Source organism: Podarcis filfolensis (genome assembly GCF_964270895.1).
Source record: "Podarcis filfolensis genome assembly, chromosome: 13".
Taxonomy (NCBI): Eukaryota; Metazoa; Chordata; class Lepidosauria; order Squamata; family Lacertidae; genus Podarcis; species Podarcis filfolensis.
Window position 1 is genome coordinate 26,006,299 of NC_139615.1, and position 104,721 is coordinate 26,111,019.

The following is a 104,721-nucleotide window of genomic DNA, read 5'->3' on the forward strand; positions in this document are numbered from 1 at the left end:
CTAAAACCTACAATAATCCCCTGCATGCAACACCTATGTACACTTCTCCAAAAGTCATGGGTTGTGTCAGAAAGCCAGATACACACCGACAGCAGTGCCAGGACCAGGCATAGGCAAACTCGGCCCTCCAGATGTTTTGGGACTACAACTCCCATCATCCCTAACAGGACCAGTGGTCAGGGATGATGGGAATTGTAGTCTCAAAACATCTGGAGGGCCGAGTTTGCCTATGCCTGACTGAGACTATTGGGCCTCCCAGCTCTGACACTCCATCATGGGAGCAAGAGCAGACGCCACAGGAACGTTCAATACAAATCTACAACCTTTATTACAAGAGACAGACAGACGCAATGGCAACGCCCACCTGACGCCAGGGAGCAGGGCTGTATATAAAGCTTTTAAGCCAGGAAAAGTGCCGGAGTGTCTCTCGCCCCGTTCGCGGGAGCAGGAGGTTATCACCCAAGGTGCTGCCTGGTGCTTCTCTTCTCATCTCACCGTCACCACCAAGGAGAGCGGAGGGGGAATTATTATCAGGGACTGGGCAGGGGTTACAGTAAGGGATGCCAAACACACCTTCCCCCACCATTCAGAAGAGAGCTCATCCGAGTCTCCAAACCACCCAGGCTTGTGGAATGGAGGCACTGACAAGATACAGGAAAAAGAAAACCCTTTGCCTCCACGACCTCGCCTAGTGATGCTTAAAGTCCTTTTTTTAAAAAAAGGAAAGGGAGGGGGAGCAAGAGCACTACACAGCTCCATGGAACCCTTTCCCACCCCTCATGCTGCCCACAGCCACACCCCTCAGGAGCCCATGAGGCCCTGCTCCCTGCCGCAGCAGAAGGCATGCCAACGCCAGGAGGGTTTCAAAGAGCCAGGTAACGGCGGAGGGAGGAGAGCCAAGCTCCATGCCCGCTAGTCCCGCCGCAGGTTCTTGAGGCGCTCCTCCAGGTCAGCATCTGCGTCGGCGAGAGCTGCAGAGGAGGCTTCGGCTTTCTTCCCTGCTGCCACGCTCAGAGAACCGCCAGTCGAAGGCAGGTCTGGAAGGGAGAAGAGGAAAGTCTGAGGTGGCAGAAGGGACGCCATTCCCCGCCCTTCCCCCAGTTCTCGCCACACCCTTGGCACCCACCCCACACCCAGTATCGACCCTGGGCAGTGCGTAGAACTACATATGCATGCAAGAGATGTAGGTCACAACCACTCCATACATTACCTCTTCTACCACTTTAACAATCAGGGCTTCCTCCAAAGGATCCTGAGAACTGTAGTTCGTAAAAGTATGGAGAGTTCTCAGGGCAACCTTAAACTACAGTTCCCAGGATTCATTGGGGGAAGCCATGACCTCTAAGGTAGTACAAGTGGCTTTGAATTTATGGTGCAGCTCAACAACACCTGGAGGGTGTTAAAGACTCTTAAGTCTTTAACCTAACTTCTTTCATTTCTAATGTACATTGTTTCATTTCCTTACTATGTTTCAGTCTGTGTCCCTTCTGGGTTCTACATCACTAATAGGGTGTTTTTTAAGCCAGGGATGGGGAACCTGCAGCTCTCTAGGTATTGCAGCCCTGTATATCAAAGTTTTTAATGTGTGATGTTTTATTGTGTTTTTAATATTTTGTTGGGAGCTGCCCAGAGTGGCCGGAGCAACGAAGTCTGATGGGTGGCATATATATAATAAAACTGTTGTTGTTGAAGTACAACACCCACCATCCCTGTATCTGGAGGGCAAAAGATTACCCATCCATGATTTAAGAGGTAAATAATGAGGCTTGAAATCTTACTGGGCTAACAAGAGAAATTTCACAACAGTCCAGTTTCTGCTTGCTCAGACTTGGTATCCCTGCCTACCAGAACTTGTGCCTACCAGCATGTGGAACTGCACTGGTCTGCAAGGGCAATGTGAGTTGTGGCCTCTTGCCTTTGCCAAGCAGTTCCTTCCACTCCTATGTTCACTATGCACAGATACTCACTGGATAGCTCATCCGTCAGCGTCAGACCTAACTCATCCAGCACCTGGGAGACAACAGCGTCACTGTGAATGGAAGGGTAAGAGAGCATGAGACCTCAAGATGCATCTGTCTCTACACATCCTGTTCGCCCTGCTCCCCTATCTGCCCCGCCCCCTGGAGCAACTGTTGGTGAAATTTTGGGTGAACTTACGTATTTTGTTTCATTGTGAACAGGGCTCCACTTGTTGTGCTATGCACAGAGGTAGGAGGGATACAGCAGCTGGGATTCTGCTGCTCCCAACCACCCTCATATGTCTTATCCGCAGTCAGCCCATGTCCCTTGCATTTGAGTATTGCTCAGCTACGCACACAAATATACAAGCATACAATAAATTTCTCATGGATAATATCCCTATTGAGGAGCTTGCCCTTCAAGTGATGATGTCGTGGAGAAGGAAGCAAGGGTGCAACCGGGGTACAACTCACCCCACCCTCCGTTGCATTCACAGTGGTCCTCCACAAGCTAGAGGGTGACTGCTCTAGTACAGAGCCCTCTCTACTCATGCAGACACCTCATGCGTTTCAGAACCTTGGAAAATCAGGGTTCTAGAACTCATAAGAAGCCTACACAATAGAAAACAAGAGTTCTAGAATGCACAGCTTCTAGAATAGAAAACAGATTTCTAGAATGCACAAAGTAAAGCAGTTGCCCTCTAATTGATGATGGCCAGAAATGAAACAGAGTGAGAAAGACAAGTAGACTCATCCCCACTTCCTTCTCCATTTGATTAACATGCCACAGATGATCTGAACGATCTCAAACCCATTCCGTTGTTCCCTTCAATGTTCAGCATTCAGTGATGGCGGCAGCAGCAGCACTAATAACCTCTCTCTCAATTACCACATGCACACACCCTTAGCAGGAACCTCATCAAGAAATCAGAGTGGGAAAGCCCGGATTTCATAGAGGTTTAGCAGGAATACTGGTGTGGAAGCTGCTGCCTTCATGTGACCAAGGAGAAGCGTCATTCCAAAACCTAAGCTACCTACAGAAGTTAAGAGCTAAGCAGCAATGGGGACACAGAGGCGCCCACTTCCCACTGCCTTTGCTTATGGACCCATAACTGCCCCCCATTGTATACACACCTTTCTTCTTCATCTTCTTCATCTCCCATGGCATCATCAATGGCATCATTCATCATCTCCTCCTTCATGTCCATGATCTCTGACTGTTTCTCAAACTCCATCATGATCTTCTGGATTTGAGGCAACTTGAGCTGAAAGAAACCCACGAAGCCTGTTGTTACAGTATCCCAGAAAGAGACAGAGTCAGTCATCTGTCTTCCACACAGGTGGAAGCCGTAGTAGGTTTAAGAACTTGTAGGAGCACAATCACATCACTAAACAAGGAAAGCTGTCTTACCAACCAAGAGGCAGTTTGAATTTTCATTTCTAAAGAAGCAATAATTAGAGACAACAGAATAAACAGCCCAGAACTCCTTACATCCAGTCTGGTGAATCCTCCCTTAGTGCAAACAAGTCAGCTGCTCCAGATGCTGTTGTTGTCTGGGAGAAGCTAAGGTCAAAACTGAGGAAAGAAGAACTGTGCCTCATCTAGGTCATTAGTAACATCTTTTCCCATCCTTTGAAGATTCAGGGACTTTTGAAAAAGGCCTGTCCACTTGTTGTTTTCTGCTAGGCACCCACAGCCGATGCTCACCCTTGACATCCTCCCATCATGTGTCCACCAAGGACACCCCATTTTAAGAAAGTCTGTCTTATTGCACATCCTGTTGCAAGAAACAGGGAGCTGTCTTTTCTCAGGCCAGACTATATGTCCATATAGTCAAATATTGTCTACTCTATCAGCAGCTCCCCCGGGGTGTCAGGAAGAGAGGCCTTTCCCATCCTCTGCTACCTGGGATCCTTTATGCTGGAAATACCAAAGAGGGAACATGGCACCTTCTGCATGCAAAGAAGGTGCTCCAGAACCAGGCTATGTCCCCTCAAGTGGACTTTCTCTCTCCCTCTCTTTCCTGGCACTGCAGACCCCTAGCTGGACTGGCTTGGAGACAACCCACCTGTCTGTTCATAGTAGCCATGGCTTTGGTGACACCTTTCATTGCTTGAGCCATGGAGTTGTTAGACTTGAGGGTCTGTATCTTGAGGGACACTGCTTGGATATTAGCCCGCATCATGATGAACTTCTTGACGTAGCGCCTTGTCCTCACCAGGTCTTTCGCCATGATCTTCACTGCATCCTGGGGTTAGAGAAACAAGTTAGAGACGGAGATAAGGGTTGCCCTCCGATGGCACATCTGCACTTCCGAGCTCACCATCTGCCCCTGTTTAGCCATCTTCTTGATGTCAGCAATTATTTTCTTCTCTTGGGTTTCCAACTTCTGCCGTTCTCGGTCCAGCTCTCGCATGGCACGGTTCAGAGCCCGTTGGTTTTGCCGGAGCATCTCTTCCGGGGTTTTCCGGCGTCCAAACAGCATATCCATTGTGGCAGAAGATGAGTCAGCCTACAATTGTCACGGCAGAGAGTCAGATGATGAGAGACTTGAGACAGATACATACATCTATCCTTATGAAGTGCTTTGTGGTAAGAGCGAAAGTGAACTCTGACCAAATACACATTTTTTCCCCTCTTGCTTTGATCATACTTTGCTAACAGGCTTGAGTCAACAGGGGCTTACTGACCCGTTTTTTGACCCCTGTTTTTGACCCGTTTCAGTTTTTGGTGCTGCTTTCATTTACTGCTTACCAATACTCAACATAATAATGACAAACACCTAAGCACCTGCTAAGTAATTCGATGTGGAATTATTTTTTAATTTTATAAGCCACTCAAACAGGACATTGTCCTACAGGGTGAAATCTTCCAATTAAAATAAAATAATAAATATCAGTTTGAATCAACCAATCATATTAACACTCTCCAAATCTCACATCCCAGCACCAGCTATCTGCTGCTGTGCGCACATAATAGAAACTTCATGAATTGAGTGAAGGGGCGTGGAATGAAAGAACCAAAGCAAGCAGAAAAATAAAAAGGGAACACTCTTCTAGGCATGAGCAGATGCCCAGTATCAGCCAGCCTTACCCGGTTCCAAAGCACAATCTGATGTTTTGAACAGCCACTGACAGCATACTGAACTCCTGGAGTAAAGCACAGGCATATTTTTGAGCAAACTTCTGTCTGCCATAGCCTGTAGACTACTAACACAAGGTTAGTGGCAGAGCCCAAGACACAGCCTGTGTGACATCACAATGCTACCATCACAATGCTGCAGTTAGCTGGGCCAGAGGCCCACCAAGCAATGTGAGGAAAAGGAAAGGGAGAGGAGGGTCTATAAAAGGCTTCCTCAAACTCTGCCCTCCAGATGTTTTGAGACTACAATTCCCATCATTCCTAACCACTGGTCCTGCTAGCTAGAGATCATAGGAATTGTAGGCCAAAAACATCTCGAGGGCCAAGTTTGAGGAAGCCTGGTCTATAACAAATGTTCAGAAATGCCATACACAAAATCCCTATGCCTACCCTTAAAAAAGTCTATTGGTGGTGAATCGCATAACATGGTTCATGTACCAAACATATCTAAGAAACCACTACCCTCTGACCTCCATGATTATCCAAAAGTTTCTTTTGTAACTCGCAGCTAATTACAAAATTTTGTAGATTTACTGGTAGCTGAATCATGGTATATTTTGGTAGAAAGCTGTACAATAACTTTAGTTGAGCAGAATCATAGAAAGGTTAAAATGTAGGATGTCCTTTTAACGTGTTATTCAACTTTCTTATTTTAGCTGGCTACCACACACAACAAAAAGGGACGAGGGTGGCGCTGTGGGTAAAACCTCAGTGCCTAGGACTTGCCGATCGCATGATCGGCAGTTCGAATCCCCACGGCGGGGTGAGCTCCCGTCTTTCGGTCCCAGCTCCTGCCCACCTAGCAGTTCAAAAGCACCCCCAAGTGCAAGTAGATAAATAGGTACCGCTTTATAGCGGGAAGGTAAACGGGGTTTCCGTGTGCTGCGCTGGTGCTGGCTCGCCAGAGCAGCTTCGTCACGCTGGCCACGTGACCCGGAAGTGTCTCCGGACAGCGCTGGCCCCCGGCCTCTTAAGTGAGATGGGCGCACAACCCTAGAGTCGGACACGACTGGCCCGTACGGGCAGGGGTACCTTTACCTTTACCACACACAACACAGCATGGCCCTCCATTGTGTCTCTTTGCCACTCTCTAGTATGACCAAGAGAGGTGTAAATCAAGGGGTGGAGCAAGGGAGGTAGGGGTTGGCTTCCTTAACGTTTACAGACATATGCCACAATCTGGGAAAGCCCAGGGCAAATTCGGCAGTAGAGATTTGGAGAGGAAAGGAAACGAGGTATCTCAGAGGCAAACTGTACACACAAAACACCCTCCTTTACTTCTTTCTCCCTTCTTTCTGTGTGTGACTTCTTTCTGTCAGTCTACTGTTACCTGCAGATCAGTGATACAAATCCAAAATGAATACATACCTAAACAGAATGACAGGGGCACAGGACTGATGCTGCCAAAGAGACAATTCAGGAATAGAAGAGAGTCGCTTGGCAACCAGCCTGGAGATCTCCATCTCTTTCATACTCATACACAGCTTCTGCATTAGCATCACATTCATACAGACTGCATAACTAACAAAAATTAATTACCCTGTAAAGCATTTTTGGCTGTGAATGTGATTCTTCAATTATTAAAGGGGAGGGACAAGGGGATAAAGGTTAACCCCTATTAATGACTCTAATATAAAATTATAAAAGAAAACCCATAAACAAGACCTGGAAGGCATTTTGAAGTATTTATGTTGAACATATAACTGCTACTACTTTCACGTAAATTTATACATTAATGTGTCTCCCATTCAAGGATCAAAAGCAACTAAACTTCCTTGTAAAAGGGGAAAAGAGAGGACCCAAATAATTACCACCCAGTCAGTCTGACATCAATACTAGGGAAGATTCTGGAGCAGATCATTAAGCAAACAGTCTGTGAGCACCTAGAAAGGAATGCTGTGATCACCAATAGTCAGCATGGATTTCTGAAAAATAAGTCATGTCAGACGAACCTGATCTCGTTTTTTGACAGAATTACAAGCCTGGTAGATGAAGGGAACGCAGTGGATGTAGCCTACCTTGATTTCAGCAAGCCATTTGACAAGGTGCCCCATGATATTCTTGTAAAGAAGCTGGTAAAATGCGGTCTTGACTATGCTACCACTCAGTGGATTTGTAACTGGCTGACTGACCGAACCCAAAGGGTGCTCATCAATGGTTCCTCTTCATCCTGGAGAAGAGTGACTAGTGGGGTGCCACAGGGTTCTGTCTTGGGCCCGGTCTTATTCAACATCTTTATCAACGACTTGGATGATGGACTCAAGGGCATCCTGATCAAATTTGCAGATGACACCAAACTGGGAGGGGTGGCTAACACCCCAGAGGACAGGATCACACTTCAAAACGACCTTCACAGATTAGAGAACTGGGCCAAAACAAACAAGATGAATTTTAACAGGGAGAAATGTAAAGTATTGCACCTGGGCAAAAAAAATGAGAGGCACAAATACAAGATGGGTGACACCTGGCTTGAGAGCAGTACATGTGAAAAGGATCTAGGAGTCTTGGTTGACCACAAACTTGACATGAGCCAACAGTGTGACGCGGCAGCTAAAAAAGCCAATGCAATTCTGGGCTGCATCAATAGGAGTATAGCATCTAGATCAAGGGAAGTAATAGTGCCACTGTATTCTGCTCTGGTCAGACCTCACCTGGAGTACTGTGTCCAGTTCTGGGCACCACAGTTCAAGAAGGACACTGACAAACTGGAACGTGTCCAGAGGAGGGCAACCAAAATGGTCAAAGGCCTGGAAACGATGCCTTATGAGGAACGGCTAAAGGAGCTGGGCATGTTTAGCCTGGAGAAGAGGAGGTTAAGGGGTGATATGATAGCCATGTTCAAATATATAAAAGGATGTCACATAGAGGAGGGAGAAAGGTTGTTTTCTGCTGCTCCAGAGAAGCGGACACGGAGCAATGGATCCAAACTACAAGAAAGAAGATTCCACCTAAACATTAGGAAGAACTTCCTGACAGTAAGAGCTGTTCGACAGTGGAATTTGCTGCCAAGGAGTGTGGTGGAGTCTCCTTCTTTGGAGGTCTTTAAGCAGAGGCTTGACAACCATATGTCAGGAGTGCTCTGATGGTGTTTCCTGCTTGGCAGGGGGTTGGACTCGATGGCCCTTGTGGTCTCTTCCAACTCTATGATTCTATGATTCTATGATTCTATGTAAAAGCTACCCAAGAGAGGATTCTCCCAGAATAGAAACAGGAGTGAAAAACAGACAGTGATTTCAACAGGTATGAAACCTGGCCAAGGAGTTCCTGTCATTAAGCTCCACTGAGTCCAACTCTGCTGTTCAGTATTTTATGCTGTCGGGTGGAGGGAGGTTGGTCGATACTAGGGGTGGAGGAGCTCAGGTCTGAGGCCCAAATGTGGCCCCCATGGCATCTCTAGCTGTGCCTAAGGACCATCACCAGGCCACAGCTCCTCCACAGCCACACATCCCTCTCCCAAGTTCACAAATACCAACTTTCCTGGCCATATTGTACACCTTCCTTGAGTGTTTTCACCTGACTGGAATGCGTCCTTGATCTCTGATAATGCCTCATGCTTGCCAAGATGAAGGACAGATAGGAGCATGTGTAGATAATAGCCTACTGTACAAAGGTAAACTTTACTTCTGTTGCTCTGACCAGTTTTGCCTCTGACCTCACCCATCACTGATTGCACAGAAGGGAATGTACCACCCCCCCAGTCTGAAAAAGTTTCTGCACCCTGATCCACACACTCTTTACTGTAATACCACATTTGTTTGTTTGTTGCATTTATATGTTGTCTTTCTGCCACGGCACCCAAAGCATGCAATACCAAAATAAATAAATAAAAGCCTTACGGTAGACTATCTGACCACCACAAAGAAAGCTGCCAAGGCAGCTCAACAGAGGGCGACAACATCTACGATATTTGACTGTAGGTTACCTAGAAAATCTACGTTGGGAGGCAGGCAAGGGAGGGAGAGCAGAGTAAAAAGGAAAAGGGCAGCACTGTAAAAGAATTACTGAATGTCAACTCATAGGATAATGTGGTGAGATTTACTGGCCTGAAAGGAGGGGCATTTGCTAAATTTTACTTTGTGTGACTCTGGGAGAACCAGAAAAGTTATACCGAGGGCCTTCTCGGTAGTGGCGCCCACCCTGTGGAATACCCTCCCATCAGATGTCAACGAAATAAACAACTATCTGACATTTAAAAGGCAACTGAAGGCAGCCCTGTTTAGGGAAGTTTTTAATGACTGATGTTTTGATGTATTTTTAATCTTTTGTTGGAAGCCGCCCAGAATGGCTGGGGAAACCCAGCAAGATAGGCAGGGGTATAAATAAATAATAATTCTTCTTCTTCTTCTTCTTCTTCTTCTTCTTCTTCTTCTTCTTCTTCTTCCATCGTAAATCTCTCTCTCTCACACACACACATTATTACATAAAATTATACTATAATATACTATGCTAATACAACAGGAAATAAACGAGGGTGGGGAAGAAGAGCCCCACATAAGGCACCCAATCCTCTCACTTAAATCCTAAATCCACCAGCTGCCCCACACCCGACATCATCAGCACAGCTCCCCGAGCCCTGCGGGCTTTCCCAATCCCCCTCCCGGAAAAGGACAGGACACCCCCTCCCCATAATAAGCCAGAAAAAGGGAAGCAGCCCCTTACCCAGCAGCAACAACAAAAGCAGCAGCAGCCTCAGTCCCCTCCTTTCCAGTCCTTGTTATTTCTTCCCCTTCTTCTTCCGCCTTGGCCGCGTTTACGTCATAGGGCGGGGTTCTCGCGTCAGGATCACGCGGAGGGAGGGCGGAAGAGGAAGCCGGACAGCGGAGGAACCATAGACACAGAAGAAGCCGGACATCGGAGGAACCATAGATACAGAGGGAAGGGAAAGGCTAGAGAGTCAAACACAGCTGGCCGTTTTCTAATAGAGCCCGTTATCGCGCCAGAGTTAGAAAAGTGTAGAGAAGGCAATCTCACTATTTTCCTTTATCCTTTCCGGGTCCCCATCGAGAAACCACATTTAAATATTCCCCGTATTTACTTATTTTTAGGGGGAGTGCGGCCGGAAGTGAGGGTTGTCTATATGGCAGAACAATGGAAAATGTGGCGATAGCGCCACATACAGGAATTCGTCCTCTTTCAGTTGAGGGGGGGGATGTTTTAAAAAAAATAATCTCTGCATTGGTATCATTGAATAGCTTCGAGGCAAAGGGAGTTAAATGTGGGTTCTGTGTTTACTCGGAAATCCCCTGTTCAGATAATGAAAAAGGTCCATCTACTGTTCCCTCTCCCGAATTGCTTCGTGAAAATGCTCGGGACAAGCGTCTAGACTCTAGAGATTAAGAAATTAAGAGATTAAGAAAGGAACATGTTTTACTGTGCAGAAACGTGCTTTGCAAGGGCGAGGGGTCTAAGACCCCCCAGCCTAGAAGTTGTTGGACTATAGTTCCCATCAACCCTAGCCTGCATGGAGAATTCATGGCTCAGGGTGCCCCAACTCCCTGCATTATTATTATTTATCAAATGTGCATACCACCTGTCATCCACTGATCTCAGGGCAGTTAACAGCATGAAAAATACAAGATGAAAAAGAAAAATTCATAGTAAGAGCAACAAGAACAAAGCCAACCCCTTGAGATTAATCTGCTATAATAGCAGAGTCAAGATCCTGGTGGATGCAAGTGAGTTTTTTCTCTTTGCAAACAAGTCACAGTGAGCTACCCTCTGTTCCACCACCTCCTTCTGGCCAGGCTGTAAGAGGCCTCGCACTACCTGGGCAAGTTCTGGATGGAATAGCGAGAATGCAATCATCTTTGCTGCCTTCACTGCCACTAGGTCGAGCCAGCAGTCTGGGAGCCCTCAACACCACCTGAGACCAGCTCTGTCAGGGAGACTGGGCAGCAAGGTGGGAGGTAAACCAGCAGAATCCCTTTGTCGTTGTTTTTCTAGACCGACACATTATGTTTGTCATTTCTGTAATGTGATTCATGCTATGCAACTGTGTGCTGGGATCCAAAGGAAGTATGGCTTTCACAAATGCTACAAATGTTTCTGCAGTTGTTTGGGGAAGTCTGAAAGCAAAGTCCTAGCAAACCACACCTGAAGACCCGCTGTCAGTCAGAGTAGGCAGTAGTGCTTTAGAGGAACAAAAAAACCTGAAGGCAGCTCCCTATGCACAAGCTTGGTATCATACAAACACCACTGAATTAATTCAAGGGATTCGTGATATGCACAAGCAGTGGCAGATTACATACAGGCACAACAAATGCAGTTTGTTGGTGTGTACAGTAATTAAGCACACTGAATATTCGGTGCAAGGGATGATTTAAGAGCTGCCCTGCCAAATCAGACAAAGGGTCCCATCCAGCCGAGAACACAATTTCCTACAGTGTTGAGCCAGATGTTTATTGGAAGAGCAGGACCTAAATGCGCCAGCCCTCCCTTCTGGTACAACCCCCTCCATGTGTCCTAAAGACACAGCACAAAAGGAAAGCGGACCAATGACAGTGGAAGGAAAGGAGGGTATTAAGAAGCTAGAAAGACTCCCTTTTGAGATGCAGCTGCAAAAAGCACCTAAAAATTTATAGAGCATTATTTTAACCACACACTGTTGTTTTTAATGTCAGCAATTTGGGCCAGCTTGATAATAAAAGATGTGTTCCATTATCACGTTGCCTAGTAGCTATTGAAATTTCAGTGCCAGATGGAGCTGAGCATACATTTCAGCCCTCAAACAATCCTTTTTCAGGGTTATAGCCTAGGGAAACCAATTTTCATAAGCTCTCTTCTCCCCACCCCTCAGCTCCTTTGAACTCTTAACATTTCCAGTCTGCATGGTGCTGTGCATTGGTTATGTCTCAGTTCATTCCTGTGGGCTAGATTACTGCTTGGAAGTATTCAGACAGACTGCTCACTGGGGAAAGAAGATGCGGCCAAGAATTCTAGCTGCTGACCCCAGGTTCCATTGGTAGACTCACTACCTCCCAGTCAACAGCCAAGAAAATAGGATGAAAGATTACACTATCACCAAAAATGAGACTTATATCAATTGAAACAAAATCATCAAGATTCTAAGGCAAGTTGAGAAATTCAGAGGACCTCAGGCAATCACAAAAATCAGCACCACAAAGCACTAAGTTTCTAACAGTCTTATTCTATGCACAGGAACCACTATGATGAGTGATGTTTCATTGTGCTATCTAACCTAGACAGACCCCAGAGGGTTGCAGTTTCTATTCCATAAATAGCATGTTGTCAGACCTGGCTGGTGGTTTGCTGTTGTTTCCAAGAGCAGCATTTAAAAACAAGGATCAGAAAGTCAGCCAGAGAGCTACTGCAGAAAAGATTTCCTACTAGCAAAGGCTCTTCAAATATTTACCACCTTTTATTCCTTCTCTACCTTCACACATCTTGAGCATACACCAACTCCCTACTAAACAGTTTACTGGCACTGTAAACTCAGTGTTTTTCAGAATCAAGCAACAAGGTTGCAGGCTGTAATTTTTAGCAAAAAACCAGCATCACCCGCCTTGCACTGCCAGTGTTTACTTATTGCAGCAGAGTAGATCACATCCTCCCCGTTAATGTATTCCTAGAAGGCACATGTTTCACAGCATAGCAACCCTGGGTTACTTGGAACCATCATAAAGATGACAACTCTCTCAAACTGAAAAACTAAACTTCCTAAATAGAAAGATCGTGTGGAAAGGGAATGATGTCACCAAACAAGGATTAATTAGGGTGAAATTTCAGCTCCTCATTCAATCCCCATAGCAGTGGTCACCAAGTCAGGCTTGCTTAGAGGGTCATGATGCTGTGAATGCAGATGTCCAGAAACACATGCAGAGATTTCTACAACAGCTGTCACAGTTGTCCATGTGTTAGTGCATGGGGGGGGATGTCAGCCAGAACTGTCTCCAGCAAGATCGTAAGAAACTGAGATCAGCTAGGCAAAAATACAGAACACAAAAAAGCCGGTAGCCAGCATGGGGCTATTTTCTCCCCATATCCAAGCAATCACAAACTAGAGCTGACAAACTAGGCTTGATAAATAACTAGGATTTCAGGGGGAGGACAAGTGGGGTGGAAGAGGGCTAAGCCTGCCCACATCAGAAATGTTAGCCTTTTCAAGGGGTGCGTAAGTTACACGCCCCATCAGTCCAAGGGAACATGGTCAATGGTCAGGGATCAGAGTTGCCATCTCTGGTATACCACAGCTACTTATCATTCTAGAGCTCTTGCAAATGCACCCAAGATGTTTTAACAGTATAAGGCATACAAAGAGCATAAAGATAACTGCTTAGAGCCCATTTGTCATTCTTTCTTTGGGAGGGGGGAGCTTTGGGCTCCAAATTTCCAATTCCTGCACAAAACACTCAGGCCATATTCAGTCTCAACACTTGGGAGGTGCTTTATAATTTCTGTCCAGACTTTTGATTGACAGGAATGAATAGCACACACTAGGAACATGCAGTTCCTTTAGCTGTAAATAAAATTCTCACGTCCTCAATTTCTGAATGAATCAACCTAAGACTGCCAAATGTTTTTATCTTTGGTTGTATTCACCATAGCACGTTGCTGCTAAAATGTCCCAAGCATACCAGCCACACTTCAACGGGAGTGGTTGAAGCAATAAGTATTGCTTGCAAGTATCCCAGTGCAGGAAACAGCACCCAAGAATTCAGAATAACTACTCCAGGAATCTCCACAGAAAATATGAGCAGAACTCCTTTTTACATGCAGATTCCTTCATAATCTTTCACTGAAACCAGCACCAAGAAGAGTAGTTACATTGCAACTGAACTTTGCATAGCTGCACCGAAGTAGCTGATCTGAAATTCTCATAGCAGAATCAAATCAGACTTCACGACACTCATCCCTAGACTATACTTGGGAAAGTGTTTGTATCTGTAAAATGGGAAGTAGGGAGAACATTATGGTCACTGTGCAAAATGGTTAACAGCAAAGCAGTTTTAAGTATGTAATAAGCCCCACTCAATACAAAACTTGCTCCTGTGTAAATATGCAAAGAACTGTGGTCACAACGCTCTATGTAGACAAATGCAAAGCGTACACACACTTCTTAGCTGTGTATCATGCAACAACTGAGGGCCAGATCCAATGCAAGGAGCTTTGAGCACTGATGTTGTTCTACAAGCAGCAGCACAAGACATACCACACAAAGCTTAACTGTCAAAGTAGAAGTGTTTGCACTAGGAATCACACATCTTTTGTGAGACATTTGGATTTGGCTGTTGCACTATGCCAAGAGCAAGGCTCTTGCTGGCAGAATGGCTGTTGCCTGAGCAGACTGACACAATTAGGCATCGCCCTGAATCTCGCTCATAGAGAGAGACCCAGCCCTTGATTTGCTTTTAATTTTTGAAGGTGTCCTAACGCAGAACTTAACCAAGTCTTCAAAGGAATAAAATGAGGTGAGGAGGTGAAGTTTTTCGCAAAAGGTATTGTTTCTTTAGCCCCTCTTCGGCACACACGTCCAACTCTCCCTCCCCCCCCCCCTTCCTTGGATCATCTCTGGTTTCCAGCAGTGGAAGAAGCACACAGGATCTGCTTGTCTCAGTGGATGGCACATGGGGGGCTGAAGAAAACTGCATCCTATGCAAGGCGTTCCTATGGACACTGGACTTCACTTTCCCCTCCCGCTCACCAGGGCAGAAGGAAGCAGAACACAAGAGAGAGAGAGGCAAGGGGCCAATTGAGTGCGCTAACATTCCCCTTTAATAACCCGACACACTAGAAGTACAGTGGCTTTATTTTGGCCAGGGGCTCGCAGGAGTCACTGGAGAGGCAGAGAGTGTTCGTTGCTGGGCAGGCCCTGGTGGACACAGTTGGGAGACAGCACTGCCCCCCATTACATTTTTACTACTACTATTATTATTAGCACTGGTTGTTTTGGTTGTGGTTTTTTTTATTTTTCCTTAAAAACCAGACACACAAGTGAGTTGATTCTAAAAGGAATATTCCAGGCCTGACCCAGCCTCCCCAGAGCCACGGCACCTGGGGCAGGATGGAGATGGCTCAACACCCCCTCTCAGCCTCCCAGACTCACCCAGCCCTCGAGAGCCTCCCCTGTGTAATAAATAGTTACGCTCGGAAGCTGTGGTGCCCAGCAAGGGAGGAGGAAAGGAGAGGCAAATGGCCTGAGGATCATGCAGTGCAGTTATACCACACTGCAGGCAGGGGGTACCAGAGCACAGAGGGAGCCTTCTGTTCTTAGCAGCAAAACCACAGCCCCCAGAAAGGCAAACGGGCACCATCATGGGGTCCCGCACACCCAGCCCCATGGGGCAGGTGGCTACCCCAATGCGGTGGGGCATGGCAGAGAAGCAGCAGTAACCTCACCCCTCGCCCCGCAGCAGCACACAGGGAGAGTGGCGAGAAAGGTACGAGGGTTTAGTGAGGCGGCAGCTGCTGGGGCCCCAGGATGGCAGTTGGGGGGGGGAGGAAGGCGGGCAGGTGGGGCGAGGAAGCGGGGAAAGGAGGATGGAGGGGGCCTCCTGCCAATTTCTGACTCCTGTGCCCCCCTTGGTGGCTGAAGGCAGCGGTGTTGGCAGAGTCCCTTAGGAGAGCTGGAAGGGAGATGAAGGGGCATGGGGAGGGCAGGATTGTGCCCGGAGCCGGTCAGTTCTATTTGAGGCAGCGTTCAAAGTAGGTGGAGCCAATGTAGCCGCCCCGCATGGAGCGCTGGACGTTCTGCTCAAACAGGCGTCTGTTGTTCTGGAGGACTTCAGCAGCCTCTTTGTTCAGGGGGTCTTCAGGGTTTGGCTCCTGCGAGGAGGGAGGAAAAGCTCTATTATTAAATGCCAAAGAGATTTGCAGCACCTTCAAAGACAAGGACTTGTTATGGCACAAGCTTGCATGGAGCAGTCCACTTCGTCAGATGCAAGATTAAATGCCAACCCACATTCCTGTTCTGTTACCTGTTCACAGAGCTGCCTGGGGCTCACTCGACTCTCCCCCCCCCCCGCCCATCACAAATCCCCATTTCCATACTGGAGCGCAGATGCCTTATTCATGGTCCAAGGTGAATAGCTGATGTTCTAGAGCAGGGGTGGAGAATCTCTTTGAGCAGGCAGTGAATCCAAAAGCAGCCATCCTTACATGGGCCACTTTTAATGGGTGGGAAAAGCAGCCATCCCTACATGGGCCACTTTTAAGGGGTGGGCAAGTCCATCCAGCTGTCAATCACCAGTCAAATGACATCAGGCGGACCACTGTTTGCCAGGAAGAAGCAGGGCTTGCACTTGAACACTGAATCTGAACCGCACCCAAGTCCCACTGCAAAGAAACAACAGGGAGTGTGCTCTAAGCCATGCGCTCCAATTGTTGCTTGTCAGATGAACTTGCATTTGGCAGTGTTTAAATTCAGAGCTGAATTAAAGTCCCACTCTTGGCAGTGATCGGCTCCACTCAGGAACTCCTACTGGGAGCTCTCAAATGGAGCTTATCTCAGCAGAGCTAACTTTCAGTGCTGAATTCAAAAGGCACCAAGCACAAGCCATGCTGGCAATGGAGAAAAGCAGGAGAGCAATCGAAGGCTCCTGGTTGTTCCTTTGCAGACAAGCTTTAGCTACCCAACAGTTAATGCCACTCAACTTCAGGTGGATATGGCTGAGGAAAAGCAATCTCTGAAGTGGAATTAGGGACCCTGGAGCACCTAGTCCAGCACAGAGGCTGGAGATTCCCCTTGCCTGTTCTAGGAATAACAAGAGGGGCTTCGGAGAAGACAGCTGGAGAAGTGAAAGATAAACACTGAAGCTAAGGCACATTTAAGATTGGTGGGCTAAAACAAAAACTGGGGGCATCGCCGCTTTTAGAATAATTATTCCCACAGAACTAGAACTAGCTAAAAAGGTAGCATTCAACTCCTGCATTGAGGGGCAAGAAGATCAACTGGTTGGCAGATCAACCCAGACCCAAGAGTAGGCCCACCTACAGAGAAAAAACATACAAGTTTAATAGCAGAGTTTCACTACATGCGCTACAGCAAGTCAAACCCTGTTTGATATCTTATTAACATCATCTGCACACCATTTTCATCAGTGTGGCTGATGCCCAACTTCTCCTGAAGGATTGCATTTCCTCAAGCAATTTCCCTCCAATACGAAGGAAAATGAAGGCGTTCCCTAAAACCATGCCTTGGATAAGCAGCTAGAAAAGACACAGCAACAGCTATAGCAGCCTATAGAGAACTCAGCATAATCAAGTGGCAAAAGCCCTTCCCATGCCACCATTTACAACTTGATCCCACCAACTGCACAAACAGTCCCCCGGGTTCTGTCTCTAGTGAATCACATGCAGTGGCCTTCAGTTTCAGTGATGAGAAGAGGCTTCCAACCTCTGGGTTTGCATTGCTCCAGGGGCTGAGGTTCTCTTGTTATTATAGCAAGCCTCCTCCTTTTCCTTCCCCTCCCCGTCAAACAGAGAGAACATTTGAGGCTATCCTAATGTAGCATCGCCTTCCAGCATCACCTCTTGCACTTAGCAGGGAGGGAAATACAAAAGGAGTGGGGCAAAGTAAGTCCACAGAAGCCTCTGAAAGGCTTCATGCAAGGAACTCGGGGGGGGGGGAGAGAGAGGCAGGAATACATCAGCAAGCCTACAGAAATAGCATAATAACCTCTAGCAACCTCAGCAATGATCACAAATGTAGGAACTGATGTATAGCCACACGCTGTGTTCCCCATTACGTTGGGACTTTGCCTCCTGACCTCATGAAAGCACTAGCAGGGATGGTTTCCAGGAGAGGCTTGAATTTGCCTAGAAACAGCCCACACCACCTGAGAGATGCCAGCCTCTCAACATGAATCTGTCTCCTAGGAGACAGTGTGCTACACCCTCTTCCTCTACACTCTTTGGACACAAGGTCAACCAAGGCTTTTAGAACTACCAGGGCACATGACCTCAAATGTTCCTCTGCCTCTCACCCTGCCAATGAGAGTTGTAACCGAATAACTGGGTCAGTTTCAGCTTCCCCATTCCCTGAAGCAAAGAAGCTCCAAGCCTATTTGAGAAAAAAATGATCACCATTCTCCAATTCAGCTCCAAAAGCACAGAATAGACCAAAAAGCATGGCAAACCTGGGTCGGGAGTTATGAGACATTATGGTATATCATTTCACTTTCTGACAACTATGCTGGGAGGGGCCATGACAACAAGATCTACAGTTGTCAGAAGGGTTGAGAGACACAACCCAGAGGAACAGCAGCACCAGCTGTATTGCGATCCATGCAAATCAGGCTGTATAAAAAATGATTTAAACTTTTTAAATCAGAGTTTTTAAAGAGTTATATTAAGCACCCCTTTAAAATAACCTGGTTTTTCAGAATACAATAGAATAAATATTGGTGTAATACAAACAGGTCTTTTAAAGCTGGATCCCCGATTAAAAGCAATGAATTAAAGCTTAATTTTCTATGTAAAATTATAATCCAAGAGCAAAAAATGTGGGTACCTTGCAGACCAGCATTACAGGCATCATTGCTCCTGGAATGTATTTATTGTATGCACGGTGAGTATTTATAGACTTTCTGCCCAGTAACTACCACCCTTTGCATACGGAAAGTTGGTGGTATTTGGTCACCAGGGAAGTAATTTATGTGTCCTTACACACTCATAGAAAGCTAAACAAAACTACTTAATTTTACGAACTGTCCCTGATTTAAGGAGAGACTGAAATTCTGTGTATACTTACCTAGGAGAAAACCCCATTAACATAGCAAGACTTGCATTTTAGTAAACATGCACAAGACTGCACTAATAGATTTTGTAGTGGAAAATGCATCAAGGGGTGGATGACGAGAGGTTTCCAGATTATGCTCCTGGGGCTTCATCTTATTACAAACAGGTATGTTTTCACTGTTACAACCACATATTAATATGCATAACTGTTTAGGAAATAAATGTATTAGGAAGCTAAAACAAGATTTCAGTCAGTGCCCTTCAACCATGGGTTCCCAGATGTTACTGGACTACAACTCTTATTTTTTGTCATTGGCGAAAATGGTTGGGGAATATGGGAGCTGCAGTCCACTGGCATCTGGTGACAACAAGGATGAAGAACACTGGCTTACGTCAAGCTACCCTGGATCAGAGGCTGTCAGAGCAAGGCCTCATAACGCTTCTTTGCCAAAACTGTCAAGTACAGTGCTGTGCAAAGGCAAATCCCCATCTCAAGCTATTCTTGAAGGCTGACAGACAGCACAATACACACATCCTACCCAAGCACAACTATATAAAGCCAAAACTGCCTTTACCTTATGCACACCCTGTCTCACACTAACACCCACAGAATCATCAAGCCAGTGCTGCATTTCTTCTACCTTCTGTGCCGTGTGTCTCCCATTCCTACACCCACACTTTCTGCTCAGACTCAAGTGAGGAAAGACATGTTTCTTTCTGCGTTTTCGACTTTCAACTTCACGTATACTCACCAAGAAGAGATACTGCAGGCCATAAATTATAGAGTTTATTGTTAGTACAGGCTTCCAGTCCTCTCTGTGTGAGAGAAAGAAAAAAGTGAGTGTAGGGAAAGGAAAACCTCCCAAAAGGAGTAGTAACAGCAGAATGAAATGTAGGATAGGATTCAGGATTTTATTTTTTTTTTTGTATTTTATCTTAAGTCAAGTCATATTGAGATGCTTTTTGTATAAGGCAAACAACAAATGTCATAAATAATAAGATCACTGTGTGACACTGCACAAAACGGGTTGAAGAAGAAGCAATTTCCCTAAGGACAAGGACATTATGTTTAAAATCTTAATGCTTGAAGTGGCATATAGTAGAACTCTATTACCGAAACACATTTGAATAAAATTCTTAAACCCCATTACAAATAGCCCAAGGACAGGCCTCAATACTGTCAACCTGGTTCCGAACTTTTACTCTCCTTGGGTCTCATTTGTTTGTTCACATCAATGCAGTCCTATCAAAGTCCCACAAATCAACGGATTATTATTATTACGAAGGCAAAAGCAAGGAATGTTACTGATGACCCAAAATGAAAATAATGTTTTCATATCCAATTGAAAAATGTGTTAGGGTAAATCAACAGGGAGACATAGTGACGTGATGATGCTTGGCATATGTGGTTACTTTATAATTTTAGAGAAGTTCACCGACAGCTGCAAAAAAAACAATATATAGAAGTGAATGGAATATAGGGCTTAGGATAGCAAAGCAGCCTCTGTACCTGAGGATATTTAGGCAGACATTGCCTTCTAGGTCTATGTTGGGATGATACACCATGGTCTCACACTTCACCTTGGGTGGGTCATGTGGGTACCCTTGTCCCACCTGCAAATGAAAAATAAGAGCTGTTGGCCTCCTTGGGTTCATTATAAGACATTTCATAATGCACAGCAAAACCTTAAGATTACCAGTCACAAAATCCTGGACACACATAAGCCATACCTAGCAGATCCACTTCTCTCATACCAACAAACTAATTTCCTAACATGGTATCTTATCTTCATACACTCTAGGTTTTGCAACCTGTTTGCCCTAGGTCACAGGGTGTGGAACCTGCAAGACTCCTTATCTTGTTAAGACTACAACTCCCATCAGACCTAGCCAGAATGCCCAATGGTGAGGAACAATGGGAAGTGTAGTCCAGCAATATTTGCTGAGTGATAGGTTCCCCACCTCTCCTCCAGGCAGTTTGTCCCAAAGACATGCAAATACAATCGTACCTTGGAAGTCGAACAGAATCCGTTCCGGAAATCCGTTTGACTTCCAAAACCAAAGTGCAGCTTCTGATGAGCTGCAGGAAGCTCTGTGGGAACCCCGTCGGACGTTCGGCTTCCAAAAATAGTTCGCCAACTGGAACACTCACTTGCGGGTTTGCGGCGTTCAGGAGCCAAAAAGTTTGAGAACTAAGCTGTTTGAAAACCAAGGTATGACTGTAATCAAGTCATTCCTTGAAGCACTTAATGCACCATCTTCTATTAGAAATCTCTGGCATCTCTTATTCATGTGTGCAGTGCAACACTGGTTCCAGAAGCAAACAGGTGCTTCTATAGAATGCCTTTCAGACAGTAATTGTGTATATTTATTTTGTCAATTGCCTGGGGAATATGACTCAAGGATCATATAAATAAACACTTTTTAAATAAATAAAAACAAGGAAACTGCTGTGACTTGAGTTGCTGAAACGGTGAGATCCAGATCTTTGTGAGTGGAGACACTGGGAGGCTCCAACAGAAAAGGTGAAGGGAAGAAGCCCAACATGCTCTCAAGATACAGGGATCTATGTCTGTTTTAAACTAGGTTGAGAGAAATGCTTCCAATGTCTTCAGGAAAGAAACAGCTTTAAAATCAAATTTGATAGCTTGATAGAAGAAGGCACCACCTTGGTGACAGATTTTATTGTGGATTAAGCTTCAAGAACCAATGGGCTATATAGAGAATATGTTGTTGGGACATGGATTGGGGAGACCCAGGAACAATCCCTCAATCAACCAAGCAGCTCCACGGGTGCCTTATGACGAGTAACCAGCACCCAGCCAGGCCTATCCCACATGGCTGTTACAATAATCAAATAGCAGGTGAGGGAGGAAGAAGAACCATGCATAACACCCTGAAGGGTGGGATAAAAATATAATTACGGCCAACATTTATGCATCAAGCCCAACTGACAAAGGAAGGGAAATCTTGGGGCCCATACACAATTACGAACACCCTCACTACATTTTTAGAAACGTTCCAGGGTTCTTCCCATTAATGCTGTCTTTAAATAGCCGTAATTAAAACTAATTTTAATTGTTTACATTTCATACTTTTGTCACTTTCCCCCTCTAGTCAAGAAAGATGAATAATTAGCAGAAAAATCCTTCACCATGGCTGGCAGCCCCTTTCCTAACTTCTCTACATCCTCATCAGAATTCCTAATTTCTACTGACAGCTCTGGCTCATTGGGCAAGTACATTTTAAGAATTGCCAAGACAGCGCAGAGGCCTAAACAGCACCGAGTTTCTTTCCTCTTTCACCTCCAAGTTCAAAACAAGCCAGGTTCCTTGCCAAGCTACACACCCAACATTTTTCTTCATTTGCATCATTTAGCCCAGCTGCTGCTGGGCTTTCACAGAAATGGCCCTGACATGGAGAGAGAAGATCCACCTCGAGCACTTTTTACTGGAAAGGCAGGGTTAAAAAAAATAAAACTTCTAACAAAAAAATAAATAAATAGAGAGGGTCAGAACTGTACAGGAAACATTTCAGCTACCCTTTTGTTTTGATTCATTAGTAGCCTGTGTGCTCACTGATCTTCTCAGAACAAGGTGCTTTTTAAAAGTGAAACGGAAAGTTTAAATGAAAGCAAAGATTGCAGGGATGCCGGGTTCTGAGCAATGGAATGTGCACCCCAGATAGATTAACTCTAGACCAATGGGGCTAAACATTAGGTGCTATGAGATACCCCGTTTTGGAAGCAGGTATGTTTTAAAATGAGAAGAACTTCCTAGAGCATTTTTGTTAAAAATCTGGTTTATAAAACTCATGTTTCGAGGGGCAGGGAAGTTTGAAAACACAAAACAATGTTTACTAGATGATCAGAACCAGGGCAGCCTTTCCCTTCTATGTTTTCAGATCGCAACTTCCATCAGCCCCAGACAGCATGGCCAATGGTCAGGGATGATGCAAGCTGTAGTCCAAAACATTTGATGGACAGCAGGCAGAACAAGAGAATTCCCACAAGGGCTCCTCACTCCAGCCCATTCTTTGGCTAAAGTCACTTCAAACTCTAAAAAAAAATATTTTTAAGTTTGGTAAAAGCAACAACAGTAAAAAACAAAAAAGCAGCCCCCAAATCCCAAACAATGCATGTAGCTGCAGAATTTATTCTACACAAAGAAGCATAACTTCTTCAATTTATAAATCATTCAGCAACCATGTCTTCAAGCACAGACCATCCCCAGTTTGAGGTTCTCTAAGTAGGAAGTCTTACATCAGGCAACAGCCCATTTAGGACATGCCTTCAATCCCTCTCCAATCATTCTCCGTTGGTTGTTGTTTTTTGGGGGTGTTTATTTATTTTAAAAAAGGTCTCTCTTTCCCATCAAGTGGTTTTCCCTGAACCAGGCAACTTTGAGGCAGAAAAACAAGGACAAATCCTGTCCTGCTGCCCAGCCCATTCCCAGTCATGCTTGGATCTACGTTCATAAAATCGACCACAGGGTTCTGCGTGTGCCCAAGAAAGCTCAGGTACTCCCAGAAGTAAAGTCAGATTTGGGGGTTGGGGATACACCCAAGGAAGCACACAATCACATTGTACCTCACAATGAACCAATCTATTACTTCCTCTCCATTCCTGCCCCCTCTGCCCCAATTATTGGTACTTTTACTCATCTACATGGCTGTTGACACAATATATAGCCTCTTATAACTAGCCCGAGTAAAAAAGGGTGGCTAAAATGCAGTGAAAAGCAGGCAGCTTGATAGTGTGCCAAGACAAACTCCTACAACCAAACGTATACCTCCACCACACCACCCCGTTAAAAGCCTGGGGCTTGGACAAGAGAAAACAGGGAGGTTACTTACTTTAAAACTGAAAACGAATTTCCCACCTTTATAGAAGCCCTGCAAGGCAAAAATTTAAACATTTTAAGCAACTTTGGCTCCATATAAAAGAGAACAAGATTCACCTTTTTGGGTGAGGGAAGGCAGGTTAATGATAAAACATTTTAATCAACTCTAGAATCCCTCATCCAAACAGTCAAAATTGAATGTGTACAGCAAGGTGATTAACGTTTCATAAATCTCTGTACTTTTGCAAACCCAGTATTCTGGATGTACAGCTAATGTTCCCAGACCAGAAAACAAAATGGTAAACTAGTTGGGAAAACAGGCGTGGGTGGAAATTCTGATGCGCTAAAATGTGTTTATGTGCACAGAAGATCAGAAGAGAGACTTTGAACCATAGTAGAAGGACTGTGTTTAGCAGAGGTGCTTTTTCTCTATTTTCCACCATCTACCAACACTTATCAGTATCCTTGACTGCAAAAACCCCTTTGTCTGAAAATGCAAACAAAGATTCTCAGGTTTTTAAGTTGAGGCTTTCAGTAATGGCCAGCACCAATCATCACAGATTACTACTTATTGTGCCACCCCAGCAGGGCTCCAACTTTCAGTGCTTGCTTCAGATGGTGGAAGGCAACAATGAATGGTGACTCACGGCCCCAGTTTTTGAAACAGTAAATATACACAAGGCAGCTTCCTCCTGTAATTTTCACAAAAACATGAAAACCGAATGTGCGCCTATGTGACACCCACTCTGAGGAACCCCGGGCCTTGTTCGTTTGCCATATCACCATGAGGAAAAGGTACATTCAGAAAGAAGTTTCCTGAAATGAAGTGCTATCAACAGCCATCTCAAAATAAGAATCAATCCAAAAATGTTCCATGTACCTAGTTTATCATATCAGCCAATACTTGAAATCTGCGCAAATCAAATGCCAGATTTGATGGTCTGTGGCCCAAAGTCAGTTACACATAATTAATCTCCTTCTTTCATCTCACAGCTCACACTTTAACCCGCCACATGCAGGGTTACAATGCCAAACACACAGGTAGAGAAAAACACCACTGTCTGAAGGTTTAGTACACCTGTGCTCAAATAAACCACTGTCCAAGATAAGAGAGAACTGCAGCCAGAGTATGTGTATGTAGTTGAAATTGCAAGCAGTACTGCCTGAAAAAAATGCTCATATGAACATGCTACGGAATAGAAGGGAATATGGCCAATTAGTTCTGGTTGCATGGAATTAGCTAAACCAGGAGACTTGAGTACACTTGAGTACAGCAAAGACCGAGGACAGGAAAATAAAGATGCACCTTGATCATTTCAATAACACACATATGAAGTGTATAAAACATGCTGAACTCCTCTTTAGGGACAGCATGCCAAGGCAGATAAAGAATAAGCACTACAAAATGCTAAGGTATGGTTAATCTTACCTCTCTTGCTGATAAAATATATATTATACATTTTATATATATAATATTATATATATTATAATATGGATGTATTAAAACATTTTATCCTTTCTTTTTGACCTAGCAGGTCTCCAAGGTGGCTCAATGTGAAAAATTAAACAATCAAAACACACAATCAACTACAAGACACGAAAAACAAGGTAACAAACAGCAAGTAGAAACAGCAAGCAGACATTAGCAGATATAACAGGATTCCAGAGATCTTGGCTTTAAATCGAAGAATGAGGAGCAAAGGGGCAGAGAAGGAACCTTCCCACAGGGTAGAGGTGGTTAACCTGTGGCCTTTCAGTTTTTGTCAGACTACAACTTCCATCATCCCTGGCCACAATGATGAAAGTTTTAATCCATCACCCTCTGGAGAACCATAAGTTAATCACCCCTGCTGGAGAGCATTCCCACAGCCAAGACTCTTCTGGATCCTAGACAGCCTAGGGATCCTGGACAGTGCTTCTGAAAAAGATCTTTTAAAGTGTGGGTAGCTTCATGTGATATTGTTAGACTTTTGTATTCTGGATCAAGGAAGCTAACTTGTGCCTCCGAAATTTGTAAGATGTCAAAGTGAAATTAAAATAAAATACCCACTTACTTGGCATGCATTTTGTACCTGATATTTTAAGTTTTGGGAGCATCTCAATTATTTTACCTAGAAGTAACAAGCTGGCAGGCACAGAGGCTGGGCAGGTAGATTACAGCCTCCATGGTACGGAATGAGGATAAAAAGTATAGGTAAGAAAGAGGTCAAGATAGATTTAAAAATAGGAAACATGAGAGAGTTCTATGGGGGAGGGAAGGATGGAGCATCCCTGATCACTGGTGTCACTTAAGACACAGTCCTTAAGCAATTCAAAATGCCACCACAGTCCCAACTAGAAACATTTTTAAAAAGTAAAATAATCACAGAAATCTAAAGTTCAACAATAGATTCCTTGCACAGGTTTCTTACACAGGCAGAATAAAAAGAAAAACAGCCAGATCTTAGAATTCTGTCAACCTCATGGTGGTGGATATCATCTCCTGTCAACTGATGCAAGACTCCTCCCTGCTTTAGCTGTACCTTAGAATTGTGCTATTATGCAATGGAGTTTCCTGGCACACCCACCAGGCCTTTCTATGGTGACAAATAGAATGGCAAGCCCCAGCAGAGTGGTCTGGCTACATGACTCCTCTCTCTACCACTTACCTCATCAGGGCAGATAACTAGCTTGAAGTTGAGGAGGTCATCCTGGTCTGAAAAGTCTATTTCGCATGTTTTCGGCAAATTCAATTCATTAATATCTGGGAGGAAAAGCAGAAGTGGTCAGTTGCAGGGACAGACTACTTCACGAGACTGGTGATCAGGCCAAAACCAAAATAAACTTCCCACTTTTTAAATCAAAATCTATTCCTATCCCTTTTTTCCCAGTGGCTTTGCAAGCTTTGTGATTTGCTGAAATGAGGTGCCATTTCATTTTTTAAAAAATTAGACATACCATCAGCTCCCTGGTCACAAGTCAGGAACAAAAGGAAATGCTTCCATCTGAATACAAGTCCATGCTAGCATGTTGGAAATAGAGATCTATGGAACCGTACGCAAAAATTAAAAAGAGCGACGGGTGTGCTTGTACAAGAGCTGGCAACTACCTATGAGTAATCAAACACGGAAGGGGACCTGAAGATTTGTTTCATTTCTCACTCTAAGACAAAACAGGGGAAAGAGCTTATTTTAAGAACTATATACTTAGTTCTCTGTTAGATGGGGCTTCAAATTCTTGCTCAGCCATTAAGCTCCCTAAAGATGGCCTCTATAAAGTCTATTTGAAGTCAGATTTGCCATAGGGGTAAAAATGTGAAGACACAATGGGTGCCACCCTGAGTTCCCTGGAGAAAGACAGGATAGAAGAAAAAGCAGTAATAAATAAGTAAATATATAGTCTGAGCAAGGGCCCCAGGACTCAAACGAACACAAGACCACCTTGGGCATGAAACAGTGCTTTGGCGTCATCAGCCAAAGAGGCACTGCTCATCCAACACTTCCTCAGGCTTGAATTTCAGAATTCCAACCCGGAGTATGTACCCCAACATCCACAGTCACTTAAAATAGTGGGCACTCTCCAGTTCCAAGTTTCACCTCTGCCACTCCCTTAGGCAGCATTTATCGTAGTTTGCACAGTGGGGGTACAGATGCTCTAAAACAACGATAAAGAGGCATTTGGAAAGCCCACCCAGTTCTGCAACGCTAGTCATACTGTCCTACCAATAAAGCAAGTGAGCACCTCTTTATCAGCAGTGCATAAACTATTTTAGCTTCTTCTTCTTTTCCCCCCAAATTGCAAGCCCCTCATATCCCCAGGAGAGAGGGGCACCGTCCTCTTAAAACATTATTCTCACTTGCTGTGTGCACAGAGGCCACGTAGTAGCACCGATCTACAGCCCAGAGTGCCTATTATTATGCGGGTTTGAGCGATGGGGAGGACAAGGTACTTTCCCCCCCTTTTCCTTCCTTCCTTTCCCCCCTCCCCAACCTTTCTGGATGCGGAGCTGCGCGGCGGAGGCTTTCTTGCTGGAGCCCTTGGTGCCGCCGGCCGATTCCTCCTCCTTCTTCTGCTGCTTTAACGAGAAAAGCTTGATCATCCTGACTGGCTTGGCTGGCTGGCGGCGGCGTAGGGATGGCTGGCTGGTCTCTCGCCCTTCCGGCCGGGGCCTCTCCCACCCGGCTACCGAGGCCCGGCCTGGCCCGTCTTGTGGGGGGTGAGAGGGAGGGGAGGGAGGGACGAGGGGGGAGGAGAGAGAGGGGGGAAGAGGGAAGAGGGGGGCGCCGGCGGCGGAGGAAGCGACTCCCGAGGCCTGGCCTGGTCTGGCCCGCCGGGGTCGGCCGAGGGACGGGGCGGCCGGGGCGGGGATGGAGGGGGGAGAGAGGGAGGGAGCGGGGCAGGGAGAGGAGAAAGAGCGAGGGGGAGAAAAGAGAGAGGAGAGAAAGAGAAGGAAGGAGCGAAGGGGCCAAGAAACCGGGGCCGCCCCGCCTCAGAGCGCCGCCGCTTTTGCCTACTGCGGGCTCTGTTCGTGCGTGAGTGTGTCGGACGGCAACGGACAGCCCCCTTCGGCCCTTCCCGGAAGACTGTCGGCAACTTCCGCCTCACGCCCTCCAGCTCCGCCCGCCGTCTCTCCGGAAGCACTCGGGTCCTCCCGACGCTCGCTCGAAGCTCTCGGAACTCTCCGGAGCGGCCCTCGGTGATTTCCGGCTCCTCCTCTTCTTCTCTTTACCACACGGCTCAGGGTAGTGGGGGGTGGGGGTGGGGAAGAAGGCCCCTCCCCAATCCCAACGAGCCGGGGTGCGTGTGACGAAACGGCGTCGGCGCTTTCCGGCCGGCGTTCGGGCTCCGAGCAATAGGATTCTGGAGCCCGAAAGGCAGCTCGATGGCCACGTCCGGCTCCCAGTTGAACGCCGTGCGAAGAAACGCCGCCGCTTCGAGACACTGTCCAAGCTGCCGTTCTGTACTTTAAAACCTTACCGGAGGCGAATGCGAGGGCAAAGCAACTAGCCCTCCCCCGCTCCGTTCTGCGCTATGCACCCTGCCCCGCAAAAGGAGGCACCCGCACGAGAACCGGCAGTAAGGGAATAGCGTGGAACTCCCTTGTTCTTGTCCCTTTGAGCCGCATCTCTGCAAGCCGCGCCGCCTCCTTTGTGCATAAACGGAGTTCTGTCCCCACGGGTACAATTCTGTGCACGCTTGTATGGGAAGAAACCTCGTAGAAACCCACAGGCTTTATTTTCGCGTACTCAAGCGTGGATCAGCTTTGCACTATCGGTACATTAGTGTGGTGGTTTTTTCTGTTAAGAGCGCGCAGCTGCCTCTCTGCCCCCTTTTACGAACCGGAATCTTCTTTCCATCAATTGCATCGTTGAGGAAAGCCACTCCGTGTTCGCATGTATTGGTTTTAATTGATGCAAATAAAAGGGAAGGGAATACTTCTAATGCGGGTGGAAACCTGACCTGACCCGCTCCTTTTTAAATAGCTTCCCGCTGCTGCTTAAAAGAGCGAGGATATTAACAATTAAAATATGTTAAAAAAAACAAAGTATGAAAAAATCTCTTTTGATCCCAACCTGACTTGCAGAAGCAAAACTCTGAAACATAACTACTTGTATTACCATCGCCAAGTTTGTACAAGATATTGTATGCATTAACAGCTGTTTTCAACAAGCAAAAAATTAATCCAAGCAATTAGGGAACCAATCATCCACTAGTGTGATGTGTTCCAGAGCAGGTTATTTTCAAACCCAGAACTCATTTTTACTCCAAAGGTGCATTTAGGGACCTATTATTTTTTTACCAGGACCATTAACTCGAGTGCCTTCAACCTGGCACACACCAGTCTGTTTAGAGACCCACTAAATTCAACTCCCTCCTAATCTTAACCCCTCCCCACATTCATTAAATTTAATGCAAATTTGTTCAGATCATATTTATGACCACCCATTAACTGCCAGGAAATCTCATTTTGGCACTTAAGCCACAGCTTCCCAAGAAACTGGATATAAAGTTAAGACTCCACAGGATCAATGTCATCTCCTGTAGGACCAAATCTGGATCGCAGAACATTCCAAAAGAATGTTGTATCGCAGGTTTCTGCTCATTTGTTTGGTACTCTACAATTGGAACTGGGGGCTTTCACTAATCACAGAAGCAGCCATCCATTTTTTTCATCAGGAATAAACTGTGGCTTATTTTTTTGCTACAGTTACGATTAGTGCTTTTAGTGCATGCAAGTGAATTGCCTATTTTGTTCGTTTTGTGTACTCCCCACTTTTAGAAAACTTATCTTGGGGTAGCAGGAAGGGAGCAATTTTTGAGCCAGGCAATACAGCTTTCAAGCTGCATTATGCCCAGTGGAGGCCAACTCATTAGGGCTAGTGAGGCACTGCCTCACCAAATTCAGGCTGCCGCCGCCACCACCACCACCACCAGTCCAGGGGATTGAACCACCTTTCAGATCCCAACTCAGCCTAAGTGTTACCCCTGTAGAACTGAAAAGGAAGGAAGGGGACAAGAGTAGAGTAGGCATTAAACAACACCAGAGTATGCCTTTGTGAATTCTGCCAACTGGGCAGAGATTATCAAATTCACTGTATTATAACCCCTCTGTGATGCAGAAAATCGAAAATCAAACTCTTTCCCACCACCACCAAATTGACAAGACACACCAGTTGCAAACATCTTTTATTTTTCTCGAACATGGAAAGAAGCAAAGTCTAAAATATACATAAGCAAAAAAAAAAAAGCACATTTTCATGAGAATGGCTCTTGGATAAACTACTGGGACAGAAAGCTTTTGAAGATACGTACAGCCAAAAAGTACGGCTACACGGAGGGGACAACTGGATTTAAAAACCTACAACTACCTTGACTTATGAAAACAGACATCTCTCCTCTTCAACAAACTCAACAGAAAAAGCAAGGAGTCCTATTTGGACACAGGAATAAAAAAATATATAATCAAACCACCACCACCTCAGAAAACAGCTGTCATGAAGGCCCAACAACAGTTGCATCTATTAGATGTCCAGGTTGATTTTCACTAGGACCGCATATAAATTGAGAAAAAACACTATGTTCAAAAATTCATAGACTTAAAAAACAGACAAGAAAGAGGAGAGTCTGTGCCCTCAACTCTCACTGCAGTTGGGGGCCTACTGGACACCCAACAAGAGCAGTCAAGTATCTTATATGGGGCAGAGATTTTCTGTTAGGAGATCCAACTTGTTTCTGGGCCACAACAACCTCCCTCCTTGGTGTGCGGAGGTGAGGACTGGGGGGTGAGAGTGGGAGAATTTTTAAAAATAATAAAAAGGGAACTACAACTTTGTTCCCACTTGGACTAAGAAAGGAATACAAGAGGAGAGCAAGTTATAGGGTTCTGGATTGCCCCGAATCAATTTCCATTCCAATACAAAAACAAAACAAAACACAAAGTGTATCTGTCAGAACAAGGGCATAAAATTTTCCAAGCAAAAAAAAAAAGAGAGAGAACAGGTCAGACGATTTATAACCATTATCTAAGCAGTCGAGGTCTACAATAACTCTCAAAAAAAAAAAAAAAAAAAAGGCAGAGAGGTGCAGGAGGGAACAAAGAAGGGCTGCCCAAGAAAGACCAGAAGAGTGGAGGGCAGAGACAAAATGAAGGCAGCTTCAAGAGGGTGCCCCCCCCCCACATTTCCCCTCCTCCGTGGAATGCTGGTCCGTCTGATAGGAGCAGCTTCTTCACTTCTTTTTAGGTGGCCATTCCCTCGTCCTCACCGCTCCCATCAGGCTTAGAAGAGGTGGCCTCACCAAGGTCGGTGGCTGGGGAGCCACGGACAGGGAGAAGGCCACTTTCCTGCGGCTCATCCACATTGATGGGGTCGCGGAGTGCCGAGAACTTCCGGTCGCCAAAGGCAGCGCTCAGCTTGGCCTCAAAGAAGCGCTGCAGCCCAATGATGGACTGGACATCCTCCTTATCCTGATGAGACAAAAAAACCAGAGTGTGGGAAAAGCAAGCGAGCATTCAAAAGTGAGACATCAGGGATATTTACTGCCCACTTGACACACTAGCTGGGGAATGCAGCAGGCAAGAGTGCTCATTATCCTCCAAGTACATGCCACATGAGGGAATCCACCCAGGATTACATACAGCCGTGCTGTTGCCTGAACTATTCGGTGTTAGGCTGCTGACAGATTTAGATGCCCAATGTTGTCAGCCAACAGGCTCAATTCAACCTGTTAACACAACTACACACGGCCTTCTGTGTGTGTGCAGAAGAAATAGTGTTCAACTTACGGTAAGGACAGAAAAGAGCTAGCCCATTTAGAACTCATCCTATTCTAATGACTGCACTTAGTTTTCACTGATGTTAATAACGTATTATTAAATTGGTGTCACCTGTAACCCGATACCTCATAGTGAAGAGCAGGTAAGAAACCTAATAAATATTCTATTTATGTTAAATAAGGGGCACTAATGAACCTGTAAAACAGGTTTTTTATATTAACCAAAACATTTGCAGGAAGTGTTAACACTAAGTAGAGAATTACAAAGGTTCCCTTATCTTTGTTATACTCGGTAAATATCAATGATTCCCAAACATTCAACACCCCACCCCAACCACCTGAAAATTGCTGAGGGTCTTGGCAGACCCCTTAATTGTGTTTTTTCCCCTGCCTGTTATTACAATTGGAATTCTATGGAGCTGTTACAGCAATATGACAAATAAAAAAGCAATAAAAATATAACTGAGTAGCGGTACAAATATTCAGATGTGGTGGATGTGCCAACTCCCATCTTCAACCACAAATCCAGATAAACCACAGGCCATCTGTATTTGGCTTGGGGAACCCTAAATTTGGGGACCCAGGAATATATTTCCAAAGGAAATATATAAACTGTTAAAAGGGAAAGGGGGGTGGGGGAGAAGAGTCAAGTATTTACAAAGTTTATATATTTCACAATATTTATATACTGTTTGACTGTTAAAAAATTTTTACAGCAGTTTACCAAAATAGTAACCGTGAAATTGCCATTAAAAAGTTATTTAGAAACATTCAAACAGTAATTAATATCATTGGTAAGCAAAAAAGCAACCACCCCAGATTCAAACACAGCACATCTAGACATTCTACATATCTAGGGATAGTCCTGTAGCAGGTGGGTTGGCTGGAAATGTTGCAGCTGTTTCAGCCCCCCCCCCCCCCGGCCACCATTCTAGCCCCCTTAAACCTGTCGTCCCTCTGCCCTTTTGAGCAAGAGGAAGCCTTACCTCTGTCAGCTTATTAAACTGCCTGAACATCTTCCAGACATCATCTGCAAACTCATCAGGAGAGCCATAGGGTGGCGAGAGCTTCCGCTGCAGCTTGGCTCTGATCAAGGTCAAGTCAATAGTGTTCTGCCCCTCCTGCAGTACAGAAGGACACAAGAATAAAAACCAAGCTGTCTTGACGAAGTGCTTCCAGCGCCTCTCAAGCTATCACAGGTACATGGTTTTAGAAGTCCACAAGACATCCGGCAAGCTTGCAATGCAAATAGTGGCATTTTGGGAAGAGTGCTCCTGCTGTTATGTGGATGGCTACCTAAGAGCAGGTGGGAATTCCTCTGCCCCATCCTCTTTCAAAGGGATCCTCCAAACACTCCCAAGAGAAATCAATACTGTATTTTCCCTGCCTGAATTGGGAAGCAATACAGCCACAGCATTTGTAGGCCTTTTAAACCATGCAAATAACCGCTTCTGGATTTTTTAAAACTGGTTCTCTCTTCTAGCCTATGAAGAGGATGGAAACAGGCAAACTGAAAAGTTGGCAGAACTCCACCAATGTGTCCTTGAAGCTAAGCAGGGGTGAAATGGGGGGGGGGGTTACCAGGGTGATTTGCAGGTGTGCCTATTAGAGCAAATGGGAGGAGCAAGTCCATTAAGAGCAGGGATTGCCAACATGGTGGCCTCCAGTTGTTCTGAACTATAACTCCCATCTTCCCTTATCATTAGCCATGCTGGCTGGGGGTGATGGGAATTGCAGTCCACAGTTTCCAGGGGACCTCCTCCTGTATTACAAAATACCCTTCTCCATGGAAGGAAAGGGGTGGGTGTGGGGAGGATCAGAGCTGAAAAAGAACAGGAAACCAATTGCATTTAAATCCATAAAACCACTACAATACTTTGGGAGTGGGAGGACAAAAGCAGAAGGAATAATACTTGCCATAAACGTGTTAACATTTTACAACTAAATGAAGCACCATTGAGGTGATTAGATATTCAACATTCCCCTTACATCACATATGAGACTCACTATGGTATTGGAGAGTCGGTGGAGAGGCCGGCATGGCTCATAACACAGTAACTCAAGGAGAACCTGCTCACATCTCTGTGGGAGACAAAATGGAGAAGGTGGTTAGTGGCAAAAGCAGTTAAGGTGACTAAGCTGCAAATCAGAAGCCTGCAAGATACACGGATGTGTAGGTTTATTGTCAAGTCCTCTCCATTATCATTTCAGTGCTTTGTGACATCCAGGAATCAGCTGGCTAAATCAGGTCCATATTGGAAGACTAGTACTGCTTTGCCTGCCCTTTCTCCTAGGGTTTTTAAGCTTACACAGCTGGTGGAATCATACCTCCATGCAGCTCACTATAGTCCTAGCCCTGCCAAGGTCCAGGACTAGCTGACCTCAACCTGATGTTTCAGATCGTATTTCTACAATCACCCCTGAACATTGGGTCATGCAGGCTGACAGGAGCTGCTGCCAAAAGGTGCCATACTGGGGAAGGATGGTCCATATGGCCCCCTTGCGGCTCCCGGGTAAAAAACGTGTAAGTGGGGGGGGGCACACCATGAGCTTAGGGGGCCACAGAGGAAAATGAGAAGTGAAGGGGGATTTAAAAAAAAAATCCTGATTGGCTGGCTATCCGCTTGGCCAATCACAACTGGGTAAGAGGGTGGGTCCCTTTGACCAGTAGAGCCTGCGATCCAGAACCCCCAGGTCAGGCAAGTGCAGTGGTGGGATGGCAATGGGTAGGACTAGGAGCGAGCCACAGCTGCTTGTTGCTGCTGCCAGTTCTGGACCCGGTGGCAGCCTGGGCCTGACACTGCAGGGTGCAATCCACCCCAGCGCCTAGCCGAGCAGGGCCGCCTGGTGCTGCTGACTTGCATCTAGTAAATAACTGTCTACTCAAAAGAAAGCCGCACTGAGTTCAGTGGGCCTTACTCCCAGGTAAGGAGGGGTTTAACTCAGGGTTAGCCAAGGCAACACCCTCCAGATGATGTTGAACTCCAGTCTGAGCCAGCAAAACCCATGGTCAGGGACGATGGGACTTGGACATCCTACCCCATTCCTGAGATTGGATGCTGTTATAATTTATATGTGCTCCAGACCTTGTCTGCTTTAAAGGTCAGGTCAACCCCGAACGAAGCATTCAGCTCTCCAAAGCCCCATGTCAGCTCTGCCCATACCATCAGCCAGAGCAAGCTGTTTTTCTTCTCAAGACAGGGCAGACTAGTACCTGCTGGTCAGCAGCTGACAGTATCTTCACCTCCCCATCTATGGAGACTGGAGTCAAGTCGGTCCCATCCTCTTCAATGGCTCTCACTGGCTGCTCACACAACAGACACTTCCATTCCTGGCTGCAGGGGCAAAGTGAGAGAGAGGTATTGTTCCAAGATTGGCTACCGCTACAGTACAGCTAGGGAGAAATCCTGACAACTTGCGTTTGGAATTTTTATTTTGTGATTTTGTTTCCATTCTTGCTACTTTTAAGATGGCTTAGAAGGTTCCATTCCCCACCCCATTATTATTATTATTATTATTATTATTATTATTATTATTATTACTATTATTTAATCCTGAAAGGGTGCTAGGTATTTATTTCCATTTGGCTGGTCACTGCAGACCCATTACCTTTGAAGTGGAGAAGTTAAGAGATCAGAGCTGCCTACAGGCTTCACCCTTTCGTTTCTACAAGGATCTCTGTGCAGAGATTTAAGGTTCCATTCCATCATCTAGATCATCCTCATGCACTCCCCACCACACGTTTGCAAAGACTAGCTGTGGATGGCTTAGGAAGAAGTCTACTATTCAAACACCTCCTAGAATTGTGGTGGGGAACCTGTGGCCCTCCAGCAAAGGAATGTTCCCAGATACACTAAGTCTGCATTAACTGCAGATCATATAACACAGAGAAAGGAAAATTCATCTTGATGATTTCCAAAGGGGGAAGCATCTATTTCCATGTCTTCTGAGCACTCAAGTGTTTTGCTGAAGGACTTCCCTTCTGCAGCGCTACAAGAATAGAAATATTGGGCACAGTTACCTTCATAAGGCTTGCTGCTTGTGCCACTACCACCATTCCTAACTTACAAGCCCTGTCTTCTCCTCCAGAGCCAGCGGGAGGAACACCAAGATGCAAGAGATGACATTCAGGAATAGGGAAGCCCATACCTGGGGATTTCCAGGAGAGCAGGCAGGTGACAATCCAGGTGGTAGCACTTCTTGCAGCCATCACACATGACCACAGCACCAGCTTTCATGCAGACTCTGCAGGAAGCAGCTTCGTCCCCGTTGGCAGTGCCATCGTGGCTGTGAACAGACTGCATTTCCATAGCAGAGCTGGTGCTGCCACTGGGGGAGATGAGCCGGGGCGCTAAGGACCCTTCTGGAAGCAAAGCATCCTGGGGCAGCACCACTGGCTTAGTGTCTTTAGCATCAAGAGAAGCTGGGTGGTCAATAGCTGCCTCCATCTGCTCCTCCTGGAGGAAGGAGGACAAAGAGGGAGTCAGGACAGAAGCACAATGAGAAAATGCACAGGGAAAGCAGTGCAAAGAATAAAGAGCACCCCTCATTATTAGGGAACAGGGTGAAATAAATCTGCTCCTACAAACCAGCTGGGATAAATTTAGTGATGCAGATTATGCAATAGTCTCATGTTTTAGAAATATTTCTGAACATACATCTAAAAATGTATAACTGACACAATGGAATAAATGAAAACTGAGTATATATATTTTTTAAAACTGTTATTAGATGCAGCAGACATCCCAGAGATCATGTCCACATGGTCAATATTGGGCTAGACCAGGCATAGGCAAACTCGGCCCTCCAGATGTTATGGGACTACAACTCCCATCATCCCTAGCTAACAAGACCAGGGGTCAGGGATGATTAGAACTGTAGTCTCAAAACATCTGGAGGGCCGAGTATGCCTATGCCTGGGCTAGACCAACACCGCACAGGAATTCATTAAAATTGGGGGGAGCACACAAGTATTCTTCAACTCAAAAAGCATACTGGTTTTTCCTTGAACAGGTCCAAGAACAATGAACGGGTATCCACCTTGCAGCTGCCAGGGACAGCCCAGTTAAACCTGTCCCCCTATTATCCAGCCTCCCCACTGCCTAGATGACAAAGGGTCAGAAGACTGAGCTATTTTCTGGACACTGATGATATTCTAGGAGCTCCTTACGTTTTTCAGCTTTAACACAGACTGAAGATGCCCAAGTAGATTTCCTTGTCATACTAGCTTGGAGGGAGAAGATGAATACAGATTGGTCAATATGCAGCAGGCATCCCTGCTTCACTGGTCAAATTCATCCAGGCACACTTCAACCCCTTGGGCACTGCAGCAGCATGCTCTGGCCCACACTTTCAGCAGTGGCGGGTGGGACGGACTTACTTTGCTTGACTGTGTACAAAACCTGCAACTCCTTATGGACTGAACAGGAGGCGATGGTGGTGGTTTTTAAAGTGGGTGGTATTCACAGGTGAGCAGGATCGCTACATGCAGCTAGCAATACTCACCACCCCACCCAGATCTATGCTAACTCCAAAGGGGCAACGCTGACCTTCACTGCTGCTGGCAGCCCTGCTAAATGGGCAGCGGCAGCTGCCGCAGCTGCAGCTTGCTGAACCCCACGTTCGATCACAATGAGATTGAAGTCTTCAGTGGAAGAACCAGGAAACACCTTGAAGACAGGTGGCTGGTTGTCCGATGTCAGGTCCACATCCAGCCGCTCCAGACTGACACGGGGCACCTTGCGCACGGTGCCACCCTCTCCATCTTGGCCGCGGGACCTGAAGCATAGTAGGAAACCCATGTTAGGAACTGCAGGCCTGGCCTTCATGTATACACCGTAAAGTCTAGGATATTTAAGGTCCTAGGCCCTCTTGCCTTAGATTTAAAGTTGAAAATCGTGTATGTTAAACCTAAAAAATTACAAAGGTCTAGCTGAAGTCTGCAATACCTGGTGGGAAAAGAAAGTCTCCCACTGATACCACCCTTTCAACACACCTATTCAATGACACTCCTGCAAGAGTACAACCCCATCCAGCTGTTGTAGTGTTATCTAGGATGGAACTGGTTTTATATGCTTAATGAGTAGACAGCAGCCTTCTATCTAGTCCAGCTCAAGGCAAAATGCACTTCCTAATGATCAGACCTGAGCTCCCAGAACATGGCAACTCTCAAGCTTTCCATCTGCTTGGAAAGTGTCACATGGATGGGCAAAATAAAATTCTCGTTTGCACCAAGAATTCCAGTCCAGCAACACAACCAGTTTTAATACCTATTACCTCTTGCAGACAAGTATGCTTGCTGGTTCAGTTTTAGTTCCACAACATAAGGTTATTCAGGTCTTATTCTGAAGAACTCCTAAGGTTATACTTTCATGCAGGAATAATTCTTGTTCCAGGCATCATTTTGCGATGGGGTGTGTGTGTGGAAAGAGTTACCCAGCAACTGCATGCTGCTGCCCTTCAATAACTATCTCATACATTTACTGTCAAGAGGTAGTAAATAGAATATCTCTATATTTTAGGTAAGTTACCACTCCACTTTTTCAAAGTAGCCTACAAATCTACAAATCCATGGCCAAGATCTTTTTCCTTTGGAGCAGGCAGATTCTTAGCACTCAACAATGCACCAGATTCTGAAATGGCACACGTGTATGAGAATAGAGAAGATGGGAGTGTGGTTTGGAAGTCAACTACTGCAGAATGGGGCCCCAGGAAGACATGGCAGCACATAAAAAAAGAATGCACTTACCTCTTCATTCCAGAAACATTGGCTTCACCAGAGTATGATCCTTCTGTTGTAGTGAGGGGAAACAAGTGTCAAAAGACAGTCATCCCAAATTGGATCCCATCAGCCCTCCTTGGCCCAAATGCAGAACAACTTCCCCATGCCTAATTTCACCCCTCACCCCCACCCTGATGCTCCTTCTAAATCTTAGAAGTGAAAGGACCTCTTAACGCAGAGATGAGAAACCTGTGGCTCTCCAGAAGCTGTTAAAACCACAGCCTCCATTATCCCAGACAACGGAACAAAGCTCATGGAGGTTGCAAAATCTGGACGGCCGCAGGCTCCTCATCCTGCCCTTAAAGCTTTTACCTGCCCTCCCACTGAACACCCCTTCAGCTCCCTTCACGCTGCTTACCTACGCCAAAGCCGTCACCCATGTCCATTGGCTGCAAAAGAACAGAGCAAAAAGTCAAGGGAGAGACCCAACACAAGCCTTAAGCTGCTTCCTCACCACTTTCCGTCAAGATACATTACTTGTTACAGGTCCTGTGCAAGACAGTGGCCCTCGACTGCAGGCTTACAACTGAAAGGCACACCTTGGGGAAAATCAGCACCCACAAAGACACATTCCATCTCCTGTAAGCAGTGCCAGGAAAGGCGCCCTCCTCCATTCTAGAGACCCTTTCTTCCTCATCCTTCCCTGCTCACCTGTCCAGCAGAAGAGGCACTAGCATCATTGATATAGCAGTCGGGGATTGCCTGCCGCTGGCTGTTGGAAGGCAGCACAGGCTGAAGCAGAGCTCCCTTATTCAATATGCTTGTCTGCAGAGACATCTGCTGGACACCCTACATGGAAAGGTGGACCAGGAAGCCTGTTACTGCACGTTAAGCCAATGGATATGGAGCATTTCATGGACCATCGACCACTATGGGGGCCCCGGCAGGCTAGCCCAAGGCATGCAGCAACGTACTATCTACTTGTAGAAGGCACACGACTGATGACGCATGGTGTGTTGTTACTGTGACAGCTTCATGCATAAAATGCACCTCCCCGCCACTGAGACAGGCACTCCCAGGATGCAGGTGGACCAACCAGCCAAGGGTTGCTGGATCTACAGAGACAGGCAATCACGGGGAGACAGAACTGGTACAAAGGAGAGCCGGTACCTGAGAAGGAGGAACAGAGCCCTGCCTGACTGCCACTCCTCCAGATGCAGCAGAGGTAGCATTGGCCCGCTGTTGGGGAGTCTGGGCATTAGGGGTCGCCAGCAAGCCACTCCGCTCCGAGACTATCTGACCTAGGGGAGGGATGGTGGGTAGAAAAGGTAGGTTATGTCTCTCAAGGGCTGGCATTTGTTACACTTGTCTGGATGCAAGAATGTAAAAATTGTTACAATGAGGGAGGGCCGGAACAGTGATGCAGGCAAGCAAAGCATCCAGGCACAGAGGCCGGACAGCTGGCACAGAACAGCTCAAGAGAGCCACATCCAGATGCTGTTACCCCTGGGCAGATTGACAGCCAGCACTGTACATTAAGTCACATAAACCTTACCACCTATTGAATGCCAAAGAGGCACTTAAGAATTTTCTGTTCTCTGTCTGACAAGACACACACATTTTTTCACTAGTAGATTTTTATCTTGAAAACACAGATATCCGCAAGACGTTTGGGACTGCACTGTGCTTTGTATGGTTTCCCCACCTTCCTTTGTGGCCTTCTTGCACATCACCCAGCATCACTATTGTACCATCAGTGTGCATGAAGTTTATGTTACTTTCTGTTCCAATCAAGTCACTCCCTTGAAATGGGAAAGAAGTTTAGTATTTATTTTAGTTACTTGATGGTATTAATGGTATTCTGCTAACCATAAATAAAATCCAAGACTCTGTTTTGAAATGTAAAATAGAGATCTAAAATTATTTCAAACCGAAGTTATTATCATAGATTTCACTGTGCGAATAGGACAGCAGGATCCCATGCTAATGCCTCCATCCCTTCTCTTAAAAGCATGAATTACTTGAATGGAAAGCACTGTTCTTTAAAAATGGTAACAAATAAAGCCCGTTTTTCATGTTCTTAATTGCTTTTACAGGCGAAGGTTTTGGAACGTTATACCGCAGGGTAATAAACATAGCTCACTCCAGATGTTCTGAGCTACAACTGCTGGGTGCAACACCTGGGGGGTCACCACGTTGCTCTGCTTTGCTGTATTTTATTGATTTCATGGGGAGGTATATGTCCAAAAAGGTGGGCTACAATCTTATTAATAAATGAAATAATTCCAGTAGTCTGGTTCTCACCAAATGTCTCTGCGCTCTTGGTCCAAGCATTTAAGTCCCACTGGAATTTCATGTCTCCATGGGGCTCCACAGGATCGACGATCATTTTGAGAGCCCTGTGCAGCTGGAAGTAAATCTGAAGCAGAAGTGGGTGAGAGAAAGAGAAAGGAAAGCTTAATTGTACCAAAGGGAAACCATTAAAAGCTCATTCACTACTATCAATATAGTACAGTCTAGCTGGTCAGTCACCACCCTTCTGCACTGCCTTTGGCGTGCACTACCCATATGGCGTGGCAAGGAGGGCAGAGGTTTTAATGCAAACAGCTGAGAACCATGGCAGGCTTATTAAGGAATGCAGTTAATGGGTCAATTCCATTAGTGAGGAAAGAGCTCCTTGTGATAAGACTTCCTTATCGGTGTTACTGGGCAGCTTAGGTACCTAACTTTATGTATAAAAGGGCTCAAATTACAGCATGGGTTGTGTCGTGGACAGCTCACAGACTTAACATATAGAATAAGGAGAACATACGTTTAAAGATTGGAAAATGTTTATTGAATATATGGGCCAGTGCGCCCTATGGGGCGAAAAATACGGTAACTTACAAGGGGCTATTTTAAAGCTCTAACAGGCTGTATTCCATACTTTGTTTTGCTGCATCTTTTGAGATTTTAAATCTCTGCTGGGGTTCTCTCACCAAAGAGTACTTGTCCCAAACCTGGATCTAGGCACCCAGAGAATTCTGTTTTTTTAATACATCTTTTCCTTTAACCAAAATGCAAAAACTGATAGGTAGATTAACCTCAAACATGAAGCAAATATCAAACATTTGAGAAGTGCCAACTAACTGCTTGAAAGCTCTCAACAATTCCTGCATGGGCATGTGGGAAAGGAGCACCAGAGCTCTCACCAGCTTCTTCGAAAGCAGCAAGGCAGTGTTGTTGTCGCTCTCCAGGGCCCAATTGGCAAAGCGTAGGATATGCTCCTGGTGGCGCTGGAGCTTTGTCATGGCCCAGTGTTGTCTCTCCAGTTTCTCCTGCTGCCCTTCAGTGACTTTCTGTAAAGGGAAAGAAAAAAAGGGAACACTTGATTCATTATCATCATAGCCACTACTAGCTTTATCTAGACTTACTATACCCAATACTGGCAGTGACATAGTCAAAGTTAAGCTTTGGCTGACACATGTGAGGAAACTGTGGCTAAGGCCTTTATTGTGCATATTTGCAGTGATGGTGCCACTCCCTCAAGAGCAGTTCTTCCCAGAGTCAGATTTTGTTCTGCTTTTTTAAAAGCATGGTTGGTCCTCCTTGATTAGATAAAGAATGACTGAACGCTAATAAGTGAAGATTACTTTGATTGGTGGCATTCAAGTTTTCTTTATGCAATTTTCTTCCCCATCCCAAACTCTCCAGTCTTTCCCCAAAACCACCGCACCATGCCACACCCATTCACAGCCAGAAGCGGTCATTTCAGTCTCTCACCTGCGCATCATTAACCAGCACCTTGCCCCGCTTATTGAGCTCCTTCATGATTTGCAGAATGGCCATCTTCACATCCACCTGCACTCGCTTCTGCACATCTGCCACCTGCCGGATCCTGTGGATTTAAAGCAGGGGGTAGCATAAGGCTGTGGTCCCCAGAGAGCCAATAAGTTCTGTACAATTCTGCTACCAGTGCTTTTTCTCCCATAATCCTTTGAAAAGCCTGTGACCCAAAACCACATGATGACCCTGAAAGCTTAATGGATGCTAACTGTGGTCATCTAAGAATTGGGTCTTCTGTAAACTAGGCACTTACGAGGTTCGCACTTCCTTGGTGGACTTCTGGAGGTTGGCATGCTTATCTCCCAGGCGCTTCACCAACGAGGCCAGCATCTTGCGTTGGTTCTTAACTGCATCCTCCAAGAACTGGTACCTGCAGAGAAGGGTACAGCCCTCATTTGGTGACAGTACTGGGATTCTAAAAGCTATTATAAAAGGTGTGCTCGCATTTTCTCTTGCAATTTTTATTTTTATTTATTTAAAAGGATTTATAGAAAAGAAAAACATTCAGCTGTTTTATTACTGCTTTAGAATTATTGCTTGTTTTTACAGTAATCCTTCTGTGCTCCCTACGGGAGGAAAGGCAGGGTATAGTAGTGGTGAAACAACATACTGAGATTCTTGCATAGCACAGGGTTGGACTCGATGACCCTCTGCAATTATACGTTTCTATATTCTGATTAACCATCAAAACCTCTTGCATCTTAAAATCTCAGGCTGGAAGGGGGTCAACACCTATATGGACTGGCTTTCCCCATTTATTGTCAAGACCAATTTAGCAGAAGCAGGTGGAGGAAAGGGGTGAAGAAATAAGCCTAACTCAAGATAGGAACAGCCAATTTTTCTTGATGGAACTTCCACATGTGGGCATGGAACTTCCACATGTGGGTATGGAATGGCATTCTTACAGCCAAGACAGCCTTCCCTAACCTTGTGCCCCTCAGATGTTTCTGGGCTACCAACTCCCCATCAGCCCCAGGCAGTGCACCAAATAGACATGGCTTATTTGAGTGGCAGTCCAAAACATCTGCAGGACACTGGGTTTGAGAAGGGTGGCGTCGGCTGATGAACTCCACAGTTTGTCTCAGGCAGCAGCAGCAGAAGGCATCATTCTAGATTGACAGGTATGTTTCTAAATAGCCAGCAGGAATGCTTACTGGTGATCCTTGTGCACATTCAGCTGGCAGTCCCGGCAGGTGAGGGTGTCGCAAGTGTCGCAGAACAGCACCAGTGGCTCATGCTTGTGGACGGAGCAGTACACTGTCTTCTCTCTCTCCTGGGATTTGGAAGAGCCTAGCAAGAAGCAGAGGACAGCCTGTTTACCCTTGCAAGGCACACACCTCAACAGATTCAGCATTATGTGGGTGGGAGAGAGAAAACCATGGCATTTGCGCCGACCATGCCAGGGCCAGCAGCACTAGTTTCAGACAAGGAATGTTTCTCTCGACTCCCTTGGAAGTTGTCGGGGACCGTGCTGAGGAGGGCCGCACGGAGGAGGAATGGTGGGAGCCTCCCCCTGCTCCTGATCAGGATCCTGAATCTTCCCAGGAGCAGTAAGACAGTATAGATTTGGAACAGTGATTGGCAGAGGGACATAGTTCAAAAGGGAGAAGCTGGGAAATACTGGATGGGGAACAGCTAGGAGAAGAAAAACTGGGAGAGAGAGGGTTAACAGATATACTGTCTCTGGAAAGCATTCCTCCGCTCAGGCCAAGAACAATAAGAGCTCAGAAGGTGGCAGAACAGAAAGCACAGAGGGTGTGAGCTCAGGTTACAAGATGCAGTAGTGACATGGGTGACTAGGGAGTCATGGGGTGGAACTCTTAAATGGGAGCACCCCATTCATAGGAAATGGGTTCTTTGTTCTCTCACTGTGATCATTAAAAGTTTCTAACTGGTAAGAAGACTCCTTTTCCTTTTTCCTGCTTATCTGCTGCCAAGGAAGGGAGGAAGCAGATTCCCTGAAGCCTGACAGGCGTTTCCACCAAACACCCATGACAGTGAACCTTTGCAGCCCACAAGACCTTCTCCCTATGCCGCCAACTTACCTGTGGACCGGACAGTGTGTTCCTTAGTGTACTTCACTCTCTGGTGAGCCTCCACGCAAGTCTCGCACAGGGGCTCTTGGCACTCCACACAGTAGCTGGTGGCCGGGGCATTGTCTTCACAGCTGGTGCAGCACTGATGGGAAAAGGAACATGGTTAATTAACCACTAAGAACAACAGAGTCTTTTTCCTCCAACCACCCCAATCAGAGAGGCAGAAACAGCCAAGGAACATCCAAAGACTGAGCAAAGAAACACTGGAATACGATGCTTGTTGTGGGGAGTGGGGGGTGACCCCATTACCTGGTTAGCTTCTCTGGCATCCCCAAAAGACTCTGTTGCACCATCCCGCAGGAAGTAGTTCTCCACTATATCTTTTAGGTAACACTGGTGCTTGCACACTGGGCAGTCAACCACTGCAAAGAGAAGCACAACGGAAACATCAGGCACAACCCACAGGAACACACTTATCTGTATTTTCTGGAAACAATTTAAGACATTTTTTGTTTCATTTCGACAGCCTTTTCCAGCTGGATGAAAAAGTCTCTGCCTTGGAGATTCTACGTTTTGTATTGCTTATAAGCCTATCTGCGGGCGGAGGGGCGGTTTGTACTGCTTATCATGATTTTTACATTTTTTAAACAAAAGGATATATGCTTGTAAACTGCCTTGCAGAAATAAAAATGGAAGACCCACAGAAGCACCTAGCAGAACCAGTCTCCTCTACCTTGTCTAGCCTGTTAGCCATATTTGTGCAGCCATTTCAGGATAAGGTGGTTTTGCAGATAAGAGAGAAGCAATGATAAGACGCACATCAATGCTTCTGAACTGTTCTCCCATTACTCATCTGCCTTGCCAGGTCAGCAGCCATCACTGCAACCTGAAAAGTGGGGGAGGGGTACTCACTTGCGCTCGCTCTCTCACTCACTCACTCACACACACACACACACACCCCAAATTCCCTGCTGCCTTGATTTCCCTCTATATCAGAAAGATATAACCAAATACACCTGTTTTACAAATGGTTACAGAGGATGAAATGGAAGAGCCACACCAGCACCTCACATGTAAAGATTAGGTCAACTGCTTCCATTCTAGCTGGTCATATTAACGACTCAGAAACTTTAAAAACTGGTGCCCCTCTATCCTACTTTCCTTTTCATCTCATGCTTTTAGACTAATATCGTAGGCAGGGACTGTCATGTTTTGTGTACAGCACTGCCCACATTATACAAATTATAAGCAACCAGTTATTAGTACAATAAGCAAGTCAAGTCCTTCATTCATTTCCCCTGTGCGTGTATTTCACACATACATGTGTGCAAGGATCCGTCTAGCCCAAGATTCCAAACCTGCCCATTTCACAATCCACGTTTCCCCCACAACCTATAACCAACTACAGTGGTATCTCGGGTTACAAACACCTCGGGTTACAAACTCTGCTAACCTGGAAGTAGTACCTCAGGTTACAAACTTTGCCCCAGGATGAGAACGGAAATCGCGCACCGGCGGCAGCAGGATGCCCCATTAGCAAAAGCGTGCCTCAGGTTAAGAACAGTTTCGGATTAAGAACAGACCTCCAGAACGAATTAAGTTCGTAACCCAAGGTACCACTGTACACCAGTTTGCACTTATTTTTTAAAAAGGTGAAACATATTTGTGTAGATTTTTGTTATTTCCAGAGCAGTTCACACCACAATTCCAACATTAAAGCAAAAATTTTAGAATCAGTAAATACTTGTATATTTACCACATCTTATTTCACCATCGAAGTATTCACAATGTTGTCATCTTTACAAAACCAAGTAACAGCCAGAAAGACAACAATTTGCAGCTAAGCCACACTATTTCATACCGAGATACACTATTATTATTATTCCCCGCGTTTTTCCTCCCTGACAAGACTGAAAGCCGCTTACAGATAAAAAGAACCACTAAAAACATAGGAAATCAGTAATTTAAAAAACAATAAAATATTGATAGAATTTAAACTACAAACGCTCTATAAAATCTGCTTAAAGCATACAAATAATTACAATAAAAACAGCACAGCACCAGCCCTTTGATTAAAAGCTGTCAATTCCTGAAATCCTGTTGGAACAAGAAAGTCTAGCAACTAATAAGCAAGCTAGTATATTAAAGAAAAAATATTTTGGCTAGTTCTGACCATACACCTCAGTACTCTCCAAGCACAACCACAGACAAGATCGTCAATAAGCACGGCCTTTGTTTTATACTAGCAGATATTACTTGAACACAATTCTCTTTTAAGGGAAAGCTGCTGTACAAACCTTTGTTCTGCAAAGCTTAGCATTAACATGAGATTCAACTACGGGCGATAGCCACCAGTTTAAATGAAACCTCCAAAAAGATTCTAGAAACATACAATAGGCCAACTTCCCAGAGTTATCTGGCTGATGCAAATAGTGGGCAACTCATGTTGTTTGGAGGGGGCAGAGGCGCCAAGCAAAAGTATGGCAATAGTGAAGGGGAGCACTCCCTCAAGGAGCCCTATATACTTTTGAGGATAAATATATAGCTTTCTCCTGCAAGTCATCAGCTGTAATTTCTCAGGGCATCTTTGAAGCATCCGATTCCAAGAATGAATTCAGTTCTGCAGAGAAATGATGCCTGCAGACTATTGTTTGCCACTCAACCCACGTTCTCTTGCCACTCCGCTGAAGGCTGCCCTCCTCAGTTCAGGAGACAGGCCCGAGAACAGAAGTCGCCACGGTCTTAGAAAGTAGCCAGGTGCCAAGTACATTCTCCAATTGGCACGGGTCACGGGTTAGCCAGCATTTTTTGTTAGAAGGGGGGAGAACCTCAGTTAGCTATGTGTTTTATTGATTTAGGGGGGCAGCTCCCCCCCACCCCCCTTGGCCACACCCATGGCACAGGTCCAATTGTGAACATGTGGCGATCTCTCGATCTCTTAAGCAGGTATGCAGAAGAGCTTATTCACTGCATTTATATCCCACCTTTTCCTTCATTGAGTATATGGTTCACCCACCCACCCTTCTCAGTTAATCCCTACGACTCTGAGGTAAGTTAAGAGATTGTGACCTGTCCAGGGTTACCCAGTGAGCTATATGACTCAGTGGAGATTTGAACCCTGATCTCCCAGGTCTGAGTCCGACACTCTAACCACTACACTGACATGGCTTCCTGGAGTAATTCTGCTATGGGGCAGCTACATACATTAAGATGGTAAATAAATATGGGGAAAGCAATATACAACTTGGAGAAGGATCCAAAATATTTTCTTTGAAGCTTGAATTCATTTCATCCTAGATTGTTTCATTTGATGTTTTAATGTGTTATAAACAGCTTTGAGGTTTTATTTCCTTTAAAATATAAAGTGGTATTGAAATGAATTGAATAATAATATGTAATAAAAGGTAACGGTAAAGGGACCCCTGACCATTAAGTCCAGTCACGGACGGCTCTAGGGTTGCGGCGCTCATCTTGCTTTACTGGCAGAGGGAGCCGGCATTTGTCCGCAGACAGCTTCCAGGTCATGTGGCCAGCATGACTAAGCTGCTTCTGGCGAACCAGAATAAGCGCACAGAAACACTGTTTACCTTCCCGCCAGAGCGGTACCTATTTATCTACTTGTACTTTGACGTGCTTTCAAACTGCTAGATTGGCAGGAGCTGGGAATGAGCAACGGGAGCTCACCCCGTCGCAGGGATTTGAACCACCGACTTTCTGATCAGCAAGCCCTAGGCTCTGTGGCTTAGACCGCAGTGCCACCCACATCCCATTAATACATAATAGATTTCACCAAAAAAAAAAAATGTGCCTAGGCATTCTGTGGTGGCAACTGTACCCAAGCTTTAAAATGTCATTTTGTGATTAGCTTACATACCTGAGTGCCGCCCACCAAGAGGAAACAAAAGGAAGCCTCATTTATCAATTTTATTGCTGCAAACCAAAAGATCAGCAGCATGCGCATTTGTGCAATCACCATATGAACAGGGGAGGAAGCATTCATGAGGCTACAGAGCTGAGGTGAGGAAACATGGAGGGGAAAGGGGGAGAAAAACTAAATGCAAAGCTTCTGAGATGGAGAAGAGCACCAATCCCTAGTGGAGATGGACCAAAAGCAGCCCTAAATGTGCTATGTTGCAAATGATCCTAGCCACCATGGCAACACAAAATCTCACAGCACAATCCTGCCTATGCCTTCTCAAAAGTAGGCCTCTCTGCACTGGCCTGTTTTGTGATCCACACCGAGATGCTCCCAGGACTACAGCCTAAAGTGGAGAAGTTCAGGCTCCTTCGCTACCATCACAAGGCCTACCGACTACTACTGTTAAACATCTGTTTTAATTTAGTGCTCCAACACATCCTGAATCTTCAGGATTAAATACATAATTTATAGCATTTTATAACCCACTCTTCAGCCAGAGTGGGTTTCCAGAGTGATTGAACACTCACTTCCAGGTTTGCAACATTCGGGAGCCAAAACGTTTGAGAACTAAGTTGTTCAAAAACCAAGGTACAGCTGTATTGGAAAGGGAAGAGGACAAGCAAGGCCAGGCTACAAATTCTTAAATGTTTACAAGGTTTTTATAACAACCAGCTTTGATGGAAACATGCTGTTCAAAGCTTTAAAAACAGGCTTTAGATCTAACCTTTCTAAAAGTAGCTGTAACATAGCCTTGAGACTGAACTTACAGGATTGTATCTAAAACCCACTCAGCCCAGACCTAAGCTTGCTATTTCTATTCACTTCAATAAGCTTCCTCAGACTTATACTGCATAGTGGGCCATCTGGGGCCTAGCTGCAATCTGCTGGCTGGTCACTTCCCATCACAGCAGCCAGGGTCACAAAGGCCCAGAAGATGCCATTGCCCACCAGGGTAGACTGTCCTCCTGGTCTTCCTAAAAGGGTAGTTTGGTTCAAAAGCCTCAAGGGGACAAATGATGGTACATGGCAGCTGATGGATATGGTAAGCAGAGATGGATCTTTCCATTTCAATTATTTTTTAAAAAATGCAAGTCTGTACTCTCAGTGAATTTTGTTTCACCGTTATTTCTAAAGGCTAGACTACAAGACCAAAAAACAGCGCTTTGAAACAATGGCCCTGGGCCAAGCATGACATCATTCTTCCACTGAGATAACAAGAAGGCTGTATTTACATTGAGCTTCAATTCTGCTTTCTGAATATGTGGAACACAGGAAGTATTCCTGAGCTGAGCGAATCTTACACTTTTATTTTATATTCTTAGAAGTCGGCAATAGGAAAGTTAGTTCAGGCTCTTAAGCAGTAAGGACTAATTTAATGAAATGTAGACAAAGCAGCCCTCTATTTTAGTTTGAGGGCAAGCCCAAAAAAGAGAGAGAAAAGAGCAGAAAATGCACGAAGGGACAACAGCAGGACTATAATTCTGTGTGGTGCTACCATGTGTTCAAATAGCACGTAAGTCAATTAGCTAGTGCAGGACAAAAAAAATATTTTGTTCAAATGGTATGTTCAACACCACAACCACCCCACAAAAAATAAGCTATTTAAGAAGGCGTGTGCTAAAATACAATTTTAGCCCACCACTGGTAGATTACCCCCTTTCCCCTGTCTTGTACACAAAACCCTGCCAAATAAGAAGGTTGGTACTTCTGTTTTGCTATGGCTGGTTATAACCATCCATATACCACAAACTGAAAAAGAACCAAATAAATTCTCTAAAGCACAAGTTGCTCACACATTTATAAAGACACAGGGTTTTGTCAAATTGCCCTCTCTAACTGAGTAGAAGGGGTTTGGTTTGGTTGTTATTTTTGCTAGAAGGAAACACCTCTTCTAGGCTGCTTTTCAACTTAACTGGTTCTGTGTTTTGCTAGTGAAGACCATTTCCAAGTCTTTTGTGCACATTTACTCCAGCTAAATGGGAGCCCTGGCTATAGACATCCTCATCTTCAGCTAAATCCCCCATCTTGTCTTCATTTGCTTTACAAAGCCACTTCCAGCCTGCCCAGGAGGTGGGGTTGCGGGCTTCACGCCCACCCCACGTGAGCGGGGGCTGGTTCCAGCCCCCGCGAGAGCAGGGGAATCCCGGCCGGGTCTGCCCCCCCCCCAGCCAGCCAATCAGCTGGCTGGGGGGGCATGGCCTGCCCTATTTAGGGCCGGCACAGAGGGGGCTCGCCCTCTTTTCGCCGGCTCCAATTGAAGGCCTTCACATATCCCCTTTAGGCATAGTTCCCAAGAAAGCGCCTGGTGAGTTTCGCATGATTCACAACCTTTCCTACCCAAAAGGAGGGTCCGTCAATGATGCGATACTGCAGGAACTTTGTACTGTGAGATATGCCACTTTTGACCAAGCGGTCAAAATTATTCGCAAATTCGGTAAGGGCGCGTTGCTGGCAAAATGTGACATTGAGTCGGCCTTCAGACTCCTGCCAGTTCATCCAGAAGACTTCCGGTGGCTTGGTTTCAAATTTGAAGGGGCGTATTTTGTGGACAAAGCGATGCCCATGGGTTGCTCAGTGGCCTGCGCAGCCTTTGAGGCATTCAGTACCTTCCTGGACTGGGCGCTTCGCTTTAGAACCGGCTCCAAGGGCGTGTCACACTACCTGGACGACTTTATCCTCGTAGCTAATAGCAGGCTTAGGTGTTCAGAGCTCCTCAAAGCCTTCATATCGTTAGCCGGGGAGTTGGGAGTTCCCCTAGCCGCCGACAAAACGGAGGGCCCAGCTACAACCATGGTTTATTTAGGTATTGAGTTGGACACGGTAGCACAGACCTCGAAACTTCCCAGACAGAAACTGATCGCGCTTGGTGACCTCATTCGGCAGCTCCTCCCCCTAAGAAAAGTTACACTTAGGCAAATACAGTCACTGCTTGGTCATTTAAATTTTGCTTGCCGCGTGGTCTCCCCGGCCGTCCATTCTGTGGCCGCCTCGCAAAGCTGTCAGCAGGCCTGCGTTCTCCTCATCATAGGGTTCGACTATCTAGGGAAGTAAAATCTGACCTGGAAGTTTGGTTAAAGTTCCTGGAGAAAGTCCTGGAGGACTTTCAGGTGCATTCGGACGCTTCAGGCTCCCTTGGGTTTGGCGTTTACTTTAAGGGGCAATGGTGTGCCCAGCATTGGCCCGCAGCCTGGAAGGGGGAGTCCATTACCAGAGATTTAACCTTCCTAGAATTCTTTCCAATTGTAGTGGCAGTGCACTTATGGTCAGAGGCCTTTAGTAACCATAGGGTTTGCTTCCACACCGACAACCAGGCAGTAGTAGCAGTCCTTTCCAGGCAGGCCGCACGGTCTTCAACAGTAGGTGCCCTTCTGCGTTCCTTCGTTTTCCGGTGTTTAGAACTTAATATCCACTTCTCCGCCAAATTTGTGCCTGGTGTTAACAATGATATCGCGGATGCCCTATCTCGTTTTCAGATGGACCGCTTCCGCTCATTAGCACCGGACGCTCAGCCGCTACCTCAGCCCTTCCCGGAACATCTGTGGAGTCTTGGGGACCAGAGTCTTGGGAACCAGAAGTGATTCAGGGAGTATTAGCCTCATTGGCGCCTTCCACATTGAGATCTTATAAGAAGGCGTGGTCGGATTTCCTAAAGTTCCGCAATAAAACCCGCACCGCCAGTAGCAACGTCCCTCCCGTTAAGTCAGAGGTCTTATCCTACTTAGTATACTTGAAACGCCTGGGCCGTGCCCCTAAAACCCTCAACCTACAGGCTGCGGCAATCTCTTTCTTTTGCAAGGCGGTATTTTCCTCAGATCCATGCGCCGATTTCGTCATACGAAAGACCCTAGAAGGCTGGCGTAGACTGCAGCCCCCAACCCGTGATATGAGGAGGCCAATATCATTCGACATACTTTTCCAAATTCATAAAAGGGTGAGAACGGTCTGTTGGTCGAAGTATGAGACGCGCTTATTTTCAGCGGCATACTCCATCGCCTTTTTCGGAGCAATGCGTGCGGGGGAGGTGGTTTATGAAGAGGGTCAGCGCGGCTCCTCCCGGGGGCTGCTATTAAGCGACGTTACACTTTCACGGGAAGATTTAGTCTTACGGATACGCAGTTTCAAGACAGACCAGCACGGGAGGGGGGCTCTGGTTCGGCTCTTGGCAACCAGGGAACCAGGCCCGTGTCCAATTAAGGACACCAGGCGCTTCTTATTTCTAAGGCCTAATTTGGCAGGGCCATTATTGATCCATGCAGATGGCATACCCGACGCGTCACCAGTTCACCCGGGTTATGCGCTTAACACTGGCAGCATGCGGCCTTCCCCCTGCAGATTTCGCGGCTCACTCCTTTAGGATAGGAGCGGCCACCACAGCAATGCACCTGGGCCTCACGGCTGAGAGGATTAAGGACCTGGGCCGCTGGAAATCGGATGCTTACAAACGCTATGTGAGAAAAAATTTATGACAACCCAGCTGGGATTAACTGACCATGGCCTGTTCTCTTAATTTCTTACAGGAGATATGGGGATGCACGTCTGGATAATCGGGCACAGCATCGTACATTGGGCCAGGGTCCGCGCCATCAATTCCGGTCTCGGGCCGCGACTTGGCTTACCATCTGGCATCACTATATCCTGGGTCTCGCGGAGGGGAATGCGCTGGGCTGAGATGTTGCCCGCATTTAAGACCAGAGTCGCAGCGGAGGGCCCCCCAGATGCTTTACTGATACAATTAGGGGAAAATGACCTAGCTTATAGAAAGGCGGTCGATTTGCAGTGGAACATATTTAGTGACTTTGAGGAGCTTAAGGCCTCTTACCCGAATGTCACAATCATTTGGGCCTCTCTGATGGAGAGGCGGGTCTGGAGAGATTGCAGGTGCCCGATAGCCATGAATAGGGTGAGGAAAGCCTTGGATCGGGCGGTGGTGCGTAGAGTGGCGGCCCTGGGTTGGAAGGCAATTGAACACCCGGGCATTCGTTTCAACTGTGAGGCCCTCTACCGGTTTGATGGCGTGCATCTTTCGGATGCTGGAAATGATATTTGGCTGTGGGACATAGCAAAGGGGATATGGGATTGGTTTCAGGCATGAGAGTATTGGCGGTGAGCGGTTGCTCGTGTGGCGGTAGGCATTGGTAAGAAGGGGTTAAGAGGATGTGGGGGGGAGGAACGCCATCACCTCCCCCCAGCGAGCGAAGGGTGGTGGCAGAAGGATCATATCAAAGGCAGATCAAACCCTTCCTTTTGTGAATCAGTAAAAGACAGAAATCAATTAACTCCCCCCACTCTTCATTTAGATAAGCTGCATTTCAAGTCAAGAAAGAGAAGAGCACTCAAGGTAAAATAATTTTCAATTGCCTAGTTTCCTAGGAGTATCCAGCTGCTGCTTTGAAAGTCTGCCCCCTCCCAAAAAAGTATATGAGGTATTAAAATGTGTTGCGGATCAGCATTGCTGTCAGGAAAGGACTCTGGGGCGGATGGTGGGTCCCACTCCCAAATGCATCTGAGCTAGCTTACCACATTTTAGAGTGAATGAAGTAATACACTTGGCTAATGAGTGAAGGACTCCTTAAGACCATTAAGCCCAGCATCAAAATTACTGCACCGTTGTTTATGGTTTTGGGGGATTTGAATTCTTCCTTTCCTACTCCAAGATGTGCCTTGAAGGAATGAAATCCTAAAGTTGCTTACGTGTATTTGCATGCACAGCAGGGAGGGCCACCACTAAGAAAGCTTGTCTGGCTGCCACTGTGCACCAGTGATAGGATGGCAGAATAAAAATGTGCCAGAATAATAAATCTTTGTTTGCTGAGATTTTTGGAGGACAGAAACCTCTAGATGTTTCTTTTCCTTGACCAAAGCGTCCTGAAAGATCTCACCTCTCACTCTGGTTTCTCTTGTTTGCCAGAGGGATCTAAGAAAGAGGCAAAGCAAGTTATCCAAAGTGTTCTGCGAGTAAGAGAAGTCTTTGCATTTTTCCTCCAAAACTATCAGAGAACTTGGAAGAAAGGCTGAGATTTCTCAGAATGAGGTTTGTTTGCTTAAGGGGGGGTGCTTCCCTTGTGTAAGCAGACAAGGCTCCAGCCCACTCCGTGTTCTCGCCAGAGGACATCTGGGCAAAGGAATCCTGCTCTATTTTGCAGAAGACGAAAAAACAAAGCTGATAGGTTCCATTATTTGTCTTATTCCAGCACCAGAATAAGATGTACATACTCTCATAATAAGGCCGATCAAACTTTGGGAAATAAAGGGTTACTCTAAGGGCTAGGCAAAATCATAGCTAAAAGCAATCTGAAATCAAATAAATAGCTTAAACACCACTTGGCACATACTTAAAAGTATGCTTAGGCCAGACTATTAAATAAAGAGCTGACGTAAAAAAATAAGAGGTTTTTAGCATCGCAGTCTGACAAATGTCTAAGAAAAAAGAAGAACCAAGGAGGGGGAGACATTGTTTTCTTTTCAAAGAAATGAATAGGGCAGAAGTTACCACCACAGGAAGACTTCATTTAAGAAAACTTTCAGAAAAGGCACTCTCATATCTGAACAGATTTATTGGGCAGAGCTTTCGACAGATGAAGAAAAGACAAAGAACTGAACCCATATGTGAACCTGGATTTGGGCCAAGACACTATCGGAAATCACCTGTCCTAAAAGTTCATTACATATAAAATCCAGTAACTTTGCATATATTGCTTATTCTTTTGTATGTAGTAATCATAACTTAATAAACTTTAACATTATCTTAATTTGCTTGTTCAGCTGGCAGGTGGAACTCCTGTGGAATCAAGAAACACACATCTTCACAAGCAGTAGGATCCCTGAAGAAAGGTATCAGGCACATTTTAGGCTTATTTCACCACAAATTTCTACATCATCTTGTCCACATCACAAGGCAATTCAAAGAAACCCTGATCTCTTCCAGAAGTCCCCCTCTTCGTGCCAGAAGTGGGAGTAGGTAGGAGTAGAATGCATAGGCTGCCTGATAAACCAAGCAGCTGAGTGCAAAAGCACTTCGCCTGCAAAAAAACCCTCCAAAACCGCCATTATGAAGCAGAGGTTCTCCTGTTAATTAGTGTTTAATTGGACTAAAGTACAGGCGTGTGCTATTAGAAGTGAGATCACAAACGCTGGAATGGAAACAACTGCAAGGACTTTAAGATTTGAATTTGATATAAAACTTCATTTGGTGCAAAAGACGATGTGGGGGGAGGGGAGCCTATGGTTTCTTTAAAGTTTTCTTCTCTATATTTATGATTTGGCAACCTTCCTCTGAATGTTTAGTTCAAATTATATTTGTACAAGTGAGGACTGAAGATATGGAATATAACATTAAACAACTTTGTGAGTTAATAAAAGGGGGAAAGCTCTATTTTGCAAAAGGTTTGATAGAAAATTAGAGCTGGCCCTTCCCCTTTATTATTTATTATTTAGTGAGTGAACTAAATAACGCTAAGAGGACTTGGAATTTAATTGGAAGTATAAATGCTCATTTTTCTCCAGTTGAAAGGAAGGATGAAAGAAATCTGCGAACTTGCCAAGGAACTGATAAGATTCATTACTGAGTCATCTGCAGTTCGACAGACCACTCTTCTTCCCAGGCTGAGAGGGGAAATGGTGAAAACAGGTTATTTATTGGGACACAGTGATTTTTGCAGCTGTTAAAGTTGCAAAATGACGGAGCAAGGGAGAAATTTCTGGAACAATGGAATATCAGCTTCTCCCAAGGCATGATGGATAACAGCAACAACTGGGGGGGCCACTAGGTGGCGCATCGGAAGATGGCTGACAATAACATCTCTCCGACCCACATGAGGTAATTTGGAGGCTATGATGGGGGTAATTAGCCTCCTTAACCCCCCCAGGATTGTGGGGGGGACGGCCCTTGCCTGCTGTGCCCTATACCACCCCCGAATTTGTGGGGGTGGGGGCACTAGGCACAAAGCCCTCCTGTGGGATTCCGGCACTCCTGGACGCCGTCCCTGATTCGCGCCGCTAGTTGCAAGCATCTTCAAAAGAAACAATTTGGACGAGATAAATTGCACATGCTTCAAGGAAAAAGGGGAGTAAAGACTGCTGACAGAAGAGATCTCTGATAACAAGACAAGAATAAAATATGAGAAGATACGTCAAGATACGGTATGACTGAGGGGGGAGGGGGGGAAAAACCTGCCTTCCTTTTTCTTATGTGATTTAACAAGAATCCCCTCCCCTAATGAGTCAGAAACTAAGGACTTAAGCTGTGGATTTAAGGCTGTGTGGAGATAAACTTTCGAACCAAAGCAATGTTTCAAGATGAAGCTGGAAAGCTAAGAGTTTTGGAATGACGCAGTTAAAAATGCCGTCGCCATTTTGGGAGGCATTGTTGGAGCTCTTGGGTCTGGGAGGAGAAAGAGAGAAATAGAGTTGTTTACATATCGTGGATCAACTTCTCGGTGGGACTTAAGAGCGACAAATGCCAAATTTATGATGGAAAGAGCGATTTTATCTACAAAGGAGATATATGGAAACCATCTGGACTTAGTGGAGGAACGGGAAATCCACACAGGATTATTATTTTGCTTATCGGCTTAAGGAGACTAACAGAAGAGATCGTAAAGGAAAAATAGAAATTATATGAACAAGATATGATGTGGAAACACCAAGATAAGACTGGATAGAATTATGAATTTTGTTTGGACTGATTGGGACTGATTTGGACATTAACGCAGTAATAAGAAGATGATCTGAATCCCCCTTTGGATCTTGAAGTATGGGTTCCCCCAACAAAATTTAAAAATTTGGCTTTGTAATTTGGAATTTATGTGATGTGATTTAATTTGATTTGATTGGCCAGTTAATAAAAAATATTTTTTAAAAAAAAGATTAACAGCAACAACTGGGGGAAAGAAAAACATATTTGAACAATTGGTATTAATAACTGTATTATAAATTGGTATTGTTATAATGAGGCTATTGTTGAATTGTACTTGGAAACTAATAAAAGTATTTTTAAAAGAATTTACAGGAAACAAACAATAATAATAAACCAAGCAGCTAACCATAAACACTTGGCTATGTTGATGTTACAGAATGAAGTTAGATGGAGGGAAACAAAACACATTCCCCATCCCAAGAAGTTCAAGGCCAGAGACAAGCCTTTAAAGAAGCCTCTGCTTATCTGATGTCCTCCACTAGCCCAAGATGTAGTCCAAAACATCTGGAGGGGACTAGATTGGCCAAAGCAGATTTAAAGGTTCTCTAAGTCCAATGCCAGAGAAAAAAAGTATTTTTATTTTTAAAAAATATATATGCCACTTTTCTGGAACTAGGAGGCCTAAAGCAGCTTATAACATTTAAAAAACCAACAACCATAGCACTATTGTAAAACAGTGCCCCTCCCAGCCTAATTCAGACAAATGACCAGGAAGGATACCCCAGTCAGTGGTATGAATAGGTCCAGGAAAACTAACAGCTGGCACCCCTTCTCCTCCCAGGTGACTGAGGCTGTTTCCAATCCAGTATCCAGGCCTGAAACTAAACTGAAAGGATCAAAATAATCAACTTCATTTAAGGCTGCTTGGAACTGAGAAGCCATGACCAATACCTGGACACCTTCATTTAGTGCTAGAGTGAAATGACCTAAATATACCTGGGGTATGCAGATACTATCAAGAACTAGGAATATAAGCATGGGTCAAGAAAAAGCACATATCTTAGCTTACTTCACTGGCATGCAACTTTGGTTTACTTTCACTAATGTGGAAGAAACTATTATCACATGAATTACGTTCTAGAACAATGACCATACAGTACTGGCTCGACAGCGTTGAGTAGCAAGCTTTTGGACTGCAAACACTCTTCTTAGGGACATCAACAGCAAACATGCTGCCTTTTTAATTAAGCCATTTAGAGATGTTTCTGAACCCATTGCAGTGTACTCCTCCTATGCATGTCTTCCTATATGTTTTCTCACCAACTTTGACTGAAGTCTCATATGCTTTTTTTGTGGGCGTACCCTATTCAACTGAGGGAATTAAATTCCGCTCAACAGCACGTTTCCCCCTTGTAACGAGGCACCTTAAGTACTGTATGCATAAAACAAAAAGTTGCGCTTCCAACATCTGTTACAATTCCATTCCTCTCCCTCCCACAAATCCTTGAGGATTAGGAGGCAGAGATTCCTTATGGGAATGCTCAACGCAACCAGGGCGGGCCTGGAAAAGGCGGGAATGGCGAGAGGGGAGAGATAAGGACTCGTCGCTTCCCCCCCACCTCAAAAAAAAAAGCAGACCAGCAGCTGCACTTCTCGCGATACGCGTCGCTGCCCCCCTCGTCGGAATGCACGTGGCCACGCCTCCCTCGCTGCACCTCCGCCGCCGCCATACACGCATCCTCCTCCTCCTCCACAACGTCCCTTCCTCCACTCCCCCTCGCCTCCTCCTGCTCACGACCCCCACCCCAAAATATGCTCTTTTTTAAATTGAGCGGGGAACGTGTACAAAACAAGGCATTCCTCTCATGCACCTTTTCCCCCCACGTCTCCTCCTCCATTTTTTACTCCCATTTATACCAGCACGCCTGACGCCCCCCCCCCGCGCGCACTCTCCCAAGGCCACTTCTTGCAAAATATATATATATATATCTCGACCTAGCGAGCACGAGGATAAAACAAGGACGTTCCCTCCCACACCAAAGGGAGAAAGGGGATGGGATAGGAAGCCAACGTCTTTTGCACCCGCCGCCCCTTCCGTCGCAAGCTTCCTCCGCCTCGACCCCTGCCAGGAGGGGCTCTTTCTCACCCGCCGCCCGCTTCTTCCCCGCCAGCCTCACCTTGGCCATCCTTGTTGTTGCCGCCAGCTGCTGCCGCGGCGGCGGCGGCGGGCTCGACCTTCATGCACTCCTTGCAGACGGTGTGGAGGCAAGGCAGGAGGCGCGGGTCCCGCTCGGAGCGCAGCCTCTCCCGGCACACGCCGCATTTCTCCAGCAGGTCGATGCCTTCCACGTTGAGCGGGGCGGCGGCGGCGGCGGTGGAAGAGCGCTGCTTGTCCCCAGCGGCGCCGGCGCCGCCTCCGCCAGCAGCTTCCGCAGGGGCAGGGGCCGTCGCAGGAGCAGACATTGCACCGAGAGGAGGAGGAGCGGGCAGGAGAAGCAGCAACAGCCGCACACACGCGCCCGCGCGCGAAGAAGCTGGGCCTCGTGGGAGGCTGGCGGGGGGGGGCGCGGCGCTGGCGGCCTCGAGAGGGAGACGCTCCGCCACCCGCTGGGGCCCTGCCTGTTTCCCGCACGCGCTGCGAGAGAGAGAGAGAAAGACAAGGGGAGCGGCGCGCGCAGCGAGCACAGAGAGACAGACAAGAGGCCTGGCTCCGTTACAGCTCGCTCTTGCCTTCGCTCTCTCTCTCCCTCCTTCCTCCTCCTTCTGAAGCTCCGCCCACTCGGCCGAGTGAACGACGGGTAGTTTTCAGGAGTTGGGTGGGGGGAGGGAAGGCAGGGATAGAAGCCCCGTTACGCGCGCCTTCCAGGCTTCTTTTTTTTTAGGAGGCGGAGCTAGGCATCTTCCAAGGCCAATCGGAATCTTTGATCGATGCTCAAAACCGGCCAACTGGTAAACTGCCCGCCCTCTTCCTCCTCCAAGAAACAAGGAGGGAATAAATAGCCGTCCAATCAAAATCCGGTACGCTTCACAACTGTACACCCCCTCTCCACCCCGCGCACCTCAGCTTCACCGGGCTGTTTTTATTGGAGCGAATAAATCAAGGCTTGGAATGCTGTCGGCTCAGGCCCCGCCCTCTCCCTGAGCGGGGCGGGCGAAGGGAGATTTAAGAGGCTGAAACCATGGCAACCGTGAAGTCTCTGGAGCGGGTTGGGAGAGGCGGGGATGGGCTTTGGATTGACATGGGAAGAGCCAGTTGCGAAGAAGCAAAGTCTGGGAGCAGCCAGTCCTTTTTGTTCCGCCTCCCCGCCCCTTTGCTTAACCGAATCCCTTTCATCCTCCATGTTGAAGCCCGAACAGAGGCTCCCCTTTAAAGCATTAAATGGCTGAAGCGAAGCAAGCAGGTCAGGGTAATTCTGGAGTAGCTGCTTCGGAGTGACTCCGAAGTGACACGGATATCACACACCCCAACCCCTTCGCAGCCCAATGAACTGGATAATGTACTTTTCAAGGATAATGGGGAGTAACTCCGGATTCACAAATGTCTCATAAAGCACTAGCCAGCCCTTGCCACCACTAAAGGCTGGGAAGTATTGCTACACACATCTCGCCCTAATACTGTACACTTGAAGCAAGTAACATGTTCTTCTTTAAAAAATCTTGCAGCACCTTAAAAACTAGCATGGGCGTGGCCAGGATGGGGGGGGGCAGAAGCTCAGTTAGCTATTGATTTTTATTGATTATGGGGGCAGCTGCCCCTCCCTTCCCCCTTCCCATGAAGCCTAGTAAATATATTGTGGTAGGTAATGGCATAAGCCTTCAAGACTAGAACTCACTTTATTAGATATATGAAATGAAGATAACACTTTGTGTGTCTCGTGATGGGGACTCTGGTGACTGGAAGCTTGGTCACAATATTATTATTATTCTGGTAGTTTGCCATCATTAATTTGAGCCACCTAGGTTCCACGTTAAGGTGGCTACTTATCTAACACCAAAAATATGCAAATGCACTGCCAGAAAAAAAGATTTGCATAGAATTTGCTTATGCTGATTTATATGCATGGATGGAAAAAACGGGGGGGGGAGGGGAGAGACCATAGTGGCAGACTCAGATCAAGTGACCTGTGTGCCTTTGTTGGCTGCCCAGGTGCTAAATTCTGATGGACAACTTCAAGCTCTTTACTGTCCTTCATGGGTTTTTTAATCTTTAAACTGGGTTTGGACCAGATAGCCTTTCAAATAAAGGACACATTCCAATATATTGTTTTATCTTTTATTTGTTGTTGTTTTTTAAGAGTACCTAATCTGTTTAATACATTTACAGTATATCCTGATTTTCCTCCAAGAAGAGTACAGTACATGGTTTTCCATGCGTCCGTTTTATGATCACAGCCACTCTGTTGTGGCTAGGGCAAACCAGTCAGATGGGTGGAGTACAAATAATGAAACTATTATTATTATTGTAAAGTATGCAAAACTAACAGATAATGACTGACCCCCAAGTAGCGCCATTGGCTGAATGGGGGGCTTTGAATCTGAGTCTCTCGGTCCTACTTTGTAACTAGTCTGGTGACTCCAATATTCCTTCAAACATAATACCATCCTCACATGATGACCCTGTTCCAGGTTCCATTATCAAAGACACACACCATGAGAGTCCCAGCAATTTCCCTACAGTTACTCATCTTTTCCCCACACAGATTTGTCAAAATCCAAGCTAGAGCCTCTCTCTGGAATAATTTAGGAGCTATCTGTTTTGAGGGGCATGAATAAACCTGAGGAGGATCACAGCATTTGTGTTTAACTGATTCAGACATCATAAAATACAACTACCGCTGCATTTCATTTCCCAGTCATTACTCTTCCCAAGTAATTACTCAGTAAGGCTGCAACCCCATGCCCATTTACATAGGAATTAGCCTTACTGAACTAAAGGTGACTTACTCCTGAGTAGACATGCCTTGGATTCTGCTGCCAAAATTTTGAAAACATACAATGGAGTCTGAAGTGGCCACCCCCCCCTAAAGAACAATGACTCTCAAGTACATACTTTCTTAGACATTCACAGCCCAGTGCTTTAGTGGCTCCATTGATCTCTCATCAGTGAATAACAAATGAAGGATTTCCCAAGTTTTATTTATTACATTTATTCCCTGAACTATCCTACTTAACCTTTACATTTTTTTGGATAGCCTTTAAAATAAGCCTGCATTGACTTTCCAGGCAGGACATAATAGGTCGTTTAGATGCTAATACACTGAAACAGAGCAATCAGGAACAACTGATTATTAGCTTGCGCTTTTCTCTTTTCCATAGAAACACTGTCACCCTGCCTTTTCACTCCATTGTTAAACTCTTTTAAAATACTTCCTGGTAAGTTGCATGGTGTGGGAAAATTGAAGAAAGGTTTTTCTGTCTTCTAATACTAGATTAGAACCTGGGTCATGCAATGAATGTTTGATGATTCAGGACAGGTAAAAGGAAATAATTCTTTGCACAGTACATAGTTAAGCTGTGGAATTTGCTCCTGCAAGAGGTAGTAATGGTAGAGAACTTGAATGGCTTTAAAATTCATATAATATAATGCTATCAATTGCTATTAGTCAGGATGGCTGTGTACCATGTTCACTGTTGAAGGCAGTATGTCTCTGAATACCAGCTGTGAGAACAGGATGCTGGACTTGATAGAGCTTTGGTCTGATCCAGCAGGGCTTTTTCTTCCTTCTTTCCCCTCTACCAAGTATTTTGCCAAGTTAGTGCGTCTGTCTATCTGTCTGTCTGTTCTCTATGCATTCATACACCTATTGATATATCCCCACCCAACTTGGCACAATGGTTCTCAGGATGGAGGAGTTAGTTTCTGCCTACTTTTAGAAACCAGGTGCCATTCTGAATCAGAATAATGAACCAAACCATTCCAAACTGCATCAATTTGGGCACTTCTGAAGATATTGTCACCCAATTTGCTGTGACAGTTCCCAAGATTGAGGAGTGGGATGTGGTTTATGAAAGACCAAACAGTTACAAACACTACTGATTTGGACACTTTTGAAGATATCATTGCTCAATTTGTTGTGATGGTTCCCAGGATGGAGATGGAGATGGGTTTTGGTCTGTGTTTGGAAATTGCCATGCCCCGTTTGAATCAAGATGGCAGACAAAACCATTCCAAACTGCACCTCTGAAGATTATCACCACCCAAGTTGGCATGATGGTTCCTGAGATAGAGGGTAACATTTTGGCCTATATTTGGATATCATGGGATGCTATTTTGAATAAAGATAGTGGGCTGAACCTTTCAAAATTGCAGTGACTTTAATCAAATTTGGCAGTAAACTAAAATGGCTGTGCACCAAATTTGGATCTGAGCTTCAACCAAGTTGGGTTGAGACAGCTACAAATCACCCTAAGTCAGGTTGCCTGGAGTAATCCAGGTCTGTCATAGGGGGAAAAGGTGAGACAGGCAGCTTCTACCAGCATGGGGCTGTTTTCAAGAGGGCTTTCAAACAGCCCCACACAGCAGTTTGGCTGTGTGTGTCTATTCCCAGCAAAGGAACACACACACAGTCAAACTGAACAGGACTGAACCACTTAGTCACTAATACAGTGTGACTACTGCACTGGACCACCACTGCAGGTCAGTTAGTTGGTCTCTCACCATCAGTTATGGTCCCCATGGCAATGACTAATGCACAAGTCAGTTTCAGAAGATGGGGAGGGAAAGTGAGCTGGGCCCAGGTCAGGCAGATGCTTCCCACAATGTGGTGGTAGCAGCAGCGATGATGGCAGCCAGATAAGCAGTGGCCAGGGAGTTGGAGAAGGCGATGCTGGCAGTGGTAGTGATCAGAGTGGGTGTGCCTGAGGCCTGAACCACAAGTCAGGACACATGGGCAACAATGTGGAGGCTGGGAGGGCAGACAGGGGAAAGCAAGCAGGTATGAGCATGTGCATCAGCAGTGCAGGAGCCTCCCACCAATCATAGAATCATAGAATCCTAGAGTTGGAAGAGACCACAAGGGCCATCGAGTCCAACCCCCTGCCAAGCAGGAAACAATGCTGCAGTCCTTTTGGCTGCAGGGGTCTGCTTTGCCATAGTGCTCACTACAGGGAACATGTTAACAGAACAACACCCAGCAGATTGAACCCTTCTGCTCTCTGCAGTGTGGTGGGGAGGTGGGGGGTGGGGAGGAGATGCAGCATCTCCTTCCTTTGCCCCCCTCCTCATCATATAATGTTTTTAAAATCCTAATTAAACATGAGGCCTGCCCTCAAATTGATTTGGGGCTGGTCAGGTGTTCCCTAGTTGGGGGAGGGTGGGCATGCATAACCCTAGAAACTAAGAAAATATAGTATTCATTTATAAATCCCAGTATTTATTAGCTTGTTAGAATTCCCAAGCAATGCTGGGCTCTTCTAGCTAGTATTCAATAAGAGAACAAGTGAGAGAATTTTATTGCTAGATTGGGAATGTGTGTTGTTTGGCTATTTTCTTTTAAATATGCACTGGTATATGCTCCAGCATAGGAGACAAGGGAATATATAGTCTCCAAAGGTGGGGAGGGGGGCTAAAGCTTCATAAAATGCTGGTGCAGTAGTTTTCTCATTTGAGTGCTATGAAAATACAGTATATTGCAACCACTAAAGGTTTTGTGTACACTTCCTATTAGTAATATATGTTTGTTTATTTGTGGGGAGAACTAGGAGGGAATGTGAGAGCTAGTTAGGAGCCTCACCGGGAGTCTTCAAAAGCACCTCACTGTTGTCTGCCCTTCTCCCATATTTAAGTTTAAAACTGCATCATGTACATTCAGACCATAAGATACAGAGTTATCTGAAAAGTAATCATACACAAAATGACTAAAAATAACAGATAAAAAACACAAACATAAGCAGACAATGGCCTGGCTCCTAGCTGAAGGGGGGAGGGAGTTGCATAGGTCATATGAGAAATGGAAAACTGGACATATAGGACAATTTCAGGGACAGGACGAATTCCATCTGTGTGGGTTTATGACAGAGGAGAAATTTTAATTTATAGGCCATAAATACTTATAACTCAGAAATTCCAGAAACGCAGCCAACCATGCCCTTACTCCAGTCTGGTTTGTTGCTGAAGCTGAAAGGGAACTAAATCAATGTTACAGATAATATCTCTGGGGCCCTGCTGCTCACTCCCTGAGCTCTAGGAGTGAAGCTTCAAAGTAGTTTTAGAACACTCCTGAAGTGCATTGGTCAGTGGAGGAACAGAGACTCGTCCTCCCTTCTCACAGTCTTATCAACCCTGCCATAAACCAGAACAAAGGGAGTATTGGAGGAGAAGGACAAACATAAATCTCTTGGTGGGGGAGCAGTCTGCAGGGTGGATCAAGGAAAGGAGCAGTGTTTTGCCCGGAGGCAGAAGGGGCACAAAGGAGGCTACCAAAAAGGATAAGCTTAGGCTTTCGTAAATGTATTATAATGTAAAACTGGAAGCTATCGAGCACCTCCCCTTTTCCAAATCGGAGCCGAGCCAATATTTAAAACTGTTGCTAAAGCCGAACTGTGCGCATCAAACTATTTAATAAGACTATGCACGTTACTACGCTCAAAGTGCTTCACATAAGGATGCTGCGACCACGCCGTGCATTTAAAGCACACGCGCGAATCCCGGGAACTGCAGTTTATCCCGCACAGAGCTATAACTTCCAGCACCCTGAACGACCTACGTTTCCCAGGATTATTTGCGGGGGAGGGGGCAATGCGCGTTAAATATACGGTGTGTGCGCGCACCACCAACACCACAGCCCTTCAAGGGAGGCCGTTGCTGTGAAACCCGCACGGCAGCAAATCTTGCAAATCGGTGCTGAATGCGACCTCTGCATTCGGAACGGGTTTTCTTTTTTAACGGAAAGAAATAAATCTGCCTCTCGGGTCTGTGGAAACGAGCGGCGAGAGCTTGCCGTCGTGCCTTTTCTTAATAATGACGCTGACGCATCCTTAGCGCCTCCGCTCCCTTTGCGCTCGCTGCTGTTTCCCAACCCAGCCGGGCGAACTCTCTCCCTCGTCGGCTGGAGGAGGGTTAAAACCATCGAGCCGGAGCTGCAGCCGCGCGAAGCGAAGGGTGGGGGACAGGATGCAGCGAGGGGTCCTTTCCTGTGCCCGGACCCGCCGCTGCCCACCCACCCACACACGCTGCGAGGGTGGCTGGTTCCCTCCCAGGGCCCGAGGTCCGGACGCGCCTGCCGAAGGGCGCGCGAACTCCCCTCCCCCCCGGATCCCTGCGCGGGGGCTGCATTGGTGAGAGCGCCTTGGACGGAGAGGAGGGCGGAGCCCACGATGCGGAGCCGGGGAGGGCGGCGCGCGCTCCCTGCGCCGGAGGGCGCTTCCCGCCTCCCAGTTCCGTGCCCCACATCCCCCCCCCGTTTTTCTCTCTTTCCTTATCCCCCCTTTTTTTGCAGCAGGGAGCTTCTCTGCTCCCTCCTCGCTTTCTGCCTTTAATTGTCTTCCTCCCACTCGCTCCGTTTCCGCGACTAAGCGCGGCCCAACCTCGGGTGGGATTTTCGTTGTGGGTTATTCTTTCATTATTTCATTTTTCTGCAGATTGAAGGCGGTCATCCTGTAACTGCTTACCGGGGGGAGGGGGGAAGCCCCATCGGATTTGTGCGATTTATCTTATAATGAAAAAAAAAAGAAAAAGGCTGTGTGGGTGCGGCTTTCTAATGATGTATCTGAGGTGTTATAGAAATGTTTGGCTTGTTCTCTCTTTGTACACACACACACACACACACACACACACACACAAATAAATATATATACACACACACACACACAGAGTGCTAATTTTCTAGGGGAAAAGGTACAAGCTCACCGTGAGCTTCTCCCTTGTTCTCTTAGAATGACAATGGCGCCCACCTGAGAGGTGCCAGAGCTGAGGTCCTGTGAGCTCAGTTTGAAAAAAAGCCCTGCATCTACACACCCACACAGGTTCAAGAACCATTGTTTTGTTTTTCTGATTAGCATTTAAGATTTAACGTAGAGCATAAGCTACGTGGGGCAGGGAGCTAAATACACATTCACTATTAAACATCACAACATAGTGTGCAAGTTTTCCGGGACTCTTCACCAGGCCTGAATGGTAAGCGAAACAATGAGTGGGGAAGGAAAAGGTGGCTGTGGACTAATGTCAAAGCCACTGTGTCTGACTGGCCATGGTTTTAAGATGGAATTCTGATTCTACATGTAAGCTGGTTTGGGAGCTGATCTTACCTGAAAAGTATAATTTGACACTTTTTTTAAAAAAAAACCCAATTTCTTTGGAAGTGTGTTATTAACAAGCAAGCCTAAAATGCCCTGGATCTAAAGATACAGTGTGCACAATGCACATCAATAGTGCAGTAATAAAACATGTAAAATGCTACTTTTTATCTACTACATTTCCCCAAAAGTACACGAGCCACTATTTTTTTAAAAATGCATGTGGCGGTGAAGGTGGCGAGTGCAGCAGGTGAAAAGTATTCATAAACTTTGTTGACCTACATTACGTTGTCTCTCTTTCTCATCCTATTGCTCAGCTTTGGCCACAACTCATATATGTTCCTTCTCTCTCTCTCTCTCTCTCTTCTTTTTCTCTGTTTCTCGAGCAGGTGGTGTGGGCAAAGGTCCAAAAACTGTTAGTCAAGAGAAGGCTGAGAAGGTGAGAAGTGGTTGAAAGAAGGCTTATAAAGAAAGAAAAAAGCCTAACTATCAAAACGGCTTACTGCGGGAGAAGCCCCGAGATAGGCCAGGCCTATTGCTCTGGGCTGGCAGGAGGTCTGTTCAACCACTGCTGGCCAGGCCAGGCCGAGGTGAGGTGTGCTGAGGCAGGAGCTTCCTTTGCCTACGGAGGAACCTTCCCTGGACCGCCGCCACTACCACCACCACCACCACCACCACCAGCTGCTGGCATGGGGGAGAAATCACACACGTGCCCCTACTGCGGGAAAGGCTTCCGGCGCAATTCGCACCTGACCCGACACATGGCCACCCATTCTGGGCTCCAGCGCCCCTTGGGCGGGAAGCGCCTCGGGCAGCAGGTGCAGGAAGAGGACCGGCCATTCAGCTGCAGCTACTGCGGGAAAAGCTTTGCCAAGAGCGCCCACCTGGCACGGCACCAGGAGACCCATTCGGGGGAGAGGCCCTACAAGTGCACCTACTGCGGGAAGGCCTTTGGGCGCAACTCCCACCTCACCCGGCACCACAGCACGCACACCGGGGAGCGCCCGTACGAGTGCGGCGTTTGCGGCAAAGCTTTCACACGCAGTGCCCACGTCACCCGACACCAGGGCACGCACACCGGGGAGAGGCCTTTCCGCTGCACGCGCTGCGGCAAGCGCTTCACCCGCAGCGCACACCTCCAGCGCCACCAAGGCATCCACAGCGGGGACAAGCCCTTCTCCTGCGGCGACTGCGGGAAGGGCTTCACCCGCAATGCCCACCTGGAGCGCCACCGTGCCACACATTCGGGGGAGAAACCTTTCAAGTGTGCCAGCTGCGGGAAAGGGTTTGGGGCAGCCTCCCACCTTGTAAGGCACCAGAGAACCCATAAAGTTTAGTCAGCTGGGTTGGTCCTATATCCATCCAAACGGGGGGTGAGAAATGGCCAGTATTGGACATATGTTTGTCTTTATGTCAGGATGGCTCTTTCCCCCCGCTTCCCCATGTCTTTTCTCCATGCTATAAAATAACCTGAGTGTTTAGCTGCTGTGATTTGAGAGAGAACTGGGCATAGCAAATTCAGCAGTGGTTGGTCCCTGGTCTGCACAAAGACCGAAGCAATGTGGACTTCACACTCAGTTCATTTGCAGACCTAATGATGCTAATTTTAAATGCTGGAACTGCAGGTTGTTCTGCTACTTCTTTCAGAGCGGGAAGGACAGTGTCAGATCTTCCCGACGCCATCTGTATGTGGGGGTGGGTGTTTTTCCTTCTCTTCAGTATGGCAAATGAAGGCCACCCTTTTTAAATTTCCACTTGGCTATCAAGAAATATGCTGTGCGTCAAAAGTAAGAAACTCTGAACAAACGCTTAGACTTGAGGTGTTTGCACACCTCCCCCTTGCACACCTCCAGCATCTCAACGGATGTGTGAGCATGTAAACATTATGCCAATCTGTGGAGTAAAAAAAGCATCATTCTGGTGATTCACTTGGAATGAAGTTAGAGTAACTCTTCCACCCTCCTTTCCCTCAGCTTTCATTTCAGCCATCGTGGCCAAGAAAAAGCAGTTTATATCATACTTGCATCTGCCCACAGTACCCAGGAAATGACACCAGGAACACTGGGCCTGAGTTTTGAGCATTTCAGTATCCTTCATCTGGGGGGAAAGGCTATTGGTTTGCTTCTGAACCAATTCTCAGAACTTGTCTATTTCTCTTCCATGGCACTTGGCAGTGTGTGCATCTAGTTTTGCAGTATTTTTATCTTGCGAGTGGGATCTGCAACAAAATGTTACAGTGCTTTTGCCTGCCAGCCACGCCTCTTTTCAGAGTACTCCATCCTGTTCCCCACCTCCCAGGTTTCTGTCCCATTTCCCCATCTGACAGATACTCGGTGTTCTGTGGCCACCGAGCATGCTCTGTTCTCATTGGGGTTTGTTTGGGTTTGTCTCTCCTCTGCCCTTCAGAAGGGCTGTAGCTCAGTGGTAGAGCATCTGCCTTGTATGCATAGTGTCCCAGGTGCAATCTGGCATCTCCTGGTAAGGCTGAATCTCCTATCTGGAACGGTTTTCTTCTCCTTGGACAAGACTATAGTTCTGCTGATACATTTCACAGCGTAACTCTGTTGTAGTTGAGAGATAGGGTAAAAAACTAACCTTAAATTAGTTGAGTTTTTTAATGTAGCTACTTGTGCTTTTTTAAATGGAGGAGGAAGTTATAAATGATACTGTCAGCTGTCTCCACACAAAATAGTTAGCTGATTTTCCTCTATAGAAGACATTTAAGGGGACATTTGGTCAGGTATCTTGCTGCTCTGAAACATATGGAAAGAGATGCGGAAAATTTCTTAGCTGGAGTCCTCGAAACTTTCTCTGCTTAAGCCTGCGCTCCTAGGAAATACTGTCTTGCTTGTCTCCCAGTTTGCTGTCTGTGGCTCTTAACTAAGCTGATGTGTGGTTTTTTGAAGGTCCTGGGCACTCGGGCTCTTCAGAGGCATAGCACAAGGGCACAGCCATGGTCTTGTATCAGGACCCCCCTAAGACATGGATTCCCCAATGCAACTGCCTTGAGTTGTGTGGTCTTTGGACTCTGTATGTGTCATTTTTGATGTGGCCTCTTTGAAATCCAGGGTGATGAAGCAGTGCAGAAGTGCAGCAAGTATGGAGCAAAACGTCTCATTAGAAAGGTTTGAGTTTATGAACACACACAAAAGAAGTAAATTGAAACTCAACGGAGGGAAGAAATAGAAGCCAAGGAGCGACAGCAACCTGCCAACTCTCCATTTGTTCGGCTAAGAGCAGGAATTCTTTATAACACCTTTACTAGTTTGCCTAATGACAGGTCTAAATCTTTGAAGCCTGTGTTGGTCATAACAAAGGGAACTGCCAGCAAGATGCAGGCAGAGACTCTTTTGTTTTCCCTCTGCTTTTTCTGAACTCTTTCTAAATACAAAATGGGAGAAACAGCATCTGTGCATCAGAATCTCAATGGCCAACTTGATGTAGCGCAACAAAAACCACAAGAATCGTTGGAAAGAATGCTAAGGTTGATTGGTCAAAACTGCAGCTGTTTCATACTTCTATGTCAACTCTTATTTTATTCTGCTTCCTATGAATTTGAAACCGAACTAAGCCTGACATTGGTTTCTCTCTAAGTGCTCAAACAGTGGAAATACTGAAATGGTGAACCTTTATTTGTTCAGTAGTCTGCACAGTACAGACTCGTGGTGGTTGGCTTTTTTTGTTTGGGATTCCCAAGACCCTGCAATTGCTAGAAAAATACTTGGAATGTTCTGCCGTGCCCTAAATGATGGTTGCAACCTTTTAATTGCCTTAGGGGTTTATCTCCCCAAAGTCAGGCTTTTGCCCTTCTGAATGGAGAGATCTCTGGTAATTGGCAACAACACACTTGAGACTGGTATAGCTTTCCCTTCCTCTTGGGTGGTCAGTTTGTGTGGCGTTCCTTCCACTAGGGCCGAGGCTCCTGAGTCTGATTTGAGCCTTGATGCTTCAAGGGAGGAGCACAAACTAAGTCAGTTCGCTTTGGGCCAGAGGTAGAGTTTTCAGGTCTGCTCCATCATACATCACAACCAGAAGGCAGCTTTTCCTGGAAGTGAAACTGCGTCCTTCTCACACCTAGGCTTAAACACGTCCTCCTCCTGACTATCAATAAGCTTTCAGATGTGTGGAGTGGGGGAAGACAGTTTTCTAAGAATATGTCAGCTCTGACCCATGGCTTAAAAATCTGGACCTACACATCCATTCTAGATGTGTGTAGTTACAGCTGTTGCCCATGGGGCTGTGAGATCAACAAAATGTGGAGCCACAGCCAATGACAGGCAGAGCCAAGTAATTCCAGTTCCCATCTTTCTCCCTGCTGACTTGGGCAAGGACAACACAGAGACTAAGGATTGCTGATAGACGGTGTAACCCCCCCTCCCCCTGCACCATGGTAAGAAAGAAGGCAGGGAGGACTGGCTGAGGGCAGACTTGAGATGGGTAGGGCAGTGCCCTGTTCACTGTAGTGGGCCAGCCTCCATTCCCAAGTGTGGAGGTTCTGCCACACAACAAACTGTTAAAGAAAAGAATAATATTGGTTGACTCCAGACTCTTGGGCTGCAATCTGCCATATTCTTATCTTGCAGAAAGTCCCATTGAACACAGAGGATTTGATAGGATGGTGCTCTTGGTCATGCTGTAGGCTCATTGAAATCAATAAGACAAGTTGGTTGTGACTGTATTAAGTCCCACCGGTTCCAGCAAAACTAAAAGTGTTAAGTTATTTAAGCTGGATGCAGCCCATTGATTCATTCTGCTAAACCCCTGTCAACCAGAGAGGTCAACTCTCCACTGCCAATAAAACCCCACAAACCTATGGGTGTTTGCACCTGTCCTCGTAAACAGCAGGAGTTTGCTTAAGCGGTAAAGTCAGCGCACAAACACTAAAGTGAACAAGTCATTTCGTTGCCAATCCATTCTACAAGAGAGTACAGAGGGGAAATGATTGTGGTACTGTTTGCGATCGTAAGTGCAAATGCATGGAAAATTCTGAAGGCAGAATTCAGCCATTATTTGGAGAGTGGAAGATCTGTAGGGCATAAAGAGGTCTCTAAAGAAGAGCCATCCTCTCGGAGCCTGATTCTAATCCTGCCATCCAAGAAAGAGGACTCCTCATGAGTCAGGTAGTAGGGAACTGGTTTGTGTTTCTTGTTGCAGACCTCAGCTGCCTGATCTTGGAAGGAAGGAATATGCTGATTCTGCTGGGTTTATGCTGGAGAAAAAAGTATTTTTGATCTTGCACTTGATTGGTCACTTTCATTAGACATTTTGCATGCATATACCCTGTGTGTGCTGTGGACTCATGTGCAACTATGACTGGTAGATTCTGGGGGAGCAGGAAAGGGTCTCATTTCCCATGTGAGGGGTGCACTCCAGATAGAAGGATGCCAAAGGCCTATTGATTTCAGTGCGACTTCAGAGCCTGAAGTTCACTGCGCTGCACCCATAATGTTGTTGTGTTATGCCTGGTCTATGACTTTGCTAATGGCAGTTTCTTTGAAAAAACAAAAACCTCCCAACAGCTTGTATATAGATAATTTTTCAAGTTGTGCAGCAGTATTGTAGAACTATCATTGCTGGTGGTACACTTTTAATTACCCCCCCCCCCGTACAATTGTGGACTTTGGTGAAATCAGTCATTTCTGTAGTAGCAGTACTTGGAGAAAAGCAGAAATTGGCTCGTAGTGGCCAGACCAGCCCTGCTGCCATAGATGTGATGTTATGGATTACCATTCTCTCTCCCATCCCCAACCTGGAAAGTGTTTCTTCTTTATTTATTTTAATTATTTTTCTTTTTGGATGTAACATCAAGCAGTTATAATTGCACACCTTCCAGTGCATTTTCCCATCACTTTCCTTACTGCTAAAAAGTGGCTCTCCTTTTTTAAGTGTCATGAACAAGAGCTCTAAATCCACTATTAATTGCTCAACCTGAACTTGCTAGCATGTGATTGAATTCCATGTGCAAAATAGCAGTGGTCCAGGAACCTTCCCTTGCCTGCCCCCCAGTCTCATTCTTTGCGTCAGGCTTTTCCAACCAGACGTTTTGAAAATGGGTACTTCAAGAACGGTGTCTAGATGCCAGGATCTGGGGCCTCCTAAAAGTGTGCATTTGAACTCCTTGGCTCACAGCCTCTGCCAACCTGGTGTCCTCCAGATGTTTCAAACTACGGCTCTGCTGGCTGGAGCTGACGAGAGCTATATAGTCCAACACATCTAAAAGGCGCCAGGTTGTCGAAGGCTGGTTCAGTCGTTGGGCTTGGGTTGGTGTGCGGTCAACCTTTAGTTCACATTTGTTAAAACTCTTACCCACAAGAGAGCAGAAGTCCACCCGCTTGTGGACATCTAGTGAAGCTGAATGTTGGAAGATTCGGGACAGATAAAAGAAAGTACTTTTCCACGCAGTGCATCGTTAAACTATGGAACTCACCCCCGCAAGGCAGTGATGGGCACCAGATTGCTTCAAAAGAGGACTAGACAAATTCATGGAGGAGGGGGCAATCAGTGACTACTAGCCATGATGGCTGTGCTTTGTCTCCACAGTTGCAGGCAGCAATAATTCTGAAAACCAGTTGCCAGAAACCAAAGCTGGGGGGAATGCTCTTGTGCTCAAATCCTGCCTACAGGTTTCCCACAGGCATCTTGTTGGCTGCTGTGACAACAGTACAGGACTAGATGGGCCATTGGCCTGATCCAGCAGCCTCTTCTTAGGTTCTTGCGTTCTTAAGGGTGTTCCTGAGAGCAGCTGAGTCTTCTGAACTCGTTTATGAGCATCAGCACCACTTCTGTGGGGTGGCAGAAGGGGCAAAGTGCATTTTGGGTGGTGGGAACATGGTTCCACATGCTAAGATTTGTGAAAGAGAAACAAGGGTGTATTTCACTTTCATGCTTCCGTCCTGTTTTTTCCCTGGAGTAAATGTCCCATGCCCCCCTCACGCGATTGCAATCCTATTAGTTTTGATAGAGTTAACTTTCAAGTAAGCATGCATTAGAATTGTGGCCTTCTTTTAATTCCTAGTTTATGATTTAGTTATATTGTTTAGGTGTTGTCTGGCAAAAGTGTATGTGGTGTGTTTTTTTCTCCTTACTAGTGAATAACAAAGCCTTTTCCATTTCACAGGAGGCTCCAGCAAAGAGCAAGCTATCAGTTTGCAGGAGGGGGCATAGCTTTCTCCCCATCTTCCCACTCTGGTGCCACCTATGGAGCCAGTTTTGGGGTATTTGTTTTACTCTGGCTCAGTTCAGTGTTTGTGAGCTCTGCGTTTTAGGCTTTTTGAGGACTGGGGGTGGGGGGTTTAGGTTTCCTTTGCTTTAGAATTGTTTGTGGGCAGGGATGTTTTGGATTATTTGGTCTGTACTTTCTATGATTTTTATTACTGCCAATGGGTATGCCTTAACAAAACAATTGTAAATGCCATCGCAGCAGTATCGTAGCCAAACTTAAGCCTGGGTTTCCCACCCCTATGAAATGCCCACCACCAACTTCCCACTTTCCCTGGTATTGCCCATGGTATCTTAATCTATTTCCCTATTGTACTAACAGTGTCTGTCTCTTCACTGTATGAAATAAACACTTTTCCTGATTCCAAGATGCCTTGTTGACGTCCTGAGTAGCTAGGACACTATTTTCGGGTGTAATAACCTGACACGGCTAGGAGACTTACCTGGACATTTGAGTGGGTGCAAAATGCAGCGAGCTGCCTATTCCTGTGTCAACGTGCAAAAATACACTCCTATGCTAGAGCAGGGGGTAGGCAGAAGGTAGGTTGGGATGTGCCAGTAGATCTTCGGGTGGTTTGCAGAAGATGAGTCCCAGCTGTTTTGCCTTCAGTGTTCCTAAGTGCTTAGCTTTGGAGCATACAGAACAACTTGTGCTTGGCATTCTTCCCACACAAGAGTCAGGGTTTCATAGTGGCCACAGGTCTGGTCTAGAAACTTGGGAGACCAGAGTTTAATCCCCACTTGGCCATGAAGCTCACTGGGCAACCTTGGGCCTTACCTACCTCACAGTCAAAACAAAAAAAAAATTTTTTTTCTTCCAGTAGCACCTTAAAGACCAACTAAGTTAGTTCTTGGTATGAGCTTTCGTGTGCATGCACACTTCTTCAGATACCTGTATCTGGTATCTGAAGAAGTGTGCATGCACACGAAAGCTCATACCAAGAACTAACTTAGTTGGTCTTTAAGGTGCTACTGGAAGGGGAAAATTTTTTTTTTTTTGTTTTGACTATGGCAGACCAACACGGCTACCTATCTGTAACTACCTCACAGTGTTGTTGTCAGGATAAAATAGGAAGAGGGAGAATGGTGTACACCGGTTGGAGCTCCTTGGAGGAAGGGTGGACTATAAATGTAATAGTAAAGAGAAATAAAGAAATCCTGTTTGCCTTCTACCATGGAACCCAAGGCTGTGTATATGTGGTTCTCGGGTAGTCTACTCCTCCCAACTAATCAGGCACAGACCTGCTTAGTTTCATCAAGGTGGTGTCCCCCTGTGTCTTCGGACTCTACTATAGAAGCACATTAAACACAGTGTGTCTTTGACCCTCAGGGGTGTCAGGAAAGGGCAACAATCTGTTGTGTTTACTTGCGGATTGATTCAACAAATTTTATATATGGTTTGATTGTAACAAAATCTAGGCAGCTTACAAGAAATATTAAAATTATCAATAAAAACAGTTTAAAACAAGTGATTAGAAAGCATTAAAACTAGCGGTCAGCAAAAAAGAAAGAAAAGCCCATTAAAATACACCAACATCTACATGTCTGGATAGACTTGCCTAAACAAAAATGTTTTAAGCAGATGCCAGAAAGAACACAACGTTGGTGTCTGTCTGCTGTCAGTGTAAACCATTTTGCAACCAAAGCTACAGAAATGATGTAGAATGAGACAAAATACAGAATCTAGAAACTAAGAGCAATCAAACCAGGTCTACAAGTGTATAGTTAATTTTATAATTTTAATTGCGTAGTTAATTTCACTTAAGCTGCCTAAACATCAAGGTACTAGGGTAGTAGGCACTTGTCTAATTTCAGCTGGTAACATCCCAAAGGCTGGAGCTGCATCACTGAAAGCCTTGTCTATTATTATTATTATTATTATTATTATTATTATTATTATTATATACCATCTTATATAAAGGCAACAGGGCAGTTTACAGCATAAAAATACAAAATGAAAACGCATAACATAACTAAATACATTTATTAGTTGCCATGGCAAATCAAAGCTCAAAATGACTTACAAAAAAAAATACATACTTGCATACATTAAAGTGAGGGGGGTATCCAGATTAAAAAGGAAGGTTTTGGCCTGGCACGTGAAAATATATAATAATGGTGCCAGGCAAAGTTCCTTGGTGAGAGCGTTCTGCAGACATGGGTCCTGAGCCACATTTCTAGGACAAAACCAACACTTTGAAATTAAGTGCTAGACCAGATCTACCCACTCTTTGAAGAAACTGATTTTCTAGATCCATTTCAATCAGAATTTAGGCTTGATTTGGACACAGAAACTGCCTTGGTCACCCTGTACTGATGACCTCTCTTGGCAGAGAGACAGGGGAAATGTGTCCCTTTTAATTCTTCTCAACCTCTCAGCAGTTTCTGATATCAAGCATCGTATCCTTCTGGAGCAGATGTCCAAGTTGGGGTGGGAGGCACTGCTTTTCAGTGGTTCAGGTCCTACTTTGATGATCATTTCCAGATTGTGATCCTTGGTGTGTGCTCTTGGGCTCTGTGGAGCCTTCAATATGTTCTGCTCTACATCTGCAGGTGTGGCAGTGGATGTCCTGGACCTCAGTGTTAAGATTACTGCAATGCTTTATACATAGGGCTGCCTCTGAAGACGGTTCAGAAACCTTAGCTGGTGCAGAATTTAGAGGCTAGGTTGCTCTCTGAGACAAGATGCTTTGAGCATATGACGCCAATCCTGGTCCAACTGCACTGACTGCCAATCAATTTCCAGGCCAGGTTCAAAGTGTTGGTTTTGACCTACGTATAAAGCCTTAAACAGGATCGCAATACCCCAAGGACTGCCTCTCTCCGTATGAACCTACCCAGACCCTGAGATCATCCTCTGAGGCCCTTCTTTGTATGCCTCCACTGAGAGGTCAGTGGAGGGCAGCAACATGAGGCTCGCCTGGTGCCTTCATTACATATCTTTAGGCACTAGGCAAAAACATTCCTCTTTTCCCAGGCCTTTGGCTAATTAAAAATTCCTTGCCTTTTAAACTAGATGGAGGTTCTGGTTTGTTGCCATGCTATATATTTTGTGTTCTCATAAAAAAAATAATATGCAAATCGCTCTGATCTTCAGATAAAGGGTGGTATATAAATTATACATACATACATACATATATATATATATATATATATATATATATATATTGGTTGGACAGTGTTCTCGAAGCTACAAACATGAGTCTGACCAAACTGCGGGAGGCAGTGGAAGACAGGAGTGCCTGGCGTGCTCTGGTCCATGGGGTCACGAAGAGTCGGACACAACTAAACAACAACATACACACACACACACACACATTAAGTATTAAATACACCTACAGGGTGCCTGTCTGAGTAGTGCAGCTGCAGGGCAGGGATATATAGGAGTGAAGTTAAATATGGAATACCTTATTTTTATTATTATCAGGGGGGTACTGCCCCGAAGATGCTAGTGGGATTCTACTGGTGCCATGCCAGTTTTGGGTCCACAATGCCCCTCTGGCCTAATGATGTCTTAGCCTAGATTATCTATTACTTATGTTATTTATTAAATGTATGCACTGCCAGTTAGACCAGAGGCCCGTCTAACTAGTGCAGCATCCTGCTCCCCAGAGGCACGTGCATCCGGGGGGCCAGGAAGCTCGCTCGTCGTTGTCCAGGCACAGGTATTTTGTACTCAGTGACATGCCCCCTCCGTGAACCTGGAGGGTCCCGCTGGAGTCAGCCCTCCCTCCCACTGCATCCCGCTCAGCCCTTGGAAAGCCGCCTCGGCTTCGCCCAGCGCCCGGGTCCGCGCTGCGCGTCGGCCGGGCTCCGCTTCGGTCCTAGGCCCCCGCCGCGGCGCTTGGCAAGGGGGGCTCCGCGCCGGCCTCTTGTTTGGGGCGGCTGCTCCGCGTTGCAAAACAGAAGCGATGCCGCTAGAGGGCTCTGGCCATTGTCAAAAAAAGGAGAGGCGGAGAAAGAGGCGACTGTTCTCATTTTCTCTCTCGCTGCTGCTGCTGCTCCCGCTGACGATTTTGGGGGCTGAACTTCCCAGGTCAGCGCCGGAGAGCCTTGTTGTTGCTGCTTCTCCTCCTCCTGCTTGCGTAGCAGCGGCAGCAGCAGCCCCAGACCCGGCGCCACCCCGACGGGGCTGCGGGAGCCTCCAGTTTTAAGAAATCTCCTCGTTCTCCAGCCGCATCCTCAAGGGAGAGAGGGGACCTTTATCAGCCTCGGTTGCTTTTCTCTCCCCCGCCCCCACTTCTTTCTTTTCCCTCTCTCCCCCTCCCACCCTTTTTAATATTATCATTTAAAGGATAGATCGCGAACTCTGCAGCTTCTCAGGGACCCGATCCTGAAGCCAGAGACTTCCAGGTAACTCCCGCCGACTGGGGTTTGGGCAGCCAGCCAAAAGTCCAGCAACGTAGCCAGGCAACTTCCTCATTAAAAAGGGGGGGGGCGGGGAGGGAGGGGGAGCCTATCACAAACAGCGGGGAGCCAACGCACCGCCGTTCCATCAGCGCCTCTGCTCTCCGAACGAACCGCCCCCCAACCGCAAACAAGGTGTGGGGGGGGGCGCACACCCGGATCTTCCCTACGCGTATATAAACAAGAAGAGAGCTTTCAAGACGTGAGAATGACGTAGACCTTGGGCTGGGTTGGTAGAGGAAGTAGGAAAGCTTGCCGCCTCCTCCTCCTCCTCGTCCTCCTCCACCCGCCGCCGTCGCCTTCCTGGCAGCACTCGTCTGCCGCTTAAGAACTGCCGCCGTGCAGAAATCGGCCCAGGAAAGTCTTCTTCACCTGTTGAATTTCTGCACGTCGCCCAAAGTTGTTAAAAGTGCACCAGCCTTGCCAGGGAGACGGGAGGCGCAGCAGGACTGATATTGCAGGGGAGAGAGAGAGAGAGGAGGGCCGCAGGAATCCTGTAGCTTTGAGATCAGGGGGGCTAATGCTGTCCACCAAAGGCCACGTTACAGGCCCAAAGCCGCAGGGTTGGTGATGGATTCTGAGCAGGGGAAACTTATTTTTTCAGAGGCCACAGCCTTCTGCAGAAGTGACTGATGTATTTTGCTGAGATTCAGTGGGCCCTTCTGGACCCATGCCAGAGACCTGTCTACAGGGACATTGTGCAGGACAATTATGGGACTCTACTCTCACTAGGTAAGGACTTTTCTTTTTATTTATTTCTTTTTTTACTTCTTTTTTATATTAAAAAAAAATTCAAATAAAATCAGCTTTAAGTAGTAAAGATGGCTATTGCAAACCTGAGATCCCAGAGGTCCAAAAACGTATGGCGACATTGACATTGACTTCTGCTGGTTTAAGAATATGCAGCCTTTTGAATTACAGGGAACTCTTGACCAGGCCAGGAGAGTTTCTTTGAAATCTAGAAGGCTGCGTGTTGCTAAGCCAGCAAAACTCTCTCCAATGAAAATATGTCAGGACACTTCTTTAGTAAGCTCACAGAAAAGCCTCAGAAGATTAGGATTACTCCATCTTGTGGTAGATGGAGAGAAGATAGAAAGTTATGACAAAATTTCCTGTCCCTGTATAGTCAGCAGTCCCACATCACAGAAATATTTGGAGCGTTTGATAGTTGTGGAGGCCAAACCCAATAACTCTGGTGGAATTCCCATAGAATTCTGCTGGTTAGCTATGGAATGTCAGGAATTAGAAGCTAATATTAGTGTCAGCCAGCACTACCTCTTGGGTCTGGGTTGGTCTAATTCACCTATTGTATGGAACGATGCTTTTAAGCTGCAGCACCAGCAAATGGGTTTTATCTAGTTATTTTGACTCCTGACCCACCCCCTGCCTCCCATCCATCCGTCCAAATATCTCAAGTTGGTAACACCACTTAAAACAGCAAATGATCAAACCAACAAGGTAAGGTAACCATTCAGATATAAAACGTTGAAACAAAGCAAAAAGGGGGTGGAAATATTCCCATGCTTGCTTCACTTTCTTTCCTTTGATAGATGGAGGAACCATGAACCCAAATCCCCAGCCTGGAGGTGCAGAGGCTGCGCCGACACAGAAGCAGGTTCCAGGACGCCCTGAAGGCTCCCTTTACCCAGGCCAGAACCAGGCTGGGCAGCAAAGCGAGGATCCAGGGAAAGGATGGGCCAAGCCGCCTCTTCCTCCTCCATTGCCGAAAGGCAACCCCAGTCTCCCGCCCCGGGTCTATATGGGGCCCGGCCCAAGCCTGTGTGTCCAGTGTGGGGAGAGCCTTGCCCAAACTCGGCACAGTGTCGCCCAGCCCCAGAGAGCCCCCCATCCTGCCGATAAGTTCTACCCGTGCTCCGATTGCGGGAAAAGCTTCGGCGTGAGCTCCCACCTCACCATCCACCGGAGGATCCACACGGGCGAGAAGCCTTACGAGTGCAACGAATGCGGGAAGAGGTTCAGCCAGAGCTCCACCCTTGTTCTCCACCGCCGCATCCACACCGGAGAGAAGCCTTACAAATGCGTGGATTGCGGGAAGTGCTTCTCTGTGAGCTCTCACCTGACCAAGCACCAGAGGGTCCACACGGGGGAGAAGCCGTACGAATGCCAAGCGTGCGGGAAAAGGTTCAGCCAGAGCTCCACCCTCATCCTTCACCAGCGGATCCACACCGGGGAGCGGCCTTACAAATGCAATGAGTGCGGGAAGACCTTCAGCGTCAGCTCCCACCTCACCATCCACCAGAGAATCCACACAGGGGAGAAACCCTATCACTGCACGGAATGTGGGAAGAGTTTTCGGCAAAGGTCCGGCCTCAGCACACACCAGAAAACCCACATGGTCCTCGTGAGACCTTACAAGTGCCCGCCTTGAAGAGGGAACGAAGCTTTGGGTCGCAAACCACCAGCCTTTCTTGCCCGACGCTTTGCTCAGTGAAGCGACTGTGGCTGCAGACAGATAGAAGGAGGGGAGAGTTGGCTGGCACCCCGCATTTTATGAGCTTCGTTGGAGACTTGTGGGGGGCTGGGGGGCACTGTTAATGCGAAAGGTACTTCAGGGGTGCCACCCTCCTGCCACAGTCGAGTTAGGGCCATTCATGAGATCCCAACATGTTCCTTCCAAAAAGCACTTCCGCTTTGAGTGATATTTCTTTCAAACCACAACACAGTGTTACGTACAGGGAACGTGGCTTTCTTTCCCAAGCTAGCAGTTTGGAGGGCTGTCTGAAATGCAATTTGTGTCAACTGTCACAGACACTAACCAGTTATTTCCTGTGACATCGCCAATGCCAACTTAGATCGGTTTTCTCCCCCTGAGCGGTCCTCAAGTGTGAAAATGTTCCAGTAACAATTTAAAAAGAAAGGAGGAGGTTAAGGGAGTTGGGTAGACTTCTCTTCTCCACAGCAACGCTCTGCCATTTTTGTAAACGTTTTCTTTTGCTTAGTTGCTCCTTTCTAGCTTGTTGTTTTCAATGGTTTATATACAGTGATTGGTGGTGGTTTTATATGTTGTACAATTGTGAGCTTTCTTAGGGGGCTTTGGCTGGGGAGCGGCATAGAGCATAATCAGTCACAAATGGGATGTTGATGAAAGGTGTGTCTTTCCTCCGGTCCAGAGCTAGAACCAGAGCACACATTTCCTGTGTGTGTTTGTGTGTTTTAAAAAGACAGTAATGAGAATAAGAACAGAATATCCCAGCACAGCAAGGCTGCCTGGTTGCAACGTAGAGATCCAGGCTGTGTACACATAATATGTTTGAAGCACAGGGCTTCCGCCAAAGAATCCTGGAAACTGTACTTTAGCCCTCACAGAACTACAATTTCCAGGACCCTTAAACTACAGTTCCCACGAATTTTGGGGGATAGGTCAGGTGCTTTAAATATACAGTGTGTACAGAGCCCTGCTCTGTCCTTTTAAAAGTCCTAAAGCCAGTGGTGTTAGCGGGGCAGGAGTCCTTAGCTTTACTCAGCAGATAGAGCAGAAGAGCTGGCTTGCTAGAAGAAGTATAGATGGCTGCCCACTTGGTGGTTTAAAAGGGGATTAAACAAATTAATGGAGGAGAGGGCAGACAGTGGTTTCTTGACCATGATGGCTGTGTGCTACCTCCAGGATTGCAGTCTGCCTCTGCATACCAGCTTTTGGGAATCTCAAATGAGGAGAGTGCTGCTGTGCTCATTTCTTGCTTATGGGCTTCCTATGTGAAAACACAGTGGGGGATTAAGGCCTTTGGTTTGATCTAGCATGGCACTTCTGATGTTCCTCCCACAGTTTTGAGTCAGTGAAGTAATACACATGGGACAGCCCATGTGGTGGCCTCCAGATGTTGGACAGCAACTCCCATCATCCCTGGCCATTGACTGTGCTGGCTGAGGCTGATGGGAGTTGGAGTCCAGGAACATCTGAAGAACATTTGGTTACCCTTATAATATCTAAAGAGAGGAGTTCCCAAGAGACCATTAAGCCCAAAGGCTAAAATGACCAGACTGCACCACTGCCAGAACCATCACCTCCCATCCCATCACTCCTTTGGTCCCTTTGCCAGAGTCTCTTTCAACTTCTGCAGCCAATTCAGCAACTGCAATGCTATTTTTACTCCAGCAGAAAGTGGGAGAGAACAGTGGGGTAGACAGAGGGGGTCCTTAGCAGATACACAGAATGGAATCGCACATGTAGCTCTGTCAGGAAAGAAAGATGGCTGGTGAAGGCTGGCTGCAACTGAACCTTGTCTCCACGGAGCCTCACAGCTGTGTGGGATGTGCTGTTCCTCCTTGGCATTCTATATAAAGTAGGTGCAGGGAACGTTCAGCCCTCCATACTACAATTCCCATCATCCCTGGCTATTGGTCATTGTTGCTAGGACTGATGGGAGATGGAGTTCAGCAACATCTAGGGTCAAAGGTTGGGGGAGCAGCCACAGGAGCAGCATCAATTTGGAAGGAACAGAGATAGATAGAAAAGGAAGTACAGTGGTACCTCGGATTACATACGCTTCACGTTACATACGCTTCAGGTTACGGACTCCGCTAACCCAGAAATAGTACTTCAGGTTAAGAACTTTGCTTCAGGATGAGAACAGAAATCGTGCAGTGGCGGCGCAGCAGAGCGGGAGGCCCCATTAGCTAAAGTGGTGCTTCAGGTTAAGAACAGTTTCAAGTTAAGAATGGAGCTCCGGAACAAATTAAGTACTTAACCCGAGGTACCACTGTATCACGTCCATGTGGGAGATTCAGCAGGAACAGCGAAGAAACTCTGGATCACAATTTGGTGGTGAGCCAGGAAAGTAGACTATTTACAGGATGAAGTATTGGAGGAGGAGGGAAGAGAGAAGGAAATTTGCCCAGTAACCCCAGGAGATCTCAGTGATTCACCAAGAACGTCCTGAAGGAAATAGGAAGTTTGAGGGCTCCGAGATCATTTGCAAGTTGCTGCTCTCATATGGGGGAGATTTCAGAACAGGAAAGATGCTACAGCAGACTAAGAGAGCGGGCCCGGTAGATATTTACAAGATTATGCATGGTGTAAATAAAGTGGGCAGATAGGTTTTTATTTCTCTTTTGGCAGCATTAGGACCTGAGGTCATCCGGTGAAACTGATTGGTAGAAGATGCAAAGCCGAAGAAACACAGGACTTAAATAATAACTTTCACATTTAACATACAGAATTCATTGTTGCATGATGCCAGTTGCCACGGGCTCTCAAGGGGGATTGGACAAATACATGGAGGAACAGCCTATCAGTGGATGCCTTGAACATCCATGTTCCAAAGCAGCATGCATGCCTCATGAGTACCAGTCTCTGGGAGATGACAGCGGGGAGATGCTCTTGCCTTTGTGCTTGTGGTCTTTCCTGAAGCATCTGGCCAGCGCTGCTTGAAAGAAGACTCCTGACTAGATCGGTCTTTGGTCTGATCCAACTCTCCTTAGCTTTTAAAGGGACGCTGTTGGAGGTATTAGGCCTCTGAACACCACTTGCAGAAAATCGCAAGGCTGTTGCACTCGCTTTCTCATAGGTATCTGGCTGGGCACTGAGATCAGGATGCTGGACTATGATGGGACTTTGGGTGGATCTAGCAGAGCTCCTCTTCAGTTCGTACACAATCTCTGGCCTAGATCTGGAAAGCCCAGATCATCTCCCTTCATTCTGTGGGGGTCCGCATGTTGGTGCCTCTGTCCCTGGATTGGGGCAAGCAGAGCGACAGCACTAAGGAGAACACCCATTTTTGTTTCATTTCTAATTGTCTGGATGTTGTTAGATAGTCAAAACACTTCTATTAACAGGAATTTTAGCCGTTTTAGGTGCTCTTCCTTTCCATCTGTAGCTTCCCCTTATTATCAACAGTCGTTTATATTTCTTCACCCACAAATCTCTCACTAACATCTCACCCTGTAATCTCCATGGCTTCATTCAAGGCATATTAAAAGTTCGGAGAATTTTGCAGGAGTGTTTTGTGTGGTTATTTTTAACCCATCAGCTGGTGAAGGTCTTGCTTTACTTAACACAGGGTCCAGCCACACTTCCTCCGCCCCCAGGGAAAACCTGCAGTTTAGCTCTGAATCGGAACAAGCAGCAGTTGGGTTTTCTGCATATTGCCATTGGTTCCGATTTAGCGCTAAACCACGGGTTTTCCAGGGGAACGTGGTGGGGCAAGGACAAAAGCACTTGGACTCATTCCTAGAAAGCATGGGGCAAGCAGAAAACCACTCAGGCCCAGGCTTTATAGGAAATGTGGACGAGCCCACTGACTGTAATAAACATGTTCAACATAAACGGAAGGCAAACTTCTTCGTGGAGGCTCTCTTTTTTTAAAAAAAGAAAAGATAAAAGGAAGGCAAACTTATTCGTGGAGGCTCTCTTTTTTTAAAAAAAAAGAAAAGGGGCTAGGGCTTTGTACAGTTATTCTTCATACTCCCATCTTTCCACAGGGAATATCTTGTAATTCACGCCACTCAAAAGATTGGTACTTCTCATTAGCTCCTTTGTTTCAAAAGTTAACAGCCACTTCCTGCTTCTGCTAATGGAGACAGGCAGGTTTATGTGTGACAGTGAGATTTCCTTTCATTGTAATTCCTGGGTGCCAGAGTAGAATTTAGCAGCATCAAAATACAGGCCAAACCAGTTTTTCGGTGTTCAAGAAATTGAAGGGATGGGCCATTATAAGAGGGCAAAGGGAAGGGTGATGACCATTAAGAAAGCCATCAGCAAAGCTAAGGCTAGGTGCTATCTTGGCTCTAGGTTGTTAGCAGAACGCAATACCAGAGGTGGTTTCAGAACTGCAGTTTGCATGATACAAGTTGCAGGGAAAATAGTTGCAGTTTATAAGCAGCGGCAGGTTGGAGAATAATGTGGGCTGACAATTTGAATCCAGGACTGTGGACGTGGGAGAAGCCAATCTTCCTCACTTACCAGGAAGAAGGATCCCAGGAGATTAATGGAAAACCTGTGATTTCCTCATAATGACCAGCAATTTCTTTCACTCTATAGCCATATAATAAATGCCTGTGTGTTGTTTAGGGCCTATGACTTGTTAGCATTTAGAAATGCACAAACTGAATAAGAACAGTTATTTTAAGCTCAGATATTTTACCCACTTATAATTAGTAAGTAACTTCCTTAAATAAACTACTTTCCTAAGGCTGCAATTCTATACTCGGCTAAGAAGAAGTCTTATTGAACTTGGGCCTACTGCTCAGTGGGCATATATAGCATTGGACTGCAAGTTAGTTGCCCCTTCTCTCTCCATTAAACACTCCGTGTAGGAAAAGCAGCTGGAGGTCCAGGTTTGCTTAAGCAGCAAGGGTAATGTTGATCCTGGAGAAACCTATCCCCAGGCGGGGAGAGTTTTGGGCGGGTAACCCAGGATGAGTCACACAGGTAGAATCTGAAGCTCCACCACTTGGGGTGGGGAAGAGACTATTTTCAGGGGCCAACAAACATTTTCAGGAGGGGGCCGGTCGGTCCACTGTCCCTCAGACCTTGTGGGGGACCGGACTAGATTTTTTTGGGGGTGAAATAACAAATTCCTATGCCCCACAAATAACTCAGAGATGCATTTTAAATAAAAGGACACATACTACTCATGTAAAAACGCTGATTCCCGGACCGTCCACAGGCCAGATTTAGGTGGTGATTGGGCCGGATCTGGCCCCCGGGACTTAATTTGCCTACCCATGAACTAACCAATCTAAATTAGAAGAAAGGAAAGAGATGTTCTTTTTTTAAAAAAGCTTGTCTTTTAAAAATGGAATCCTTGCAAATATATTTGCATTCCTCTGACAGATGAATGGTTTGTGATATAATTCTGTTCTCATACCCTCCAACAGAGCTATCTGTTGTGTGTGTGTGGCTGCATACAAGTCATACATTTCAAGCCCATTAAAAACACATCCTGCCCAGAGGAAAAAAGTAATGAAAACCATGGTTTACCCCCTCTACAGAAGCTACAATTCCCATCGCCCTTAAATAATAATAAAAAAAACTACGGTACAGCTTCCAGAATAGCTCAGTCTGTAGAGCATGAGACTTGATCTCAGGGTTGTGGGTTTGAGTACCATGTTGGGCAAAAAGATTCCTGCATTGCAGGAGGTTGGACTAAATGACGTTTGCTGTCCCTTCCAACCTTACCATTCTGTGATTCTTTGAGGGTGGTGTACTTTAAATGTATGGTGCGTACACGGATGCTGTGTTTATTTACTAAATAAATAGTGGCTAAATAAAAAGTGGCTATTTATTTACTAAATAAATAGTGCCTTTGTTTTTATGCCCTAGTAGGGTTCCTGCCTGCCTGACATATATTCAGCACAGCTCTCACACTTCATTAATATGGGAAACCAATATGCAAACCAAGCCTTATGATGAATGGGTATGTTTAGCCTGGAAAAGAGGAGGTAGGACATCCATCTTTAAATATCTCAAGGGCTGTCACATGGAAGAGTGAATAAGCTCATTTTCTCCTCCTACAATGGGTAGGACTCGAACCAACGACTTCAAGTTACAAGGAAGGAGATTTTGACTAAACATACGGAAAAACTTTCTGACAGTAAGCTGTTCAACAGCGGAACAGTCTCCCTCTGGAGGTGGTAGTAGACTTTCCTTCCTTGTAGGCTTTTAAGCAGAGGTTGGATGGCCATCTGTCATGGATGCTTTAGCTGAAATTCCTGCATTGCCGGGGGTTGGACTAGATGATCCTTGGGGTTCCTTCCAAGTCTACAATTCTCTGATTGGGGGCAGGAGGGAAAGGGGGGAGGGCAGGAAAGGCACACAACACCTGTTGAATGTCTGGCTGTCGTTGAGCTGCTTAAAGCGCAGCACCTCTTTCAAAATCCTTCCCCCCCCCAAAAAAAAATTCCAATAGCATGCCTAGACTTACTTAGGGAGAAAACCAGGGGTTAAAACCATGGAGCAATGCAGGCGCCATCCCTGCCTGTGACCAGAGCGGCTGCCTCTGTTGAGCCCTGGGCTGCAGATGGTCCAGTTCCTTTCTCCGCTTCCCTGGCCGCCGTCATCCCCAATGCCCCCCTTCCCCCCGCCCCCCCCAAGCAAGATGCAGGTTGGGCTGCCCCCTGCCTCCCCCTGCTGCTGCAACAAGGAGGCGCCAGCTCAAGCCCAGCTTTGAGCAGCGAGGTCAGAAGGGACTGTGCGAAGCTGGGGGAGAGCGGTGCCCGCTGCGAGTGACAAGGGAGGGATTGATGGCACACGGGGAAAGGGAAGACGTCCCCTTCTGCAGATGGCTGGGGGCGAGGGGCTGCTTGGGCACTCTCAGGGAGGATGTGGCAGGGGTAGGGGGCATGGGCATAGCCAGGGGGGAGCAGCCCCCCCATCAATTCAATAAATAAAAATGCTGAACTAAAAGCAGAAATTGTAGAAAGATTTTGAGATCTTTCTAAGCACTTGGGGTCAAAAGAAAGTGATTTGAAACAACGGTTGTTGAAACATCTCGTTCGGAATCTGCTAGACAGAACCAGAAGATGATGACCAGTGGCTGTCCTGGCCACCCCCACCCCACAACATAAATAATCACTTGAAGTGTTTTATGCTTGTGCAAAGGAGGGGGCATTTTTTGAAACAGTTCCCTGGTTTTGGAACATCCTAGAGGCTCGACTTGCATATTACAGTCTTTTGGACATCAGGTTAAGACTTCCTTGCTTGCCCTGCCATTTTGAAGGAGCTGTGTTTGGTGTTTAGCAGTTGTCTTTTAGTTTTTATTGAAGGTAGGGGGGTGCACGCGCTCTTATGGCTTTTATTTTGCTTTTATTAATGCATTAGATTACAGTGGATGCTCAGGTTGCGAATGTGATCCGTGCAGGAAACACGTTCACAACCTGCAGTGCTTGCAACCTGCAGTGGCGCATCTGCACACGTGCAGGTCACGATTTGGCGCTTCTGCGCACGTGCAAGTGCTGAAACCCAGAAGTAACCCATTCCGGTACTTCTGGGTTCGGCGTGGTGCACAACCCGAAATCACACAACTCAAAGTGTCTGTAACCCGAGGTATGACTGTATTGCTGTCATTGTGCACCGAGGAGCAATTTCAGGAAAAGAAAGTAAAATAAAATGGGAGATAAGAGGCAGTGTGGCACTGAATTCTACTTGCTGGGCACTGCAAGAGTGGAGAGTGCTGTTGCTCTCATTTCCTGCATGTGGGCTCCCTACACACATCTGGTTGGCCCCTATGAGAACAGGATGGTGGACTAGATGGGCCTTGGGCCTGATCCAGCAGGGCTCTCATGTACTTAAGTGAACCAGTCTTCCCATGTTTCTCTGCATCTAATTTTACGTCTTGTTACTTTTTCTTGAAGTTGAGATCCACTGATGTTGTCCCAGCAGATGCCAGGAGGGGACGTGAGCAGGGAACCTCTGTTGCCAAAAGCACATTGTCGAGAGAAGACATCCCTGGAGGGATGGAGCCCCAGAGGCCTGGCCTGGAACTAAGTCGCGGGAGACTGGCTGTGGGAGACTTTGCCCTAGCACTTCCCACCAAATCTGCCCCCATTTCCTCCAGCGAGGGCCAGAAACCCTACATGTGTACTGAGTGCGGGAAAGGCTTCGGCCAAAGCTCGCACCTTATGCGCCACCTCGGCACGCACTCGGGGGAGAAGCCATACCGGTGTGCGGACTGCCCCAAGGCCTTCACGCAGCTGTCGAACCTGCGGCAGCACCGGCGCATGCACACTGGGGAGCGCCCCTACTCCTGCGACTGCTGCGGGAAGTGCTTCTCCTGGAGCTCCAACCTGGCGCAGCACCGGCGCCTCCACACCGGCCAGAAGCCCTACGCTTGCGCCCAGTGCGGCAAGCGTTTCTGCGAGAGCGCCCGGCTCCTGGAGCACCAGCGCACCCACACGGGCGAGCGCCCCTACGCCTGCTCACAGTGCCACAAACGCTTCAGCCGCAGCTCCCACCTTGCCCGCCACCAGCGTCTCCATGCATCTGTCTCATGCACAGATGAGGAGCCTTTCCCTTGCAGCCAGGGCGCTGTGCTCCTCCGACGCCACCATCGTGCCCACCACAACTAGAACATATGGTGCTGGAACACTGTGGCAGCATTAAAGGATATTCCTCGTTCGCCTTTAGCTCTGGATCCCAGCAGTGGCCTGGAGATGACCTCAAGCACAGCTTCCTGCTTAGCTGCATGGGCTGCAATGGGAGCTCAGATCTTTCTAGGCTTCGGAGACTCTAGAACAGGAATGAGAACCTTGTGGCCTTGCAACTGTTGCTGGACTCCATGGGTATAGCCAGGGTTTATGTTATTGGGGGGCGGGGGGCAGAACACCCACCTGTCATCGTCTTCTGTCTTGCTCTGTCTAGCAGATTCGGAATGAAGTGTCTTAACAGCCATGGTTTTAAATTACTTTCTTTTGACCCCAACTGCTCAGAAAAATCCGTCAGAATCTTTGGTCATTTGAAAAAGATGACGTTAAAGAAAAGAATAACATCAGGGAGTAACTTTCAAGTATATTTTGCAAAATTACAAAGAACATGTGTTTTTTCATCTTATTTTTTAAAAAAATCCAAACTAAAACAAATTTCCTTGGATTTGCTGAAAGCCATAATAATAATAAAAATAATATTTATATGCTGCGCATCTGACTGGGTTGCCGCATTAAAAGCACTTTTCAGCACTTCTCAAATTTCTCCTTTTTTCCAAATCAGTTTTTCTGTGCACACACTGTAAGCATAGCCCATTGAGTCGCTCCCCTGTCATTGCTGGCCATTATCTTTACTCTCTGCAAGATACTGAATTACTGCTGTATGGCACAAGTGGCACAAGTGGCGCATAGCTGAGCAAGGGAGGTGAGCAGAGCCTTTTTTGTGGCAGGGGGAAAGATTTGCACCTCTTTTACTAGGTCTGCTACGTTTAGCTCTTTTAACCTGGAATCTTTTAACTGCTCTTTGCCGAGTTCACAGGAGCCACGCTTATCACTTGGTTGGGTTGCCAGTTGCATTACAGTTGCATTACTAGAATACGCCACAACATCATCGAAGTGACCTCAGCGAGCATTTCAACTTCGAATGTTCTGATTGTTTCTACTTTTAGTTAAGCAGCTGCCCCCCTGGCTAAGCCCATGCTGGACTCCCAACTCCTTGGCAACCATCGGCAGTGCCAGATTTACGTGTAAGCTAAACAAGCTATAGCCTAGGGCCCCACGCTCTTGGGGGGCCCAAAAAAATCTAAAGGGAAAAAAACTGGATGTACATTTCCAAAATATAAGATAAAAAACAAATAAAATAAAATAAAACCTACATACAGCAACAGTGTTTTGTGTTGTGTAGGCTCCCATGATGTAAGTAATGGGCCCCGCCTGCTAGCCCACTCCCTAAAATATCACTGGTTTGCTCATTTATATATATAGGGTGCCTACATTCTGCATGCGCAAATGGCTTTAGATACCTATTAGGTCCATAAATTACCATATAGCATATATTCAACACAAAAAACAGTGACAATTTGCTGTTGACAAAGGACAGCTGGTCATATAAAGGGCCCCATTACCTTCAGTAGCTTAGGGCCTCATCAAACCTAAATCCGGCCCCTACCATCGGCCATGCAGCAGTGGGAGTTGCAGTCTATGAACATCTGAAGTTCCCCACCTCTGAGCTTCATCAGGAGAGCATCTGGGGTTGTGCAGGACATAACACAACAACCTATAACCAAAAAATAATTCTCGGTGCTGCGACGTTGCACACTGTGACACTATGCTGGGAGGAGGCGCTGCAGGCAGTTGTTGCACTCCAGGAAATCTGCAGCAGAAAAAAAGAAACACAGACCCCTTGTAGCAAATGCTGCAGCAGTTGCTGTGAGCAGGGTTGTTCCACATCTACAGGCAAGCTAGACAACTGAAATATACTCAGAGTCGCAACGTGATTTCATGCTCTTTATTCAGCTCATAGTGGTGAGGAGGAATGAATGTCCCCTCAAAGTATCTGCTTATATACATTATTTACACAATGGGCTGCACGTGATTGGCTAATTCCGGAATTCTCCTGTAGGCCAATCAGGTTGTGGATTCACTTCCATCTGGAGCCAGATAGGGTGGCTCCTGCAGACCAATCATACTGCTGCATTGTTCTAGGACCAATCAGACTGCTGCATTCTGAATCCTATTGTTCTAGGACCAATCAGACTGCTGCATTTTGGATCCTATTCACTCAGTACATAACAACAACTGAACATGGTGCTTAGATATCCAGAAATATGATTAACTGCCTTGGGTGGGTGGTTGGAGCTGCCATCTGTACGTTTGGAGAACGATTAGCAGATCATCACCTGGGTTGATCCTTCTCCTAAGACAGGCATGTCCAAAGTCCGTTTCGGGGGCCTAATCCAGCCTGCCTGTCAGTTTAATTCGGCCCCCGTGACAGTTTATTTCCTCAACAACTTCAACCCTTAAAAAAGTTCAACATCTTCAATCCAAAAAAAAGCTCAATAACTTAATAACTTTGGGGTAAAATCCTGAAAAAAGGTTAACAACTTCAATCCTAAAAAGGTCAATGACTTTGGCCGGCCCTTGGGTTGGCCCTCACGGCCTTTCACTTCATCAAATCTGGCCCCCTTTGAAAAAAATTTGGACACCACTGTCCTAAGGGACAAAACTGGGAGCCATCTGAGCTCATCTAACCACCCAGGACACAGCTGTAAAAAGGGGAACGAAAAGAAGTGATGGATATTAAAAATAAGAATAAAAGCATCCCAGTTGACTCTTGATAATTCAGTTGCGCTACAGTCAGCCTGTATTAAGACCTGGGAGGGGAACAAAAACTTGTTTACAAATTTTTCCCCAGGGCAGCAAAAAGGGGGGGGGGGAGATTGTATCCATGTATAAGATGACCCACAATTTTGAACATAATTTTTTAATAAAAAAACCCCTAGTCATACATGGAAAAGTACGGTACATTATGCTGATACATTTGCAGTTAACTTTTAGGAATGGTGAGATAGGAATGTTTTAGAAGGGACACCACAGCAAAGCGGAGAGGTGTGGTGTGGTGTCACCCTCTGTGATGTCATAGAAGGTGCAAGGGAACACTGCTTGGATTGTGCAAGGCTGCTACTTTGGGATGGAAAATTGTTTTTGACATCCTGATGTAGCCTTATGAGGCCTTGCCCTCGGGTGGGAAAAATATTGCGCCCGGGAAAGGGAGATGGGAGTCAACAGACACTCAAGGAATAGTTTCGGAGAAAAAGCTTTATTTCTACCATCCATGAACTGGTAGAAGGAGCAAGTGTGATAACTCACAAAAAGCATGCACAAGTTCACAGTCATGTGCACAGAGTATATATTCCCCTTCTAGTTCCCTCCCCTTTCTCCTCCCTCAGGAGTCCTGCCTTGAGTTCCCCTGAGCATGAACAGAAAGCTGTCTTGGGACTCTTGGACTCTTGGCACCCCAGGAAAGGGGAGTGAGAGCCAAGGGGTCGAGGAGCCCTGTGGTTCAGCATGTCCAAGATGTTGCAACCGAATGAGATAAGATTCAGTTCTCAGGCCTGCTCTGACAGAGTCTGTTCATTAGCTTTTTGAAGCCTTCTTGTGCTGATAAAAGTAACGGTTTTTCTTGTGAGAATCCACAGAAAAGCTGTAGCTGTGGATTTTTAGAAGACAAAAGGAATTTTGGACAGTTTTGAGGCCTGGTGTGATTATTGAGTGGGGGGGTGACTTCGGGCCTAGGTGGGGTCACCTGTCCTCACCTTCCTTCACTGATAGCTGCACCCTGTAGGCCAGAGATTTCCAAACTGTGTGTTGAAACACATCAGTGTGTCGGCTGCAATGTGTAGGTGTGTCGCACGAATGCTCCCCATGTTCCTCCCAGGGCTGGAAAGGGGTTAGTTTAACCTCCGGTTTGCTAGTAAAACTAAATTACTGTGTCATGAAACGATGCAAAACTGAATTAGTGTATCACGAAATGATGCATGTCTAAAAAGTGTGTCACCAACATGAAAAGTTTGGAAAGCTCTGCTGCCGGCCTTACTGCACATCCCATGTGGTTGTGTATAATGAAGGCCTCTTTACCTTGCTTGTGAAAAGAAGCTGGGGAGAAAACGATGGGGAGCAGGGAGGGAATTTGAAATGAAGTGTTAAAGTCTATATTACTCTCACCATCAGGATTTTAGGAACATAAAAAGACCCCAGCACGATCAGGCCAAACCAAAGTCCCATCTATTCCACCATCCTGTTCTCACAATGATCAAACAATTAAACCCCTGTGTTGCAAACAATTATCAGTAATATCCAAAGCAACACGATGACCAAGTACAACAATGCAATATCAATATAAATTCTTTATATAATCTATACAGAACATTGAACAATATGAAAAACCAAATAAACAAAAATCTTATAAATCTCTGAAAGTCACAAAATGTGCACTCTTGATGGATTCTCTTGAAAACAGAATGAAATAAACATAAGTCTTATAAGTCTCTGAAAGTCTTTATGCAAGTCTCTGAAAGAAGCAATGGGTCAGATTCTTACCTGATGAAAACAAGCCGCAAAGCTTTGTTTTATGACATCCAACGCTGCCAAAGTGGTCCACAAACAGACGTAGTGAACAGTGATTCCGCATATACCCACTGTTTCGTAGAATTCTTCTTCAGCACAGCAGAAGGATACAGAAATGCTTCATAAACCCATCTATATGGTGAATGGAATTGTACAACAATATCTATGGAGCAGTGGTCATAACTTTAAGAAGAATTCTATGAAACAGTTTGTGACTTTCAGAGATTTATAAGCACATTTTGAGTACTCACAATGATCAAGAAGATGCCTTTGGGAAGCCCCCAAGGAGGAACATGAAATCAGGCATTCCCAGTCCAATTCAATCTCAGGAGTCCTCATTTCCACCAACCTAAGAAGAGACCTGTTGGATCAGGCCAATGGCCCATCTAGTGCAGCATCCTGTTCTCACATAAGCCAGCTTCCCATTGGTAATTCCCAACATGAATTTTTCTAACCCACTTCGAAAGCCATCCAAGTCTGTGGGCCAGTACTTCATTGTGTGGTAGCCTTGCTCCACACATACACACGCAACTGGGGAGTTCTACTCTGTGATAGAAGAGACACAAGTTACAGCAGGGGTCAGCAAACCTGTCCACTGTCCTTCAGACCTTGTGGGGGGCCAGACTAAATTGGAGGGGGGGTGAATGAATTCCTTTGCCCCACAGATAACCCAGAGATGCATTTTAAATAAAAGCATACATTCTACTCATGTAAAAACACGCTGATTCCCGGACCGTCCACGGGTCCCTCATCATTCAGCCTGAGATCCAGCGCCGAGGGCCTTCTGGCAGTTCCCTCATTGCAAGAAGTGAGGTTACAGGGAACCAGACAGAGGGCCTTCTCAATAGTGGCGCCCGCCCTGTGGAACGCCCTCCCTTCAGATGTGAAGGAAATAAGCAGCTATCTTATCTTATCTGAAGGCAGCCCTGTTTAGGGAAGTTTTTAATATTTAATACTGTATTGTTTTTAACACTTGATTGGAAGCCGCCCAGAGTGGCTGGGGAAACTCAGCCAGATGGGCAGGGTATAAAAAATTATTATTATTATTATTATTATTATTATTATTATTATTATTATTATTGAAGGCGATTGGGCCGGATCTGGCCCCAAGGCCTTGGTTTGCCTACCCATGAGTTACAGGCAATAGGCAAGATGGAAAATAGCTTTTGGAGTCACATCGTGAAATCTGGGGTATGCGCTGAAATAATATTTGGGAAGAAAGATAATTGGAAGAGGAGGCTTGGCCTGGGATGTAGGCAGAGGGGGGAATTTTCAAAGGTGAGCTTTGAGTGGGGAAGCTAAGGGTTGCCTCACAATCACAGCTCTCCTCCCTCCCTCTCTGTGTCTCAGGCAAAGCCACCACATCACAATAGCCTCATTGTGTGATGTCAAAGAGGGGAGTGGTGTCACTTGCAACTCTTGGCTTTAGTGGGAGAGGATTCCGGCCAAAGGCTGAAGGAAGCAGTGGCTCTGCAAAGGCCCTACAGTGGAGATGTGGCTCAGGTAACTCAACGGAGGCCACGGGGCCACCGAACAGGTGAACGGTGTGGCATATAAAGGCCAGCCTTTGAGCTGATCTACATGCCACCTTTATCAAACCACAGCCATTTGGCATGGCCTTTATATTTCCCTCTTTCCGGCATCCTTCTACATTTTCCATTGCTGCCCATGTGGTCCTGATGTGTTAAGGGGCAACTTTGTATTCTGTCACTGCCAGTCATTGCCCCCTCAAAAGTACCAGAAGTTAGGAGGCGGTTCTTCTATGATGTAAGGTAAGTTTTGTGGCACCGTTTAGGACAGGGTTAGGCAACCTTCTGGGAGACACATGTCAGGACCATACACTGAGGTGGGGGGGAAGTATTTGGCCCCCTGCTAAATTTGCCCGTTTACCCTCTGAGAAAGAAATGACCAGTCCATAATTTTAATGGTAGGTTTACTGTAGCTGTGAGAGACAGAATAACAGCAGGAAAACCCCCAGAAACCCAGAAGACAAAAGTCAGAGATTGATGTGCATTATAATGAGTGAAATAAGTATTTGATCCCTTTGCAAAAGATGACTTAGTACTTGGTGGCAAAACCCTTGGTGGCAATTACAGAGGCCAGACGTTGCTTGTAGGTGGGTACCAGGTTTGCACATATCTCAGGAGGTATTTTGTCCCAGTAGCCAGTAATTCCTGATACTGGGTCCCAGTAAAGCCAATCCTCATTTGGCAAGGGATAGCCCTATTAACCTATAGCTCGTCCAATGTGTGATGGTGCTCTCCAGTGCTTGTGTTGTATTTCTTTTCCTCTTAAGACTATGGGCTATGCTCAGTTCATTACCAGTTTAGGTACAACCTATTCTTTTAATCTGGATGCAGGTGGTCTGTGGTCTAAACCACAGAGCTTAGGACTTGCTGATCAGAAGGTTGGCGGTTCAAATCCCCGCAACGGGGTGAGCTCCCGTTGCTCAGTCCCTGCTCCTGCCAACCTAGCTGTTCGAAAGCACATCACAGCGCAAGTAGATAAATAGGTACCGCTCCGGCGGGGAGGTAAACAGCATTTCCGTGCGCTGCTCTGGTTCACCAGTAGGGGCTTAGTCATGCTGGCTACATGACCCAGAAGCTGTATGCTGGCTCCCTTGGCCAGTAAAGTGAGATGAGCGCCACAACCCCAGAGTCGTCCACGACTTGACCTAATGGTCAAGGGTCCCTTTACCTTTATTCTCTAATCAGGGACGGACAGAGGTAATTTAAGGGAAATACCTGCCTTCAATGTAGGGGTCACCAGCATGCATATGTGCCTGCAGAGGTTTTCCCCAGGGTCCCCTACCCCTGCTGAGATTAGGCTTGGTAGCTGGGTTTGTGTGATGCCCGTAATAGTTTATCTGGTTTGCAAAAGGCGTCACGAGCCTAGAAGGGTTTTGCCAGCTCTGCTCCAGTCTAGAATCACCATCAAGACGGCTTTGTAAAAGTTCCTTTCATCCCCCACCAGGGGGAGCCATAGCTTGTTGGTCACCGTCTCACCACAGCCCGTCCTTCCAGACCTATTGCAACCAGGGCTGAATGAACTTCTTGTCATGGTGGTGACCCCAGGAAATGCAAAGCCACAAAAAAACCCCACATATTTTTGTAGGTGTAGGAGTGTGCTACATTTTAATATTGCACAGCATTCTTCTTCTGGAAGAATGGCAAGTTAGTTAATCCACTCGCTATCCAGAGGTTGCACACTGTTATAGTAAAAAATTGGGGTTGGCTTTTACAGCCCAACTCTCCATCAAGGAATTCAGTGTCCTGTCCCCGTCCCCCCACAAGTCTGTTTTCGGTCAGAGAAAATTGAGTGGAGGCAGGATCTAGTGAAAGCATAAAGGTAAAGGACCCCTGACCATTAGGTCCAGTCGTGGCCGACTCTGGGGTTGCAGTGCTCATCTTGCTTTATTGGCCGAGGGAGCTGGCGTACAGCTTCTGGGTCATGTGGTCAGCATGACTAAGCCGCTTCTAGCGAACCAGAGCAGTGCACGGAAATGCTGTTTACCTTCCGCTGGAGCAGTACCTATTTATCTACTTGCACTTTGACATGCTTTCGAACTGCTAGGTTGGCAGGAGAAGGGACCGAGCAACAGGAGCTCACCCCATTGCGGGGATTCGAACCGCCGATCTTCTGATCGGCAAGTCCTAGGCTCTGTGGTTTAACACATAGTGCCACCCGCGTCCCTAGTGAAAGCATAGAAGGTCTTTATTTTTCTGTTGCAACAGAGTCCCCCTCTACCCTTGCAAGGAGGTGTGCCAGAGCTTTTAAAGACTTTAGAAATTGCCCCGCCCCTTAGCCAAAAACCACCCCAAAACTTAGTACAAAGAGGCAGTCTACAGCAGAAATTACAACAAACAAGAGTGTCCTGCCTGACAAGACAGCTGATAATGGTCACTGATTGCATTACCTGGTCAGTCTGGGCCAGTCTTTGGAGATGGTAAATTCCTAAGTTCTCAAATCCATGCCACAGGCCTACTCTATTCCTACACAAAACAAGCCTTTAAGGCAGGTTTTGTAGGATTTATGATTGGCGCTGCAGACCCCCTGGGGTCCGTAGACCACCAATTGGGAACAGAGCATCAGTGCCATGATGACAGTTGTGAGCAGGTGTCTCATAGTTTCTGAGTTATGAATTGGGATGTTGCTGGGTCCTCTCAAGCTAGCCACAAATTCACTCAGTGGCTTTATGACAAAGCACTATCTGCCCCACCTCTGATGCTTGGGTAATAAGAAGACTGGCTTATCCAAAGCATTTTAAGGATTTCAAGAATGCATGCGAGTGCCTTTCTCACCAGTTCATAGAGCAATATAAAATATGCTATCTATAGTATAAGAAGATCAAATACCAGTGGAAAACTTCCTGGAGCACAAATGGAAGCCTTTTGTTTATCCTCCAATTTGTTGTCCATTCCTTCTTCCACAATACTTTTGCAGATCTCTTTGCTTTTCATAGTGTATCCGTGTCCAGGCATATTCTGTGTCTTGCCCTCAGCCATCCCTTGGGGCAGGCTGGATGACATAATTTCGCTGGCTAACAGACCCCAGAGGCCTTTTCTTCTTTGCTATCTCAGTAATAACCACATCTTTCCAAAGGGGACCAGGCCTGGGGGAGAACTGTAGTTAATGAGCTTTAATTGTAGCAGCTTGCTTAGGGATCGATTAAAGAGGAGTCTCCAACCATTTCTCAGCCTAAGCATGTAAATAAACCCCGAGGGAGAGCTTTCTACATCACCCCCTCCTACCTGGGAGGGCAGCTGGTTAATTAGCCCAAGTTGGGAGCTATTAAAAGTTTGTACTTTTTTGAGAAGTTATACTCCGACAGGTGCATCCCCAGAGTGTGGAGGCAGCTGGCTCATCAAGGCTTTGGGCTCACTGCCAAAGTATCTCCTCCGACTTGCGCTCTGTTCTGCTTTCGAATCAAAAGGCATTGTGCATTGTTGAGGACTAAGCAGATGCTGGAGGCCTGGTAGTTTGCTCCCGTGGACACAGGGCTTGTGTAACCGATTTCCTTGATGCAAGAAATGAAGATTGGAAACAGCAAAGCCAGAACAGCAAAGTGGGCAGTCGATGCTCTTGGGACAAAGCAAGCAATTAATGACTGGCTTAATATGTACAACTTTCTATTTCAGATTTCAAATTACTGGGTGGGTGAACATTAAGACTCCCCAAGACAAAACATGTTGCAACCATTATTACTGGGTTTAACACATTTTATGTTACAAGGCGCGTTCTAACCAATCATATAAGCATTGGTAGACAAACGTTCTAATGGCAAGTAAGCGCATGCACTTTCAACTGTCAACTGTCAACTGTCAACTGTCAACTGTCAACTGTCAGTTCTTGCTCGGTATATTATTGTATTGTCCAGTCAGTTCAGTTCTTGTTTTCCTATGAGTGAGCTGTTGTCACTGACAAATGTTAAATAAACGTAGTTGAGGAACTTACACTGCCTTGGGCTTCTGACTTCTTCCAAACATTTAACATTGGCAACGAGGATGGGATACATGAGCTCCTGCTGGCTGCCAGAGGCACAAGACCACACCACAGCACCACCACCTGCCGCCTCGCAGTAAGCGCAACCTCACCGCCACGCTGGACTTAGCAAATAGTCCCGGAAACGAGACCGCACCTGCCGCATCTTCGCAACTACCCACAATCGCACAAGTGACTGCTCCAGGTCCGAGGATGGCCACCAGTCATAGTCGGCCACCACCGGACTTCAATATGAGCCATCCTGCAGAATGGCTGCAGTGGTTCCGCCGAATAAGGAACTACGTCCAACTACAAGGCTTCACTAGGGAGGCAGACAAGGTGGATGTGCTACTGTTGTGCAAAATGTTGTCTTATTTTATTGTTGTTAGCCGCCCTGAGCCCGGCTTCGGCTGGGGAGGGCGGGATATAAATAAATATTTTATTATTATTATTATTATTATTATTATTATTATTATTATTATTATTACTGACGCTGCTGGGAAGTTCTGCCATCACTCTACTGGAAAGTCTGATGGCACCCAGGGACATAGAGACATGCACTTTCAGTCAGCTGAGACAGGCTATGACAAGTCACCTCGCACCTCAGCCAACTAAGAACCACCACCGCTACAACTTTGCACACAGAGAGCAACAAGCGCAAGAGTCAGCGAGTGAATACATCACAGCGCTCTGGGCGATTGCGACGTATTGCCAATTCGCTGACAGCGAGGAACGACTTCTCGAAAGGTTCATCAGTGGCATGTGAGACAGCTGTCTCTGCCACAAGCTGCTGGCAAAAGACAACATCACGATGAGGGAAGCAATGAATATGGTCACGGCCTTTGAGAAGGATAATGCCCTCAAGGCGGCCCACAGCCCACATACTGAAAGGAGAACTCACTGCATCCAGTGAGACCGGTTGCCTTCTGTAGATTCCCACAATGAGTATGCCCACCAAGCTTCGGACCGATCTGACCGACACCACTGCTCCTAAGCTACGAGTGCATCATCAAACCAGCGATCATCTGACGCACCTCAAGGGACCTGGGCCAGCTGCGGAGAAAACCATGAGTGTTGGACATGCAGGTTTCAGGACACCACATGTCACCGCTGTGGGAAGACTGGGCACATTGGTCGAGTCTGCCGCTCCAAGACCTGTGGAGCACGACCCAAGCAACGTGTCCATGAGGCCTACATAGAGGAGGAGTTACAGTCCATCTCTCCAGCCAGGGTACTTCAACTTCTGTTCCCAGGGCCCAATAAGCTTAGGGTACAACTCAAGATAGAGGGAACCCCATGCACTATGGAGTTGGACACCGGCTCAGCCTACTCCATAATATCTGCTAGGACTCTGAAAGAGCTTTGCCCTAATGGTGGTCCTCCTCTCCGCCCAGCCCCCGCAGTGCTGCGGGACTTTCAGAGAAAAAGAATCCAGCTAAAGGGGATGGGCACCTTCAAGGTCCAGTTTAAGAAGTACACCAAGAATTTGAACCTCATCATAACTGAAGGCCCATTCACTAGCCTTCTAGGCCTAGTATGGTTCGGACCGTTAGGCTTAGGTATTTCAGGGCTTACTCAGATTTCCCCAGGGGCAGATTTCGAATCAATCTGCCAGGAGTTTCCATCAGTCTTTGATGCAACCCTGGGCCTGTACAATGGACCCCCAATTTCCCTACGGCTCAACCGCACAGTGCAACCCATTCGGGTCAAGGCCCGTAGAGTCCCGTTTGCGCTTAAACCCAAGATCGATGAGGAGCTTGATCGCTTAGTCGCCCAAGGGGTCTTAGAGCCAGTAGCTTCGGGAACCTGGGAAACCCAGATTGTCACACCGGTTAAGCTGGACGGCTCAGTCCATATCTGTGGCAATTACAAATGCACCCTGAACCGGGCCTTACAGAACCACACGTACCAGGTTCCGGTGGTGAACCACGTGCTAGCAACCCTGGCTGGAACCAAGAACTTTGGACAGCTGGATTTAGCGCAAGCTCATCAGCAGCTGTTGATGAGGCCACCGCAGATGCCCAGACAATCGTGACTCATAGGGGTGCTTTCAGGGTCGAATGCCTACAGTTTGGAGTTAGCGTGGCCCCAGGGTTATTTCAGAGCCTAATGGACCGTCTCCTTAAAGGCATCCCCAGAGTCACGCTGTTTTTCGACGATGTGCTGATCGCCGCTAGATTACGGATAGTGCTCCAATGCTTCCAGGCGGCAGGACTTAAGGTAAAACAGAAAAAGTGCCTGTTGTGAGTGAGCAGTGTGGATTTCCTGGGGTTCCGGGTTGACGCAGACGGCCTCCATCCAGCAGAGGCCAAAGTGCACGCCATTTGTGACGCCTCAGACCCAAAGAGCAAGGCAGAGTTACAAGCCTTCTTGGGACTTCAGCAGGGTGACTTCAGGCTGGAATCCCCAATGGCTCCATCGGCAGTGACCCCTTTGGAGCCGGCCTCCCTGACCGCTCCATTCAGACCATGGGTACCTCCTGGGTCACCCACCTGGGCACAGGAACCGCAATGGTCCCAGCAGGAGCGGGAAAGGCCGGCACACCTTGATGACTGTTTGTTCCTTTTGTTAGGAAGTTGGGGGGAGGAGTGTTATGTATTGGGTTTAACACATTTTATGTTACAAGGTGCGTTCTAACCAATCATATAAGCATTGGTAGACGAAAGTTCTAATGGCAAGTAAGCACATGCACTTTCAACTGTCAATGGTCAGTTCTTGCTCGCTATATTATTGTGTTGTCCAGTCAGTTCGGTTCTTGTTTTCCTATGAGTGAGCTGTTGTCACTGAAGTTAAATAAACGTAGTTGAGGAACTTATACTGCCTTGAGCTTCTGACTTCTTCCGGACATTTAACACTGGGCAACCATACTTACAACAGACAAAGGAAACATGGTGCTGAGATAGGCAGATCTCATTCCCACCAAGGGAGATATTGCCCATTTTTTGTGCTTTTATAAAGCAGCTATGAATCAAATAATAATAATAATAATAATAATAATAATAATAATAATAATAATAATAATACCCTGCCCATCTGGCTTATACCAAGAGCATCTACTAAATTTCTATGGACGTTTTCAAGGAACAGGTGCTAGCTCTGTTAGCTTCAGCTGTTGAATAGCCTGATCTTTTAGATACAAGGTGCTGCAATGTATGGCAAGCACTGGTACCAATCATGGTTCTGCCCTGAGCTCAGCTCACTAGGCAATGTTAAGCAAGCCACTATTCTCAGTGGTGGCAAGGAGGGAGAAGCCCACCTCATACAAACAGACCCATCCTGGTGTCCAAAGGAATAGCAGACAGCAGCTTCCCTCCAGTAGATACCGTATGTCCTCCAGGGAAATAAAAGTAGTAGTATACATTCACTCTGGAACAGCTTTTAGATAACTGGGGTTTAATTTGCATAGGCTAAGCAAATAAGAACTGGAGGACCAGACTAAGGATTGGGCAAGAACTACTCCAACCTTGTAAATAAGCCCACAAAAGTTACCAGTCTGGAAAAGAGAAATAACTACATTGCAGGCAGTTGTCCAGAGGAGTGGCAGAGAGCTCTTCTAGCATCCCACTACATTTCGATGCAGGGCAGGGCGGTGGCAGTCCTTTTTCTGGAATCCTGCTTGATTTTTATACTAAGTGCAGAGGAGGGAGGTCTTCTCTATCTTCCAGCCCACCCATTCGCCTGCAATGCAATCCCTTGTCACCTGTGGCTACCAGGAAAACACTTGAATCCGGAGGTGGGAAACCTGTGGCCTTCCAAATATATTGTTTTTCTTGGACTGTATCTCCTCTCATCCTTGATCATGGACTACGAAGGCTGCAGTTGACGCAAGCTGAGAGGCCAGCGACAACTCTCAGCAACCTGTAACAAACTGCAGTTTCCTGGATTCTTGGAGGGGGGAGCCATGAAGTTATCATAGTGTTTTAAACCTATAGTGTGAATGTGGCCTCAGGAGGATGAAGGCAATAGCCTGTACCACTAGCTGTACAGGTGAAACTCAAAAAATTAGAATATTGTGGAAAAGTTCATTTATTTCAGTAATTCAACTTAAAAGGTGAAACTAATATATGAGATAGACTCATGACATGCAAAGCGAGATATGTCAAGCCTTTATTTGTTATAATTGTGATGTTTATGGTGTACAGCTGATGAAAACCCCAAATTAACAATCTCAGAAAATTAGAATATTAAATGAAATCAGCAAAACGAGGACTGCAAATAGAGCAATATTGGACCTCTGAGAAGTAGAAGCATACACATGTACTCAGTAGTTGGTTTGGGCCCCTTTTGCATCAATTACTGCCTCAATGCGGTGTGGCATGGATGCTATCAGCCTGTGGCACTGCTGAGGTGTTATGGAAGACCAGGAAGCTTCAATAGCAGCCTTCAGCTCTTCTGCACTGCTTGGTCTCATGTCTCTCATCTTTCTCTTGGCAATGCCCCATAGATTCTCTATGGGGTTCAGGTCAGGCGGTTTGCTGGCTAATCAAGCACAGTAATCCCATGTCCATTGAACCAGGTTTTGGTACTTTTGGCAGTGTGGGCAGGTGCCAAAGTCCTACTGGAAAATGAAATCAGCATCCCCATAAAGCTCGTCTGTGGAAGCATGAAGTGCTCCAAAATCTCCTGGTAGACAGCTACGTTGACCCTGGAATTAATGAAGCACAATGGACCAACACCAGCTGATGACATGGCTCCCCAAATCTCTTTTCTGATGAGAGCAGCTTTTGCATCTCATTTGGAAACCAAGGACCCAGAGTCTGGAGGAAGAATGGGGAGGCACACAATGCCAGATGCTTGAAGTCCAGTGTGAAGTTTCCACAGTCTGTGTTGATTTGGGGTGCCACAGGCTGATT

At 46.3% G+C, this 104,721-nt stretch overlaps 5 protein-coding genes and 2 long non-coding RNA genes across 12 annotated transcripts; 3 read left to right on the forward strand and 4 right to left on the reverse strand.

Moving 5' to 3' along the window:
• Positions 1-304: 304 nt before the first annotated feature.
• CHMP2A (charged multivesicular body protein 2A) lies at positions 305-9,913 on the reverse strand. Of its 2 annotated transcripts, none has more exons than XM_083580712.1 (6): positions 9,760-9,913; positions 4,283-4,471; positions 4,028-4,207; positions 3,093-3,223; positions 1,968-2,029; positions 305-1,037 (listed from the first exon to the last, which is right to left on the reverse strand). In XM_083580712.1, the coding sequence occupies exons 2-6, from the start codon at positions 4,448-4,450 to the stop codon at positions 913-915; spliced, it is 666 nt and encodes a 221-aa protein (XP_083436838.1). In that variant the 5' UTR covers positions 4,451-4,471; positions 9,760-9,913; the 3' UTR covers positions 305-912. The 2 variants fall into 2 exon arrangements, with proteins under 2 accessions (XP_083436838.1, XP_083436839.1); XM_083580713.1 differs by lacking the exon at positions 9,760-9,913 and adding an exon at positions 5,053-5,194.
• Positions 9,914-14,809: 4,896 nt separating this feature from the next.
• On the reverse strand, positions 14,810-28,450 carry UBE2M (ubiquitin conjugating enzyme E2 M). The gene is made up of 6 exons (XM_083580715.1): positions 27,606-28,450; positions 26,285-26,379; positions 23,650-23,688; positions 20,306-20,409; positions 19,548-19,611; positions 14,810-15,882 (listed from the first exon to the last, which is right to left on the reverse strand). The coding sequence occupies exons 1-6, from the start codon at positions 27,712-27,714 to the stop codon at positions 15,742-15,744; spliced, it is 552 nt and encodes a 183-aa protein (XP_083436841.1). The 5' UTR covers positions 27,715-28,450; the 3' UTR covers positions 14,810-15,741.
• Positions 28,451-30,289: 1,839 nt separating this feature from the next.
• Positions 30,290-60,159, reverse strand: TRIM28 (tripartite motif containing 28). Of its 4 annotated transcripts, none has more exons than XM_083580554.1 (18): positions 59,203-60,040; positions 44,781-44,893; positions 44,481-44,613; positions 43,590-43,725; positions 42,689-42,805; positions 42,373-42,487; positions 41,802-41,948; positions 40,915-41,029; positions 39,781-39,911; positions 39,322-39,459; positions 39,029-39,059; positions 38,638-38,680; positions 37,439-37,667; positions 36,039-36,346; positions 35,104-35,224; positions 33,897-33,971; positions 32,876-33,010; positions 30,290-31,581 (listed from the first exon to the last, which is right to left on the reverse strand). In XM_083580554.1, the coding sequence occupies exons 1-18, from the start codon at positions 59,486-59,488 to the stop codon at positions 31,354-31,356; spliced, it is 2,601 nt and encodes an 866-aa protein (XP_083436680.1). In that variant the 5' UTR covers positions 59,489-60,040; the 3' UTR covers positions 30,290-31,353. The 4 variants fall into 4 exon arrangements, with proteins under 4 accessions (XP_083436680.1, XP_083436681.1, XP_083436682.1 ...); XM_083580555.1 differs by having other exon boundaries at positions 37,559-37,667; positions 59,203-59,877; XM_083580556.1 differs by lacking the exon at positions 39,322-39,459 and having other exon boundaries at positions 59,203-60,159.
• Positions 60,160-66,108: 5,949 nt separating this feature from the next.
• On the forward strand, positions 66,109-74,844 carry LOC310746727. The gene is made up of 2 exons (XR_014540778.1): positions 66,109-66,301; positions 67,648-74,844. It is a non-coding gene; the product is annotated as an uncharacterized lncRNA (long non-coding RNA).
• Positions 72,859-76,540, reverse strand: LOC310746734. The gene is made up of 2 exons (XR_014540787.1): positions 75,498-76,540; positions 72,859-75,254 (listed from the first exon to the last, which is right to left on the reverse strand). It is a non-coding gene; the product is annotated as an uncharacterized lncRNA (long non-coding RNA).
• Positions 76,541-78,361: 1,821 nt separating this feature from the next.
• LOC310746676 (uncharacterized protein) lies at positions 78,362-84,834 on the forward strand. 2 transcript variants are annotated; one of them, XM_083580657.1, is made up of 3 exons: positions 78,362-78,829; positions 79,488-79,615; positions 80,434-84,834. In XM_083580657.1, exons 2-3 carry the CDS (start codon positions 79,516-79,518, stop codon positions 81,270-81,272), a joined length of 939 nt encoding a protein of 312 aa, XP_083436783.1. In that variant the 5' UTR covers positions 78,362-78,829; positions 79,488-79,515; the 3' UTR covers positions 81,273-84,834. The 2 variants fall into 2 exon arrangements, with proteins under 2 accessions (XP_083436783.1, XP_083436784.1); XM_083580658.1 differs by lacking the exon at positions 78,362-78,829 and adding an exon at positions 78,921-79,085.
• Positions 84,835-87,760: 2,926 nt separating this feature from the next.
• Positions 87,761-90,304, forward strand: LOC310746689 (uncharacterized protein). The gene is made up of 2 exons (XM_083580670.1): positions 87,761-88,019; positions 89,195-90,304. The coding sequence occupies exons 1-2, from the start codon at positions 87,801-87,803 to the stop codon at positions 89,906-89,908; spliced, it is 933 nt and encodes a 310-aa protein (XP_083436796.1). The 5' UTR covers positions 87,761-87,800; the 3' UTR covers positions 89,909-90,304.
• The last annotated feature ends 14,417 nt before the right edge of the window (positions 90,305-104,721 follow it).

What these genes read in the sequence shown, in the direction of transcription:
- CHMP2A (XM_083580712.1), bottom strand. Translation starts at nt 4,450, where the DNA reads ATGGATATGCTGTTTGGACGCCGGAAAACCCCGGAAGAGATGCTCCGG. An exon ending in TGGCTACTATGAACAGACAG is followed by an intron (nt 3,224 to 4,027) that starts GTGGGTTGTCTC and finishes GGTTTCTTTCAG; the next exon opens with CTCAAGTTGCCTCAAATCCA. An exon ending in GAAGAAGATGAAGAAGAAAG is followed by an intron (nt 2,030 to 3,092) that starts GTGTGTATACAA and finishes TTCCATTCACAG; the next exon opens with TGACGCTGTTGTCTCCCAGG.
- UBE2M (XM_083580715.1), bottom strand. Translation starts at nt 27,714, where the DNA reads ATGATCAAGCTTTTCTCGTTAAAGCAGCAGAAGAAGGAGGAGGAATCG. An exon ending in AATTCGTTTTCAGTTTTAAA is followed by an intron (nt 20,410 to 23,649) that starts GTAAGTAACCTC and finishes TTTCATTTGCAG; the next exon opens with GTGGGACAAGGGTACCCACA. An exon ending in GTCTGCCTAAATATCCTCAG is followed by an intron (nt 19,612 to 20,305) that starts GTACAGAGGCTG and finishes TCTCTCACACAG; the next exon opens with AGAGGACTGGAAGCCTGTAC.
- TRIM28 (XM_083580554.1), bottom strand. Translation starts at nt 59,488, where the DNA reads ATGTCTGCTCCTGCGACGGCCCCTGCCCCTGCGGAAGCTGCTGGCGGA. An exon ending in CAAGAGCGCAGAGACATTTG is followed by an intron (nt 39,912 to 40,914) that starts GTGAGAACCAGA and finishes TCCCTCCCCTAG; the next exon opens with GTCAGATAGTCTCGGAGCGG. An exon ending in GTGCCTCTTCTGCTGGACAG is followed by an intron (nt 39,060 to 39,321) that starts GTGAGCAGGGAA and finishes GTTCTTTTGCAG; the next exon opens with CCAATGGACATGGGTGACGG.
- LOC310746676 (XM_083580657.1), top strand. Translation starts at nt 79,516, where the DNA reads ATGTATTTTGCTGAGATTCAGTGGGCCCTTCTGGACCCATGCCAGAGA. An exon ending in TGGGACTCTACTCTCACTAG is followed by an intron (nt 79,616 to 80,433) that starts GTAAGGACTTTT and finishes TTCCTTTGATAG; the next exon opens with ATGGAGGAACCATGAACCCA.
- LOC310746689 (XM_083580670.1), top strand. Translation starts at nt 87,801, where the DNA reads ATGCAGGCGCCATCCCTGCCTGTGACCAGAGCGGCTGCCTCTGTTGAG. An exon ending in GCCCAGCTTTGAGCAGCGAG is followed by an intron (nt 88,020 to 89,194) that starts GTCAGAAGGGAC and finishes TTTTTCTTGAAG; the next exon opens with TTGAGATCCACTGATGTTGT.